This window comes from Platalea leucorodia, assembly GCF_965183815.1.
Source record: "Platalea leucorodia genome assembly, chromosome: 15".
Classification (NCBI taxonomy): Eukaryota; Metazoa; Chordata; class Aves; order Pelecaniformes; family Threskiornithidae; genus Platalea; species Platalea leucorodia.
The window spans coordinates 1,149,057-1,270,952 of NC_138837.1; the positions used below are offsets into that span (position 1 = coordinate 1,149,057).

Genomic DNA, 121,896 nt, shown 5'->3' on the forward strand with positions numbered 1-121,896 from the left:
TGCGGAAGGGTTGATCACCACCGTGTTTGGATGGCCACGGGCACATGCGCCAGGACAGTGCCACGGCACAGGGCAGGCATGAACACCGCAGGAACAGACCAGAAATATTTCAGTGCTAATTCTTTTTCAAATGATAACATTTGTCTATATTATAAAATAGAAGCCCCTGGGTTCCTGAGAGCTAAACCTCGGTAATGCCGTGGTCCTGTGTGAATTTCATTGGAGAATTTTGTGTCCTTTTAACACAGAGGCACGTTTCAGCGTTCTCAGGTGCTCAACTATTTTAAGAGCTCAGTCTGCGTGTGTTGGATAAACCGGCCTCCCTGGGGGAGCAGGAGGGGAGCCGTGCGGGGTGGCAGCCAGGGGCCGGTAGCCCCAGCAGCTGGGGTCAGGGACAAGGGGACCACACGCGCCTGTCCTGCCTCCTCCCCTCGCCGTGCCTGCGCCATCGGGGACCTGGCATGACAGTTCCGAGCAGTTGGGGTTAATAATAATCTCTCCCCCTAGTACCGACGCCATGATTTCTGGTGAATTCGGTAAAAAAAGGCTCTGCAGGTCCCCTTGCAGACGGTGGCCCTTCTCGAAGGCGTCTCTTCCCCAGCCCCGCGTGCCTGCTGCGCCATTTGGAAAAAAAAAAAGCCGTCTTCTCGGGGAACGGGGCCATTTGCATCCCAGTTTGGTGCCTCTCATCGCTTTGTTGCTTGGGGGGATCAAACTCATCCCCGCACTAAACCCTGCAACGGAAAATAAACAAACAAAACGACGTGGGCCGCTGCTTCCCAAGGCGGTGACACTTCCCCTTGGCACAGGGCCCCGCTTCTTTCTTTGTAAAGCATCATTATTAGTCAATAAAAGTTAAATCCCCGCAATAAGATGGCACCCCCCATGGAGGAACAGACTGATCAACTGAGAACGAGAAGATCTGATAAAGCCCTAATCCAATTACTTGCCAATGTTTGTTCTTTTTTTAATGAGACTTTGGGGTTTTTTGGTTTGTGTTTTTTTTTTTGTCTGTTGAAGAATTTTCTGCCTTTCCTCTGCTCCGGGTGATAAAACGATGCCAGCTATGGGAGGAGCAGGCACGGTGGCCAGGGCTGAGCGGAGGACTAGCCACCGCAGCCCTGCCAGACAGGGGTCTAGCGGCAGAGCATCATCCAAGCAGCTGGCATCGGCAACCAGGTCACCGCCTAGCCTGAGGGACCGACATCCCTGTGTCCAGAGCCGGGGCAGAGACATCTGTTCGTTGCAGCTTCCCTATGGACACGGGGGTGCCCGAAGCACCCCGGGGGGGATGCAGCTAAAATAGGGGGAGCAGGAGGCCTCAGGCTCTGGGGAGCGGTGCTGGCACGGGCAGCTGCTGGTGGCATGAGTACAGCATTGCCCACCTGGCTGGGGCTCTGCACCCGCTCTCGCTGTCAGGGCTGAGGCGAAGTGCTGGTTATTATTATTTTTATTTGCTCATGCTCTCCGAACACAAATTCCCACTGTGTACTGGCTGCTGGTGTGATGGTGTGTGTCATCCCGCCCAGCTCACCCAGCTCGACGGCTGCCCTCGCAGTGGGGACGGGAGCAGGCAGGGCGAGCAGGCAGGACAGGCAGCCATTTCTGGCAGCAGCACGTGGCATGGGCAAAGTTTGGCAGGAGGAGCAGGCAGCGTGCTCCCTGCCACAGGGCTGTGCTGGCTCCAGTGCCGTGCGATTGCCTCGAGCTGTGCTGGGAGATGCTGCCCCGTGCCCATGCGATGGCCCCGGCCCCGGCCCTCCGCTCGGGCGCTCAGCTGCCAGCCGTGCCCACGGCTGACCCTCCCCGTGCCCGCGTGGGGACACTGGGGACACCTGCGTGGAGCCGGTGCTGGTGACAGGTCCCACCGGACCCCTCTGCACAGGCAGTGCCAGATACACACACTCCCCTTCCACATCGCTCTTTGACGTTTTAGAGATAATAAATTGCTAATCAGCAGCCACCCCCTCCTTGGTGTCCTCTGCAGCAACGCTCCAATAATTAATTATAAACTACAATACTGATCAGCTTGCATGTACTCCGTCTGCACTGACAATCATTAACCATAATATGAAATTTATAATGTTGAGACGTGGAACCTGGTGAGATGAACTGCTCTGCTTTTTAATCAGTTTTATGGGATGATATAATGCATTGATCGACAAAGACAAGATACAGCGCATGTTCCTGTGTCTATAGCCATGCAACCTTATTAATTTAGATTTACAAAGAGTTGCTTGATCCGGAGAGGAGAGAGCTGGCGAAGCCGCCTGGCGCAGGAGGACGCGTGCAGGACGCGGCGAGGGCGGCAGCCGGAGCGGCTCCCGGGGCGGGGGGGGCCTTGCCAGGGTCGCTGCAGCTGCGGCTCACCTGGCTCTGGGCAGGGCTCCTCACAGCCCGGCTGCGGTGGCACGGGGTAGCCCCCGGCAGCGGGCAGACTGCGCCCAAGCACCCGTCCAGGGTGACGCTGGCGGGACCCCAGCGGGTTTCGCGGTCTGATGAGTGGTGGCGCCTGTCCCAGCAGCACAGCGTTGGGCAGCGTGTGCCTGCCTGCACGTACGTGCCTGCGCCTGGTCCTGCCGAGCCCTCCCTCCTCCCCCCGACATGCATCTGTGACTGGGGCATCGCCTTCCCAACCAGTACAGCCCAGTGGCGGCCGGACAGCTGGTAACCATATTGGTGTGTCTTGGGCTGTCATATCACATTTGCACGCCTGCTCTTGCTCTGCATCCGGGGAGGCTGGGGCGGGAGTTTTCAGGTCAGAGGCTGCATCCAGCACAGGAGGAAAATTCCCATTTCCCCACCAAGATTTTAACTGTGAAGTGGCCTGGACTTGGCTTCTCCGCCCCCAGCAGCAGCTCCGCACCATGGCCACCCCAGCCGCTCCCCGGCTCGTCCAGCCCTGCACCGGCGCCTGCCCCCACAGCTCACTGCTCCGGCCAGTGTCCGTCCCGAGGCAGCGCTGGGGGAGCTGAAATGGTTGCAGTCGATGGCGAGCGGGGCTGTAATTAGTGCCGGTAGCACAGTTTATGGAAAGTATGGCTTGTCAAAAAATTTGGTTTCATTCGTTTAAAAATTTAACTAATAAAAGTAACTGAGAAGCTGTCATATACTTAGGCTTCTGTTAGGCATTTGATTTAATAGTACGTGACGTTTTGATTAAAAAATTAGCTCTATATAGTATCAATAGAGCACACATTAAAAGGATTAAGAATTGGCTGACTGACAGGTCTCAAAAAGTAGTTGTCAATGGGGAATCATCATCGAATGATGATGTTCAACACTTTCATCCACTATCTGGAAGTAAATATGAAATCAGTGCTGATAAGTTTTGGGATGACAAGGATTAGCAAGGAGGTGGGAAGGCTGACAAGGGGGAGCTGTGGGGGCTACAGGGCGGCTGGGAGGATGCCCAGCGCCAACAGTGTCCCGGCCTCGCTGCTGTGGGGACCCGAGGGCGGCCAGGCCCCGCAAGGGACAGGTGACCATGGGAGGGGTCACTGCAGTCTTGGCCCCCAAGCAATGCACGAGTCCCGCTCGTGTGGCCGGAGCAGGGTGCAGAGTGGGTGCAGGAGGGAGCCGGGGGACCCCCAGGTCCCCTGCACAGGGAGGCTTTGCCGGGGTGCAGCCCGGCTGCACGGCCAGCCGGTGCAGGAATTGCTAACGCAGGGAGGGTGGATGGGGGCTGGCCCGAGGAAGGACCAGTGAAGGTTTGATACTGGGGACGTGATGAGAAATTTAAGGACCGGAGCGTTTCTGGCTGCCCCAGGGTGCTGTGCATGTGTGTGGGTCAGCCTCGGCCGAACCTCGGCTGCTTATGCCAGGGCAGGCAGCGGGTCCCTGTGGTCCCACAGGGATGCAATGGCAGCGATGGGAGGTTGGGGCTCAGCCACCCACCCTGCAGCCCCTGGCCCCCACAAGAGAGCACCAGTGCCGCTGCAAAGGTTCATGTATGAGTTGTGAGCCCCCGCAGGCCCCTCTCACACACCGTTTCTGCACATCGTCCGAGTCCTGCAAACAGGAGGCAGCTGAGCTGTCGGGGGGTGGAGGGGAAGCATGCGCTGGTGCAGTGCCTCGTGGATGCGTGCCACCCCGACGTGGCCCGAGCTGTCCGGGCTGCCGCTGTGGGAGGAGCCCCAGAGACGCAGGCGCCCTAAGCTGCTCGGGATGCAGCGCTGGGGCCCGAGCAATGGCTGGGGAGCAGCGGTGCTGCGGGGACCCGTGCGGCCCTGGTGCCGCTGGCTGCTCCCCAGCATGGGACAGGGCACTGCGGCTGTCCTTCCTCCACCGGCTTTAGCAGATGTGGATTTTTGGAAGGCAAATCTTTATCAGTGCAGGGAGTGTGCCTAACCCACATTAATTCCCAATTGTGAACGCTTTCAATTAGCGACTGCAGGCACTCAGCCTGCTGGATGTGTTCATTAGTGACATGGCCTTGCCGCTCAGTGACAAGCCGGATGACAAACCTGTCCGAGGGACGCGCAAGGTTTCAGCTGTGGCACAGCGCTTGCATCAGTGCGGGAAGGGGGCAGGAGGTGAGGTGCCCCCAGGTGCCTGCAGCGGAGCGAGGACGCGCTCACACCACCAGGCACATGGACCCCACATGGACCGGGGGGACGGCAGAGCCCCAGCACCCACGTCCCCAGCAAGGGTGATCGGGTGCCCATAACGGTGCGCGCTGGTGAAGGAGCCTCCCCTGTCCCGGGCTCAGCACATCCATCACCGGGAGAGGCACTTGCAGATCCCCGGGGCCACTGTGAGTGCTGAGTCCTCTAAATCCTGCTGAGCAGATGGCCCTGCGCCACCTTCAGAGACACCTGGCGAGCAGAAGGACACGGCTTGTCCTCAGCCGTGGGCAGGGGGAGCAAAACGGCGGGGGCCTTACGGTGCTTCTGCAGGGCCACAGCTCACGGGACCCACTCGCCCAGGGGACACATCCCGGCCCAGCCGCGGCACTGCCTGAGCTCGGCCCCCGGCAGAGGATTTACCACCGGGCACCACTGCCCTCCCGGCTGCCCGTGGGAGCCGGCACGGCTCGGCAAGCTCCCGGCTCTGAGCGCCCGCGGCAGCCCGGTAAAGGCATTGCACTTCCACAGGGCTCGACTGGCCCAATAAAAGATTATCAGCTAAATAAAACAAGAAGTGAGTGATGCCACTATGCCCTGCTGGATTGAAATTGTGTGAGCAAAGTGGTTTTCTCGGGGAGATTTATTTCCTCTGCCAGCTGCAGGCAGCCAGCCCGGCGGAGAGAATGAGCCTCTCACTCCGAGGCCACCGCTCCCTCCTGCAGTCAGCACTTGGCTTTTATTTCATTTTTGAGGGAATCAGAACAATAAAGGCACTACAAACAGATATTTGCCCATCGCAAGCCCAGGAGCACACACGCGTGTGCACACACATGCTCACCAGTACACGAGCCACATGCTCCAGCCCTGCTCCCCTGAGCCCTCCTCTCCCACCGCACCGGCAGGGCCCAGCCGGCGCCTCAGCCCCCAAATCCCACCTGTAACTCGTGGCCGGATCCGGGAGGGTGATCCCACACCAGTGGGGATGGTTCCTGCCCTGGCCTGGCCCCAGCACCAGCTGTGACAGCCAGGGCAGCGCTGGCACCCGTCCCACTGGGGCCAGCACCGCTGCAGGCAGTGCCGCGGCAGGACACCGGCTGCGGGCTCTCTGCCCCAAAACCCAGCCGGGAGGGGGCAGGCAGCGGGTACAGAGGGCGGCAGAACCGACTGCGCGGGATGCACTTGCAGACGGTGCCGTTCCGGCTAAGGCAGAAGTGGCTGTTGTCATGTTTGCTGCCCCGGGCAGGAAAGCTGAGCAGCAGCTCAACAAGCGCTTTGCTTCGCTCTGGACTGGCACTCGCTGGTGGCCCCTGGGCAGAGGACGGCATGGCCAATGTCTCCTCCACCCTGGCGAGCTCAGCGTCCCATGGCAGCTGCCATCACTCCCACTTTTGGTGCCAGGCACCCGCAGAGGCTGTGCGCCAGGCAAGGATGAGTCCCCAGAGCCTCCGGGAGACCCTCGAACAAAGCTGCAGCCTCTGCCCACGGGCGACTGCCGGCGCTGGGGGACCGATCCCGGGGGCTCTGCCCCGCTGCAGCCTGCAGGGAGCTGCCACGACACCAGATGTGGCACCTGAGTATATCAGATCTCTGCTGCTCAGAGCGATCCCCCTGCAGACATCACAGCAGAAATGGAGTCTGAAACCTCTCGCCATTGCCTCTCCCGACACGAGCTTCGATTTCGGATACCGTCCCCCCGTAATGACCGGGCACCAGTACCTGCTCCCGCCGAGCCCCGCTCGCTGGAAAGCACGCTGTTAGATCCCCAGTAATTGTAAATATTGCAAAGTGCTCAAGTCAGCAGTCTTGCTGAATTTTGCTTTCAACATCTGCAGCCCAATAAATCTTTGTCTCCTTCAGGTGAACCGTGCTCTCCGCTCACGCTCCAATTTACATCCCTCAGCACCACCACGGCAGCAGTGCCGGCCCCAGCGGGGTCCCGCCGCCAGCCTGGGCCGTTACCCTGCGGGGCTGTGGCTGCAGGGACAGCAAGGGACCTGCCAGCTCCCGGGAGCCACCGGCACCCCAGCCCTGCCAGCACCGGGCAGCCGCGCTGCAACGGGCCTGGCGGCCACCGGCACCGTTCACTTTGTGCCAAAACCCTTCTACTCACCAGACCTTTGCTGGGCTTTTTTTGTTTTTAATTGTTTTCAAAACAGATTTCATGTGGTCCCAAAATGAGACCATGATTGTAAATTAAAGTGTAATTAGCCTTTACGCTTTTATATTCATTAACTCTTCTCTGTTAATGATGCAGAGGCTGGAGCACAAACCCAGCATTATGAAACCACATCCAGGAAATAAAATAGTGATTTAGATAATGGCCAGAATGTATTGCTACTTACACATAATTAAACAAATGCTCAATTTACACTTGGAAACATGAATGAATGTTGATTAACCCCAGCCCAACGACTCTGCTGGCGACGTGGTTAAGCGGCTGTGCTGCCTGCGGGGCTGGCAGTGGTGGGCAGTGGCGGGCAGGGCAGGGCACCCGCTGCCCGCAACGCACCTGCCCGGCCCAGGTGCTGCAGCGCGGCCGAGCCGCGCGGCCACGGATGTCCCTGTTGCCGCCGGGCCGGGCGATTGCCAGGGTCCTGCCGCGGGCGGCCGCATCCGGCTCCTCGCGGAGCAGCAGAGGCAGCAGGGCCGCAGCAGGTGCTGCACCACGCCGGCGGGGCTGAGGAGGCCTCGCCTTCGCTCCCGGCCGAGCGGCACCGCGTGCCGGAGGGGTTCACCGTGGCTGTGTGGTGCTGGTGGGCCGTGCTGCGGGTCTGCCCGCCGCTCCCGCGCAGGCTTTGTCTCCCGTCCCCCTGCGCCTCCTGCCCTCCAAATGTGCCAGTTACTATGGAGACATCGCCTCGTTAGCGCAGGAGGAGCCTAACGAAGTCCACTTGCGCAGGATAACGTTATTTTCTGCTGCAGATCTGGACAGGAGGAGCCCGGCTGGGGGGACAGGTGCCGGGCCCCCGGCTCTATCTCCCCTCAGGGCGGCACAGCGCTGCCTGCGCCCCAGCTCTGGGCTCTGCCGGGGGCTCCGTGCCCAATGCCACCGCTGTGCCGAAAGCAGGGGCTCCCGCGGTCCTCGTCCTGGCGACCCCCTGCCCCGCAGGGCGAGAGGGGCCATCCACCGTGGGCTCCGCCACCCAGCCACCAGCTGAGCGCGAGGAACAGAGCTGTTCACAGGGACAGCTGGCGGATCTGGAGCCGGATCCGGTGCCAAGCAGGGCCCCGCAGTGTTTGCCGATGAGGTCGGCCGTGGGCTCCCAGCCAGGACAAGGCAGGGGCTCCCACCAGCAGCGTGCAACCGACACGGCCCCACAAAGGTGCCACCCCTCCCGGAGCCAGAGCCCAGGTCCTGCTGGCGACGGGGAGCCCTGCGCGGCGCCAGGGGAGCCGGAGCCAGGGGGGCCGGTGCAGATGCAGATCATCCCCTGGGGAACCTCGGGGCGCAGGGGGGCCGTTCCCCCACCCCAGCCTGGCTGCAGGCTGCCCGCAGCACCCTGCGGGCGATGAGGGCAGGAGGTGGCAGCTGGCAGCACCCACGCTGCCCCCGCTCCCCACACCCCAAATCCGTCCCTGCCCCGGCACCCACGAGTCCCTGGGTGAGGGACAGGACAGACACGGCGGCGAGTCGAGACCTCTGCTCCCAGGGACTCCCTGTTCATGGATCGTTGACTCAACAGGCCATAATGGCTCCATCTATCGGGGTCAATACGGGTGCCTTTGACACATGATAGACAATAATTGCTCCTGCTTAGAGACTTTTTAGTTCATGGATCATTGACCTGATGGGCTGTAACAGCTCTGAAGGAGGCTGCACACCCCTGCGCTTAAACGCCCTCAGGAGCCAGCGGCTGGGTAAAACCACGGTACAGGCACGGGACTGCGCAAAACGTGCTCTGCCCAAAAACACGCTCGCCAGCACAGGCTACCAAAGGCCCTGGGGCCCCTGGAAGCCCACCTGGTGGCATGGCCACGGAGGAGAGGCTGTGGCAGGAGGCACAGGAGCCCAGGAGGAGAGGCCAGGACGTCCCAGCATCGCTCAAGCACCGGGGGACAGGAGCAGGGTGGACAGGGACGGGTTCACCTCCCGTCTGCAGGCTGGAGCTCCCCTCTCCGACAGCAACTTCCAGGTATATGATTTAATGAAAGGCACAATAAGAAGTGAAACAATTAGAATTTCTGCCTCATTATCATGGTAATCTTATCAGTCGGATAATGAGGTATTAATGGAGATTTAATGTGCCTCTCATAACAGAATCCCTTGGAGAAAACACATAAGGAAATTGCTGTAAATCCACTTAATGATGGAAAGGTCCCCAAACACCATATTCCAGAGGATGAAAAATGCTGGATGCAAATGAGAGAGAATCAAGGTCAATAACACTGCGGGGACCGAACTCACAGCAGCACCACGCCGCTGCCGCGCGCCCGCCCCGGTCCCGCCGCGTCGCCCACACGCCCCGTTCGGGGCGTGTGGGCGACGCGGCGGGACCGGGGCGGACACGTGGCAGCAGCCGAGATGCTACTGTCATGTAGCCGACATGAACGTTTTTTTTTAAGAAATGACTGAAATGTAGTACTTCGGGACTTAACCACTCCAATCAAGGCAGCACACAGCAGAAGACGGACACTATCCCAGTTGAGCCACCTTAGTGGTGCGAGAGCACCACTCAAGCTACCAGGGCAGCCAAGCTGCATGATTAAAAAGAAGAAATAACAACCAAAAAGCTCAGCGGTGCATCCTCCCATTTACTGGATCTTGTTTCTTTTTTCGGCACCGTACGCTCCCCGTGAGCCGTTGGTGGGCACGTGAAAGAAGGTCCCGCAGACGCAACACGGCAGCGATGGGAAATGGAAACCATGCAGGGTTAGTGGTAAGCGGTTCGGGCTCGCAATGCCACCGCGACCGCTGACGGCATTACAACAAGGCAGAAACGTGAAACCCAGGCGGTTAAACTGCTCTCCTTTTAATCAGTTTTTACAGAATAATACATTAATAATCACGTTAGAGACAAGATGGGTTTCCTGTATACAAGACTGTGCAAGCTCATTAATTTAGATTTATAAAGGCTTTACCAGTTTCAAAGAGGAGAGGCAGTACAAAGCTTTTAAATAGAGGTAAAGCACAATCAAAAGGTACAGAACACACACTACTAACTCAGCAGAGATTAATTCTCAAGTAGTACAGGCTCAAGCAAGTCACCAGCTGTCACCCTCCTTGTCCACCGCTTCCCGCTGCTCCGGCTCTCCCGTCGCGCCGCCAGCCGAAGGCCGCGCAGTCTGTACCGCAGCACGGCCGCGCAAGCCCCGCTCGCGCCAAACGCGCTTCGCTTGCCTGAAGCTTTGCTGCTGAACAGGTCTGCCCCCTCCTGCTGCTCCGGTTCTGGCCTAACCCCCGTCCTCCGCACACCACTCGGCATTAACGGGGCAGCGAGTCCTCAAACTTCTGCGAGAATTTGGCTTAACAGAACATGAACGGTTCCAAGCGATACGGACCAACACTGCGCTCACCAGAAACTCACCTACAGGAAACAGGATCATGTTCGTGGCTTTTTTTCCTGAAATTTATGGCAGTTACATTCAGCATTTGGTAGTGTAAGGTCTTAAAAACAAAAATTTTTAAACTCAAATACTTAATAGGCCATACACGTTCCAATTCCCCTTAAAGAGGATTTAAAAAAGCTTTAAAGAGAAATCTCATTTGGGGTTAGGAGTAAAAAGGAATCTCCTAGGGATGAAAAAAACAGCGCCTTCCTTTCACTCCTCTCCCCAAAAAGGAAACCACCGCCTCTGTAACATTAAGAGCATAGCCAGGCCATCGTTTAATTTGGCCGTTCCTCCAGACACGCCAGCAAACCGGTGCTGAAGTCAATGACCGAGCCTTAAGTCCATGACTGCAATCTGCTACTAATGAACGCTCTCCCCTCCCTTTTCCCCAAAATGTTCCGTTCGTCCTTCAGTGGTTGAAGTAATTTAATTAACAGAAAGCACCACGTTTACAACAACAGGGACATGGTTGGCTGGCACCTTTTGGCAACAGTTCTGCTACTTTTGGTCCTTCGCGCGCTGCCTTTTCACCTTTACTATTGCACACCAAAACCTAACAACACCACTTCCTATACATGGAATTTATCATTTTAAAACAAAATGTTACAGGACACCAGGGACTAGTACAAGGATATTACAGGAAGTTTTTTATTCTTTGGAAAGCCTAATTCTCTAACTACACCTACCAAGACTACATAAAGGACTTTCAGAGTAGGTTGAAAAAAAGAAGCAAAGGACCATCTTGCTATGAAGACTCTCAGCTCATCTGGGGCTCACACTGAAACACTTACTGGTTTCAAAATAACTAAATAATAATAATAATAATAATAAAAGACTCCAGTTCTTTTAAGGATTTTTCTATGCAGAAAAACAAAGTGATACAAATTGTGAAGGAACTGGTCCTTGCTCCTCTCCTAAAGGAGAGCAAATGGAAAGACCTGATGGTGCTGATCAAATCCTGCTGGCCAAGTCTGCAAACAGAAGCAATGCACAGGGTAATCACCAACTTAGGGGTCTTTGAGCCTCCTTTAAGGATTGTACAAATGCTCTCCTCGGCTAAAACCCGAACTGCAGGACTAAAAGAACTTTCATACGTCGGTCTTAACATCTCAGATATTCAAGTAATAATTAAATATTACAGGACACTTCAATATAAATAAATTTATATTGCTTTTAGATATGATTTGGCCATATCTTCAAGGGCATATTTGTGCTTTGCTGCTGAGTGTTATTGGTCAGGGCTGTGCTTGCAATATGAAGTCACGTGTTCAGCACCAAAAACCCATCAAGGCTAAATAACTAGAATATTGCAGTGCTACACAGACCGAGTTACCACAGTAAGGCAGATCAGAAGAATTTTGTTTCTACTGAGTATTGCTCCTCCACACGACCACGTCTCTAATAGAGGAGAAAGACTATAAAGAAAAGAAAAAAGTTACCATCCCACCCTCTCACCTGTGATTAGTTTGGCAAAAATGCTATACTGAATTACATATTAGAGTCCTAGAAAGTAAGTTTCTTTAATTGCGCCTTGACAAGTAGCACAGCCAAATCAAGCACTTGATACTTTACATAAATTGCTCTAATTTCAGTTAACCAAATGATTTTCCCCAAGTACTAGTTGCTTACAGGTTCATCAAAATGCACGCACACACACAAAAAAACCCCAAGCAATCGTATTTTGAGAAGAATGCGAGAAAGATTGTTTTCTTTACCACTCACAGACACCAAATCTTAACATGTCCCTCTGTCAGAAGTGCAATGAACACTCTGGGAAGAGCAAGAAATAACACTGACATGAAAAAGTCAAATGCTCGCTGTCCTTTTTCACTGTAGTTCTAGCTAAAAAAGAACAGCAAGTGCTTATATACAGATAACAACCACTGGCCATCACTCAGACCATTTCGCTCATGAAAAATCCAGGTGGGGTTGTGCATAAAAACTTCTTTAAATTGGTAATTGTCAGTTTAAGGGAAAGGTGGGGTGAGAAATCTATAAAACACCCTGAACTGATGTCATGATATGTTTCATAAAGAACAGTGTTATATTTTAAAATATTTTATATGAACAGTAAAACCTGCACTGCTGCATAGCAGACAACATGAAGAACATTTAGTAAAAACATTCACTGAAACCCCTGGCATATGTATTTAATGTCACTAATCAAAATATATATTACAGTCCAAGGTTCTGTTAAGGATCTCTGTTTGGGGTTTGTACAGTATACACAGTATTTCAGAAAAAATATTACAGTAAGGTATTTTATTTCTCCTTTTTTATATTAGACTTATCTATTTTAACTTACAGTCCCTCTCCTCTATATATCCAAACCTTTCTAACACCCTAATGCCCTATAGCCAAAAAGTGTTTAGCTATCTAATAAGCCCTGTCTGCTATAAATTCCAGTTTTAGAAATTTCAGTAATCTTAATTACATTTTAATAAATAGTTCAGTTTGCCCTTTTTTAATCTTAACCTTTCGAGGAAGTCCTTTCATTACCAAAACACAGTATGTCACAACCTGTTAGAGGTCAGAGAGGCTTTTGCTTGTTTATTCAAATGATAATGAGTCCAAAGATAATTGCAATGCATTAAATATAGGTATATAATATTTACACTGTCCTCTCAGATTTTAGATTTAGGTGAAATACAATTGATAACTACTGTCGGCTACTACAAACTGTCGGTGTGGCTGGTGTTTTATTAATAAAAGGTGTGTTAAGCTAGAAAGTATACTAAGTGGTTGCCCTGATTCTTCTTGTTTCAGTTTTCTATTAGAAATTAAATGAAGTGAATTATTCACGTGAGTAAGAATTCGGGAAGAGGGGTGGCGGAAAAAGCATGAAGAATTTTCTGCATGTTTTGAGATTCAAAAATACCTGAAAACAGTGGTCCCTTTTGCAGTGCCAGTATCCATAGGGGAGAAAAACGCAACCAAAAGAGAAGAGGAAAATCTGTTAAATTAATTTGATTAGTAAAGGTGTGTTTTAAAATGCCTCAATTCTGTACAGTATTATACAAGGAAAGTCTCTTCTCCAGCTTTTGCAGCTGTTGTACATTCTTATATACTCTTCTTCTGCTAACAGTCTGCCCATGCACGTGCTGTTTGAGTTACTTGCGATCATCAATAGTTTTAATGAATTCAACTGCTGCTGTGAACTGCATCCACCAGTATGATTCCTCTCCAGATAAACAGTTGGCGTAGAAACTACTAATGTACTGAACAGTGGACAGCAAGCAAGGTGGATTTGCCTGAGGGTTAAAGAAGAAAGAGATACTCACAGCTTGTTTGCAAAGCTAAACATAAAACATTACAAGATACAGAACAGAAATACAATTCTTTGTGTACAGTGATCCTCACACATTCATAATACACGATCACGTAACGTATCTGTGGGGTCGTGACTGCTTGCCCATTTCGCACACTCAGAATGCATCAGCCTTGATGAAAGGAGCGTTTTTCCAGCAAGGAAAAACGACTAGCAGGCCAAGAGAAAGAAGGGTAACGCTGGCAGAATCTATAAAAGTCATCAAGGATTTCAACACATGGAAAAGCCTGTTGTTTTAGCATCTTATATATGACAGACCATTCTCCTAACACTCGTATGTCACAAAAGGTCAGCAACGCAATGCAAGTCAGTCCTAGTGTGGATCTTGGTCCTGAAAGAGGACAACATTAAGCAGGCACAGATGACAGATGCTGGTGGACACACGTCAAAAAACCCCCACTCCACACACGACGCCTGCACCCCTATTTCCTTGGTTCCAAGTGCAAAGTTTGATTGGATTCAAAAACCGTAACTGTGATCACATTGCTGATGTTTCTATTTAAACCTGCTGAATTAGATCGGGTTTTGAGTCCAGCATGCTCCCAGTTACCCAAATGCATTATTTTTCTTCCTAAAATTTGCTTGTTTATTACAAGAATTAGCTGGGGTTTGTGATCTTTGCAAAAGAACTCACCTTTATGAGGACAAAGACCAGAACAGGAACAAAATCATCTGCCCCAGGTACTGAATCTTCATTTGCCAGACTAAGCAGGTTCATGATGGTTGAACACATTCGCAGGATACACTGTACTTTGTCTCGGGGGGTTTTATAAGCGCTTATTGTGCGGATTTCAGACTGTGCAGATGGCCACGGTGCCTCCCGGAGATACACCTAGAAAAAAACCAACACGCTGCCAGTTCTTGTTTGTCCAAGCTACTGCTGTGCACCACAGAGGATCCGAAGTACTAGAGACCTGCAGGCAGGAGCAAGGCTCCAGAGAACTGGGAAGCTTTAAGTCAAGGTGGCTACATTACACTCACAATGAAGGTGGTTCCTGCTGTGTTACAATAAAAAACTACAAGGAGCCAGCACTCTGTGTGTAACTAAGATAATTAGCCAGCACTTCTCCCTGACTTCTCCAGCACACTGTTTCAAATTAAGGTAGAGCTGCATGTCTCAGTCCTCTGTATCAGCAGCTTTGTGAAGACTCACCATTCTGAGTCATACAGTTCAAGTGCTGAATCGAGAACTAGGAAAGCTGCAAACATCCAGCCTCTGACAGACTTCTTCAGCCTACCAACCTGCTTATAGTTATCCTATTAACCATGAGAAAAGTGAAAGCACTGGGCAAATTCACAGATCTGCAAGGTTCCATTAATTCTGGCCAGTTCAGGAAGGTAACTTGACAGCTGTAAACCACAGCTATGGCACATGAATCACATTAGAAGCACAAAGGATTCAAATCTTGTCTTTTGAAGCAAATTATCAGAAAGTTACTACACCTTAGTGCAGTGTAGTATTAGTTCTTAAATCCTACTATCAGGACAGAGGTGGCAAAATCAGAAAAAAAATGGATTTGGAAGGATCAGTCAGTGGAAGGCACCAAAGCATGGGTACAGCATGTTTTTCCTGCAGGGTATTTCAGCTGTCACATACAGAAAAGCAATGCTTCTAAGTGTAAAACAAAACAACCCTCTCCCCATCCCAAACAGAATCGAAACCGAGCACCCCGACGCACATACGAAAGTGAAGGAAAGGAGAAGTTGTTACCTCAGGTATCTGAAGTGCTTTGTGGTTTGCAGTCACTACTTTAGATAACCTCTGTATGTGCTCATGAAGGACCCTGAAAACAAACACAAAAGACAAGAGTGAAAAGTAAGCAGCAGCCAGCCAGTAGTCCCCTGGGGTTTCCCACTAGCTTTAAGCTTGATACTACAAGAATACTACTTCAGGAACGTATATAGTCATGATGGTCCTACAGCTGATGGACACTAGGTCAATGAGAGGTGCAGAGGATTTTGCCATACAATCAAGTACAATCGCGCAGCCAGAAGAGCATTCAAACAGCATGTGTTCTAGAACACAAAACCCAAAAACCCCAAATGCATGGAAAATACTGTATGAAAACAGAAAGAGTCCCGAAGCAGATTTTGATCATTCTCTCAGCATACATACTTGCAGATCTAAAAGTCTGTATCCCAAGTCATTACATTTACAATTTGGTTTTGTTCTAGCAGTTTGTTGCAAACACAAACTTTTGCACATGATGCTAAAGCACTTCCTTGTTCTTTGACAAAATGTTCTGAAAGAAAACATGAGTTTGTATGGCATGGCTGACTTAGTCAAGTCTGTCACATGAAGACTGCAGAGCTTCCATCTGCACCAACTGCAAAAGAGAAACCAGGTACTTCAAATTACATTAACTTACTGGTCACGCAAAATATCTCCATCCTGATTAGGGTAGAATGCGAGTTTGAAAATACGATTCATCACACTGCGTTCTATAGCTAATTGTGCATCCTGAAGCTGTTCTTCACTGGCATTCTGCCATATGGCATCCTGAGCCATAGCCCCATATAAGAACTGGAGAAAATCCTCAACTTGGGCTGTTTTATCATCTGCTGCTGTGAGTTTCTGGAAATCTGATAAACGGTAAAAAGAGGGAGAACATTCAGTTAAGTAAAAAACATTATTTCTGATAGGTTTTTCTGGAAAGAAGAGCCCAGAATCTACTTCAGACTTCTTGCCAGGCAGCACTGAGGCTCTGTTTTGCCCATGCCCCAGCAGGGGAAATGCAAGCACGAACACTTGAAATAAATGGAGGAATTAAAGGAAAAGCATATTGAACACATTTAGCAAAGCATATGGTCAAAACCTCTACTTGATACTGTGTTAATCACTTCCTCTGCAGTACCAGTTCTTGTGCCTCCTTTCCAGCCACCCACAGAGCTAACACCCAGAACAATCACTAGAACACTCACTGGTAGGAACCAGCACACGCAAAGCTGTCAGATGCTGAAAGGGGCGAGGGGAAGATAGCAAGAAAACGCATGTGTACCATTTCCTACTCCTGCCTTTATTAAGTATGCATAGTTGCAACGTTCGTATTTCTCTACAAAATACAGAATGAGTGATGCAGCCAAGTTAATGCAGCATGACCAAATCACTGGCCATTCATCGGCTTCATATTTATAGCACTCTGCACCAGAAGACAACTGCCACTCACATCTGCCAGCAGCCTAAACGCCACAGTTGCCAATTTCTCTTTTAGATCATCCAGAAATAGCTGTCTCCTTTCTGTCCAATGAAAGGGCTTTAACTCCTCCCTGGGTCACTGAAGCTTATTACCAGAACTTTAATCCCAGTAGATATAAGTTCTCCTATTATTTCCAGCCTATTCAGGCACATTTAATATGCAGCTCTATATGCTCCAGGAGCAAGCACTGACTCCAAATTTCTTATGTACTTCATTAAGTCAGGTATGTGCATAGAGGACATAGAAATAGTTTGTTTTAAGTGACTCTGTTTGGAGAGAGTTATCTTCCTGGTGCCGATATCCCTTATGCTACGATATTTTTGAATCTTTGATTCATTTGATTCATACTACTACTATTGCCCATATCTTCCAAGGTACAACCACAGGTTCTGTACTGAGGGCTGAAGGCTGCAACTTAATTTATCATTTATCAGTAGATCTAAAATAATTAATAGTATTCATGCTTCTTCCATGGGGCAGATGCTAGATAACATGATTTAGCGTAACTTTTTAGGCCAAGTGAGGTCAAATTACCTTCATTCTCTTAGCCCATGAAAAATGCAGACAGTTACTGTGGCTTAGCTGCCACAACATACTGTTAAGTCACAGTAATCTGTCTATTTGAGCCATTAATTCACCAGCTGAAATGAAAACCGTTTTAGGAATCTGCTCCTCAGATCAGAAGCTGTATTTTAAAACATTAACCCAAGCCAGCATCTAAATATGGAGTAAAGGAATATAAACATTCCACAGTCTGCATTAATCTTACCTTGAATAAACTCCCTTATTTTCTTTTCTTTACTCTCTAGCAGTAACCTCACACATACAGTAGTGAAGTATCTGTTGGCCACTTCTTTATCTCGCAGAACTCTTTGCAACAGCCTTTCCAAGTGCGCTTGTGTCGTTTGCAGGCCTTGGCGACATCGAGTTAAATAGGCAATATATGGAGCTCTTTTCCTAAAATAAAGAGTGCTCCACATTAGATTCATAATAAAGATAGAGGCTAATAGCTTTATAAACTGTTAAGTTGTTGTGCAACGGGAATCTTTAACCTGTTGTTTTTAAAACAAAGGTAACACTCAAATTAGGAAGTTCCATCTTATGCAGATTTCTATGACTGAATTCACTGCCCTTGCAGCACTCCAGAACGCTAGACTACAGCAAGTTCCAAACAGCACCTCTTGTGTGGTACAGCTGAACATTAGCCACAAGTTGATTTAACCTGAGTTCATTACTATCTGAACTGACTTAAGGTCCAAGCTTTTTTAAGCCATTTGCAGACAGGTGAAACAATTCCACCATTTTGTGGGGAAGCAGAGCTGTAAAAACCTGATTTGGTAAAGTACAATTTAAACCAAAAGGGATCTCCAAACTGCTAGTGAATAAATATATGTATTTGGAAACCCATTAATAATAAGACAGTGAACAAACTACCTATAGTCCTCCGCAATAGATGCCAGCAGCTTTCGACAGGTCCTGTTATCAAAGCGGCTTACACATCGCATTGTCTCTTGCAGCTGGGCCATCAAGTTCTTGTCTTGGAGGTTAATAGCTTCAGCTAGCTGAACTTTCAAGAAGCACACAATTTCATTATCTAATAAAGAACAGAGGAAAATTGTTAAGGAAAAGAAATATAGGCACGATGAAAAGAAAACTGGTTTTGAATATGTTGGAGTGAGTCCAGAGGAGGCCATGAAGATGCTCAGAGGCCTGGAGCACCTCTCCTACGAGGACAGGCTGCGAGAGTTGGGGTTGTTCAGCCTGGAGAAGAGAAGGCTCTGGGGAGACCTTACCACAGACTTCCAGTACCTGAAGGGGGCCTACAGGAAAGCTGGAGAGGGACTCTTTACAAGGGCCTGTAGTGATAGGAGAAGGGGGAATGGCTTTAAACTGAAAGAGGGCAGATTTAAACTAGATATAAGGAAGAAACTCTTCACTGCGAGGGTGCAAGGCACGGGCACAGGCTGCCCAGAGAAGCTGTGGATGCCCCATCCCTGGCAGTGCTCAAGGCCAGGCTGGACGGGGCTTTGAGCAGCCTGGTCTGGGGGAAGCTGTCCCTGCCCATGGTTCCATGGCTGGAACCAGATGACCTTGAAGGTCCCTTCCAACCCACACCATTCTATGATTCCATGGGAAACAAGTAACAGTTTAAACCAAACCTTCTGTACATTAGGCAATAAATGTTATTTTAAGAACAATTTTATAAGTCTTTTTGAATTTTCCAGATATCAAGGGATAAGTTTTCATATCGCTATCTTATTTAGTATTAAGAACCATTCTGAAATATGAAGAGGACTAGATAAGGTGACAAATTCACCTATCTGCAAATAAACCTAAAATGAATGGAGGGATACAAACACAAGACACACATACTAAGTCAACGTAAAGACTCAGTAAACCATTCAAGTTACTCTATTAGTACTGTAGCACAATTCCCAACAGCACATGTATTTTGAGAGTCTATTCTACAGCTTCAGGCTCTGCCTGCACTATATCTGAGATGCTTCATTACAAAAAAATTAAACCAGATTTAGTTGGCAGGTTGGTTTGCAGAGTAAGAAAGAAAACATTTTGGGGGGCAATGGGCGGCCTATGCCTTCTATATCTATGCCAAACAGAAGTTACCATTAATGGTGCAGTACACGTGCTGTTGGATGGGGGAAAAGAAGAGGCACATACAATACAAAATATCTGTATGCATAAAGAACATTCACCTTCAGGGTCTGTGTGATCTGGCAGACCATTCCTTGTTGAATGTGTCAACATCGGGAAGGCAACTGAATCTGCTGAACAAAGAGCCAATCTCAATTTCTTCTTCGCATCCCTTAAAGAAGAAAAATATTTTCTTAACAAAGCTGCCGCAAGGTCTGCTTCTTCAATAAGCAGTCTTTACTTTTGGGGTTTTTTGTTTGTTTGTTTTAATACTGTCTAAAAGTTATTTAACATAATTTTAATACACCAATGTTGTCAAGACTTTAGAACATCAGTTCTTTTGATATAGCACCTAGACCAATTTCAAAAGAATTTTCCTAACGCTGAACTGCTCTGTTCTCTCAGGTTACAATATCCCCCCTTTGTCAGCAGAAATATGTCAGTTTGAGATGCTTAAAACTAAAAACACGTAAAAGTTCACAATTAATCCATATTAAGATTTTTGTGGGAACCGATCACATGGCTTCAGTTCTACATTGTGAGTAAGATTAAACCTGCAAATGTATTTACCTATAGGAGAAAGCAGAACTTTGTGGCTGTGCTACTTGACTTGCAGAGTCTGGGAGATCATCTGCAGACATGTTTTGCAAAGCTTCATCACGTGGAGAGTCATGCATACTCTCCCCATCCCCGATAGCCTCTATGGAAATGAAAAAGCCAAAATTACACTTGGAGAGAGCAGTCAGAAGAAGAAACTAGACTAATATTCTCTATTTTCTTCTTGCTATTCTAAGGTCTGGGGGGGGGGGGGTGAGAAGGAGACAGCAAATAAAACAACTTGTTCCAAATAAGTGAAAAAAGTATATTAAAAATATATAATCTACAAGTCACTAAGAAGAAATTGCATGAGTTCTGGAAGGCAATATACTTCTTCAGTATCCATTAAAAAAACAAACCAAACCAAACAACTGGTACGAGATGTGCTATTAACAAACCACCACCTCAATGGCAATACGAAAGAGCTGTCCTTGGGAATACTGATTTAATTCCCAGTCTCTGAGGGACTGTTCCAAGAACATTTCTCAAATAATCTGTGGTTTAGAGCTCACATTGTTCGGCTGTTAGTACTAACATTGGTCTAGAACACTGAAGTGGTTTTATCTTTAAGGAGGAGAAACTATGTTGGTGACGATTATAAAAGCCAGGTTCTTACCTGCTCCATCGTAGTTCACGATGGCTCCTTCACTAGGACTGGCTCGCTTAATTGCATTCCTGTATTTGTCCAGAATGTCCTCTGCAGCTTGCGCCTGTGCGCTGAGCCTTGGGCTGGGATCGTCTGAAGAGACCATTAAAAACAACAGGAGTTAACCTTGTATTGTGCCAACTAAAAGCAAATACGAAAATTTAGACCTAGCCATTTGGACTCTGTTTTTAGCCACATCAAACAAATAGCTGCTTGTGTTCCATGTAGCCACAATTCAAATCTATTTATAAAGTCTGAAGCAAAAGCAGCAAAAAAAAAGTACAATGAAAGTGAAAAAATAAAGTCAGATCCTTAGCATATTTATACTGTATACACAAATGGTTCTTGTATATTTGAAGACTTCTAGAAATGATTAGGCAAACAGAAAACTAAACACCCAGGTTCAAATCATGTTTAATTTAGCACTTAAGTAATTATTACAGGAACGTGTCTGCAGCTACCCTTACAGCTCAGCTATGATAAGGACATGAGCTTCATAATGGGGGGGGGGGCCGAAAGCAGCGAAGACTTGACTGGAGAATCCAGTACTATACATACTGACAGAAGCAAGACAACTTAAAAACAGTCTTCAAGGCAAGAAGTCTTTATCCACTTTCTCATTCAGGAAGCCACTTGTGAACATTAACTACAATAGCATATACCTTTCTGTAAATAGACACCTGGTGGGCACTCTGGAACTCTAGAGGGCACGTTATGAGAGAAAATTACTATGATGGTATTATTCACATACCTTGAAGTGTTGCGTATCTGTCAGGCACCATGTCATCTTTGTCTTTTTCTTGTTTTTCTTTCTTTCTAAATGGAATAGGAGCTGAAAATGCAAGGTACCCTATCAAAGACTATTCTGAGATAATGGTCAGATTGAAGAAACTTTAAGAAAGTAGCTAATGCAGAAGTTTGTCATCAAATAAACTTCAATAAAAGCATAAGCCTATCTATGAGGCGGAGCAGAACTGTACCGTCATCATACGTAGTAAGCTCTACCTTTAACAGACATGCTACCATGAGCCAGGCAGAACAGTTTTGCCTTCCAGGTACAGTACGCTCCAGGCAGTTACCAGGAAAGGGAGTCGGGTAGCTTCCCCTTTTTATTTACGTATCTATCGATACTTTAGTTTAGCCAATAGTCCTAACTCAAATGTTGGTCATAATGACATGAATCTTTTCTGACAACTCCTTCCCACTAGTAAGTTCAGGGAGAAGATGCAAAGACAGCACGTTGTGAAATGGGAAAGCAAACAAAGTGGTATTAAAATACTATATCGTTATCTAAAGTCACACAGAGACTGCAAGGATTACATCGGCTCTTTTCTAACTGAAAGTCTGTTTTAAAACAAGGCAAGAATATCTAACTTTGCACACATCGTTCCATCCCCAGTTGCCATTATTCATAACATGAAAGCCAACTATTATCTCGAACAAGCTTTACTTTGTAAATAGCCAAAGTCTAATTTCCATTCATGCTGTGTTACAAGAGATATCCTAAGTTATCAAGACCCTTCAACTAGCACGCTACCATCCGTAAAGATTTAAGACTAGTTCTCAGTGAAGCTGCAGTGAAGTTAATACCATACCACTATGACAGGACTGGCCTCACATAAGGATTCCAAGGTTACCAAATGATTAAGATAACACAATGTCTAATCAAATTCACTTCAGCTTACGCACCTCTTTATAGGTACTGCATACTTTGTATTTCAGTAATTCTCTCTTTACTGCAACACTTGCAATTCTGTAAATAAGAATCCTTTATTTCTCAAAATTAAACAGGACAACTATTACTCTGTAACAAATCTACATCACACTGGTCAGCTTTTCAAAGTGGAACTGTAAAAACTTTACGTTAAAGCGACTGAAGATATAATAAAGGCAGCGTGCGCTCTTACTGAAGTACCAAAACCAGATGGACATGATTCTACCTTTGGGCATGGCAGACACAAAACGTTTCCTCCACCAGGGCTTGTTTCTGTCAGACTTCTCATCATCACTGTCTTTTCGTTCTTCAATCTGTAGAAGGACAGAGTCTACATTTGAGCACCTACTGTATCAAGTGTAAAGACAAAATTTCTCCTCGACGTCAGGTTATGCCACGTCGACTGTAAAACCAGAACTACAGCAGAGCACAGAAAGCCATAGCAGATTAAGTTAGAAATATCCCTCCTGAAGAGGGCAGCCTATAAATGCAAAACCAAAGACAGGAAGAAACTTAGATTTCACGTATTTCTTTTTCAAAGAAAATTACTTTTCAGGATGCTGCAGCATTTTAAACACTACAACAAATCTATTTCTGAAGTCCCACCAAATCAAGTAGAGCTCATCCAGTAAATTTAAGAGAAGCCAGATTCATTTAAGCCACTCTGAACACCTGTAGCTTTAGCTTGTGAAACATCATTGGCCAACATTTAAAAGGTAACAGAAGTGCACTGTAATTCTAAATATAATGCTAAACATATGTAATACCAGCTTTCTGGCATTAGATGCATAATTAAAGTGGGCATGCCAGTAAAAAATAAAATGATAAATAGAAGCCTTACCTCTCCCCTAGAGGAGTCTTTACTGGGAGACGAAGACGATGACTGAGATGCAGCCACCAGAACAGCCGCTCCAGTGTTGGTGGTTGGCATAGGAAGCTCCCTCTCCTCATTACCAGCACGTCTGTTCCAGCCAGGATCACTCATAGGTCTCCGAACGGATGATACTATATCTGAACTCCTACTGCGGACTAGCCTCTCTGGATAAGAATGCCTCTGCTTGAACGCTTCTAAATCAGTTGGAATTAAACTGTGAGACCCAAAGTTTGGTAATCGGGCCTCATTACCTCCCATAGCTCCTTCCAAGATTGGTGGATCTGGTGGCGGGTGAGAGGGTCTTGCATAGTGTACTTTAGGCCTTACTACAGCTGATACACCTGAGGTCATAAGCATAAAAGAAGCCACACACATTTCTTTTAAGATTCTTCCAAATTAGCTGATACTAACACAGAAGCATCGATAATACCTATTTTTTTTTAAAAAAGCTTATTCTTTACAACTCACCCTCATTTGATGACAGAGGGTCAAACAGTGCAAGCAAAGAATCTGTCTGAGAAGGAGGAGATGTCAACTGACTGGCTCCTGAAATATAGAAAAAAAAAAAGTTAGCATTGTAACAAGAACTACAACATAAGGGACATTGGAAAAACAGCCCTCAGCAACAAAAGTTTACAAACTTACATTAGAAAGTAGTTTTAAAGAGACTCTTATATGGAAAGATCTCTGGAGTATGGTGAAATGATCAAAGAATTACATCACAAAAAGTAGGGAAATCTTGAGGAGTGGACCAATTCCAAAGCACAAGAGGACAGTCAATTTAATCAAACCAAATTAAGAAAAGGTGATCTTAGATCTAGTACTCAAGCTCTAGTACTATGAAATACTGGAGTCTCTTTGTCAAACAAATACAGTGCTAGCAAATAAGGAAAATGTTAAGCTTAGCCACCAGAACTTTGAAATTGGGAGAAATTGTAAAATTTAAGGATTCTACAAATGTCATTTTAAGCAATGTTGTGAGAGCTCAGTTATCAGAGATTCTGATTCTCATTTCCAGGTAAGTAACTTACTTACCGTGGGCCGTTTCATCCATGTCAGGACTTGTCACAGAATCTTTTCCCCCAAAGTCAGAGCTACATTCGGACCTGAGATCCTCAATCTTATTAGGAATATCTTCAGATGTTGCACTAATACCTTACACATAACAAAAGAAGGATCTGTAATAGTCTTTCAGAGAAAAGGGAAGCAAAATCCTGAAGCTGTTAATATGTTTGGTGAACACTGCAATAATCAAGTCCTAACTCACAGTAGCACCTAGAGACATTTCATTCTGAATTTCTATACTCCTAAAATAACATTTTATTTCTGCTCTACATCTTCAGCTGTTTTAACACAGCCATGAATACACTTTGCCAATGGGCGTTAGAAAGATGGTTCACTCTGCTAAGTATTTTGCAGAAAACTAAGAACTGAAATAGATATATGCTGATTTACTTAAATAAAAAAAAGTTGTGATAATAAACTAAATGCAAGAAAGTTAGGAGTTTCTTCCAAATCAACACCATTGCTATTGTAGCACAGAGTATTTCATGCTCTGCTGCCTTTTTTATTTCTTCTGTAAGATGAACAAAGAATTACTGCTTTGAAAATTCCAGAATGAGTGCAAAAAGTTATTTTGTGAGTGAAATTATGTATAACTAAAGCAAATGCAGCGAAGCAGATGCTGATCATGTTCTAATACTGCATTGTGTTTTCAGAGGCAATTAGACACACCTGATACAACGCTGAGGCCTGGTGTACTGGGTCGAGAGCTGACCTCCCTTACATCTGTGTCATCAGATGTGCTACCCAGCCCAGAACAGCTTTCCAGTTCTTGTAGCCTCTCCTCCTGTTTTAAGTCTGGGGCCTCTACAAAAGGGAGACAACAGAGAGCAGAGAGAAAAAGTATCATTACTCAATGCCATGCTCCCGTAATATGGGGGAATGGGGGTACGTGTTCATTTCGTATATTAAGTTCTAAGCTACCGCAACCGCTTCCGCAGGAGTTTTCTCCCTACACAGAAGTCAGGACTCTGCACAGATAGCCATGCTCTATCTGCATGGGCATTCTAAGAAGTTTTTACTCTTTTAAGCATTGTATTTCTTAGAGACAACAGTATGCAGCCGAGTCTTCATTAACCCAAGTAAACTGTGATTTCTTAAGCAACGTAACTCTCTTACAACGCTTTCCATCTTCTCTCTGCCTAGGAACAGTTTGTTCTTTTAATACTGTAAGTATTCACAAACACTAACTTAACCCTAGGACAATAATTTCTTGGAGAAAGAGATTGCTGCTTTGCATTATATGCCTCTGAAAGAGTCTTGATTCACGCTAAAGAAATAAGCAAAAAACTGCACGATTCTGACCTGAATCACTTGGTAATACTTCCACACTCCAGGCCTCACTTGTGGTTTCTGATATGGTTGAACCTGTGCAGGGATCAAGCAACACGGATCCTGAACCTGGTAAACACAGCAAGCTGCCTAGCATGTTCTCTGCAGCTGCACCTGCAAAAGTAAAGCCGAAGCGTATAGCTAGATATAGGCTTCCTGAAGACAGCTCTAATAAGAGAGAAAAATAAGAACATGTTTTAAGTGTCCTTAATAAAGTAATCATGAAAGACAATGTTGAAAAGACAGATATGAGCAACCAAATACAATACAGGTCACGCACACAAAATTCTCCTACAGAGAAGCTCCTGTTTAATTAATGAAAACACACCTGCTCAGAAAGGGAGGAGGGCACTGCAGCCTCACTATTTTAGAGCAAGCACGAAGCATTTTAACGTACCAGGTGCACCACCAAGTTACCTGCTATTTCTTGCAAACGGTCTTCATCAATATTTGGATCAAAGTCACTTCCCAAGACATCCGTACTCCAAGTTTCGCTCACAGTTTCTGATATGTCTCTGTCATCAGTCAACCCCATCATATCACGGATTTCAAATTTACGGAGCTTGTCATCAAGATTATCCTGAGTTGTGGCTATGTAAAAATAAAAAGTTCTCATTTTTTTTTTAAAAGGCTTCTCCAATTACTTCTGATTGAAAATAGGAAAAACAAACCAAACAACCCCCTAATTCTGTCAGGTAAGGCAGTGTTTTAAAGTAAGGCCTGTAAAGCACTGTTATACTATTCAAGGGATGCTAGCCGAAAACGGTTTTTAAGTGCATTTGAGACATAAGAAGAAAAATCTTAGAACCACACATGGTGACCTATCAACCAAACTGACAGACAAAATGAATAAAATTTAGCACACCATCAAGAAACTGATACAATTCCTGTAAGATGAACTTATCGCAGAAAAGCTGAGGCCTCCAGAGATCATTCAAGTCCAACCCCCCTGCTCAAAACAGGGTCAGTTACAGCAGGTTGGTCATGGTCATGTCCAGTCATGTTTTGAATATCTCCAAAGTTGAGACACCACAACCTGTTTGGGCAACCTGATCTAGCATTTGACGAATATATATTAAACAGGAAACTAGCTAGATGCTTTAAGACTACTCCAATCCAGATCACCCTACTCCTTGAAGGGAAAAAACTTGGTATCAAGGAAAACTTCACAAGCAGTTTCCTATAAAGGACTTAAGCCTCAAAATCCCATGCAATTTCCTTTTCCTAGCAATGGATTACAAGAAATATTTCTAGGAGAAAAACAAACAAACAAACCCATAAATAAACGCAAAAGTGATTGCACAAGGAAAACACTTATTTTTTCCTGAACTAGCCAATTTTTCAACCTTTTTCCACAGAACTTTGGCTTTACCACCTACAGCACCTCGGGCACTTGTATTAGGGAATCTGCACTTGCCTTGTTCGTGCTCTAACAGCTGCAGAGCTTCAACCCCATTGCTCCCAGAGGGGCCTGCGCCAAGCTCTGACACAGACTCCCCTTCTAAATCCAAAGATGACACAGAGTTGGAGCGATTTGAAGGACCTGCGAAAACAGATTTTACTGTAAATCTAATTGGAATAACAGTTCCTAAATATACAGCATTAACAATCCAGGACACAATTAACTAGAAAGATGAAAAGAAATGAAGTAGCAGTTCCAATATAAAACACTGAGCTGATGAACTAAATGTACATTTGCTCTACTCTTGATCCCTATTCTATAGATACTTAACCTGCACTGTGATTTGTACTTCTCATGTTTAGAGTACCATACTAATTACAATAATCTACAAATCCATTACCAGAAACAGCTGGAATCTCACCATTACTGTACTTAACTGTAACTAAAAAGTCAATGAAGGCTTTGCCATTAATTTGTTCACCGGCCCGTGAATTTGTTTTCTTATTTTGAGGAGAGAGAGAGCAAAAACTAAATTATGGGTTACACAAAATAATGCATGCTGAGTGATCTGTACAAACCTCTTCAATACCACAAATAAACCCGTGCTTTGTTGTGTCTGAGGTTCATATAAAGAAGTTGTCCGGAGTCCGGAAACCATTCTGAGATATGCAACAGGTTATTAAAACATGATGAAAAATAAGTCTGAGAAGCCTAAGTTTAGAGCTAAGTTAGATTATCTTAATAATTAGTACTGCACTTAAGTTTAAAAAACAAAAAATCCCTTTGTTTTCTCTTTCTAAAGACACTTAAGTTTTTTTTCTTCCTAGTTCTCAGACTCAGTTATGCCTTTGCAGGTCAAAATTTAGCTCCAGACTTTTTCCTTTGAATGGCTAAGAGAAAAGACAGGGTCTCAGGGTAAAATAACAAGCACAGTCTTCCAAACAGCACAGATGACATGCTGTGTTTAACAGAAGTTCCTTTTATAGTTAAGAGGGGAAAAAAAAGGGGGGGGACGACACAAAACTTCTTCAAGACTTAAGTAGCCCTTCACCTTCAGATATTCCTTCCAGATTATCACTGCAGAGGGAAAAGCGCAAGGTTTTATCAGGTTTACCATGGAGTTTGTTTTCATCAACGGGGACCTCTCCTTGTCCGCCATCTGCAAGCTGCATATTTAAGACCTGAAGAGAGAGGGGGGAAAGAAACAAGACTTCCTTAAAATAATCTATTTTTCGGATAATTAAGCAGTAAACAGAACATTGCACATATTTTTGGCATTTTTTCCCTAGATGTTAATGGCACAACCAAATTTCTAACATTCTGTTTGAAAAAAGACAGCTATCTCCAAAGTCAGAGCCTGGAGAGACTGTAAGGTAACCAGGATGTGAACACAAGGCAAGTCCTGATAATAACGGAGCCACCAGCTCCCTCATCGCCCCAGCAGATTAATATAATACAGAAACTGATCGTCACGAGGCTGCAAAAGGAGATAATCCGAACTATCAGGCAAGGCAGCAAAGATGAAAGCAGCAGCTCTGCTACAGCTGGTGAAAGAAAAGGCTGTAAAACCAGCCTTACCCTAAGCAACATAGTCTGAAGGCATTCATGGCAACTCGACCACAGCTCCACCCTCACAAGAAGCTGGGCCTGTGCGTTTCAAGTCTGAGCTGCCGAAAACCGTCGGGATCGGTGTTCAGTTCTGTCATTCACCTGTGCCACTTGATCCAAGGGACAGAGCATGCAGAGAGACAACTGAATCAGTTTCTTCAGGCGCAGAAGCAATAGCCCTAGTTTGTTCTTAAGCATGCTAGATGACAAAGTCTCTTCATAAATCTGCAAGGTTCATTTTTTCTGTGTTAATATACTGCTTTTCACACCTTGCTGATACATTAGGTGATGGAAAAAAAAAAAATCTAACGAAGGGAAATTTGGAAGCTACAACCCCCAAGTTCAGTAAAATGAAGTAAGGATTTTAATTCCCATTCTGGATTTATTATCCAAAGTTAGTGTCACAACTTCGCTGTTCTGCTACTAGAGAACACAGAGACTGTACTTTTCAAATTATCTGAGACGTGATAGTTTTCGCATACCTCATTTTCTGACATCATTCCTGGAGTAATCTGTGGACCTGTCCCCAAAGAAATCACCAGCACTTCTTCCGGCTGAACTTCTGGGATAGTCTCCTGGGAGGATCCTTCATGATCTCCGTGCTGATCCATCAGAATGTTTGATCTACTTCTGCTACGAGTTGCTAAGAAAACATTTTGAAATATCAACATTAGAAAGCTTTTCCTTGGTTAAGGAGGAAAAAAAGACAATACAATGGAAATACAGAATGGGAATGTTTTGAACGAATAATACACATACCAAATACATTTACAAAATGAAAAGTCATATTAGACTTTGAGAGATGGAACTAGTGTTTAAATTTGAGTACTGAACTGTGAAAAAGCAAACTTTCAACATAAAAGTTTAGAGAAACAAGGTATACTATGTCCTGTTTGCCTACACAAATTCAGTGTATTCCAATCACAGAAAGACCCCTAATAAATTAACTGAGAAAATGAAGAAGTTTGGTACCAACAAAAACAGGTCTAGATTCCTGCGGTTTATAACTCTGTTTAATTCATTTCTGTAGAAATTTCTTCTCCTAAAAAGCAGGGAAATCTTATTCTAACAGGTGTCTCAAACCCAGACACACAATTCAACATCAGGTGGTTTACTTTCATTATTTTGTGACTCTCTATTAGTCCTTTCAAGTAACTTCATATTCCCATGTTTGGCACCATGGAAGGAAAAATGCCCACATGGACTTAAGATTTTTAAGTATGGCAGCACAACGCCACTTATTTCTTTATTTGGTCCAGGGAAAACAAGGCAAGTGTGTGAAAGTCACAGCCAAATTTTCATTGACACACAAAGGCACGCAAGGTGTTTTTAACAACTACATGTACATACAAAATGGGTTTCATATAGAAATCAATGAAGAAATCTGAAAAGCAACTGATTGCCAAAGTAAACCACAGGCATGCTTAACTCGTGTGTTAGAAGTAAAAGTTTCACAGAGAAGAACGGAAAGAGGGCATTACCCACCAAAAGGGGTTACTAGAGTTATATGAGCTGAAAGATTGGTAGCAGAAGTATCCCAGGCAGTAATGGCTGCCAATTGCTGTCCTGGATTTCGAAAGCATTAAAATGAAACAAAAGAAATAAAAAAATTGAGCAAAAACTATTTTATACCATAAAAAAACGCTGTTGTGCCACTACTTTATAGGCATAAGACCAGAACCATTCAGAAGCAGAGTTAAAACAACATGGGATAGGTTTGTTTTGGGGTTGGTTTTGTGGGATTTTTTGCCACTTATTGGGCTCTACGTATTTTCATCCTGTTACACACTAACACCAAATCTCTCAAACAAACAAAAATATCCCATGTGGTCGTATTCATGTAAATACACACCGAAGAAGAGCACCACACCTCCTATTTTAAGAGAAAATATTATTGAAATGGACAAGTTCAAGACTCAGAAATCCTATTCAAAAAGAGGACAAAACCCCAACAAACATAAAATTGCATTACAATATAGAACGGAATTAGACTGGGCAAATAATGGAGAAAGGAGAAAGCTTCTCTTCTCAGCACATACTCTAAAAGTTCTGCTCTTGCTTTTTCATCCTCCTCCACATTTGCTCTCTTCTGAGACACAAAAATTTTAAACTTGTCCTATCCCACTAATTAAATGTCATCGCTTCCGTCTTACCATTTCCCTAAGCGATCTTCCCTCTTAGATCTGCTTTCCATCTTCAAACTTGCCCTTTGTTATCATTGCACTAGCGTGACTACCAACCACTCCAGTGTTTCTCTCAAGTTCAATCCAGGGTGATGAAGCTCACCATACTTGCATCAGAAAGTAAGGAAGTTACCTGGCTTTCTATGCAAAAGAAAATTCTTCACCATCTACACAGAAAAAGTAGGAACTGAAGGTGTAGTCGAAGAGTAACCCCAAGAGATGACTGAAAAAACGGCACAGAAAATTTATCAAGGTATCAGAAATAAGGCAAGAAGTCTGCTTGCTCTCCTTACCTATCGGTAATCGATTTTTTTTGTTAGCTGGAGTAGTTGCAGGAGAAAGTTGTGGGGTGTTATACGGAGTCATTTCAAGGCTGCTGCTTTTCCCTGGTTTGTTCTGGGGTAAGTTCGCCAGCAAGTTTTCCAAAGCCATCCGATCTTCCTTAAGTTGATCGCTTGACATTACATTCCGCATAAAGGCAACCTAAAAATTTAGAATTACTGTTGGTAAGAATTACAGCATAAATTATCAGCCTTGTTTATCCTACCTGTAAACACATGGGGGCAAGTTTATATTACTTCTTTTTAAGAACTGAAGACATTACCAGAATAGTTAGCTGGCTGTATGTCATGTAAACCACTGTTCTACTCAGCCCCTCCAGAAGGTTAACAGAAGACATTGGAGGGGTTTCAACTGCACGCCCATCAATAACTACATCCAGGAAAGCAGCCACGCAGCTCTGCAAAGAGAAGAAATAGTTTTTAAGTGAGAGACCATTTGCTGGAGTTTGGAAGTACGTAAGTTACAATGAGAGTTAGGTAGTTTACGTAATGACATAAGTTTTGCTTCCTGCTTTTAAAATCTTAGGATAAAATACCACGTATCATTAAAATCACCGAGGACCAAGCAAGAAAAGCATGCAGTTGGTTTTAGCATTTCCTTCATTCCTCTTCTGCATTCAAAAGCGTTACTTACTTAAGTGTCGTCTTACAATTTTTTTAAAAAATTAAACTTTATGGCAATTAAACTGCCCCTTCCTGAAGAATCTGCTGAGCACAGACTAAAAGTGAAACAAGGAAGCAACACACAATGTCACTTTCTAATCTGATTGACTGTTACTTGTATAATAAATGTGTAACTTTGTATGATGACTATGTGACAATTATCATTAGCGAAAACCTGGAAGTTACACAAGCAAATCAACAGTTTTTTAAACACATGACAGTACATCAAAGATCATTAGTTTCACTGTTCTTCTGACGAAGCTAATTTCAGTATTGCTATGGATGATTCATACTAACAAAGGAAAAGCTGAACAAAAAAAGCAAAACTACACAAAAAAGGAACAGAAGTTACTTGCACTAACAAATGAAAAATTAAACCAGATTTCATACAGCAGTTATCTGCAGATCATTAGGTTCAGTAGAAAAACTACAGACAGTAATTTAGCTCTTCAATTTAAACGGTAACTTGCTTTTATTTCTTTTTTGTATTGTCTTTTAAGAAGTATTATGTCAGAGTAGAAGCAAGAATCCCCGACCCTTAATTCTAGTACTCAAGATTTTGTTCCCAGCTTTGTGCAGGATTTAATCTGCTTTTCACTACATGTAGCTTGGAAGTTAAACGCTTAGTAAGTCCTTTGCAACACCTGAAAAAAAGAGACTTCAGAAGGATGAAGTATACACACAAGTCGCAGCGTTTTTTAGTCTGGATTCTTACTTTGTCAAATTTAGCAAGGTTGCTTTTCATACGTGGATCTCCCTCTTCAGAACCTGTCATTGCCAATTGCTGCAGAAGCCTCCCAACCTGAAGTGAAAAAGAAGCACGAAGAGTAAACATTTGAAAACAACATCATGATGGACCCGATTATAAAAAATACAGTTAAGAAAACTCCTCCATTCTAAACTTTTTTTTCATTTAATACTCTGAGAAATACTTCTGATTGAGTGGACAGAGTCTTGTGCTCGCTTTCAGGGCAGAAAAAATGCAAGAAGCTTTAGAAAAAAAGCAGTCATTGCATTTAACAAGAAAATCTGCACACACAGTATGCTATGAGCATCCATATTTCCCCCCTTCCCAGGAACAAAGCATGTCTTGTTTTTACAACACGTCAGAATTGAGAGTTGAATCTAGGTCATCTTAAGCCTAGACATTTTAAAAGGCTGCATATATTTTACTAAGAATACGTTGGAGGGGAAAAAAAAAGGCAAGAGGGCTAACCCTTGTTTCAGAGCATATATTCCTTATTAATCTCCAATTGCAAAACAACCCTCAATTGTAAAGAGTTGCCAACTGCAAGCTCTGCTACAACATGCAAGCAGCGACAGAGGAGAGGATTGCTAATGTATTTTAGGAAAACACTGGCAAGACCCTGTCAGTAACAGGGTAGTCAGTAAAACTCACTGAAATGATTATACTGTGAAAATCACTCGCTGTCCAGTTTATAGACAACATTAAAAAGTAGGGTTTGTTACTTGTGGGGGGAATGTCCTCAGTCAGACAAGTGTTGCTTAATACCCTCAGACTACACCTCTACGTATACTATCATGAAATTGCCCACGTATTTGCACAAAGACAAAAATTTGTCACGAGGGCTGGAGAATACTCTAAGGTCTAATAAAGCAGTAGGTAGCTACCCAGCATAGACAGTGGCCATTACTGCCAGACAAGAAGGTTTTTTCAGCAAAATATTTCATTATTTTGTGCAATACCTGGCATAATATTTAACGTTAGCAAGAACAGCACAACATCCGTTTACACACATTCCAGAACTCATAGTCACTTTTACACTTTAGCTTCCACCCCTTATAATAGCTCTTATAAAGTACATTTGCAACTCTTCTAAGAGATAAAGGAATGCATGCTATCAATTTTTTTAAGTCAGTTTAAGGAAACAGATAAACTTCAGAGCATGCCTTTTCAGCAATGATAACACAAACATTTTGTTAGCACTCTTCTGACAGATAGGATGGACAGTACCTTTAGCTTTAGTAACATCAGTTCTAGTGGAGAAAAAAGGCCAAGAACATTTCTCATACTTTTTTTTTTTTTTTTAAGACTACTTTGAAGTGAATCATACCTGCATCAGATTAAATCTTGCCACCTCATTTATAGGAGCATCAGAAATTATCCCATACTGTTCTGGGTTAACAATTGCAGGACAGATGAAACACGCTAGAAGAAGATCTGTGCACATTGCTCTGACCTCCCCAACCTCCAGCCTGTCTACGCATGAAAGCGTTTTGTACATTTGTGACACAATCCATCTCAAGCTGTGAGGAAAACAGTAAGTATTTTGTTTGAGATAGCCAATGAATTTGTTCACCAAGGTCACCAGCTTGGCCTCGTTGGAGTCAACCATCTCTTGGACTCTTTGCCTGAACTTTTCTGTGCCTTTCTCCCCAAATAACTTTTCCTGTTGTACTGGGGAGAATCTCTCAATTAACTTGTTTGGATCAGTTTCCAGGTGGTCTTCATCTTCAACCAGAAGCTGCATGATTGGCTCGTGTAAAGTTGCAGTAAGAAAAAGTTTTGCAGAAAAGAGTCCTTCAGAGAAAAGTTTGAACAAGATGCTGAAGGCACAGGTGCCTCGTCTCAAGAGCCGCCGAGGGTTGTCGCTCTCCTTGAGTTCAAATTCAATCAAGTAACGGAGGACCTGGAGGAGGTAGCTCTCGTCCTCCTGCATGATGCAATTGCCATAAATGGAGGTAAAGACTGTGTGAATGACGCTCTGAGTGTTGTCCTGGTTGAGCTTCTCTCCGGCAACCAGACAGGATGCAATAAGCCTAGGGTTCTCTCTCAATCTGTTTAGGAATTCTCCGTAAGCAGTCTCCTGAAATCCCAACTGCTTATATCCATCCACAAACTGCGTGTCCTCCAAGATTTTAGCATGCTGGCAACATTCAGCAGGAGAAGCTTCAGCACTTTAAAGAAAAGCATTGAAACAGTTTAAGTAACTCTTAGGCAAACAAACTTCATAAAAGATGCTACATGGTCAATCTATTAACAAGACCATCACCAAGGAAAAAAGTCTTTCTGTGTAGTTAATACAAATGATTTGCAAATTCAGGAATAAGGAGAGTTTGTTCCCATAAACTATGAACAGAAGCAAAACAAACACATATATTAAAAAAAGATAGCCTGAACAGCCAACAAGTAAGTTTCAAGTGAGTCACATTCCCTAGCGGAGATTTGTTTTAAAACCTTACTATTTTTATGATTAGTACAGCAAAGGACTCCGGATACTAAGTGTGAAAAATCTGATGGATTTGCTGCAATTCACAGAAGTTTAGGAGCTTGTTCTCCCCAGGACCACCCCCCCAAGTCACCTTGTTATGATCAGTCTGTCCAAGTTGATCCTTTGCTGCTTGGAAATCCATGCTGTGCGGTACAGCTTTTCAGCTGTCTTCAGTACATCTGCATTGAGCCTTTGAATAAGTTGCTTCTCTGAGTTTACATACAGTCGCTCCTGCTTGAGGTGATGAGCCAGCGTGTGTATATCCAGCTTCACCATCTTGGGCAGCGAGTGGGTTACACAGTACTCACTGAAAGAAAGAAAATGAAACAGGTGAATTTCAAGTTAGGGAACAAGCTCTGTCAGCCCCGATGAAGTGATAAGCAGGTCATAAACATACACCTAGCAGTAAATACTGCTGTGCCCCTTCCATGTTAGCATATTAATATGTTCTCTCAAATCCACAGCCCACCACCTAATGACTGAGTCAGTCTTTTTTCATGCAAGGTTTCCTAATTGACAATTTCATTAACCCCTCGTTATGTCAGCACATCAGGGACACTTGCATAGCAGCGAATGATATTTTCAACTCACACTCATGAACTGAAACAGTAATACAGTACGGCGCTACAAAACTCCTGCACCGCACCTCCGATACACAAGGTAAGAAACCGGCCATTACTGGGAGAGATGTGGCCATTACTACAGCTTCGGCGACACACACTCAGGGAAATGAAGAGGAGTCCCATTCCGACTCACGGTCTGGTAGACAGGCAAAGAAATTTCTGCACTTACTTCTTTGTCCTAAAGCATGCCCGCATAACGCAGCACTATCCAAGTACTCGGGTGTGGTTATCTCTGGCCTGTCAAAACAAATGCCCTCTCTCACCTATGCATAAGAAGCACCAAGCTCCCAACATTGGTCTTTTCTGCTAAAAAGTTTTAAATAATAATATTATTACTAGTTAAAAAAATAAAATAAAATCAAGGAGTATCAATACCCAGATAAGGCAGAAGCTGGAAATAAGTCTGGAGACTCTGCTCAACAGTAGAATTCATTCAGAAAAAATTCCTCAAATATTTCAATTCAGAAGAATATTTCTTTGGGCCACAATCCAAAAATGTTGTTTTAAAGAGAGAAAAACTGAAACAACTGTAGGCTTTCATAGCACATCAGGGACAAAAATCTGCACAAACTACCCTTATGCCTCAATGTAACATCAGCTCTAACTTCATAATTAGAAAACATCTTAGTTATCAGTTAACAATTAGATAAACAAAGAGTAGCACACCATTCAAAATAAGTTCAAGGAGCTAATCCATCTAAAAAAGTTAACTGTCTGGAAGAAAAAAATGTCAACGGCATTAATGCTGAAGGGTAGAATCATGCAGATCAGATTATGTTTCCATGGAATTAATGATTAACTGCTTTATGTCTTCTTCCCCACCAGAACTAACAGCTATACTAGCTAATTTGGGAAGAAAAAGTGTTTGATCCAGATATAATTTGTAACAGCTATCTGTCAGATCTATTGGTAATGGATATACGTCAGCGCTGTCAAGGGATCTGGCGATGAACCCTTCAAAGCCAATGCTACAGTGAAATGAAAAACTCACTTCCCACAACCTGCAGCGACTCTAGAGGAGCCTTGCTTCACAAGACCATTTAGTCCACGCTCGAGAAACTACAAATAATGTACCATGCACTGGCCTAATGCTCTCCCCTTTTAGTGTCTTCAAGATCTGTGGTTCACTGCTCAGCATAGCAGGAGATGATCCTCTCTGAAGAATACAGATTAGCTCCCTGATTAGGCACAGGTTTTACATTTGTTGGATTTTCTTCCAGTGTGTGGAGAAAGCCTGATAACCAGGTGCACTGACAACCATCACGGCTCCTTGCGTGTGTAATTAAGGTCTTCCATCTATACTTTTAACCTCACGACCAAAACCCTAGCAGAGACAAAAAGAGATGCTGTCACAAGCCTTTATGCATAAAAAATTGCATTCTTATTACACCTGATGGTTTAAAAGCCATTCCTAGCAAATACAGACAACCATGTATATAAAGCTCTCAAAAAAACCCAAACAACAACAACAAAAAAAAATCCACAAAACCTCAAAAAACCCAAACAAAAAACCCCAGCAACCCTAACCAGTGGTTACAGCTCAGGCATCCAAAGAGGAGATTAAGCAAGGAACTTCAAGGACACAATAATTTAGATGTTTTTAACTAGGACAGTCTCAGAGAAATGATTAGAAAAAGAAACACTGACATTACTGCCAAAGTTCTTTGAGAAACAAATAACAACTTCTTGCAACAAATTTATTTTTAGTCCCAGAATTTTAGGGCTCACAAAAAAAAAAAAAAGCGTTAAACTTGATACTGCCTGCAAACACAGTAGTAACTCATTATTAGGCTATGAGCTGTTGCTATCAGCCAGGAAAAAGAAGTTCCATCCATAAAAATATACATACATGAGATCTGCAGAACTACCTTCTGTCTTTTCAGATGCTTTCCGCTGTACGGCTGTACTTAAGAATTACTCATAGTTTATCAAACCTTAACAGTTTCAGTTGACGTTTTCCATTTTAAGGTGCCCACCCACAGGCTCCACTTTTCTGGACAGAAAGTTAGTCCAAGTGGTTCTCCTGCTTGAAAGCAAGTTTTGGGAAGCAACAGGGGACGCACGTGGGGTGCCTCCTATGAACAGCCTGTTGACTTCACCTGCGTTCCTATGCCTCCGCCTCGCCAAATTTCAAAACAAGCTTCTATTTTTGCGTCACTCGCTATAAACACATTTAACAGTAGGCAAGCCAATTAAACGGCTTCTGAGGTGCCTCATACGCTTACGAGTAAAGTTATTTCTCTCACTGTTTCACTTAGTGTCTTTTTTTTTTTACTAGAGAAGATGTTTTCAGCATCAGGGATGGGCTAAGCACTCTGACAGCTCTCAGCCTCTGGGGAAAGACTGTTCTTTTCTCCCCTGGCCCACAGGTGGGAGCGAACTCCAAAAGCCCAGCCAGCAAAAGAGACAAAGGTGGCCTGGAAACAATACACTTTTTCTGGTAAGTTATGATTATCAAAATAGGAGTTAAATTGCTGGTAACCTTTTCTGGAGCTACGGACAATCCAAAAAAAAAAAAAAATCAGTTAATACTTAGAAAGCCAGTAAGACTCCCACACAGTCCAGAGCCCTAATACACCTGCATATAATTCACCTGTCCAGCAAACAGAAAGAGCAACAAAACAGTAGGAAAGGTCAGACTACTGCAAAACAATACTGTACCATTTGTGATGCCACCTGAAAAGGGGGGAAAAAAAAAAAAAGACAATATGGACCTTGCACGTACTCAGAAAGTGAAGTTACCACCTAACAGACAAACGATTTGGGCACCTCCTCATGATACCGCAGCACGGCCATTCAACAGAGACACTGAAGCACTGACTGTGAGAAGTTGCACACTGCTGTGCGTTTTTTTTTTCTTTTAAACTAATTACCTCCACGAACTTCAGGCCCACAACAAAACAAGGCTCCAAAGACTACCCTCACCTGCATCTGCACTTCTCAATGTACTGGTCCCATGACTGACTTGATAATATCCTATCAATTGGCCACTACCCATGTGTCCATCTTATCTGTCTCTGCTGCGGAACACCAGAAATAACAAAAGCAAGAGGAGAACAGATTTGGAACTGAACCGCAACAGGTTACTAAATACCACTGCTTTGTCAAGAACGATGAAAATCCACAGGATTTTCCCGCAGATCTGCAGGAAGTCAACTGCACGACAGCAGTTTTTACCCTATGTACAAGGGAAAGGGATCAGCAGCTTCCCTGTCTTTACAATCCTCCATAAACACTGAACTAATCTGATTGCTACTGAAGTACACCCCTATGAAGAGGAATGCCTCATTCACTCCCATTTACCAGTTTTTAAAAATGAATTATTCTGAAGTCACACAAGTACAGCAAGCAACAGTGCAAACACTTCTGTCTGCACCTGAAGGTTCTGGCAGACGTTTGAGAAGACTAGAGATGCAAAGCGGGTAGTTCAGTACACGCAATGCTTCGGCAGGCTTCAGAGGGGCGCTAAAGAAAACGTGCAACACAGTAAAGAAAACCCAAAAAACCTAGCTGAGCAAGATGCACACGCTATTGCTCTCTTCAGATACTGGTATCATTAGCACAGCCTGTCTTGAAACGAGAAACTGTTGTACCACTAACACACCTACGTGACACACACTGCTCCCCTCCAAAAGCCTCTTCCCTTTACCATCATTATGAAGAGACAACAGTTGCCTTCTCTGACCTTCCCAGGCTACACAACATTCACTCCAGGCCAGCGTTCGGGATGAGCTTTAGAAGCAATTAGCCACAGTTACGTATTTGGTAACACACCGCAGAAGGCAGCGTTAGAGGAGAGCGCGCAGAGGCAGCTTCGGCTGGTACTAATTCCAGAACGCTGTTTGTCAAATTACCTTATCAGTTTCTCATAAACAAAAAGGTGCCCATAATTATCCAATTGCCCGGTTTATGACTACCATGCACCCTACTTGAAATAACAGATGCCTGCACATAATTGTATAAAGGAGACAGTTTAGGAAATTTAGATATCCAACAGTCTGCTGTGGCTGAAGAAACAACAGATACTAAAGAGCTCCTGCTACCTGCAAATTATTTTTCAATCCTGGCAATTTCATTTTGCTGTGAAAACATTTCAGTTTCTTGTCAGCTGCTGCAAGACTGCTTAGTAACCTACTAAAAGCCTGACAGGGTAAAAGCAGCTCAGCACAACAATTCAAACAGTTTCCCTTCATGATGCTCCACCGTATCAACAACAAAGATTGCACGACCTGACAGCATCCAAGATGTTTTGCCCTGCTATCAGCACGACATAAGTTTGTTCAGAACCCAAGACAATCTATGCCTTTGATGAACGCAGGACACAGACTGCTTCCTATGCTTAAAAGTCCTGGAAAAAACTGCATTTAATCTTTAGGTACCGAACACCAACTTACAAAGTCTGTGGTTTTGTACTGCGACACACAGGAACGAGCGACACCTCTGTTGAATATTGCTGCAATTCAGTTGACAGAAAAGAGATTAAGCAAAGTAGTAAGTCCTGCTAGTACACCAGATTCTCCTTCCTCCTCCACTGTTTCCTCCTCAGGGTTATTTGCTCCTCCTGAGCCTCGCTACGCAAGACTCAACCTCCAAAGCAAGTTTGGGCAGATCTAATGTAGGCAGGGCAGGGCAAGGTAAAATTGAAATCACTCCGTCTTACTGAAAAATAATTCCTAAGCAAGCTTGAATAGCTTCCATACTAATTCACCCCGATGAAGCACCTCTTTCTTCATTAATGCTTATAGTAATAACTAACAAGCCTTATTTCTTTATATAAGCTAACAGCCTACCTCCCAAAGTTGAGATAAAAAAAAAAAACAAACAGTTTTCATTAGGATAGTTCACCACGACCTAGGGGGTATCTGCTGAACTCTCAGGTTGCAATACCCGCCACCTCAAAACATGCATGCAACATGCAAAATGCATTTCAACTTGCTACAATTCAGCTATCTAATCAATATTAATAAGAAACTCATACCTCGAGTTTGTTTCTGCCCAGTGGCTGCTCTGCAGCTAGCACTGAACATACTGTCTATCCAGTAAGATTTATGTGCAAGGAGCACCTCATTTCTCATGCCCTTTGACAGAACTTACCAGTCATGCATAGGATCAGCTGGCTACTAAATTATCTATTATGGTACTACTGTGTTGCATAAAATCAACAAAAGCATATAACCATGCTAAAATATACTCCAGTTGCTTGTGATACCAGAAAGAGGAGTTCCCCTTAAGTAAGGAGCCATACTAATAAACTTTTAGTCAGAAGAAGTACAGAACTCGAAGCCGCTCAAACTGACAAAAAAACGCTGCCCCCAGCCCCTTCTCTCGAGATCCTGAAGCGTCCCATCCATGGTCCACCACGAAGGGCAACTGCTACTAAGGACAGAGTACATTCTCCAGGACCTGACACACCTCACACCAAAACCCTCGTGGGGAGTATCTTAAATATTTTTGAACCCTCCACGGCAGCAGCAGTTTAGAAGCCCGTTTTCCAAAACCACCATCCTGCTGCTTTTACAGAAGCACAGTATTTCAGATTTCGTGTACCGTCCGTGCCATTCCCCCCTCCATCATCTTCAAATTGCAGCTTCTACTTGCGAGGCAACTGCATCGTCCACAAAAATAGCATTCTACCTATCAGTAAGTGTAGTGTCACATGCTCGGTTTGAGAGCTTAATCGTAACAGCTCTCTTCCTTCAGAGCACAGTATCATGACTTTGCAAGAAAAAAGGCAAGATACTCGCTCGGTCACGTTCTTCAGCGTTAGGGGTCTATTAGTGACAAAAAAGGGAAGTTAGGATACTTGTCAAGTTACAAGTTTTAAACCTGCATAACGCGAAAGCCATAAAGGAGACGGCAGCGACGTTCACGCCGAGCCGCTTCGATGGCGACTCGTTGCCCAATCCCACGGTGGCCGGGAGCAGAGAGGGCCCCAGCCGCCGAGTCCTTCAATTTCTCAAATACCTCCGCAAACCTCAAGAACTACCGGCTCCCAGGCGCTAACATGGCAGGTAGGACTGGCTCCGGCCGCAGGCGGCTGGCAGGGGGGGAAGAAAAAGGCACAGATCAACGCTGGAGGGAATCTTACGGCCAACTTGGCTCGGTCCCCCCGCCGCTCCCGGGGCGGCAGCGGAGAACCCCCCCTCCCCGCCGCTGGGCACGGACAAACGCAGCTTACCGACCCCGCCGCGCCTCTCTCCCCCGCCGCGCCGTCCGCCTTCCCGCTCGCTTCCCTGAAACACCGAAGCGTTCGCTCAGGCCCCGCGGGCTGAGGGGCCGGCCTGGCCCGGCCTCCCCCCGCTCCTCAGCCCCTCAGGAGGGCGGGAAGCCAAGCGGGGCCGCGGGGGAAGGAGAGGGGAAGGGGGGGGGGGGGGACGACGAGCGCTCCCCTACCCGGCCAGCGCCCCGGCTCCCGCTGCGGCCCCGAGCCAGGCGCGGCACTGCGCAGGCGGCAACGGCGACCGCGCTCCTGGGACTTGTAGTCCCTCAGCCCGGGGCTTGTAGTCCCTCAGCCGGGGGCGGGCGGAGCGGGGGGGCCGACGGCGGAGCGAAGCTCCGCCGTCGGCCCCCCCGCTCCGCCCGCCCCCGGCCCCTGCCTCCCCGTCAAGAACGATTTTTCCCTTTTCCCCTTTTTTTTCGACACCCTCAGAAAACCAACAGCTCTCGCTGACAGGGAACAGGGCCCGGTACAACCCTACAGTCGAAAACAAGACGCCGTGACAGAACAACGTAGGGGGACGCAGTCCAAAATCCACAAAATTTGTCCCGAGCCTGTTCTCCAAGGGGAAAAAAAAAAAAAAAGATGCATACGCACCATTTGCAGCCTAGGTCGGCGCTGCGTGGCCGCCTTGGAGAGGGATGCCCGGTCACGGCGACAGCGATCCAAGGCTCCGAATGTCACCCAGCGCTGCCAGCCCTCCGGGACGGAGGAGTCAAAAAGACGGGCAGGGTGTCTGGGCTCGACGGTGATTTCAGCAGGAAAGGGACGCTCCCCGAGTCCCCACGGCTTCCTACTTTTTGTGCCCAAGTCATCTGCCAAGCTCTTCCCAACAGGCAACTCAAAAGCCAAACGTTTACGCTTTGAATCTCTCGCTCTCCAAAATATTATCTATGAGCCTTTTTCTTAACTGACACAGTTACTGCCCTGAATTCTCTTCCCTGATCAAAGAGAACGTCTTACGTAATTGAATTTTTAATATCCAAATAGCGTTTTAGAAACAACTATGGCAAACTGAAATGCAGCAAAAAAACCTTCATCAAGCCCAAACACACAAGGCACCAGCAAACTGTAACGTCTGGTACCACGCAGCCAGCTGTCACGCCGCATTCCCAGCAGTAACGCAGAATACCGGCTGGATTTACCACAGCACCTGCCCTAGAGAACGGAGGAAAATGAGCCCAGGGCCTGGAAGTACGAAACTGGGCCCTCCCGCCTTGTCAGCACCAGGTTTCCTAAGAAGAAATAAAATGCTTACATTATTTACAGTTCTCAGGACACCTAGCTATACCAGGAGGTAACTCTCTTCCAAGGACTAAGCTCAGTAATTTGCCTCAGACACCTCAGGATTTTTAGAAGGAGAAAACCAAACCAATGTGAATGCAATGCAGATATAATCCAATTAAAAAATGAGAACCACAAACAGATACAAAGGACGCAGAATATACTTCAAAATAGAAAGAACAGTATCAAGGTCATGGTGGCATTTCCAGATGTGAGCTGAGTAACAACAAAGTCTTTCGACAACGTCTCGCTTTGTAATCGCATGAAACCCCGGCAGCTGGGCCAGGCCCTGCTGGCACCAGAGGTAACTTTTGAAGGAAGTCATCTGCACCCGCAGAACGCTGCCTAAACACAGCGCTGTCTCTCTATTTGTAGCCACTTCTTTTATACTACAATTACCCAACATTATTTTTGTTAGATCTCAGATCTGATATCATCCAAAGGTGAACGAACAACTCTTAGTTTCCCATCTTATGTCACTCCTCAACCACCCAAAACTTTCATTTCTAATTTGGAGTTCCATAGTTGTACCTTGTGCTTTAAAATGTGATTTTAAATATAAGCAGGTGCATCACCTAGGTATGCACGACCCGCAGACGTGTAAGCCAACGGACGGCGGAGACGCAGCCAGGCCCGCTGCCCAGGTAACACAGGGTGACCCGGGCGGGTCACTCCTAGGGACTGCGCCTTCCCGTGGAGCTTCCCATCCCGAGAAGCCCAGGGGCTGATGTAACACCGGGTCCTGAGTTACGTCTGAGCGAGGATGCGGTGACTCGGTGCTGAGACATCACGGATCGGAAGGTGGCAAGTGCCCTCCTCCAGCCCTGCCGGCTCTGCCGCCGGGGCCAGCGCAGCGCCCCTGCCCGGGGACGGGCCCCGCACGGGGTCCTGTGTGGAGAAGCCTGCGGCTCCTCAGGGCTGCCCGCCCTCGCCGCCACCCTGTCCCCAGCGCTTCGGCGGCCGCTCCGGGACGGGGGCTGACGGGCGCCGGCCCGCGGGCTCGGGAGGCCCCGCCGGGCCAGACCCTACTCGGCTGCAGCGGCATGCGTGCACCGGGCCAGGGCCAGGCCCCGGGGCCGCCGCGGGGCCCCTGCCTCACCGCACCTCCCTCACGGGGTCCCGGGGCGCTGCCAGGGCCGCCGCGGGGCGGGAGGCGTCGCGGGGCCGCGGGCCGCCAGGGCCGACCCCCGCCATGGCGGGCTCCGTCCCGCGGGGCCGGTAACCATGGAAACTTCCAGAAGGTCCCGCCGGCCCCTGCCCCGGCCTCGCCATGGCGGCCGCCCCCAGCCAATGGCCTCGCTCCGCTTGGCTCACGCTTCGCTGCTGATAGGCCCGCGGCGCCGGCGGGGTGAGCCAATGGGACGGCGGGAGCGGGGCGCGCCAGGCGTGTCAGAGGGACCGCCTGGTTCTCGCCAATCAAGGAAGGCCAGCTTAGTAGCGGCCAACCAATGGAGAGGCTCCAGCGCGGGCTCGGCAGCCAATGGTGAGCCTCCACGAAGGAGTAACGGAGGGTATATAAGGGCGGGCGGCGCGGCCTGGGCCCTCAGCAGCAGTTGGGGGCGCGGCGGTCTCGGCGCTGACGGCGAGGGTAAGGGCGGGGGGGGGCCCGCGGGGCCTGGGGCGGCCCGGGGGGGTGGGGGGGGGCGCGGGCGGGCGGGCGGTGCCGCTGCCGGCGGCGGCCGCGCACGTGGCGCCTCCATTTTGTGACCGGCGGGTTTTCGGCAGGGCGAGCGGTCGGTCGCCATGAGGCACCTCCTGTGGGCGCTGCTGCTGCTGGGCGCCGCGCGGGCGGAGGAGGAGGAGAAGAAGGAGGATGTGGGCACGGTGGTCGGCATCGACCTTGGCACCACCTACTCCTGGTACGTGGGGAGCGGGCCCGGGGCGCGGGAGGGAGGCCCCGGGGCTGGGGGGGGGCCGGCTGGGCCTGCGGGCCCACGGGGGATGCGGGGCCTGGGGGGGGAAGCGGGGCCCGGGGAGGGAGGAAGCAGCGGAGCGGGGGTGCAGGCCCCGGCGCCGCCTGACGGCTCCGTTGCCCCGCAGCGTGGGCGTCTTTAAGAATGGCCGGGTGGAAATCATCGCCAACGACCAGGGCAACCGCATCACGCCGTCCTACGTGGCGTTCACGCCCGAGGGGGAGCGCTTGATCGGGGACGCTGCCAAGAACCAGCTGACGTCCAACCCCGAGAACACCGTGTTCGATGCCAAGCGGCTCATCGGTCGCACCTGGAACGACCCCTCCGTGCAGCAGGACATCAAGTACCTGCCGTTCAAGGTGGGCCCGAGCGCGGATGGCGGGAGGGGCCGGGTGTCCGGGCAGAGGAGCGGGCTGCAGATGCCCCTGCCCGCCTCTCAGCTGAGAAAGGCGAGGCTCCTGAGCCACGGCGCCCTTTTGAGCAGCGCTGGAGAGGGTTAGGGTGCAGTGATGTGGCCATGGTGTACAGACAACGGTTCCTTGTCTTAGCTAGCATTCAGATTGTGTCTGCTGTAGAGGCTTTGCTTAATCTTCAGAGAAAGAAACAGTCGGACAAGTGGGAATGCTTCTCTGCACTGCTGGAATAGGACAGTATCCGTGGTTCTTTTCAGGTGGTGGAAAAGAAAGCCAAGCCCCATATTCAAGTCGATGTTGGAGGTGGACAGACAAAAACGTTTGCTCCTGAAGAAATTTCTGCTATGGTCCTGACAAAGATGAAGGAAACTGCAGAGGCTTACTTGGGGAAGAAAGTAAGTTCATGAGCGCTACTAGTAAGAAGTTAAAGCAGCAGCTTAACAAAACTAAGATGGGTGGGCTGGATCTGTGGACTGACCTTGCAGTCCTGAACTCTGCTCAGTGCTGCTGGCCCTGTGGGCAGCCCAGATGAATGGGCTCAGCTGCTGGTGGGTTTCTACTTCGCTTTGAAGAACAATGGGGTACTCCATTGCTATGGTTATTTACCAGCTACGTGTTTTTTTCATTTCTTGTGTCCCTGACTCAGGTTACCCACGCTGTTGTTACTGTGCCAGCCTACTTCAATGATGCTCAGCGTCAGGCTACGAAAGATGCTGGTACTATTGCTGGGTTGAACGTGATGAGAATTATTAACGAGCCGTAAGTAGCCTGCCCTATCCTGCCCGCTGGGGCGGTGGGGGTGGTAGTCCCAGTTTTCTAAACGGGCCGTTCCCTCTGCAGAACGGCCGCTGCCATTGCGTATGGATTGGACAAGAGAGAGGGGGAGAAGAACATCCTCGTGTTTGACTTGGGCGGTGGAACTTTCGATGTCTCCCTCCTCACAATTGACAACGGAGTCTTTGAAGTTGTGGCTACTAATGGCGACACTCACCTGGGTGGAGAAGACTTTGACCAGCGCGTTATGGAGCACTTCATCAAACTCTACAAGAAGAAAACTGGAAAAGATGTCAGGAAGGATAACAGGGCTGTGCAGAAGTTAAGACGGGAAGTGGAGAAAGCAAAGCGAGCCTTGTCATCTCAGCACCAGGCTAGAATTGAAATAGAATCCTTCTTTGAAGGAGAGGATTTTTCGGAGACACTTACTCGAGCCAAGTTTGAGGAGCTGAACATGGTAAGTTTAAAAGGTAAAGTTACGTCGCCTCATCTCTAATTGGAGGCTTACGAATGCGCAGCACCTCATGCTGTGACACTGCGCTTCGGGGTATAAATAACTGCGCTTGCACTGAGAAGCAGGCAGCTGCTCCTTGCTGGGGTGGCTGGGGCTGCGTGCGTGCTGATGGCAGCTGAGGGCCCATCAAGGCTGGCCACAAGCCAGCGGGTGTTCCTCCTCCATAGCGGCTGCCCTTTGCACCCTGGGGCTGCATCATTCGGAGGCTCGGCATGTGGGAATACAGCCTTAGTCCTGGGCTTTCTTGGTCTTCCTAGGACCTGTTCCGCTCCACTATGAAGCCTGTTCAGAAGGTTCTGGAAGATTCTGACCTAAAGAAGTCTGACATTGATGAGATTGTTCTTGTTGGCGGCTCTACTCGCATCCCCAAAATACAGCAGCTAGTTAAAGAGTTCTTCAATGGGAAGGAGCCTTCTCGTGGCATCAATCCCGACGAGGCTGTAGCCTACGGCGCGGCTGTCCAGGCTGGCGTTCTCTCTGGGGACCAGGACACAGGTAATGACGCCTTCCCTGCCGCTCCGGGTGTTGACTCGCAGTCGTGGGTATTGGTTACTGGCAAATGTTGTAGCAGCTCTTTTCCAGTCCGTTAGAAGCTTTGTGCCTCTGAGACCTTGGGATGCAGTCTGCAGCGGTGAGATGCGGTGTTCGTTCAGGCCGAGTGACATCACCTCCGCCCTTGCTCTGTTACAGGTGACTTGGTGTTGCTCGATGTCTGCCCTCTGACGCTTGGCATTGAGACCGTCGGTGGCGTGATGACTAAGCTGATCCCCAGAAACACTGTTGTTCCCACAAAGAAGTCTCAGATCTTCTCCACAGCTTCTGACAATCAGCCAACCGTGACGATCAAGGTCTACGAAGGTACGTGTCACCTGTGGTGGCCTGTGTTGACAGCGGGAATCTGGCTGTAGGACTGTGATAGTTGCTGCTGTCTTGCTGCAGATGTTTCTAGATGGTTTTGGAGCTCTCCTTAGGGAGAAGAGCTTGGTGACAGCGCTGGCTTCCTGAAGCTGCTCTGATCAGGCTTCTTGACCTGCATCAAAAGCTGTTACTGGGATTCTTTTCAAATGTGTGTTTCTCCATGGTTCTGTTCTGAAGAGCGCTCGGAGTAAGAGCTGGTGCCGGGGAGGCACCTAGACAGATGTTGGGTTGAAATTAAAACCTTGCCTTTAAAAGGGTGTAGTTTGTGGTTTTGCAAAGTACAAACCACAGCCAGGAAAGAAAGAAACAGTGTCTAATTGTGTCTTCTAGGTGAGCGTCCCCTCACCAAGGATAACCATCTGCTGGGGACGTTTGATCTCACTGGCATCCCGCCCGCCCCCCGGGGCGTGCCCCAGATCGAAGTTACCTTCGAAATAGACGTGAACGGGATCCTCCGGGTCACGGCTGAAGACAAGGGCACCGGCAACAAAAACAAGATCACCATTACCAACGATCAGAATCGGCTGACGCCAGAGGAGATCGAGAGGATGGTGAACGATGCCGAGAAGTTCGCCGAGGAAGACAAGAAGCTTAAGGAACGCATCGATGCCCGGAATGAGCTGGAAAGCTACGCCTATTCTCTGAAGAATCAGATTGGGGACAAGGAGAAGCTGGGCGGTAAGCTGTCCTCCGAAGACAAAGAAACAATAGAGAAAGCGGTGGAGGAAAAGATTGAGTGGCTGGAAAGCCACCAAGACGCAGACATTGAAGACTTCAAAGCCAAAAAGAAGGAGCTGGAGGAAGTGGTTCAGCCAATTGTCAGCAAGCTCTACGGCAGCGCAGGCCCTCCCCCGGGGGAAGAGGAAGCAGCGGAGAAGGACGAGTTGTAGATAGCGGCATCTCCCGATGTGGTGTGTGTATATATTGGACTCAGGAACACTTGTTTAAAATATTGAACTCTTAATCTGGAATGTAACTCTGAATCTTCACCTGTGAGTGGAGCTGGAACCGCTAGCCCGACGTGGCTGTATCCTGCTTTTCGTTAGCAGTTGCTCGATGTCTGGGGAGGGAGGCGTCGCGGGGGGGTGTAAATGCGACAGTGGGGTTAGGAGTACTGGCAGTGAGGCGTTCTATTTAACAACTCGGTCATGGGAGCTTGGTGTAGAACTTTTCTACCTGAAGTGACCACAATAAATTTGTTATTTACACTGGGCCTTGGCGCGTTCTGTGTCTCCGTGGCCTGGTCACAGCAGCTCGGTTCAGCCAGGCTGCGCGTTAGGCCCGAGCCGTGGGGGCCGCTGGCGTGGGCGGCATGGATGGTGCCAGCCCTGCCTCGGGTCAGCCTTGTGCCACCTGGAGGCCGCCTGCGCCGCAGCTTCTCCTGAGGAAGAGGAGTGGAGGCAGCTGGAAAGGAGAAGGGCAAGGCCTGGAAGCTGCAGCAGCGCTGACGCAGCCTGGGCGCCGCTGCCCAGCGTGTGAGGGAGAGGAGGCCACCAGCTCAGCTTCCTGCAGTACTGGAGTCGCATGAGACACCAGACCAGGGCTCTGAAGACTGAAAACTAAATGGTGTTTTTTTTTTTTTTAAAAAAAAAAAAGCCTAATTGGAACTCAGTCTTTTTATTTGACCATGGGCTTGGGTAAGAGATTGAACCAGGTACAGGAGCTTGTGTGGTGCCTGCTCTAACGCCTCCCCAAAAACACCGAGCGCTTTTTTTATGCCTTCCCTGGTGTGGGGGACATTTTCTTTCTGGTTTTCATTCACTCATTTTCAAAATAGTGAAAGATGGAACTCGCTCACCCCCCGAAGCCCTCTGTTTGCCGGTAACGCCCTGGCTTTGCAGCCAGCAGTGTGGGAGCCTCCTCCGCTGGAAGCCTCCAGGCAGCGCAAGCCCTTCCAGGCTCTCGTGCGAGAGCGGCTGCGCAGCAGCGGGGGCCAGGCCTGCGTACGGCGGCAGCACCCGCACCTTGGGCTGCGGTGGCGTCCGTCTGGGGGCGAGGATTTATTTATTGGAAAGAAAAATTAACAATCTGACAGCGGCACAAAAACGGTGTAGAACAGGGGTGGCAGCTCGGCTACTGGATCAGGCTGACCAGGCAGTCCCTGTGGACCTCCCCCCGCATGTCCATCCCCCCAAATACTAACAGCAGGTGCACGACCGCGTCCTCGGCACGGCCCCCTTCCTCGGCCGCGGGCGACTCTTCCCTGGCTCCCACGTCCCGCGGGGTGGCTCCGGTGTTGCCGGCCCGCCAGGGAACGACGCACATGGCGTGGTCCAGCCTCCCAGCGGGCAGAGGGGGGTCAAACTGCAGGAGCGTCCACTGCTGCTTCTCTGCAGTGCAAAGAGAGACATTCACACCTTCAAATGTAGCTTCACGGGCTCAAAAAGCACGCTGGCGCAATGACATCGTTAACGGGACTAGTTTTTCAACATTAGGGAGCATTTCAGCGTTCTGTCTTGTACTGGCGTCACTCCGGCGCAAGGACACCGACTACCGGGAGGCTGAGGGGGCAGTGCCTTTTCCAACAGGCTGGCGCGCGCCGTTACGCAGCTGAGAAGCGTCCCTACCTGTGTGGTACTTGTACGTGGTGTCCAGCGCCCCGCCCGGGCCCATGCCGCCAAAAATGTACACGTGCTCTTTAAACGCGGCGGAGGAGTGGGATGCCCGTCCTCCCGGGACGTCGCCGGTGGCTGGTATCTTAACCCACCTCATGTCAGCTGGTGGAGAAAAAGAACACGGCCGTGGTTATGCATTATAAGAAACCCAGAGTTTTGTTGTTTTAAACAAATACGGTAATATTTTAAGCACTTAAGAACTGATCTTTTAGAAAAAAGGTTCCCCAAAATCAAAACACATCACAGAGCAGTTACTGCTCTGCAGCCCCTATGTCCACACTTACTGATGTCGATGCAGAACAGATCATTGTAAAAAACATCACCGGCTAAACCTCCATGGATGAAGAGTTTGGTCCCGACTGCAACCACGACGTGTCCGTGCCGAGGAGAGGGGGGGTCGCCATGAGTATCTGGCTGGGACCAGGTCAAGGTGGCTAAAAATGGGAGCAGACGCGCATTAGGGAGAAAACTCAGGACGCTCTGCAAAGCGGCGACGCCAGCGCCCTGCCGAGGCTTCCTAAGGCCTCCAGCGGGGTCAGGAGAGTTAACGCTGTATCGCGAAGCGCAGGCGAGCCCTCCGACGGCGCGCCCTGGGCTGTTCGGGTCACCCAGGAGCAGGGCAGATTAATTCAAACGGGAAAGCAAACGCTTTCTGGTGCACACAGGGCCGTAAGAACGGAGGGGACAACGCTGGCAGAACGGGAGCGGTGCAGGACGATGCCACCGCCGAAAGGAATCAGCTGGTGGGCAAGCGTGGCAAACCGCTCCCATCTCCCGCGGCGCTCCTCGGCCCAGAGCTTCGCACTGCCACTTTGGCCCCAGTTCCCAGTGACTACATCAAGACAAGAGTGAGGACCGTCCGCCCGTCCATTTAAACTTGTGGCCGAAGCAGGGCCCCAACGTTTCCATGTCTGTGACTGAATCTGGAAAACCCCCACTCAACAGAGGAGGGACTCCACCGTCCGGCACCACGGCCCTTCGCGCCTCCAGAGGTACCTGTGTCAAAGACGTGGAGCCGCTGGTCTGTAACGGGTTCTGCTCCTTTGTCCCCCCCTCCGAAGACGTACAGACGGTCTCCTATGGCGGCCGAGGACGTGTGGAATGTCCGAGGCAGTGGCTGAACACCACTCACTTCAGGGCTCTCCCAGGTTCCTCTTTCTAATTAAGACATTTGAGTAACGAAGCAATCAACGCGGTAACGGAAAACACGCTCCGCTCCCTTTCCCGTGGAGGAGCCTGGCAGCGGCTTTGCGGCTGGCCCGTCCCGCACACCCGCGGCTCCCGGGGCTCCGTACCTCGGAGCGCGGAGACCGAACCGGGGGAGCCTTTGGGCGGCCTCTGCGGGCGGGCCGGCCGTTCGGGGCCCGGTTCGCCGGGCCCTCGGGCACTCACCCAGGTCCAGCACCTGGACGCAGCTCCGGTTCCCCTCCGGGTGGGCGCCGCCGAAGACCCAGAGGCGCGGGGGGGCGGCGGCGGGCAGGAAGGTGGCGTGCTCGTAGCGCGGCCGCAGCCCGCTCCAGCCGGCCGGGGCCCAGCGGTGCGCGCCTGCGGGCAGCGGAGAGCGCGGTCGGCGGCGGCCCCGCGGCCCCGCGTCCCCCCCGGCCCGGCCCCGGCCCGGCGCTCACCCAGCTCCACGAAGTGGGCGTCCGCGAAGGCGCCGGCGGGGTCGGCGCCGCCCAGGAGCAGGACGCGGCCGGGCCCCGCGCCCGGCAGGAAGAGGCAGCCGTGGCCCACGCGCCCGCGGGGCCGCTCCCCGCGCGGCGACAGCCGGTACCTGCGGGAAGCGAGGGGCAGCGCTCAGCCGGGCCGAGCCGAGCCGAGCCGAGCCGAGCCAAGCCAAGCCGCGCCGGGCCGGGCCGGGCCGCGCCGGGGCCCCCCCGCCGCGCTCACCACTTGGCCGGCTGCGGGCGGCGGCCCGGCTCCAGCAGCGGCGGCGCCCGCGGCCCCATGGCGGGCCGGGGGCAGGGCGGCCCCGGGCGGAAGCGGCTGCCGCCTTCCGGCCCGCGCCCGCCGGAAGTGCCCCGGGCTTCCGCTGGCGGCCCGCGGCGCTCCCCGGAAGTGCCGGGTCCCGCTTCCGGCCCCGAGCCGCCGTCCCAAGATGGCGCCGCTGGACCTGGACAAGTACGTGGAGATCGCGCGGCTCTGCAAGTACCTGCCCGAGAACGACCTCAAGGTGCGGCCGCGGCGGGCGGCGGCGGGGCCGGGGCGGGGCCCGGGCGGGCCGGGGCCGGTGCTGACCCGCTCTTCTCCCGCAGCGCCTCTGCGACTACGTGTGCGACCTGCTGCTGGAGGAGTCCAACGTCCAGCCCGTCTCCACGCCCGTCACCGTCTGCGGGGACATCCACGGGCAGGTAACGGCCGCCCCGCCGCGCCCCGGCCCTGCCCGGCGCAGCCCCCGCCCGGGCCCCGGTGCCGCCGGCGGGCGCGGCCCTCAGCCCCCGCTTCCCCCCGCAGTTCTATGACCTGTGCGAGCTGTTCCGGACCGGCGGGCAGGTCCCCGACACCAACTACATCTTCATGGTACGTGCGCGCCGTGCTCGGCCCGGCTCTCGCCTGGCGCTCGCCGAGGGAGCCGAAAGCTCAGCCCCCGACGCGCTGGCTGGGCCTCGGGCCGGGCCCGCGGGCGCCGGGTTTGCTTCTGCTGCCCGGCCTCTGCGCGCGGGCTCCGTTCTGTTGAGCGAAGCGCGAGCGGCGCGGTGCCCGTCGCGCAGCAAGGGGCGTCCCGAGGGTCCGCCGGGTCGCGCGCGGGCAGCTCTGGCGCGAGGACGGCGTGCCGCCTCAAACCCGAAGCTCCCGCTGACCAGGGAACGCGTACTCGCGGCTCCAAGCAGATCCGGCTTCCCTCCGGCCTCAGTTTCCTTTATGCTCTGCGAGAAACGTAGGACGGGTGTGTTGCTCTGCGTTTTTCCATTTGACTGTTTCTCCATTTACGAATATGTTTTTGACTTGCAGGGTGACTTTGTAGATAGAGGTTATTATAGTCTTGAGACTTTCACTTACCTTCTTGCACTCAAAGCTAAGTGGCCCGATCGTATCACACTGTTACGAGGCAATCATGAAAGCAGGCAGATAACACAAGTGTATGGATTTTATGGTAAGTCTTTACCCAAACGATTTCTGAATGGGGGCTAACGCGTAATAACCGAGTAGGGCATTTTCCCTTGGGAAACCTGTCCTGAGTGCAGCGCTGCCTGGGGCTGGATGGGAAGTGGGCTCCGTAGGACTGGAATGTCGTCGTTTGTTAACGTGATCGTTGTGTTCGTGAACGTGGTTTAGCCCAGTTCTCACCGCGCTTTTCCTCCAGCATCTGGGTTTTCTGTTTGTTTTTTGGTACCACATTCAATGTTAGAGACAGAGCAAGAGCGTACATTCACACAGAACGTGCTCCGGTCTCTTGTAATGAAAGGTCCTACATGAAGCCGTGATGTTACCGTCGTTCCCCTTAACTGTCAGCATAACTAAAAATGGGGATCGTACACGGAGTGTGCTGTGGAAGGCATTTATTGTCAGCAGTGAGGATCTGGGAAAATGCCACTGGCAAGAAATAAGCAACAGAACAACTGTTTGAAAAACAGGGAATTAAATTGCTTGGAAACTTCTTTGTTGTTGTGTGAGGCTTTGATAAAACCTGAGGAAATCCTGGAAAAAATCCAACACCTGCCGCAAAGAATAATGTCTGTAGCATACCTTCTTTTGGATAACGTGTCAACGAGAGCAAGTACAAATGTTCTCAGGGCGCGTAAGAAACGCCTGCCCGCCGGGTTTATGGCCACGTTCGTGTGGCTTTAAGCAAAGCCACCGTAGCTCCCATTTGTGGAAGAATATCTTCCACTGGCCCGGCCGGTTCACGCGTTCTGCCTCAATTCTCCCATGTAAAATCTGCTGGTTTGCGCCCTCGGCTGCTGCAGTCGGGTCAGCCCCCGCCGGGCAGCCGCGGGAAGCAGCGAGAGCGTCGTCAGCTGCGCTGCACGAGAGCCCGCTTTCTTTGCACCGCCCGGCGCGCTGCGCAGGAGGCGAAGCCCAGGAGGCGCCTCGGTCCCTTCCCGCGGGCGGCCTGGCCCGCGGCAGGACTGAGCGCTTCCCACCGACCGCTTACCGGGGCTGCTGCTAGGGCTTTGATTTTACCCCTGACTTCCGAGTTCTGCTGTAAGTGTTTGCCTCTGATCTTATTGCCTGGATTCCTTCTGATCCATTAAGAGGAAAAAAATTCTCTATTTAACAGACGAGTGCCAAACCAAATACGGAAATGCTAACGCTTGGAGATACTGTACCAAAGTCTTCGACATGCTCACAATAGCAGCTGTAAGTGTAAACCCCACGTTACAAAAATATTGTCTTGTCTAAATGCGACTGCTAGAATTGGTGACGGGCCAGGGTCACGCTGGCAGCGTTCTGGCCTGGACTAAACCTCGAGCGTTGGCACACGTGTCTTTGTTTTCTCCAGTTAATAGATGAGCAGATTCTCTGTGTGCATGGTGGCCTCTCTCCAGACATCAAGACGCTCGATCAAATTCGAACCATTGAACGTAATCAAGAAATTCCTCACAAAGGCGCCTTCTGTGACCTCGTTTGGTCTGATCCGGAAGATGTCGACACGTGGGCGATCAGTCCGCGAGGAGCGGGCTGGCTCTTCGGTGCCAAGGTGACGAATGAGGTAACGATGCTGTTGTGTGCAACATAAGTAATTGCAGGCACGCGATAAATTGAAGTGTTCAGCTACAAGTTTGATATTTACCCTGGCGACGAATGGATCGGGGCACTGTGAGGTGGCGAACTTCCCTTGCGAGACCGCTGTGAGTCAGTTGTGGTGGGGGAGGTTTGCTCAAGGCAACGGGAAAAAGTGAGCTGTTTGAACTTAAAGGCATAAACGCAGCTGCCAGATGTGATGATGCTGACGTTGCTTTAAAGACGTATAAGGCAGTGAGAGTGAGCAGCATCACCAGGGTTCGTGTAGAATGCTTTTCTAAGGATTTAGGAGAAAAAAAAACCCAACTTTTTCTTAGCAATTCTTGACTCAACCTTTGTTGCTTTGGAAGCCGGTGAGCAGAGTTCTCGGGGCTGACCCGCGCTGAGCTTCCCGGGCTCCCGACCTGGCCGCGTTAGGGGTGCCGCCCTCGTGCCGTGCGTTGTCCCCGCGGCCTTTCCGCAGCACGTTCGGGAAGGATCGAGCCTTGCGGGCGGCAGAGACTTGGGCATCGCGGCCGTCGCCTGTATTTCACGGCTGTTCTTCACTGCCCGAAACCCGAATGGTTTTTTTCAGTGCACTGGGTGACAAAGCTGCTCTTTAACCCCTTCACGGCGTGCGCGCGCCAGGGCTGTTGTGCGGGCGGCGGCGTGCAGCTGCTGGGAGAGAACTGACCTTCCTTCTTCCCTTTACAGTTTGTCCACATCAACAACTTGAAACTCATCTGCAGAGCGCACCAGCTAGTTCACGAAGGCTACAAATTCATGTTTGATGAGAAATTGGTAACGGTATGGTCTGCTCCAAACTACTGCTACCGCTGTGGAAATATCGCGTCAATCATGGTCTTTAAAGATGTAAATACCAGAGAACCAAAGTTATTCCGGGCAGTTCCAGATTCAGAACGTGTAATTCCTCCTAGAACAACCACGCCGTATTTCCTCTGAGACCCTTCCCCGCCTGCTGTCTCCCTCCTCCCTTGTACTGTCCCTTTACAATATACTTTTTATCGAGCACTTTGCTGCTGAAATGCTGCCTCTTGCCTTTTTTATTTTTAAATTATCTAAATTTATTGTGTAATATGGTGTCTGTAGCAAGTTTCTTTTTATTTTCCCTACCCTAGATTAATTTCAGATTATTTGTAATATGTCCTGGAAATTGATACTGCTGCATGTAGCCCTCGCCTGGTCCCGGGGTTAGGGGACACGGTTTCCTTTCCGCCGTCGCGCCACCGGGAAGCAGCTCGGTCCCGGCGCGTTATTCAGGGGTTTTTTGGTAAGTTTTAAGAAATTTCAGCAGCAAAGTTCCTGCCTCGTGTGCACGATGGGACCGTGACCGCCTTGTGTTGTGTGCAGGCCCGGGCCCCCAACCCGGCCCTCCTCCCCCTCGTAGCTCCTTTGCCGCGGGCGGGGAGACGGCGCTCCCAGGGCCGTTCCCCCGCCGCGCCTGCGCTCCCTTCCCGTGGGGTTCCCGCTAGGGACACGCAGACCTGCTGCAGCGACGGCATTTGTACATTAAAATCATTGTTCTGATTTTTTCCAGATACCGTGTCTTTTTAATAGAGCCGCGCCGGGCCTCGGCCCCGCCGCGCGGGGGAAGCGCGGGGGAGGGCCCTGCCCGGCGGGGCGGGGGTTCCGGTTCCGGCGGGGCTGGTTCCGGTTCCGGCGGGGCGGGGGTTCCGGTTCCGGCGGGCGCGGGCGGGCGGCATGGCGCGCAGCACGCTCTCCTCCCGCTTCCGCCGCCTCGACATCGACCAGTACGACGAGAACCGGTTCGTGGAGGAGCCCGAGGAGGCGGCGGCGGCGGCGGCGGCCGAGCCCGACGCCGGCCCCGAGGTGGAGGCGCTGCTGAGGCGATATCCTTTGGGGCCGGGGGGGCCGGGGGGAGCGGGCGGGCCCCGCCGCCGCCTCCCGCCTCGCTGGGGCACGGCCCGGCCGCCGGCGGCGGGCCCGGCCCCGGCGCCTCCCCGCGGTGCCGGCCCTCGCCCGAGGCCGAGCGCTCGTAGCCGGGCCCCGGGCGGCGCGGGCAGGAGGGGCGGCCCGCGAAGCGCCTCGCTCCGCTCTCCCGCGCCGGGCTGGTGCGCGGCCCCGGAGCCGCGGTGCTGGTGCCAGCGCGTAGTCCGCCGCCCGTGACGATGCTCGGCGTCGTTACGCGGAGCCGCCGGCGGTGCCGGGGCTCCTGACGGAGCCGTTTGAGTCCTTGACTCCTGCGCCGCACAGGGGAGGCGCTGCGAGCTTTCCACACCGCCATGAGGAGCTCCCCCGTTAACACGAAGAACCAGGCGATGAAGGTAACGGGGCTGGGGCGCGGGCAGGGCTGCGGGCTCGGCAGCGGGCCGCCGGGGAGCCGGCGCGGCGTTACCCCAGAGCTCCCGTCAGCCGCGGCGCCGTCAGCGAGCGACGCAGCGATACGCCGTGTTGTCCGCATCGGCCGTCCCCTCGCGTTCACCCCTTCCTTCTGCTCGCTCCTGAAGCGAACGGCGGCCGCCTGCGTGGTGACAGAGAGAAGGCAGCCTGCAGCGCAGCCACCGGGCCTCGGCGCGCTCTCTCCGACACAAGCCTTGGGATCGTTTCCAGCTTTGCTGGTTCTCACGTTGTCCTCCCTTCCTTGTCTTCGCAGGAGCAGGCCCAGGGCACCATGCTTAAAGTCCTCACGTCTTTTAAAAGCAGTGAAATAGAGCAAGCGGTGAATTCCTTAGACAGAAATGGCATTGACTTGCTAATGAAGTACATTTATAAAGGATTTGAAAAGCCAACAGAAAATAGCAGCGCAATATTACTTCAGTGGCACGAAAAGGTACGTCTTTGGTGCTCTCTCGGCTCAGCCGCGCCCCGCGGGGTCCTTGTCAGCGCTTTCGCGAGAGCCCCCGCAACGATGGCGGGGGCTCCTCCCCGCAGCTGGCGTTTCCTTGTAGCTCTGGTCTCGTTGAGCGTGGGCTCGTTACGCCTTTGCCCGTCTGTCAAAGCTTGCCCTCAGCCAGGGGAGAGGCGAGACTTGCGGCAGGGCAGCGTCCACTGGAGGAAGTGTTTAACGAGTGCCGTGGCCCCGCCGAGGAGAAGGAGCTGGGGGGAGCTGGGGGCGGTGGAACGCTGCGGCTGGCAGCGCTCCTCTGTAGCCGCGGTCGGGCCGAGGGGCTGCTCGGGCTGGCGGAGGGCCAGCCGTTTCCATCAGCTGCGCGCTGGTAGCAGCATACCTGTCACAGCCGAGGAACAGCCTTTAGCAAACCTGTTTGGTTTGCACAGGAGAGGCTTTGGGGAGCTCCGGCAAGATTCCAGTGGGATGGGAAAGATTCCAGTGGGACGGGAAAGATTCCAGTGGGATGCAGAGCGGCGCTCTCGCGTTTCTGTGAAATGACCGTTGTGGAGGGCAGGATGCGCTCATCACCTGGCTGTTGAACGTCCGTGCTCTGGGACGGGGCCACTGCCCCTGCGCAAGGAATCCGGGCGAGATCTTCCCCAGCCGCAGGGCTTTCAGCCGCAGCTCTGGCTGTCGGGGCCCCTCCCAGGAAAAACGATCCCTCGGAACGGCGCCGCTCCCTGTGCCCCCAGCGGGGCTGCTGCTGACGCCGGGGGCGTTTTCACAAAGTACGGGTTTTATCGGGTTTTTCCCCGCGATACGCAAGGACAGAACTTGTGTGGCCTGACCGCAGCTGTCACGGGCTTTGCAGAACCCTGACGGGGAGGAGGAGGGGATTCCTCAGGACAGCAAAGAACATGTTTCTGCTGGAACTTTTTTCTGTTGTTGTTTCCACTGGAGACTGTTTTCAGGTAACCATGGGTGGGCGCTCCCAGCGTGCAGCCTTGCGCAACACCGCCCCGACTGGAAAGGTGACGGTGCTCAGAGCACGCAGGCACACGTAGGGCGTCTCGTCCTCTTTGTTTTGGAAGGAACGAGGCAGGTCTGAAGTGGGCCGGGCAGGGTTGAAAGCCGTGCTGGTGTGTGTTTGGTGTTTTGCACTACCGGTAAGACGTGTGGCTTGCTCAGAGAGGCGTCGGCTGCTCAGCAGCAGTTCCCGCCTGTGCTCTGGAAAAGGCCCGGCTGTCGTCCGGGTGCGTCAGGTTTGGTAACTCGGGAACATTTCCATGCGTACCACGCATGCAGGTCCTGCTCCGAGCGGACGCTCTGCATTCCTCTGTGTCCTCAGGACAGCGAGGCGTCTCACCCCGTGGATCGCTGCTCTCATTTCGTACATTGCAACGCCCGCTGCGCTGTACTTGAATTACGTCTGCAAAGTAAAGAGGCCTCATTTTAAGCAGTCAGCTTTGACATTTATTTTTTCCTAATCGCATCCATCTTCTTCTCGACTTTAGAAGGAGACGTTATGTACGTTGAGGGATGCAAATGGAACTGAAAGGAGCCCTTCCTCCTTTCCCGTTCAGGGATGTGGGAGGTGAGGCATTCTGCATCGTCAGTGACGTGCGACATCGGTATCCTCCACATCCAAAAGATGGTTTCTTAGATTTTGGAGAATGTAATTTTCTCTTCAGATTCAGTGGTGTGTGGGCTACTGAATTATTGTATTTGGTTTTGTCTGCCCTTCAGCCCCTTGGCTCTTAGGTCACACAGTACATTTATGGAATATTACTATATATGTACTGCAGTAATGTGAGTCAAAGATCGCTCTCCTCTGTATTTACAGAGGGGAAGTGAGGCACAAACTTCCCACGAGTGGAACAAGCGAGGATCTGAGTTCAGGTCTGAGCTCCCCCGTTGGCCTTTTAACTGGCGGCCGAAACCATGGGGAGCACGCGCTGCGAAGGGGAGTCAGCGGGCGCAGAAGGCGCCCCGCGGGAGGGCGAAGGCGTCAGCAGGCAGAAGGCACCGGCAGGGACCCGAAGAGGCGGAACGGCCCGAGCGCCGCGTTTCCCTGCTGGCGGCAGCCCGCGTAAAGAGCTGCGCTGCGGCCTGGGGCTGCGCGAGTGCTTTGCGCCGAGAGCCACCGCTGCCCGGCCTCGCCGGCTGGTGGGGGCAACGCGGCTTCATCATGGGAACTGCCATGGCGTCATACAGTTTAGTACCTAAATGAAACGACTTACAATGTCTTTAAGGTCTGCATGCGCTGGAGAAAACAAACATTTTCCCCAGTTAACTGTTTAAAGATTTGAGAGCAAAAAAAAGGGGCGGAATGAGGTGGAACCGCCCAAACTGCCTGTGTGCGAAAAGTACGTTTTTGGAGAAGAGCCATATACTCTTCTGTTATTAAGCACGTAATTGTTTCTTCTTTTAAGATGCGTCTTGCGTGCGACGTCGTGGCTGGCTTGCGTGAGGCAGCGACTCCGTGTAACGCCTCTCTCCTTTTCCCGTCCCCACAGGCACTAGCAGTAGGTGGACTAGGGTCCATAGTAAGAGTTCTTACAGCAAGAAAGACTGTTTAAAAGACTATTAACTTGAACCAAGACGACGATCGGTTTTGGACTCAGAAGAAGGAATCAGCCGAAATGACACTGGTCCATCTTTATTAGAGATTGCAATCTACTGAAATACTACGGAAACCTCCTCTTGGAATGCTTTTAACCTTAAAGGTGGGGGAAGAGTAAAGGTATTCCTGCATATTCCGACTATCGAGTACAGGAGCCAAGACACTCTCCTGATCCCTTCTTTACGAGGCAGAGAGAAGGCACGCTCCTGCCTCCCGTTACTGTAAGTGAACAGGTATTTTCAGATGCTGCTGTAGCGGAGCGTGGTGATACGAGATCCTGTGCGTACTGCTTACTAAGAGGCAGCTACGTCCTCGGCAGGTGCAAGAGCCTGACAGCTTACGGGCGGGAGAAGTGTTTATTAGAACGGCAGTTTTGTGCGCGTGGTCGAAGGACGAATTGGACTTTGGGGTTGGTTTCATTGTAAAGTGCCTGCTGCATCAATAAAGTTCTTGGATCACGTGAGTTAAGTAACTGATTTTTCGCTAAATCGTAAGGCTGAAGCTTATTCCAAAGCAGGCCAGCAACACAGCAGGTCTAAGCCAAGTGTCCACCTTGGCAGGAATGCTCTTAACTCCAACTATTTGCAGACTTTGTCCTCAAATCCAGCTTTGCTGGCTGTAGGAGTGAGACCAAGCTCAGCTGTTCCATCAAGGCTTCTAAGATGCAGTGAATGTAATACATAATCACCCGTGGTTTGATCTTTATATTCTTATCCATCCTAGAAAGTCAAGAAAATACTACTTTATGTATTATTGCATCCTCACCTTCTGAAGGAATCGAGTACAGGAAAATGCTCTGCCTCCTTTGAGTCGGTACGCACACGTTTTATCCTTGATTTGTCCAGACAGAAGGACACAGCTACTCGAGCCATCGCTGCCTCCAGCGTCAGCTGCAGCACCCTTGGCAAGAGCGCTGGGGCCGCACAGCGTCCCTCTGGGGCTCGCTGGCAGCGCGCCGCGCGTCTGGCGGGGCGTCTGCCGGGGGAGCGGGCTCCAAGCGAAGCAGCTGCTCAGGGAGGCCCTGCTCCGTCCAGTCGTTGTTTCCATCAGCTGCTAAAAGCGCAGCAGCAGCTGTCCCTGGTGAGAGACGATTTCAGGAGGCAGAAGCCTCATTCCTGGCCTACCTCCCTATGAGACACAGGGGCCCTAATGACATGGCTGGCACAGCCATTCTTACCCTGGGCAGGTGGGCTGTTTCATGCTTTAAAAGTAATTCTCTCAATTTTAAATAGCTATAGCATCCCAGTGGAGATAACCGGAACTACGAAGAGAAAGAAATCAAGATTAGGGTTTTGATCCAAAATGTATTGCACCACAAATTTCATAGTGTTTCATAATACAATCCATATTTACAGCATGGAAGGAAAGAAAGCCAATGGCCATAGAAAGGATTATGTATACCACTGTTTTTATACAAGGGAAAGTGCATTAGCTTTTAAATATATGTATACACACCATTCTCGCTCTGGTATCTGAAGAAAATTCAACACTTAAGAACTAGTTCTTGTGGTAAGTTGACCCTGTGTGAGCTTTGGGATCTTAAACTGAAGTTGTGTTAGTGAATATGTAATCCAAGATTTTACGTTGTCACTGTCTGTTCTAGGCTGCCTGTACTGCTTTTCTCGCTGTTCAGCAGTAACCTTTCAAGCCAGGACCAACATAACCCGGTTAGTCACTCTGCAGGCATCGGCGTGAGTGAGGGATCCTGGCCCCACAGAAACAGGCCAGGGCAGAGGGACATGGTACAGAAAAAGACCTTAGAGAAGAAAATCTTCCCAGAACCAAGGGGGTTATCCTGCCCCCGCCTTGTTTCAGTACAGGAGCAATTGATTAAACCCACTTTTTGATTGTCTGTTTTCACAGTAGAGCAGAGCTGTACTCTTCCCATAAACTTCAATGCTATTGTTAAGTGCCATGGATGAGGTTCCTGAAGACTGTGTTTGGACAAGCTTTAGTGCACTACAAAAATCCTGTTGGTTTTCTTAACTTTAAATAAATAGAGCCCAGCTGTAAGCTGAGGAGCGTCACTCGTGCCAAGGTGCTAGCTGCTGCGAGCACCCGTGTCTGGGGTACGGCCGAGTAACAAAACCGGGGAGGCCAGCCAGGCACGGATTTGCAGCACCGTGACCGCGCGTGGGAGGATACTCGCGTCTCTACCACAGCACGAGCGTGCGTGGAAGCAGGGAGCAGCTCACGTGCTGCAACTCCAGCGCTAACACCAAGGTCGTTCAGACCCCTGTTAGCAAAGTTAAAAACCTGAACGGTGACTGTATCTCCACTAGAGGACAGGTTGAATTTTCTTGAATATATTTAATAAAAGTACTGTTAGTAACACAAACCTCATCGTAAGAGAATTACCAGAATTGCAGCCTGCTCATTCAGTTCCATACATATGTAGTTTTTTGAAAATATGTCCCATTTTTAAGGAGTCAGACTTACCGCTGCTTCCCGTTTTCACCTGGATTTCGCAGTGGTGTTAAAAACTATGGGCAAAATTGTGCTTCCGCTCTGTGAGCAAAGCGCCACCTTGGTCCCCTTTTCTTAAGGGGGAGGGAAAGCAAGCTGCTGGAACCAAGATTTGTTCCTTAAGCGTTGAATTTTGCCCTCAAAACCAAAAACCTCACGAGCAGCGTTTCTTTTACCATGTAGTTAGGACACAGTTAACAGCCCACTACATGTTCATAACAGTTTTTAAGCATCAGTATTTGAAGTACAGAAAACCACAACCAAAGAGGCGGATACTGGTTATGAAGATTTGTTGCTAGCAGACTTGGAAGAAAAAAAAAAAAAAATTGAAGTGTGTAGTACTAATATTCTTCACCCTTTGTCACTAGATTATTATTAATTTTTTTTTTTTTTTTTTTTTAATAAAAGGTATTCTCAGTGTGCATTTACAATACCTGGAATTCAGCTTTAAAAATTTAAAATGGTTTACTACCCCTTCTTCCCGATGCTAACAACCTATGGTACAGGCTAATAGATTAGTTTTAAAGGCGACTGAGTATTAGGTACTATAATTAAGACCATTTTAAATATTATTTTTCTTTAAGAAAAGTAAAATCAGACAACTCTAAAGTTGTGCTCTCAAATTAAATAATCATCATCAACATGCAGCCTTCAGGACTGCAGGCCAGGATATACGCACCTTAAATTACACAGTGATATGAAAAAATGCGAACTATTAGTTATGTCAGTATAACAAGGCAAGGCAGATTTCTTTTTTGGTTAAAGCTCCCGCTCCTGTTCTTTGAAAGGCTTTTCCAACTGTCAAAAACTCAATACAGTACTGCCAACGTTTTTCTTCATTGCTTGCTTTCCGCAGCGAGGCAAGGAAGCTTTACTGTGCCTAGAGTTACTCAACTCTCGCCCTCCCTAAGGGACGCTGGAATCGCCACCGTGACAGACGCACGTGTTCGAAGCACCGGAATCAGCGAGGTTAACATTACCCTTTGGTGCCAAGAACACACGACCGATGAGCACAAGGAGCTGGCTTCCATTAAGAGACCATCGGGACAACGGTCCCCACATCCGACCCAGAGAGGTGTTTCCGTCTGTAGTGAAAATATCTCCTTGCACAGTATTAGTTTTGTAAACAGTGTCAAAAGTTCTTGTACAAAATACTGCAATGACAGTGATTAAGACACACCTGAATTAGTGTGTTCAGCGTTCTTTTCACAGAAAAAAGTGGCTAGATGCTGACTGCCCATTTTCAGGTTCCCTTAAGGCCACAGCGTCCTTGGGCTCGAGATAGACGGCCGGATGCTGCCTTTAGGAGATGGCTTGGACCCAAACCACGACATCTAGGACAGGAAAGCACAGTACACATTACGCTAGGAAGGAACTGAGGCAGCACTCGTTTACGAGCATTCGCTAGTAACCGCATAGGCAGGGACATGCAGGAGATCTCATTTTATGCAACGGAAAGAAGAGATCCAGGTGTCTAAGCCCAATGTCAAAACAACAAACCAAGAATTCAGCTTCCTGCTTTTAAACATTAGACTGCACTCCAGCAAGGAGCTGCTAGCTTCCCTCCACAGAGCGAGTCCGCTGGGCAAAACTGTGCTGTTACTCCTTCTCTGAAGCACGGGAAAGTATTTCCCTCACTGAAATGGACAATGTCCAACATGTATGTTATGTGATTAGCTAACATTATTACATTTACTATTGTAGCTAAATTTTGGAAAAGATACTTTTCATGATCTCCCAGCATCTAAGAATTTTCATTCCATCTGCTGGGAGTCCCGTTAGAGACTAACGAGTGGAACAGAACCCTTACCTTATACTCCAAAGTTTCTTTAAGCATGTTTTCTTCCTCTTGTGAAAAATTCAGTAACACAGACACAGCTTTGATTAGGTGGAATGCCTGAAAGAAACCACAGTATTTTGTTGCTTATGATGCTCTCAGGCTCTACATTCTGGACTACGGTGCAGCAGAGTTTTTCTGCAGGTTTGGTCACAGACTCCAGTCACAGCTGCGAAGAGCGGACCAGCAGCCTTCCGCTATCCCCAGTTCCAATAGCCTAGGAGGGCCTGTATCTTATTTCTTCTGTTTTGTGTTTCCTGGCTTTCTGTTCTTTAACATTGGTTTGCATGTTTTGGGGAAAGACGACAAATGGGAGCCTAGTTAGCTAGAACAGAGAAGCCTGGCTCCTGTGGCATCCTAGTTTTTTTAAACTTTGAAAAGTCGATGAAACCAGCAGGCAGGCAGGAAAGAATCATGCCGTTTTAAATATACGCTTAAGTATATTAACTCTATAGTGCTAGTATTCTAAATGGGACACACAATGCAGAGTTTGTGAGAGAGCCAAGCACTCAGGATGCCATGGAGTCACACAATTATTTCTTGATCTTACCCACTGACTTGCAAGTAAGCAAAGTATATTGTTGGCACGACTTTTTTACCTTTAACTTTTTTGACACCATGTGGAGAATGTGAAGGAGCTCCAAGTGCACAAGGAATTACCTCTTACAGATCAACAGCAAGTGGTTTATGTCTTTTTCTTGGGGTTTTTTGCCATCGTTCTTAAACGTCCAACCACTCTACTCTAATTATATACTCCAAATGCTTTTTAGAGTAGTGCAGAGGGCATGTCTTGTAGCTTCAGATCTTTAACTTGCAGACATAACTACCTCTTAAAAATTCACGTTTCCCTTTCATTTACTTCATAATAATCTGTAATTCCAAACGTATCACTGTTACCTATCTTGCTTCATTGTGCTGATCAGTCAACAGCTTTTTAACTGTACAAGTATGGCACTGGCACAGAGGAGTCCTTAGCAGGCAACAGGTGGCAGCTTCTCAAGAAAGACAGACTTAGAAAGAGAAGGTGAGCGTACATCTTTACCTCAGATTCCCGGCAGGACATGAATTTTAGTACAACGTGTTTAAGGTATTCGAAGTTTATCTCCCTTGAGTCATTTAAATCAGAGTTGTTTGTGACAGTCACAGAAGCATTAGGCACTTCAGAATTTGCTTTGTCACGTACTTCAGGTACCTCACTGTCAGGCCTTATTTTCTGAAAACAAAGAAAGAGAAGTACGTTGTAGACTGTCAGCTTGACACTGGGAGAGGATCCCGGTCCAAGACATCTAACACAGAGGGCTTGTATCCACAAGGCGGGTACAACCTGGGCATCAAGAGGACAAGTTTCTCCTCCCTCATGAGATCACAGCGGAGAAGTGTCCTCCCCCCTCCCTAGACCCCAGGACAGAAGCTAGTTACCATTAGCGTTATGTGTACAATACCCAAACCAGCAAGGAACCGGCTCCATGGCAGAAACTATCACCTGATAGTTTTATCACTAACCTGCTCTGTGCCTTCAAATGGGGGCTTTCTCCAGAACAATTTGCAAGCTCAGAACAAGAATAACACCATCACAATATTTTAAAACCTCTGTTATTTTTTTTTTAAATAGAAGAGGTTTTTTTCTTGGAGAGGAAAACTAGTCTAAGAGGGATTAAAGGGGAGCTTACCCTGGGGCAGATATTACCCCATGGTAAAACTTAGGTGAATGGCAGCTAAGCAGCAATAAAACCCCACTTGTTCACTCTACAGAAATGTATTAAATGCCCAAGATTACCAAACACAGGTTTTCTGTAGCTAAACTTCTCCGTTGCAAGGGCTGAGTGGTGATGGCTACCTGTCACACCATCCATTCAATAAATGATCCAGAATAACGTTACTTCCTTAATTTAAGGGTTCACCGATCTGCCTGCAAACACAAGGCAACTGCAGACATCCCTAGGACAAAAATGATGCTCTAGCTAGCAGTCAAGCTTTCGGAATCAGCAGTGCAAGTAACTGTCGGTAAGTGCCAGCTGAAGAGACTGAAAAAACATAACCCTTACCAACTCTTTCTGCAGGGTCTTCTTGAGCTCTGTCATTCTTTGCTGTAGCTGCTTTATCATCTGTAAGCAAAGGGTAGTGTTAACACAGTATTCATTGTCAGGACACATTGTGACCCATAGATATCTGGAAAAACCCGTGACAAACAAGTGTAATGAATGAAACAATCATTAAACAATGCTGACAGCTCTGAAGAAGCAACCCGAGTGTCCTGCCTTTCTAGCTGCACACACTAGCAGGCATGTGACAGGATACTTGGGCTTTCATGTGACAGCACAGGGGAAGTGAACTGAATTCACACAAAAGGGCTCTGCAGGGAAGCAGGAAACGGTATCATTTGGTGCATCTTTCCTCTAAAACAGGTAGGGATTCCTACAATTCTGGCTGCAGTTTTCATCCACTGTTGCTAGATCCTTGTACAATCCAGAAGAAAAAAAAAATTACTCACAGAATACTGGATTCAAACTGGATCTGCCATTTTGGTAAGCCTGTCCTTCTAAAGCTGCAGCATGGGCAGCACCTATTATTAGGCTTCCTAATTAAAAGGGGAAAGACTAACAGCTGTTTCAGTTCACCTTGTTTTTCTCAGCAATTTGCTGTTCCAGCTCTCTGTTATCCTTCTGAAGTTGAATCATGTCTGCAGCTGCTATCTCTCCATTCTGTTCCACCACACGGTTTCCTGGAGAATGTAAATATTTGTTGTTCAAGGCTCTCGTCGATTCCTCTAGTTCTGAAACCTATAAAAATGAAAAGAGTGAATTACAGAGATGTCAGGACATTTGCAGCCCATGAACACTCCACAGGGAGAAAGCTAGACTTCCTTTGGTGGTGGTTTTTGTGGGGTGGTGGTTGCTTTTTTTAAACCAGAAAGCATTAGTGGCAATCTAGTTGGCTACCTCTCTCACTGGCCCGCTTACTGCTTTTGGGTCTCTGTCTCATTGGTTTCATAATGGTTCTCTCACGATATTTTATGAGCCAAATAAAATAAGGGGCTGTCTTTCAGAAACCAGTCACAGATCTGACAGGAAACAGCTTGCTTTAGGAAGACGGGGAACAACAAATAATGGTGTCTACACTGCTGCTGTTTGAGGTCATGAGCAAGCTGCCAGCGTGAACAGCTCCAAGCACGTCTCACCCGGCACGGCAGAGCTGGGGCTCCTGCACACCCGCTGAATTTCCTGAGAAGTCTGAACAGATCAGAGTTGCAACTGCACTCACGTTTTTCTCATGTTCTCTGGCCAACAGGCACTCCTGTATCTGCAACTTCAGTTCATCAATCTCTTTTCTTGCCATTTCTTCTTTCTCCACTGCTCGGCTATTGCTTGCTTCTACGTCAGATTGCAACTGATGCATTTGCAGCAAGACAGCTTCGTGATCTGAGAAAGGAGAGACCTGCTTAGTATCAGTCTACTGAATCAAATGGGAGTTTCTAATTATTTTTCTTAAACAAAGCAAGTTACAGTGACAGTAAACCCTGACCTTTTTGCCTTGCTCTTTTGTAAAGATGGAAAGATGATGGAATTTAAGCCACCCAAGCTCACATGCATGTTTTTGAAAGGGAGCAGCCTAACTGTCAAAGTCAGTGATTTTAATACTTAACAACATAATTATCAATTATACCTGCTCTAAAAGACCCCTATCAAAAGTCTGCGTGACCTGTGCTGCGGCTGCACAGGAACACTTGGGGCTGAGCTGGGAGCACAAATGGCTAGCTGGCACAAAGGGCTACCGACACGTGGGCAGCCAACGGAATGGTGCAGCAAGAGGCTACAGTTCTGTTCTCTTTCTAAATAATGGCAAGACACAAGAGAAACACGGTGGGGTTAGGAACTGAATGAAGGTGACTGCACTTAATTTTCTGGTGTGACTGTGGAATACCAGTTTACAGCTGCTCTTTAAGAATGTAAGTGATCTTTCAAGCAAGTGCAGTTTTTAAAGTGGTGCAATGAAGTAGGAGGTTTTGATCTGTACTGTTTATTTCATGTTTTGCACAAAACAATCATTTACAAAAAGTACAGCAAGATTTGTTATTTTATGGTGTTTGAACATAAGACTGTGATTGAAAAAAGTGGTTTTGTTTTTAAGAACACAGTATAGAGACTGCCCAATTGTTACTGAAGGATGTAAGATTTTGAAAATCCTAATAGATTAGATATGGAAGAGAAATCTAGAACGATTACAATCTATCAGGCAAGCCCAGAACTAGAGACTGTACTTAGATAAAGCTGTCTGGGATACAGTAGACTCGTTTGGTCTAACCTTGACTGAGTTGGTTTAGTTCTTCCTTCTGTTTTAGAAGCATATCACATTTTTCATCAATCAGCTGGTCTTTTTCCTTCATTAAGGAAGCCAGACGTGAAACCTTCAAAGCAGGCAAACAAACAAACAGAAGTCATTAAAGATACAGAACTAGAAGAGGGCATTGAAAGATTTCAACATACCTCAGAGGTTCAGAATTAGGTTTTTTTTGTGGGAAGGACTGGAGAAGAATTCTTGTATCAGTGACAAAGGCAGTGGCTGGTACCTACAACTGGCAGGGGCTGCCTGAGCTCTGTGCTAGGCAATCCAACACCTTGAAAAAGTGGTTTGTGCAGCATCAGTGTTACAGATAATACAATGCGGATGTCTGTGGTCTGTCCAGAGACTCACAGAGGGCATTCACCTCTACGATGCTGACCTCATTAAAAAGCACCGAAGTCAATGTGCTGTAAGAGCTGAAACACACTTCGCTTCTGATAAGCTCTCTGCCACAGTTACAGATTGCCTCAGAGCCAGCAGGTGGCAGCTGTAATGAGCAGAACCAGAGATCGCCTCATACCCCTTCTACATACAGCTGGACTAACTAAGCAAGCACAGATCTACAGCAGTCCCAGAAGAATAGAGAAACCAAAAGATGGGACTAAATTCAGTCAAGCTTGCACAGTTGGCGGTTCCCAGCTTAAGCAAACACAAGCTCACATTATCCATCATGACTGTTTTTAATAAAAGAAGAGCAAAAGAAGACTACCTAGAATTTATATTTGGTTACTGGATACAACCTCCTCCCTAGGAGGAAATCTACAGTTTTAGAACTGCTGTGCTTCAGAGGAACAAAGATGTGATATAAGTGATAAGCACTGAAACAGAATGAATATGTTTCTTCAAAATAAACTGCCAACTAGCTCAGGATGGCTGGCCCGCTGGGACTACGTGCCATCTTACAGATTTAAAGGGCTCTGAAATATCAGTCAGCTTTGTTCTGAGCAGATGAATTCACCTGCTACTCCCTGGTCTTCCTCTCAGTTGTTCACATTCAACTGCCACAACTTGCCATAACTCTTGAGCCTACGAACTTATGAATATCCTGAACTTTGCAGTCAGCAGCATTTTACATTCTTCCAATGGAATAACTCACCTAAGTTGATCACATTCTTGTGCAGGCTTTTACACAGACACCCTTAAGTTTCAAGTTTCCTGAGGCAACCACTGCTGCCTTGCATGCTGAGGACATGATTCTGATTAACGTTCCTGACTGTTAGGATAATTAAGTCCAAATCTAGTCTGGTCTGTGCAGAAATATAGTCTAAATCTGGGAGCACCCAGATATATTTTAGACTGTCAGTATTAACCAACCTGCTGTTGTAATTCCTCTCTTTGTTTTCGTGTTTCTTCCAATGCTTTGGCAATTTCAACGCTGACAGTCTCTCTGCTGCTCAATTCATTCTGCAAACCAAAAAGTAATTCAGAGGTTACTCAAGACAACTAAAATCAGGTCAGTCTCTCATCTTTAAACCCAAATCCATTAGCAGCTAGAATTTATGGGTGTTCTAACACACCATGATTCATGCTTCCAAATGAGAGATAGTTTTGTTTTACTGCACTGCTGCTATCTGCACATGTAAGAGCAACACAGAACTGATGTAAGAGGCCAAACACATTCAATGCTTAAAAGATCTTCTAGCTTGTAGTCTCTGTTACAAAGAAGCAGCTCCTTCCTACAACTGATCTTTATTCCAATTGTGCATCCAAGAGTAGCTACAGAAAAAAAACTTTCAACAATCTAAAATTACAGTCAAAAGACTGAGTATAAGCTGTAAATACCTGACCAACTTAAAAATTTTTAACTTTTGTTTTGAATGCTATGAATGGAATTTTATCTTGAACTATTCTGTATTCATTACTGCTAGCAGGATTTAAAAGCTCTTCATGCCTGACAATACGGGAACGTATTATTTCTGCCTGATTTAGGCAGACCCAAGCATTCTGTTTCAGAAAAGGATCAGCCATTTGTAATGCTCCTCAAATGCGTTTCTACTGAGTATCAAAAGATGATTTACAGCTGTAATTACACACAACTTGAATGTAATGTGGCACCAAGTACTGAGAATGTAACACACTTTGCTGTTAACTGTTTCTCAAACTCGGCTCTGTATTTAAGCAACGTCACTAACCAGTCAAGCCCTTACCTTTAGCCTGTTCAATTCAGACTCTTGCTTTTTTAAAGAACTCTCATACTCTTCTCTGCTGCCATTAAGATTTTCATTTTCCTTTTCCAACTGGCTCTGTAAAATAAAGATTGCTGAAATACTAAGCACGATTATTCTAATGCTTTGTTTAAACAAGTAAACACATCCAATGCTTTGTTCATATTCAGTTTCTCAAAGTATGAGAATCTATTATAATGCTAGGAGCGCTGAGTAAGAACATTCAGACAACATGCAAGGTCTACAAGCCATGTTAAAATCATTCTGTGAAGACTCACGTGGCCCACTGAACGGTTTCTGTACTTACGATCTTCTGCTGAGTAGCTGTTTTATCAAATTCCCAAGCTGTTTCAAGAGCAGCAATTTGAGACTCCAGCCCAGTAACTTTCTGATCGTACTGATGTTTCTCACTTAAAATCTGCTGCTGTAGTTTACTTCTTTCATCCTCTAGATCAGTTTGCTTAAGAGAAATAAAGAACACTACATTAATAAAATGGGATTTTGAAGCTCTGACAAGAATCGCACACCAGTCCGTGTGACATATACTCAGACTGAAACAACACTATTCCTTTGGCAGCAGCATCACGTACTCATATACAGACAATAGTTTAGGAGAGAAACAGTAAGAAAACACTTGAGTAACAGAACAAACGCAGAGAAATGAGTCTCTCTGGGGATGCTGAAGACTGATCTGCTACTGGTCAGTGAAACATCATGCAGCATACTCACCAGCTTCTGCATCTTCAGATCCCGCTCAGCAGCTGCTTCTTCGCTCTTTTTCAATGCTTCCGTTGCAATCTGTAGTTTTTGTTCCAGTTCTCTATTCTAAAATATAACCGTACATTAAATTCCTCATCCATCGGCATCTACGTTATTAGAAAAAATGTACAGAACGTGGGATGACCCAGTAGAGGAAGGTAAGCATTAAAACCACGAAACCACATAGTTCAGAGAGACTGCCTACTTGACACATGCTGCTTTTAAAAACTCTTCACCACACCACTACCCCCCAGCAATGCCTGCACTTCAGCTATTTGTTTCTTAGGATAGGGAAGATACGCATGAAATCTCTAACTTTGTAACCTCTAGGCCCTTCTCCACCACTGAAGGTGGGGAGGTGACTAGAGACACTGATCAATCAGACTTTCCTTTCAAGACTAAATGTGACATGCAGTCTCACCTTTGGCCGAGAGCACAAGTGCAGTGAGGGGAGGCGGTACAGGGCACAGAGAGGCTGGAAACAGTGGGAATTTGGGGGCAGGAGGGGGACACGACACGGGACCAAAACAAAACTCACCTGTGTTTCCAATCGGTTCACAGTCTCAGTGTGATGTGTTCTGTCTGTTAGTAGCTGCTGCCTGGTTTCATCCAGTTTCTGGTCAAGAGTAGCTTTCTGAAGATTATATTGAGATGAAGAACAAGAGAAAGGATGAACAAAGAGATATCTAAGATTTTTTTAATTAAGATTTTCCTTTATATTTCATTAATAATGTCAAACTTAAATGGAACAGTTATTTTGATGTGCAGTACAGCTCTGCTCTTGGGAACCAGCAAGTCTGATGCTCCTGCATAGGGCTGCCATAGACCGTGTTGCCCTGAGGATGACATCATTAATATTAAGAATGGAAAATTCACTGGCATCCTGCCATGATCCAGATGTAAACTCTAATCAGCAGCCAGGTCATAATTTTCTAATCCAGGCCAAATTTAAGGGATTAAAAAAGGTTTTTTGAAAGCTTAACTTTTTCTGCATCGCAGCAAACACACAAACAAAGAAGGTAAAACATTTGCTAGTTATGGTAGTTACTTTCCAAAATGTTTTACTACCCCTACATAGACTTTAAACTGGCTTGAGTTTATTAAGCCAAGTTCATTTATCACAGCAACGCTGAGTTGATGTGTCTTGCAGGCAAGCCTGACCAAGGAGGAGCATGCCTTCCCTCATCTCCCCAGGACCCAGCTGGGGAAACACTGCTCCAAGCTGATGCTGAACAGGAGCATCAGTGCTCGAGAAGAGATCGGGAAGTAATGAGAGAAAGAGCATCGACCAAAGCAAAGTTCTTTGTTTTCAGCTGTTTCTTAACACTTCTGAGGCTCAAGCTGTCAATATATGACATTCTGTTTGTACAACTATGTGTAAAAACAGTTCCCCTCCCTGTCCCGATGCTTTGCAAGCCACGATAATAGAAGACTAAGAACAAGGAAAAGCATGCACTGTTCTCTGTAAGGATTAACCAAGAAAACTCTCAAGTTGTTCTACCTCCTGTGGGCATATTAAAAAGTTGCTCTTTTTCTTCTAAGCAGTCAGACGCATTGCCTAAACAGACAATGCAGAAAGACCAAAGACATCTGTGCGATATCTACGTAAACAAGCTCAGTGTAGCCATAAACACGCTCAGTGTAGCCACCCACACAATTCTGTCCAGCACAGACAGCGTGCCAATATACACTGAAGGGACAAATGTGCCTGCATTACATCATCATATATTCTTTCCATGTGTGATAAGTAACGTATGTCCTACAAAAATCTCACTAAGATTGCACTTTTAAGCAGTATATAAATGTATAATTACCTCCTTGAGTAGCTCCTGCACGTGTTCATCCCCTGAAAGGTTTCTTTCCAGCTTTTTTTCCAAGGAAGACACTTTCTCCTGCAGCTGTTCAGTAAGTTTATTTCTCTCGGCAAATTCAAGAGTCACCTGTGAGAACAAGAAATCACAGAAACTTTTTTGTAGCAAAGCTTTCGTCTAATCCATTGTGGTTTGACTTTTAAAAGTGCCATGAGAGAGAGAAAAGTCCTATCTGAAATGACAACATGATCCTAAACCAACTTTCTAGACACCAAATTTCAAACTCACAGCGCATTACCCAAGTGTACACCTTTACACCAACAGCAGATGCATCTGAAAACACTTAACCTTTTGCTTGTGTTGTTCATATTCCGCCTTCAGAGATTCATGCTCCACCTGTAACATTTCCAGTCTCTTCTCACAACCAGAACCAGCAACTCGAGCCTAAAAATTTTGAGAAATTACTTGCTTTGAAACTTAGATTTCCAAAAAACACATAACTGATATCTAATCTAACTTCTGCAGACAAGGAGCTCTTTGAATCAAATCTCACTTAACTCAAACTTACATTTTGCAAGTCTACAGAAAGCTGCTGAATGACAGTTTGTAGCTCCTGTTCTCTTAACTTCAGAGCAGTGATCTTATTTTCTGCATTTGTCTCAGCTGTCATTAGTTCATCTCTAAACAGAAAGAGAATAAAAAAAAAAGTGACATACTGTTCCAGAAAAATAATCTTTAGCAGATAATTCTGCTTCTTATGAAAATGGAATACGCAACATCAACAAGATTTTCTTGTCCTAAAACCAGCCACTACTTGATTATACATTTTCAAAAAAAATTTACAGTTAAGCATTCAAACTATGAAAAAGAGAAATCATAACAGGCTTACAAAACCCTAAACAAGTACTACTTTAATTGGCTTGAAAAGAAATATAAACTTGGCATTTACATCCACATCAGCACACCAGAAGCAATTCTCCAGTCAGCTCACTACATACAGAAACTCTTCCAAAAAGACAGAACTGGGCACAAAGTAAAAGTACAGGGGAACTGCATGCACTGCTCCTCATGAAACACCACATCCGTACCTCTGGGCCTCCAGCTCCAAGAACTGCTGCTGCAACTCTTGAAGATCTTTCCTTAGGCCTGATGACTCGCTGCTTGCATCCTGAAGCACCTCCTTAGTGCGCGTTAGTTCTCGAGTGCACGCCTCTAGTTCCTGCTCTGTTTTGCTCAGAGATTCTTCCTTTTTCAAAAGCTGAATATTAGAACGTTATCTTTGACAATACAGATGACCTGGTAATACTGATAAAGTCTTTCCATTGAAACTCATCTTTTTTTATTAAGTTATGAGCTGAATTAAATGAAATAATAAATTAGTCCCAGAAAAGTCACTGCTGAACTAAATTATGTAATATTGTATGCATGTACCTACTGTTAGGACTTTGACACTGACCGAGGCTGTATACAAGCATTAAGGCTAAAAAAATTAAGGCAGAGCTACCATTAACTCGGTATTCTAGCAGAAATTTTAGGAAAGAAAAAAAAAAAGTTTAAAAGAATCTTACCATGTGCTTAACTTTGGCAATTTCCTGCTGCTGAAAGCCCTCCAGTTCATCAATTGCATCTCTTTTTTGAAAAAGGTTCAAACTCTGCTCCCTCATTTCTTGTAACTGTGTTTCAAGCATTTTTTTTTCCTGATAAACCAACAAAACCAAAATGAATCCAAGAATGTCTGTACGCTCATTTCAAGTCAATGGGAGTTTAGTTAAACTCTCTGGGAAAGGAATCTTGTCTTGCAGCCATAAGGCTCTCTGACGGTGCTACACGTAGAACTAGCAGCTCTTCCACATTCATGTCACAGTAGGCAATGTGCAGCAAATTACCAAACTTCAAAAATCTCAAAAAAAATCCATATTCATTACAATGCAGCCAATGATCACCCAACTGAACTCTTAAAAATGGACAGCAAATAGTAGCATGTTTAAAGTCTTCGTAATCAGAGATACTTTAAAATAGACTAAGCTAAACAGCTGGAACAACTACAAGATTGAAATCCTGTATTAAAAAAATCCCTACCAAATAGTTTCATTTATTTTTGAAACAGATGACCTACTGCAAGACCTCAGGCGAAGCCACTACCTCCTTCTGCATCCCAGCTGCCTCCTCTGTAATAACCGAAACTATCGTTCCACCTTACAGAAGTACATCTTTCTCATCGTAACCCACCATTCTTTACTTCCCCACTGAAAAATAATTCCAGAAATATCTCCTGAAGCATTTGGGCTGGTAACGAAGGCAAATCTCTGGCCTCTCCCACTGAACGAAGATCAAATAATAAAAAGGGCTGAACAGAGTTGAGCTGTAGGAAGTGTGCACGCTGGTGTTTACAAATACACAGACACACCAAAACACCCAAACCAAAACAAAAAAACAAACCACCAAAGGTTATTTACCTTTTCAACTTGACCCAGTTTTTCCATCCACTCCTGAACAAGAAAGAAAGGAAGAAAAAAAAAAAAATCAAAATAAATTTGTAGACTTTCAAGGACAGCAATTATGGTTAAAAAAAAAAAAAGAGAAGAATTTGTATTGTTAACAGAGATACTAAGTTGTGGTAATGATTAAAAAAAATCATCAGCAAAAGAAAAGTAACAGCTAGTGTTTTAATATATAAAGGCTAAGGAATCATTTATGCTACACAAATACATAAGCTTTATGCAAGTAAAATAAAAGTGTCAACAGGTCTACTGCAATTGAATCTTAACCAGACATGAGGCAAGCTTAACCTTTCATTAGAAATTATTGCGGGCTCTTATTAAATACAGTAAGAACAGTCAGAACAATGACAAGTCCTACACCATTTCTGGCAGTTTAACTTAATACTCCCTTCTTTCCTCAACGTTGGCACGCTAAGCAAATACAATGCAGAACAACTATTTTAACTAACGGCGACACCTGCTTAAAACATCAAGGTCATGCACTCAAATCTCACAGACAGACAAAAGCTGAGCTGTTCAAGCTCTGTTACCTGGTCCTTTTTTTCTAAGGCCAAAGCCATTCCTTCAGCCATCTTGGCTCGACTAGCCTGGTGGGCTTCATTCTGCTCCTGAAACTTCCTCATGGAGGCTATCAACAGAGAATCACCAGCTGTATTAAAAACTCATCTTTTAAAATTGCTTCTCAATTTTCTGTAAGTTATTTATAACTTTACAGAGCTGCTTCTGCAAGTAATTAGCCCCATCTTGACTCTCTAGCACTAACGCTGTGCCACTTATTACCTCATACTGCTTGCACGTTGGACAAACGCCAGAAATAACAGAAGATAGCAGTGCTGTTCCTCACTGCATTATAACAAAGTTAGAGGTTTCAAAAAGTCTTTCCTGCATGTTAGCCCTTAATTTTGCAAAAGGAGTAAAATAACAACTTTGTTCAACAGCCGACACACTACTGCTGCTTTTTATGCTGTAAATAAGGCAAAAACCTGTGTTCTATTTCTTCGCAACCTAGAGGTGCACAGTTTGAAAGCAAATGATTAAAACATCTGTACCTCAAATGCGTTTCCTTCCAACAATAACAGTTTTCAACTTTAAAAAAGAAAAAAAGGAAAAAGAAAAGTACGTACAATCCTGATGCTTTTCTAATGCATTTTCAAGCTTCTCTTTTATCTTCTGCAAGTTTCGGATCTGATCAGCATAATCTTGTGTGAGGAAGGAGAAGCACAGACCAGGAATGAACAGACATTGGGGAAGGAAATATTAAAAAAAAAAAAAAAAAGAAAAAAAAAGAAAAAAGGATGAGTGGAAAATGACGATGATTTTCTCAACCAGAAAATCATTCCTGCTAAGGAAAACTTGGGTGACCATAACAATGAACACAAGCAAATAGTTCTGCACTGTCCATCGGGTGCATGGTTGGTACAAACAGGAGGACCTGGCCCAGGCGTGCTAGTTACACACAGAAGGGCAGTGCCAGAGAATGAAGAACTATCCCCACTTTTGACTCCATTCAAGAACAGGGATCATTTAACTCTGTTTAGGAAAGGTCTCTCTCGTTGGAGGACGGGAGGATGGGGCAATTCACAGCCGCTTGCATCCTCGTTCCATACTGCTCCTTGTTCAAGCCACGCAGTATTTCTGAGGCTGCGCCCTGACTGGTGGTCCCGCACGGGTAACGAACTCGCGCTCTCACCACTACCGTGCCTACCGAGCCGAGCTGACAAGGCAGGCAGTTTTAAAAAACAAAACACACACACACACCTTGGAGAAGTTAAGGATTTACTTACTGATCGGGCTGCTTGTACGAGTCTGTTGGTACCTAGCGCCTCCCTCTCTCGTACTAAGCCCCGACCAGCACTTTTAAGTTTACCTTATGCAAACAGGTGAACACTTTCCCCTTTCAAATTGCAATGGGAAATAATCTTTGAATCCTCTATTTTCTTGAACTGAACAGGAGCCTGATAAGCCTCCTGAATAAATTAAAATAATCCTGAGGTGGCCGTAACCTCTCCTTTTTATCTTAGAAAAAAGCCTCAAGACTGTTCTATGTGAATTCCTTTGCTTTTTCTTCATTTCAAAGTTCACTTCTTTAAGAATGACACTGTGTTACTGTCAACATCAGAAAGCTTAGATCCTAAGAGAAACAAACCATTATGTACACAGAATAAGTAAAATAAAAGTGGGGAAAGACACTGTTTGAAGCATGGGGACAGAAAGCCATCCCAGCTGCTCAAAACAATCACATAAATGTGTCGTGAAACCAGCAGAAAAGAGTCAGTCGTCTTTATAAAAAATCAGTTCTGTTGGATGCTACCTAGATGACAATCAACAGGGTTGTTACAAATCCATTTTCAAAAAATGCTAAACCCAGGTATTTTTAATAAATGAAAACACTTAAGTTCAAAGGAAAATATTTCCTAAAGTAATATGTAATCAAGACACATACCAGACAGCTTGACCTCCAGTTTTCTTATTTGTTCATTTCTTCTGAACAACTGGGATGAAAGATCCTCTCTAGAGCTGCTTCCATCAGAAGCCTTGGTAGAAAAACAATACTCACGTAACTTACAAAATTTAGAAAAAGTGATCCTGCCATATACTAACTCTATGATAATACACACTATCCCACCTAGGAATAACGCGCCAGTTTTTCACATGAAGGGGAAAGTTGTACTAGCACAGCAGAATGCGTAAAAAATGCTGAAGAAGAAAAACAGTAAGGGCTTAAATAGTCAGCTCTGCAACGCTGGCCCGTTCCATGAAATACAATGCTTTTAAAAGAAGCTATAGCTGAAAACTCTTTGTTCAAACTGATCGCTGAGGACACAGCATAATAGAACAACTAAGGGGGGGGAAAAAAAAATCAGGCTTTACAGTACAGGTTTCAGGATGGGTCAAAGCGAAAGTCTTTTGGAAAACTAAGTAAGCAGAAAAGAAACAGTAACGCTCTTCGCGTGGGATAAGCTCGCTTAAGCACTAACACAGTAGTCTTCCCACGCAATGGTCTCTCCGTGCAAAATCCACTGCATAACTGACTTATGATTTTCTATGGGTCTTGTTGCTCCATAAAAATCAATATTAAGAACAGGTAAATGAGTACTGCTGAAACAACTAATTCTTAGAGGTTTTCTGAAAACCACTCAAGACTCCAGCTACCCTCATTATTTGTTTTCTGTTCTCTAAACTCACAAGAGGGTCCATAAAATTTCTACGTGACAATTTGCTAAGTGCAAAAAAATTTCAGAGAAACACAAGACTTAATATATTTCCACTGTAAAATGTATTTAAACATTAGGAGTTCCAACTTCCTGCTTAACAGAACTGGAATTTCAGCCGAGCTTCAGAAAAAATGAGTTAAAATTCAACCCTGTAAATAACTTCTCCTTTTTGCAAACAGCAAAACAGAATCATAGAGTGGCGTGCTGCAATACAGCGGGTACTGTTGGCTCCAACAGCGGAGCGACAGCGTGTCTTAATCCGGGTTTTGAAAAATACAATAGCCATCAAGGGGCAGAGGTGCCAGAGCATTACAGGGTTTCATTTAACCCATAGGCTCCTGGAATGGTACAGCTTGCTTAAGCAACGCTTTATAAGGAAAGAGCGTTTAAACCAGACATTGGAGGAACTACAACAGTTCTGAGCGCAGCAAAATGGAATACACGTTGCATAAACGATCTGCTCAAGTAGGAAGAGTAACAGGAAGCCAAGAGGCAAACGCAGGTCCATAGCAAGATCACAGCTAACCAGTATCTACCTTGTGTTCCTACTGCTTCAGTAATTAACTTTACAAATAGGTATCTTACACATTACTAGAATTTTATGTCTGTTTAACGATGTTCTGTGTTGAGACAGCTTTGTAACTCACATTTACATGGGAATACAAGCCTCCTAGTAACCACTATGGATAACATACACACATTTTCCCTTCGGTATTTAAGTTTATTCAAACTAACGATTCATTTATGCATTAAGACGTACAAAGACAGTGCAATACGCATTCAATTCATATACTAGACTTAAAATGGTTTTCTGTAAAGCTGTAATAGAAAAGCTGCAAGAAACCTCAAAGTTCCAAGCAAGGGGTAACTTACAAAGTCATCTCCGGAGTCCGCTCCCACGGACGTAATCGACTCCTTGCTGACAGAGCGGGGTATCCTGGCAGCTCCTCCCGGTCTGGGCGCAATAGCTGCCTCTTCTGCTATCTTCTTCTTCAATTTTGCAAACATTTTACTGCTCTGTTGCACTGAAATAGCCAGGTACTTTGAAAAGCCACTACCTCCAATATGGTTAATATACTGACGCTCTGTTTAAAGCTTCCAGATGCCGACATTTAATTTTGCGCCTCATCCACTCAGTTCTATTGCATTTCTAGTTCCATTAAAGCCTTCATAGACTAACAGCACCTGCAAATTAACGAGATACGGTTTCCGCACTAAAAATTTCTACTCGTATTAAGCATTTGAAGATAACGAAATGCCTTTTAATAGCCCACCTGTTATAACTCGCTGAGAAGAAAGTCACCCAGCGCAGAACCCTTTACAGAAGCAAACCCCAAGCCAACCCACACGGTGACAGCGGGGCTGGCCCCGCCGGGACGGGCAGCGGCCGGCGGCCCTTGCGGGAGCGCTGCGGGCGGCCCTCCGCACTCGGCCCCCGCCCAAAGGCGAGGCCGGTCCCCGGCAGGCCGGTCCGCGGCGGCTGCTCCCTGCTCCGAGGCAGCCGAGGCCCCGCCGCCGCTCAGCCCCGGCCCCCGGCCGAGCGCTGCGCCCCGGCCCGGCCCCCCCGCCCCGGTTCCCCAGCCCGGCTCCGCGGCCCGTCCCGCCCCGCCCCGCCGGCTCCCTCACGCCCTCACCGCCCATGGCCCGGCCTCGCCGCCGCCGGGACCCGGGGCCGCCGCCGCCGCTTCCCCTGGCGACGCTGACCCGGAAGCGCCGCGCGGGCCGGAAGCGCCGCGCGGGCCGGTGCGCAGGCGCGGAGGGGGGGGGGGGGCGATCCCCGGCCCCGGCCCCGGCCCCGGCCCCGCTCGGCCCGGCCCGGCCCAGCCCCGCTCGGCCCGGCCCGGCCCGTCCCGCCCCAGCCGCCTCGTTCCAAGCGCTTGCCACAGTTCATTAACACAGAGCCCGGCCCGTGCGGCAGCGGCCACCGCGCACAGCTGAGGGGACGCGGGGGCGGCAGCGGGACGGCGGGCGGCCGCCGGCGGCGACAGAAGCGTACAGAAACCGGCTCGAAAGTCACTGAAAAAGGCTTAAAACGTGGTAACGGCAGCAGCAAGCAGGCCTTGCGTTTGGTTTTATTACTAACACAAACCGGGGCGGAAGGCGAGGGGCTCGGCTCTGAGGCGGAGCGACAGCGGCCCGCGCCTTCCTCTCGGCTTTTGCTTCCCCCCGAAGTTCCCAGCAGCAATACAAACACGCTGCTTTCCTCCCAGAGACACCAAGGACAACGGCAGAATACTTTCGGGAATTACATTGCTTTGGCGATTTACGGATCCCTTGCAAAAAAAGGCTTTTTTGCTCCAAAAAAGTTTATTTATATCTCTCTATATATTTTAAGTAAAATATCGGTTTTTACCAAAATATGATATACAGGCACATGGCTGTAAAATAACTTTAAACCAATTCACTATAAAATTACTTTCGGTAATAAATCATCTGATTCTCAGAGAGGCAAAAGGCTCCTTTGCCCCCCGCAGCCTGGGGACTGCACAACTCCCGCTCCCGCCCGCCGTCCCTCGCTCGGCCGGGGCCGGGGCAGAAGCAGCTTGTGCTTTTTAGCCTGCCCGAGGCGGAATCCCGCTCCTAAGAAGTCACTTACAGCTGAGAAGTGGTAATAAACACATGCCGAAAGAAACCTGCAGAGGCAATGGGGCAGATACTCACAACGGGCTTTTACTCTTGAAGGAGCAGCTGCGTTATTAGACCTGGTCCGATCCGCGCTGCTCAGGGGGCTCCTCTGGGCCAGCGCGGTGCACCGAAGTCTGCTCTCAATGCGAACGAAACCAGGATCTAAGAGCAAAACATCTGTGCGTGCGTCTGGGCAGCTGGCACATTAATAAGTCAATAGGAACGCAGAGATACTCCTTAATCCCCCAAAATATCTGTCAAATTCAGAAATCTTGAACTAAATCTCCCCTGTTTGGGGGGGGGGGGGGGGGGGGGAAGTAGCTTACTTTCACTCGTAAATATAAAGCAGATACGTGTGTCTGATGTGTTCCTCCCCTGCTCTATTTGTGGACATCCAGCTCTTCAAAGCACTTGCAATACATTTGGTCACAGAAACAGTACTGCTCCAGAAGTCAAAGATATTAAAGATGTAAGAGAGCCGCCTCAGGAGTGTATAATCTCCGCTCTGGAGACTTGTGCCGCTGTCCTCTGCGCCAGCGTCCCTCACAGAGGCTGACTGCAGCTGGTCTAACGTTACCGAGTTGCAGAGAGCAGCTTTCAGCTCTATTAGATTTGCTTTCCCTTGCTTGTAAGACTGCTCTCGCTGTTACTGCCCGCGGAGCTCCCTCGGTCCCAGGAGCAGCAGCAGCCACCGCAGATCGGCTGCCGACGCTAAGCGGGCACTGCGCCTGAAACGGGCAGGACTAAACGAGGGCTCTGCCGCTGCCATCACTGGTGACCTGTACTCGGAACAGTTACTGAAGAATCTAACATAGATAAAGCTTTTACAAAAGAAGCCTCAAGACAAAAAAGTTGTTCAGACAGATTCCAGGCTTTTTAGCTTTCAGGAAAAAGCAGACTTGAAGCACAGCATGGAGGTACAGCACAAGAAGGCGGCGGGGCAGGGAGGAGCTTCACGACAGCATGCCAGGGGTGAATCTTGGAGCAGCACGTTCATCCCGGCCTTAGAGGAGAAGGCTGACCAGAGCTACTGAAGCTGTAGCTTTTGAAGATGATTATTTGAAGCCTAATTTCCCGTCCCCCCTGTCTATTTCCTATGATCCTTAAAAGCCATCTCTGCACGTCTCCCTGGGAAAGAGTCTTGAGCGGTTTAGTAAGTCATGACTTGACGGGTATTATTCTGATGACCTACACAAGCAAACCGTCCTGAAGCTTCTCAAGAAAGCACTCCAGGGAGCAGGTCCAGTTTGCCCAGCTCACAGAAGTTAGTGCTCCATTTAATTTGTGCATGAAGCTAAATGACACATCACATCCCGAGAGTGATTAAAAACCAGAGCATTAAAGACTCACAACCCCGTGTTCCCCTCTCACTGTTATCTTGAGAAGTCAAAGGGGAAAAAACAAAAGGCAGCAGCAGGAACTTGGGCCAGATGTTCTCAAGCCAGTTCGAACAGGAGTACAAAGAGGCGCCTGTTGCCGGAGCAGGGTTGGTGTGAGCGGATCGCATGCCGTAAGCAGGGACCTAGGCAGAAGCAGTCCCATAAGGACATACTCGGTCCGGGTCACGTCCTCCTCTCCCCGGTAATTCAGCATCGCCTGGTGATGGCAAGTCTTCTCCGCTAACATAAGCGATAAAGATATATGGAGAAAGGGAGAGCAAGACAAGAGGGAAGGCATTAGGCCTGAGAAGAAAAGGATTTGTTCTCTTCTCCTTAAAAATGGTTCAGTCTTTGCTTCGCTTGCACAGTGAGGACTGCTCGATACATAAACCAAATATCTCTTCAGTACATACAAGCATACATCGAGAAGGTACCTACGACCATAGCGCACAGCACACAGTAGTACAAGTTTAGAATGACTTAGTAAGTTCAAACAAGACAAGCTTTTACTTGGAGGGGGAAATATCAATATTTTCATCTTGAATGCAGTTGTTTTGAGTGGGAAGGGAAGGGGCTGGCTCAAAATCCAAGACCAGATACTCATCCTATCTATAGCTAAAGCAGACAGAGGGTATCAGCCTTTCGCTTGTGAAGTACAATGCTGTACTCCTGCTGACACGACAGGAGTGAAATCTGTATCTTTGAATATCCCTGCCAGCAGCGTACCTTCTGAACCAAAGATCAGTAGGTAAGAAGAGAATGAGGGACCTCAAGAATGAATTTTTGACTGGGACACTCATAGCTGATAAGTTCAACTTCTGAACTAATTTTCAAGGCCTTATATTCTCCTCCTACATTCTAGCTTCTTCAGGTTTTTTGTTTTGTTTTTAAAAAGTGCATTCTCCTCTGCTCAGATCTACCTTGGTAACAAGCAAACAGAACCTCTTGCGAGGGCTGCAAGGTGGATGAGAAGCCTCTCGGATCACAAGCAAGGACTCCTCGCTTCAGCCCAGCTAAACTGAAGACTGGGACCGCCAAGGCCTTCCCAGTCAGTTAGCAAGCAACGTCCCACAGAGGTTCACCGCTCACACTAACGGGATCATCATCACTCCTAGGCTTAGAAATAGCATACTCTTTTCCAGATATATGGAACCAAAATGAGAATAGCTTTATCAGAGCAAAAGCTAAAGCAAAACAAAAGCATTTGGTTGGAAAGCAGTGAGCTAGGAAAAAACTGAATTCCCCTTTTCCATGCAAGCTGAACACTGCTGGTGGAGGAGCAGCAGGCAGGGTAACAGAGAACCCGTCTCTCACTTGCTGCTGCATGAAAGGCTTTCAGTATCTTTAGCTTCTACATACAATCCCATGTTTTAATAACTGGGGACCTCCTACCAGAAGGAAAGGCAGATCACCAGCTTCACAGTTAAGAACACAGGAACCTTATCACTGTAATACATACAGGAGTACTCACTCCCCTTGCTAACTAAGGCCTCCTGTACCTGAAATCAGTCACGAATTACTTCAAGGTCCAAGGGTATGTCCCTGGAAACAGCGGATTACAATGGCAGAAGAGCCGTAACCTTCACTACAACTACAAATGATCCGCAACACCTGGTGGAATGCACCCAAAATGGCGTATGTGTGTATATATAAATTTTGTATATAGACATTGTACTGTTTCATTCTTTTTAATACATATACAAGTACCTATACATATATACATATTTACAATTTACACCAGCCAGTAGATGGATGCATATTGTACATATACACACAAACGCCTAGAATACACATGCACACACACACAAACACACACTCGTTAAAATAAACTCCACATCCCAGGTAACGAAGTCCTGCCATAGTCCAAAGAAGAGCAGCACCAAGTGGCGGGGGGCTCAATATACCAGCTTCAAGACTGCTTAGAACAAACACTAGCATTAACAGAATTTTTTACACTTGGGAAATTAAAGAATGGATGGCATCAGCTTCAGCCCAGCTACAAAGAACCTTCATGCAAACTTCCCAGCTACACGCCAGCAGTTCTTGCTGTTCCATACCGTGCTCTCCTCAGCTGAATGGGGTCCGTCAGTGCTGATGTGCTGCCCTTCGCTATTCCGGCCGACTAGATCATACCTTGTATGGCGGCACTGCAAACAGGCCCACCACGATACTATGGCAGTCACCAAGTTCTGCGTTTTTTTCACCTAAAAACAGAGGCATGGCTGGGGTTCAACATAAAAGCACTGATCAGACTTGTCCTTTCGCTACTTTTCTAGCAGCCCATGGAACAGTGAAAACGGACTTTTTCATTTAATAGTTTAAAATATTTTCAGTTCCTTCTGCTGGCTCACACCTTCACTGTCAGGAGTTGCAAGAGGTCCTCTAGCTCGGCAAGGAAGGCAGTACAGTCCAAGTGCGTCGGCAAGCGCTTTTCCCAGAAGTCGCAACAGCCTTCTCCAGCAAGTGCCTCTGCAAAGGCCACCGTACTCCTTAACGCACCCAGACCGAGCGTTACGGGCTGAGGGAGCCTACAGTGCTGCCAAACATAATTACAGCCCCCCAGTTTTACTGGTTCAAAGATAGGACTGAGATGCAACGGTGGGCATGCAAAACATTAACAGGGCTTTATGGCAGCACCTGCTTGGCTTAACCTGCAAGAGGAGCAGCAGCACAGGGATCCAGCACCGATGGGTCAGATAAATGGGTGACAGGAAGGGCTCGTATTCAGCACTACACGGGACATTCTTTCAGCTCCTGTCAGGGACTGGTAACACTGTGGGAGCCACACATTCCATCCACACACGGAAAGGAGGAATAACACCTGCTGGAACTGTAAGAATTTCTGTCTAGTACCTCAAAATGAGGAATGCCCTCTCCTCCTGGAAAACTGTGGCAGCAATACAAATGGCAAGATGACCCATATTACAATGAGAGATGGGGGCTAGCTTTCCTACTTCTGTCATTTGTTAACCTGCTAACCATCTACCCCATCAGGCAGACTGGAAATTGTGTCCTTGGCCAGCAGTACAAAGTTCAGCTATAAAATTGCTGTGTCAAATTTGTAGGGGGCATTAAGTATCTTTACAACTTCACTTCAAACCCACTGCTCCAAATGCAACATCATTGTCCGCAGTTTTGTCTACTTACTTGCCTAAGACTGAAAAAATATATTTGTTAGGAAGGACTCTGTTTTATTGCTATTGTTGGTTTGCACTGTGTGGTTCCATCTTTACCATTTCAAATCCAGACTCTTTGGGGATAAAATATTGTTTTTCTATTGATTTTTTTTCCAATTTCTTAAAATTGTATAAAAATAAAGGATTTCCACAAATGTGGGCTAAAGGTAACCAATAATACTTCTATGCTTAGGATCGGCTTTTGGAAATGTGGTTGATAGCCACAAGACCAGAAATAAACCTCTAGTGATTCTTTAGCTTAACATTTAAAAGACATGAAAACTTCTGCTTATAAAATTGACCCCATACGGAATGGAACAGCTAAACTAACAGCTGTTTATTATTACTTTTTAAAATAATGGTCCTAAATTTAAAAATAAAATCAAGTACTTCCTTTTATGATTTTCACATTATAAAACTGCACCATTCAAAATCTGTGGCCAGGGAAACCCCTTTGCAGTAAGACAGTTTCTCTTAATAGTCATCGAGGGTGTTTTCCAGGAAAACATTCCTAACATCCAGTATGGAAGCCAGCTCCAAAATGTGCTTTTGGAGGTGAGGGTTCTCCACCGTTTCATCTCTCGGCAGCTGAGGATAAGATTCCGGATAATTTCGAGTCTCCTGCTAGATGACAGTGAAAACAAAGAGAATCAGACATTCATGTATTTTTACACCCTTTATGAAGAAGATTGCAAGAGGCCAATTTCACTTAAGAGGTATCCTAATCTGTTTAGCATGCCACGGAGAGAGAAAATAGTCTAGCATTTTTAGTTTTCTCTTTCTGTTGACTCAGAGATGGTCATAGTGGCAATACAAATGCCCATTCATCTAAGATGGTTAATAATATGTTCACAGAAGCCTTGCAGGGGAAAAAAAAAAAAAAAAAAAGAAAAGAAAAAAACACCAAAAAAAGACAGAAAGACTTCACATATACTTACCTACTAGGCTGGAGTTCATTTCTTGAAATTATAGACATGTAAGCATCCCAGTGGGAGATTCATCTCATCCTAGAACAATAATCTGGGGGCAAATCTATCCCCACTAACAGAAGACCTGCTTCTTTTCCCTGATATCGAAGCAGCCTAGGTAGCTAACTTAGGCTTGGAAAGCTACGAGATGTCTGCAGTTAGACAAGACAAATACTGCGTATTTCTGTGCTTCAACTTCCATTTTTTTCTGTAATGTTTAAAATGGAGCAGGCAGTTTATATGCCAACACTCACATATATAAAATGGTGTAGATCCAGAAGCAGACTTCACTGTTGGCAGAGCATTAACCAACAGGGAGGGAAAACACCATCTTCCTGTTTAGTTTATTCATTTACACTTCAAAGACCTTTCAAAATCCATTCACGCTAGAATACGTTCTAGTAATAACGTTCCAGTAATAACGTTCCATTCCTCCCCACTTCCTCTTATATTCTTGTTCTATACCTTTTTAGTTATGTAGAAATAATAATCTTGAGTTATTAAGAGGAATTTTTCTAGCAGACAAGGCTGTTGAGAGTGACATAAATGAATTAGAGTGTGTCTGCTACTTATGCAGAGGAGTAAGGCTTCAGCAAGTCAAAGGCTTCATGCCTTTGGAGAAATACAAAGGCACAGATTCGATACAAGCTGTAGGCATTAGCATGTGAGCATCAGTTATCTTTCTAAGTCACAGCGATATGCTTAGCCCTAAGACCCTTCCATCCTGAGGCAGTGCAGCTCTATATGCACTGGACTGTTGTTCTCACAAAGCGATAGATATCCCTGCATACCCGGAAAATTTTGTGCATCCTCATAGTAGCCGAACAGAAGATAAATCTTGTTAGAAGCAAGCGAAGAAATTCATCCCCGAAAAACTGAAGAAAGGACTGATCTGTAGAGAAGGCAAAGAAAACTCAGTTTAGAAAGGCTTTAAAAAAAAAAAAAAAAAAAAAAGGAGAGAGAGAGAGAGAGAGACTTGGGGGAAACCACTACAAATTCTTGTGCACTCCTCTTATTCACTATTCTGTCCCTTGGAAAGGCTGAGCAAGAAAAAACAGCATCCGCTTAGGTAGCATGCTAGGGTTCAGTTGTGCACCTTTAGGCACGTACCTATGGATCGGGAGTGGGTCAGCAGCTGGGCAATATCTCGGTTGATTTTTCTAAGGTAATCTTGGCACTTCTCCCACAATCCTCTGCGCATGCTTGATAATCCAGAGACAAATAGGAATGCCATTAAAGGATTGTTCAGAAAGAGTGTGAAGAGGCTACCCCGCTGAGACTGATCTAAAAAAAAAAAAATCAATAGACAAAGAGATACATTTGGCACATGAAACAGAAAAGCTGTCCCTGCCACGGAATGAGTCGCTCACCCACTAAATTCTGTAACAGAGGAACTGCTCCTCTGTGTTAGTTACATCTTCTCTCCTCTTGTGGCAGATCTGTTCGCAAGATGATGCAATTACTAGCAATAAAGGCTTACTGGAGATGTGCATGAACACCAAGAGAAACGAGATTTTCTCTTTAATTGTGGGAGGCCTATATCTTCATTTTGAGCACATAACTTGAACACAAGAAAGTCGTAACTGAAATAACCGATAGAAGATACTGATGATAAATCCTGAAGAGAAGTATTAAACATGGACATTCTTATTCCATTAAAAAAAACAGGCAGTTGAACCTATGCACCCCCCCCCCCCGAAGTCTACATAGGTGCCCTTTTGTTGGGCATCACAATATCCTAAAGCCCATTTACTCCATGCAGCTCAACATGATACACGGAGGTCCAAGCTTCATCTCAATCAACCGGGAAGTCAAAAGGAAAGGCAATGCACGTGAGATCATGTGCCCAAACAGCAAGGCCACATCAGCATGGATGACTGGCTTGTTTTGGTGCGTTTCCTTTTTTTCCCAGGACCTGGGCACACAGCACGCACGGCGTCACGCCACACTGACGCGGGCCTCGGGCAGGTTCAGCTAAAAGTCTCTGCAGCGTGCTCTCGTGCACAGTGCGGCACCCCCTCAGAACCGCAGCAAGACTTTCCTGACTGGCCCAGGAACACAATGTGCAGAATTTTATAACGTTCGACTTTTCAGCGTTTCTGTTTAAACAGGATTCATTATTACAGTACTTATTTTCTACTTAAGTTTCAGCGAAATAACAGGAATAGTTTCAAAACAAATGAGAAGCTTCCACTTCTTGCACATTCTCTCATGATACTTGCCTAACATCACTCTATGTGGCTTAAGCTAGATCTCTGTACTTGTCTTTGTGATGGATAATAACCTTAACAGGGCAAAGTCCAATGAGACAGTCTGGAATGATTTATATTTTATAGTAGTCACAAGGACTGAGGAATATAATGTTTCATTGCCTGTTCCTACTATAAACGCACCTTCTCAGGGCATACACAGCCAATGGTGCTCCTTAACTTACCCTCCAAAATCAGAACAAGATCTGAGATTTTGCTCTACACCTGGCATTTAAAAGCTGATACCTTAACTGACTCTGCTCACTTTCTGGGACTAATAAAGCTACCCAAAGGGCTAATCATCATCATCGTCCCAGCACTGGGCTGGCAATTTTCTCAGTCTCCATGTAGGAGAGACTTTGCCTCCTGGCACTTGCTGAAGCTATCTGTAGAAATCTCATCATTGTTAGAATAAATTATTTGCCATAAACAGTAACTAAACTTTATCATACTACTTCGGGAAATGTTAATCTGATTTAGGGATTGCATAGTGATGAAAAGCTATCTTTTCCTGAAGAATCTAAGTTATATTTGTTTGGGATAGATATATGATGCAACTGGAACTTGTTAGGAAATGCAATACTACACATACCTTGTAATGCTTTTGGATATGCTGTTGGAGAAAGCAAGCACACCAACGGTTGTCCAAATAAGTTTGTGAAATTCTGTAACAGATAAGAATTTTGAAGTGTTGATGGTCACTTTGCTTGCTTTTGAATATTCAGCAGGTTAAGGGTACGAACAAAGACTGTTAATGACAGAGAACACACTAATGCCCGTCACACAGTTCAGCATTGGCAGTAAGGCTGACAAGTTGACTTTCTCATAGATCATAGCACAGAAAGAATGTAACCCATTACATTTTAAAGGAATTGTAATTCTCTTATTTCACTGCTACTGATAGGAGACACTAATTTCATGGAAATAAGGCTTTCGGTAGTAATACATTATTTGAAAAAAATCATGTTCTGCAATAAAAATGAAAGCCATTGGCTTTCAGGTCAAAATAGATCTAGCATCTTTCCTCAATACCAACTGAACTATCCAGTCAAAGTCATTTCTTTCCCCTTTTCTTTCTAGCAGGAGGAACTATTTCTGATGAAACAGAAGAGCCCAGCGGAGAAAAGTTTTAAAATAAGTTTCCTTTAAAGCAAGTATGTCATAACCTTAACATCTGCTAGACTGAACCCTCATTTTACCACACTCATTTCATGCACCTTCCACCAGCACCTTAAATGTTGCCTAAGTGTCCCGTTGCACAAGAATTTCTCCAGAAACCTCAAACGATGCCTTCGTCCAGTTTCACCAACATTTACCTGGTAACAGTCCTACTGTGTATCTGTCTGGTGGGTATACTGATTGGTAATAATTATCACCAAGAAAAAAAAAATTCATTTACGCAACCTCATTAGCTGTCATATGTCTCACCAAAACCAGCTTTCTTAAAACTGAAGGCTTGCAAAGCCACAGAACATGTAAATGATCGTGTCTCATCCTATCAGAGCACACATTCAAACCACGCATCCAGAGTGCAACACACATTTCTGCAGATTGTATTCTTAAAATTGGCAGGTTACGAACATAAGTTATACATCACCAGAAGTATTTGCTTGTGTAGAATCATCAAAAAGCTCATTTTTTAATTCCTTCTGGCTTCTGCTTAATTCAAATGGAACCTTCCCTTCCAGGCAGTATATTTCAATTAAATTAGTTTCACTGAATTAATTTAATCTAAGTCTGCTAAATACTAAAGACAGTAATCTAGTCTAATCAAAATAAAACATTTCCCCTATCTGACAGAGTGCTGACTAGTCCTAAAACCCCTTCTATTTCATTAAGACCCCAAGGGAGGTATATAACGCTGGATACTAAGGTTTGGTCTTCTAATGAAGAAACAAAGACTATTACCATGACGACAGTAACTGCAGGCCAACCCAGTGATTAGGAAAAACGTAGTATAAAGGAACATGTAAAACTGCAGAAGGCGTCACCCCAGACATGGCCAGTTTGAACTGAACAGGCACCGGCAGGTTTCACATTCTCAAGGAGCACGAGTGCTTAGTATTTATGAGCAGATTCACATGTTGAAGTCTATCTCGTATCACCCAGTTAGAGACCGAAGCCGACTTCCCATACACTCCATCGGTAAAAATGCCAATGCAATTAAGCACTGCCTACAGCTATAAAGCGAAACCAAGGGTCATGTATCTCAGGAAAGGTATTACTCACTGACAGCATCTGAGACCATTTTGGACTCTGTCCCAGCAGGGGGTAAGTCAACACAGCTCGTAAGTCCTGCACAGGGGAGAAACTACACGGCTGAACACAGAACGCACCCTTTGGAAGGCAGCTGGTCATGCCGGTCGCTACATCGAAACTACAGATCCAGGCAGATAAGGCTCTCAAGCTTCCAGGTACCTGTCTCAGCTCGCGCCCAGACACAACCGCCTACCGTAGCCCAAGCGAACGCCAGGATTTGCTCACCACCACCACCTCCGCTCCCGATTTCCACAGAAAAGCGCTGTGGGTGTGCACGCAACAAAGGAACGGGAGCACGTTACAGCCCTGGCGTGGAGCGGAGGACCACCGGGCACACCAGAAAAACCTGCCCTGCAGCCTGGGTACTGGGAGCAGCTCTGGATAAGGAATGCTGCACCTTTCAGCACACGGACAACTCCAAAAAGGGTAAAACACGTTTTTGGTTCAAAATTGACTCTGTTTTTTAACTTCAGCATTCAAGTTTTCCAACAGAAGTATTGCTGCTTTCAAAAATGTGTCTCATGTACACCTCTTTCCAAAAAAGAGCTACTCGTCATCTCCAGAAGAAGTCACTTCACATGCAAGCGTTACTAAGCTGAATACTTACACCACATCACCGACAAGGGCCTTGCGTTCTTACTGGCCGGAGTTTTTGGTTTGGTTTGTTTTTTTTAAGACTTTGCATTTGACCATAATCTTAGACAACCACTACTACAAGAAGATATTGATTTTAAAGTATTATTTCATCCACATATACAGTGGTAACCTTCAAGAACACAGCCATCTATATTTAAATGGAAGTGTTAAAAAAAAAAATTCACGGCTTTAAGTAGATATGCTCGATTTGCAGTTATCTTCCACCTCCAGCTAAATATATAGGGGAGGAAGCTGTTCAAGTGCGGCTGATTTGACGAACTGGCGAGCCACTTCCCGGCAGGACTTACTTTCAGTCATCACCATTTAAGCCCTCCAGAGCGAGGGAGGGGATGGGAATGCGTGCAGGAGAGCAGAAACGGCTCATAGAAAAAGCTGTGTGAGCAGTTGCTGTTACTGCCAGTGTTGCTGGCAGTGACATTTAAATGTCAGGATAGCTACTGTCCTATCTGAAAAGATCAGAGCAGCCATGTGGAAAAAAGTCACCACACCGACTTCAACTTCTCACACAATGGCACAGAACCTTTGTTTGTGCCAGTGCTTGAGTCCACAGCGCATCTCACAACACACCCGGAGGACAGTCACAGGACAGCACTATCAGTATATTCTGGCGACAAGGAACCAAACACGTAAGCACGCCCGGAATGACAGCAGACAGGAACTTACAAGGGCTAGAAAATACCGAGACTGAGAGCTCTGCCCTCTACCTTCAGCTGAACACAAAACAAAACACCTAAACCCACCCCCACACATCTATCTGCCTAGGCTCAATGGCAACGGATTGTGAAGGCGAATGTGCGTTCTCAAATGCTGAATGTATTTTTTAAATAAGTGTCCGTGCTCTTTTTTTTTCATCATTCTCTTTTTAGATTCCTCACAATTGTGCGCACATGATCCCGATCTGGGTCGGAGCTCCTAGCAGCCACTTCCATAATCCTGTCCTGAAATACTTCCAAAACTCACATTTCTATACTCCTTTCATACAGGCAGAGTTGGACTTCTCTCACACCGTCTGCTCTGTGTGGGGTGTTTTACACTACTGATGGTCAGTTCGCTGCAGAACAAGGAAAAGAAACTAAATGGAAGTTACAGTTTTTGCTTACTGTGTGCCCACAAACTCTGAAGAAAATTCAATTATCAAATTTAAATGTAATACAAAAAGCAAATTCTACTGTAAGCACTTGACAGTTATTCTCACAAGAGCTACAAATCTACATGGGGGAATCCATCACCTCAAAAAGATCCTTTGCTCTAAGCTGTCCACAGAACCCTGGTATGGCCAGAGCTGTATTTGAATTCAGGATCACCAGGAATCCCTTACTCTCTCTTACAGAGCTGACTCACTTGACAGCTTTCAGCAATTCTACTAGAGAGGAAGAGGGTAAAAAAACCAAACCAAACTAAACAACCAAACCCAAACCACACTTTTTACCCTAAAACAAAACCAACTCCCCCTGTGTTATACCGTAATGAATGTCAGGGAAGAGCAGAGGAAAATAAATCCCTACCAAATCCTCATTTTCTCAGAAAGATAAGTAAACCATTCTAATTGTATTTCCCTGCCTTTAAACGGGGAAGGGAATTTAATAAAAAGCAGATTTGCACTGATATCTAGCGTGGTGAAGTTAAATGCAGTAGTATTTAAAAAGCCCTTTGAAATGCATTACAATACAACAAACCAAAAACCTTAGAGAGAGGCCAGATCATTATTAAGACTGTCAGGTAGAAGTTCCCTGGCTCAATACAGAACTCTCCTGAATCATACTGATCACTGATTTAGTACCTCTCATTGGCCAGCAAATGCCTTTAAAACAAATGACACAGACTGCGGGTACTGAACAAGGAACACGTTCATCTGGCCACTAGACGTCCCTGTTCCTCCTCTGAAATGCAGCTGTGAACGTCACTTTCTCACTGCAAATAATGGAGCTATAAAAAGGAAGACATAAGGAAGTGGCACTTTCCCCAGATATAGCACATTCTTAATATCCCATTCATGAATGAAAGAAATGTCGTAATGCTAGCCAGATGCAACTGGCAACCGAGAGTGAAAATGCCTGCTTCTGTGTTACCCAAACTGCAGATTCCCAAAGGTGATTTGGCACGGAGTAATTCTACTGTAAGCCCATAGCACCCTAGGAAGGAGGCTCATTGTCCAAGCATGTACCACTCTACAGTAACACTGGATGCTAATTTGAGTCTTGTTATTTCCTTGGTTCAGATACTTTTCAGACACAAACACCCCGTGTTTTATAAGATCGGGCTCAATGCTTTGACTCCTTTCTGTTGCTTAAAAGCAACTGAGTGTTGGATGACTGGAAAAAAAAAAGGCAGATTAGTTATCTCCCTCCCCCATGCACACACACCAAGATTTGTCTTTGGTATATAACAAAAATAAACCTCCCACCAGAGACCTTGGAAATCTTGAACCTTTTTTGCCTCCAGGAGGATTTATTACTTTCCAATGAGCGGCTGTTCATGTGCTTCTGCTTCTTGTTCCTATTCATAGGATCAGATCCTGACTAGCATGCACAACCTCAAAAGAAAAGAAAGACTGAATACAAACTGTTTAAAAAAAATAGCCTGTTAAAAGTGTAAGCTAACTAGGGGTTGACACTGTAGCTTATCACACGAATAGCTGCCTTCAAGAGCCTTACCTTATAGGCGACACTGTTTGAGGAGTCCACAATGATAAACAGGGGCTTCCTTGTGAAAGGGTAGAGATCTCCAGGGTGAAGGCTGCAAAGAGAAAGGAACGCATCACAGAGCGCTAGAACTGCTGCAAAACTGCGACAGCGCACAAGTTTCTCGGACGCATAGCTGCCCGTGTCCAGATAAAAAGCAAGCACATTCCTCATGCCCCAGTCCTCAGATTCATCCTCAGAGGATAACTGCAAAACTACTTTGGTATTCTCTGTAACATGGGCTATTGGACTTCTTATTAGCAATTTCCCAACAAGAGATGTTTATCTGCTTGAAAAGTCATCCACCATTAATTTGAAGTTTTCTAGTAATAAAAAATTCACGTTAAGTTACAGTAATACTTTTTGAGTGTTTAAATCATCATTTAGAGCTGCATATTCATTTCTAATTGTTCAGATTCAAGCCAATCTACATTATGATGTCCTGCACTGAAGAGACGAATTCAAGAGGCTTTGATGCGTTTTCTCTACTAAAGACAAATTCTTCTGAATTTGCAGTTGTCAACGCTCGTGAAACTCACCAGTGCATCTCCTTGTAAGACTGGTTTCGCTTGTGGATAGCGTCCCCGTTTATAATGTCCCGGTTACTGTTTGTCAGAACACCACCAAAATCATAGGGACCTACACATGGCAAAAAGAAAGCTGAAATTAGCGGAGGTAACTCACCTCTGTTAAGGATTTCATGATTATATGAAAGGGAGGAAGCAACCACAAATCCCAGAAAACTAAGTGAATCTGAACTACTCTAGTTGTAAGGAGGGAATGGAGGAATGTGGAGGCTTTACTAACTACATATTCAATTTTTATGCATTTTTAGTAGTTTCAGCATCTATCAAATAGAAGCAAGCAATGCAACTTCATAACTTCTAATTTATTTATTCATTATTTATCCACAAACATAATACAAAAGGTCCAAATATTGGCTCTCGTTACACTACATAGGAAAAAGATTAAAACTCATTACACATTTCATCCAGGAAAATGAATACCTTTGTAAAATTACTGTAAGAGCTAGCATATTCTAGATACAGATTTTGATCGAAAAATAAGGCTCAATCAATCAAACCCGCTGTAGCCTCTCAGAATAGATCAAATACTATAATCTGCAGTTATAACACTGCAAAGGGGAGAAGGGAGAGCTCAGAAAACGAATATGCTTTCAATACTCCTAGAAAGGACATAACAGTTTTAACCAGATTTCAAATCTGCAGCAGAAGTTTAATTTTTAATTCAAATACAGAATTCACAGGTTTTCAATGCACACAGCCTGGACATGTGTTCCTAAGGTAAGCTAAAGAAAATTCTGCTAAGTTTGCACAACTGAGCTACCCACCTAACTGTCTGATGGAGAGCAAAGATGGAAGTAATGGCTATAAAAAATACCAAATCCTACAGAAAACGAAAAGTGCTAGAGATACCAGGCAATATTTCTGCCATTGATATGGATATGAAACATCACTAACATCAGTAAAGTATTAGGATTTCCTCTTTCTGTTACACATTTGCAGAGTTGGTTGACTCATATTTGGCCACCAAATGCAATTTTTTCAGGTTTGGATACATAAGACACCTTTCCATTTTAAGGGAAGCGTTGGGAATACAAAATTAGGAACAGAACATACATTAATTTAGCACTGTTACACGTGTCTCATGTGAACTGTCAAGCACAAATGGCTTCCAGGCAATAAACAGTGCAACTTGCAGCTGCTCTCCCTTTTAATAAAGGTAGAACTTTTTGGTCCGTGCAGACTACACTACCTTATTAAAAGAATGCAGTTGTAATGGGATTCATTTAATGAAAACTGAAGTCTGACCATGCAGCTCTTCAGATGAGAGCCTGGATGCCTCTACAGTAAGGTATTGAGCTGAACAATACATGCAGTGAAGTGGACATAACACAGGCTTTAAAGAACACCATTAAGTTACAACCTATCACCAAGCTGCAGCAAAAAGCAAAATGTTAAAAGCATTTAAAAAAATCACTGCCACAATTCAAAGCTGACAGGGATTTTTTTTCCTTTAACATTTTGAGAGCTCTATAAATCATGCATTGGGGTGGACAAGGCATGCATCTTATAAAGGAATGCAAGTCTCAAACAGATGAGGCGTGTACAATATTTAGGATGTTAAAAACTTTTTTTTTTTTTTTTTCCTTTAAATTATATAAACAGATCTTTTGACTGCGTCTACTTCAGCCAACCAGTTTTCAGCTTTTAGATTGCAGCTGCATCCAAATATTCTGCTAGGTTGCAAAGAACAGGAGGATGAGGTGAGGGGAATTGTCAAGAATCATGAGAAGGGCTTGAATTGTCAGGTTAACAAGCGTGCAAATAGAGCAGTCCCTGCAGACGCTTCAGCCCTTTTACCACCCATCTCCTGACCATATGTTCTGATAGTAGTGGAGATTGGAAAGAATCACAAAGTGCCATTTAGCCATTTTATTAACTTTGCACCGATGCATCAATTGAGCCACGTGGTCTTCAAAATTGGTGAAGCTTTTAATACTTCAGATGCATCAAAAGCTGGATATGTCCTTTGAAAAGGTCTCAGGTTAGTGCACACTACTTCAAACACAGGGAATTAACTATTGTTTGGGGGGAAAAAAGGCTATCTTACTAAGTAGACAGGAGAATAAAATTGACTTGTCTTTTAAAAGGAGCTTTGTGACATCTTTCTTGGTCACTTGTCCTGGAACATATAGAGAATTCAAGCCCTGTTCATGACAGGGAGCATTCCTTTATTGTACCTTCACTATCCGAACGACCTGATGGAAACACGCCCGTGGCAGACAAGTATATCAGCAGTACACTGTTTGCAGGCAGCTCCTGAAATTCAAAAAAAAGAGAAGAGTGGCAAGGGAAGAAATGTGCAAGTTTATTTTAATATTCAATCATCACATTGATAAAACCATTGTCATTTAAGATTGTGCTACTCCTGCTTCTGGCTTCCCTTCACCCTGTTCTTCCTATGTGTATATGCCCTTCCTCACCACATACCCCCCTTCAAATAGCCGAGTAGACAGACAAAAGTGTAAACTGATGATACGTTCATACTTTTTTTTTTTTTTCTCCACAAAGACCTCTAGGCTGATATTAGAGGTTCAAGCAGCACTAATAAAGCATCTGCTTCCACATAAGACTCCCTTACTATCTAGCCAGATCTGAGGCTTTCCAAGATGGAGAAACCAAAAGCTGCCAAGATCCACGCAGACACTAACTCCCCAACAACCGGTGATCCTAAAGGAAGTTCTTTGTTTCCAAATACCCCAGAGTCTGCAACATCTGCCTCTTCCCCCTGCCCCTTCTCAGCTGGACAACAAGCACAACACATCCAGGTTTCTCTATAGACCTGTAAAAGAAATCTATTTTCCACCTTTCTAATGGGCTGTCTGCAGGAGGAAACAGATGCTTTTCATTTCTGCAAAAGGCTGAGCATGCAGGCACCCAAAATTTTAAGTAGTAAGGATGCACTTGCTTCACCTCACCAGCTGTTTCTTCACAGTTGTTTCTTGAAACAAACTGAAACTTGTTTCTTTATAGGATTCATATTCTGTAAAAACTACTAAATCCTAAGTTGCTGACTTGTACAGTCATAATTAAGCATAGTGAGCCCAGCAACTTTATTAAATTAGGATAAGCACACCAACTATATTAAAAAAAGTCTACAAGTGTATAGATTACTTACATGGAAGAGCGCAGTGGGTAACAAAATAAGACAGGCAGATAAAAATACAGCACGTGCAGGAGAGAGATACAATTCAAATGGGATCCAGAACTGGAAAGCCACCAGGTATACCGTGCTTAAGAGCAACAGTTCCTTGACATACTTCCCTGATTTTGGATTGTATTTGGCACAACATGAAGTAGAAGAATACTCTTAAGATTCTTCTGTTCTCCAGATCTCTTATCTCAAGAAATATTTCCTATATAATTATATATAGGAAATAGATATACTTTATATAGGAAATACTTATTTTTATATATATGCCTGTATATATAACTATAAATGTCTGTCTATGCATGTGTGTACGTACATACGCACAAATAAAATTACTGGAAAAGATTCAATTATATGCAACTATTACATTACATTACTTAAGGCTTTCCATAGTATTGCCACGCACCACTCTTGATACTGGACAGCTAGTACGGAGGCCACTTGCACAGGAGTTGTTCAAGCTTTGCTTTGAAGATGGCTATATTTTAGCAAAGACATAGCAAGTTCTGTATAACAGCAAGCTGGCTTTCTGTCTTCAAATGAATTTTTTTCTCTCCCTTAACAGCAGTCGACAGATTTGCCTTTACTATACAAATTACACATATTTATAATAATTCCATCCTCTCTGAAGATCATCTTGAACATTTTAAGAAGGCCAAAAAGGCTTCATTATCTTGAAGTATAAAAGATTATCTCAACTGCATTTTATTCAGTGTCACACACCATTTGGATATTTTTCTATCACAAAGAAATTCACCAATATCACAAACCTTAAATGATGCTGCTAAAAATGTATACAGCTGGCTAAAAGTTGGTTTGTAAAGTAGATATTTATGGGGGTTTTCCCGCCTGGCTGGTTTCTCCGTTGACTCCTGTTAAAAAAAAAAACACAACACCAAACAAAACACAATACAAAAAAACCCAACAACCGTATATTACCAAAGCAGTTTCATAACCCTCTAAATTTCTATTTATTAGAATGTTCATCTTCAATACTTCCCACACAAATGGTCTGCCCATGCTGCATTGCCTACTACACAGTAAAGCAAAATGCCCAGTATTTGAACCAGAACTTTATATTATCCCATGCTTAAATTTGTTACCTAACTCTTTCTTACTCTCTAAAGCATCACCCAAGAAAAGAGTGAAAAAATTCACTCCTCATCTCAATTAAATAAATGAAAATCTAGATATTTCCTTTTGCCTCCAGATAAAATATTTTTTTATGCTTTCTCTGAAAGGGATATTTAACTTTCAGATGACTTAGCAAGCTGATGAACCTATCTGGCTGCATGACTGCTAGAGTGAAAACAAAGGAAGGGGTGAGTGTATGTGGACAGGGACAGGCATGGCACCCCTTCAGAAGTACCTCAGCTAGACCAATGTAAACCACTGGTGAAATGATGCCCAAACATTCATTTCTGCTATTTTTTTCACTATTGAAGCTTTGCTAAGGAGAGGAAAAAAAAAAAAAAAGAAGGGGGGAGGAAGACATTACTTGGATCAAACTCCACAGGTTTGAGCTACTCTTCACTAGCTTCTAGTCGGAGTTACGCCAGCTGTACTAACCTGCCCTGCACAGTGACAATGCTGAAAGAGTACACCATTTAAAACAAAACAAACAAACAAAACCCAGTTAAGATCTGTAGCTAGGTTTGTCACTGAAATGGAACTTACCTGCATTCCAGGTTTGTTCATTTGTGAAGCTAAATTCATTGGTTCCCTTTCAAGCGCTTGCAGCATTCGGAACATATCAATTGTTAATTCACTGAACTTGACCTGCAAGAAAGTCAAAGAGTTTACTCTGTCAGATACAAATTAAACACTATTTCTTTGGAATTATCCAGGTGAGAGATTCAACTGCATACCAGACAGACCATTTTCTGTCTCTCAGGAATCTGTCAGTGTCATCTCTGAATCTCTAAAGACCTGTGAACGACTTTTAGAAGAGCTCACGGAGGACGGAGTCTATTTATTACTGCTCTACCAGGCCAGTTCACCACAGTGCAGACCCCTGCTTCACAAATTACAGACTTTTCTGGGGTGTTTACAAATCAAGTGCTGAAACCACTAGGTACTATGAATTTAGACAAAATCTGAAAAAGGTACACAAACTGTAGTTTAGATACAACTCCCTTGCTTACCTGAAAAAAGCTCAGAGAGAAGTCATGAAGACTGTACAACTTCACTATCATCATCATCTAAAAAAACAAGATCTTGAATGTCTTTTGAAAACCCCTTCCTGTTGGAACTGAAGTTGCAACAAGCTGGAGTATGTCATGTGAAAGCCTAAGTCAAGCTTTTTCTAGACTTACCCCAGAGGCCTCTCGTGCTTGAACGTTGTTAAGAACAATACACTATCCATTGTATAAAAATCAATTGCATCTACTTAATTGACATGATGAATATAAGCAATAAGAGGTCACTACTACAGGTCTAATATCTAACATTTCATTTTTAGCTCTTATTTCTGAGAACCTCTTCTTCTTGCTGCCACTGCAAACATCACAATCAAAATATTTTAATGTTCGCCTCTATTGGAATCTCTGTTGTATGATCAGAAGAGATGTCAAAGGCGGAAGGACTTTGAACTCCAAAGATACAAACCCAAGTCCCCGGAATTTCTTTTACCTGGTTGTTGCAGTTTCCAATAATCAGCGCATCTGCAAGAGCAAGCTGTCCCACTATCATTCCCTGCTCCAGCAACGGAGCTCCTGTTTCAGAAAGCCTGTTAGAGGTGATTACAATGGTGTTGTCATCATTTAAAACCATGACAGGGTCTGCCTAAAAAAAGCAACCAGAATAAATCAGGAATTCAAAAAAACATCCAGATTTGTAGTCAGAGAGCAGTCCAAAGGTTTTGTCACTTACAGTAAACATTTCATAAGTGAGGCAGATTTTTAAAATTAACTTGCCACACATATATTTGTATATTTGTATGCAGGCTACAGCGTCATGCCTCACCACCTGGAAAAGCGACACCTCTTAGGGACTGCAAGCAAATACATGGTACAAGTACATGAAGGTACAGCAAAGAGAAAAACATACTTCCTCAAATGACACAAGCTCTGCTTCAGCTTTTCTATACCTGAGGAACCAAACGTCATCAACAACCTTTTAAATTCACACAGAATAAACTAAGCATTCCTACAATACGGAAGAATCCTGCACTATTTTAGTTCGCCTTCTCTTCCTAGAAATAAATAGCAAAGGAGATGAGCGAATGATAATACTGCCATCCGCTCTGGCAATATTTAAATAAATACTCGTGTTACATAGCGACATCTTGTACAAAAGGAGGGAAGTAGAACACTGTCTCATTTGACAGAATAAACAAATTTCTTTTCACAAACTTTAGAAGTTGATCCCATTACAACTATGCTAAGAGCCTATCAGTTAACTGCCGCGATTACCCCGCATTTTCCATTATATACTGCTTAGACATTGCCAGTCTAACAGACTGGTACTTCAACAAAGTACACTTTGAAACACAATCAAAACATCAGCAAATTGGATTGGCTTCCACAACAACAGGACTAGAGCTGGCAGTCTCTCCAAAATATTGACCGTGATAACTGCTGTGCTTTCTATTCCACCGTTTTCTGAACACCAAGAGTAAAACCAATAAGGTGACCAGGTGCATCTCAGCTTCACGCTTCTGTCTTCAATATGCTACGTGCCCCGGTCTGACTCTTCAGACGCTGTAATGGCTATCACTGTTACGCTACTGTGAAGACATTTCAGTGATTAAATTGGACAGGAATACTGTCCCTGCGCGTGGCACGCCTGCTTACCACATAGAGGCGGTGATACAGGAACACTTCGGTGAACAAGTCAGAAAATTTTACTCTTAAACTAACAACTGAAAGGGAATGGAATTCTCACCTCAATAAACGCTGCCACTTCCTGAAGAACCAGGTTCCACTCCACCTGATCTTCAGTATTAAAACGATGAGTGTAGTCTTCGATTTCATCCGACAGCTCCTGATGCAAAAAGTTCAAAGACAGATATCGTCACTTCTTAAACTGAGAGCTTAACAGGCAGTCAGTAACTTTACAGTTTGGTTAGCTGTGCTGGCCTTTAAGAATAATTAAAAAAAAAAAAAAATTACTTGAGAACATATGCAGCACACTTATGACTAACACGCCAGCCAAAACGCGCTCTTTCAGGAGCCATAATGCCAATGTTACACTGAGTTTTGGCAATGCAAAGTGTCTTTTAAGTAGGTCCAAATGCAAAGAATATCTGGAGTTAAGTATAACTATCCCACTCACATACAGCTATGTCACTGGTTATTACCATAAGCTATGGATACCAAGGACTCAAATTTCAGCTTACAAGTAACTTTAAATACATTGAGAAAGTGAATGGTGTGGCTTTTTTAGCTGCTACTAAGCTAAGCTAGCAGTTCAACTAAGCTTAGACACAAAGACAGCAATGCAACCTACACAAAACTGTCAATACCAGAAGCTGCTTGCAGCAAGGTTGTTGGAGGGGTTGGGGAAGCATATGCTGCCAGGAGCAGCATGCTGTTCCTTTGCTGTAGTTAAAGGGCACCTCCCTAGCCAGGCTGCAGCTATTGGAATATTTTTACTTGGTGTTCAAACAATGCTATCAAATCATTTGAGCTTAAAGTGTCATTATTAAATGTCTGATTCACAGCAGATATTCACTACGCTGGATGTCAGATATACTAGAAAAGCAATGATCAACATTGGCCTGTACGCCATTTGTTGTACCTGAAGCCTTGTGTTTATAGGCATTCAGTGCTTTACTCCCACGGCAGAGGCATATGCAGATCCAGCCTCTCCAATTTCAGAGTAATATCTATATCATTTAGCAAGATTTAATTTTGATGGGTCTCTGGAAGGTGCAAAATGTATTCAGGATGTGCTCTAGACATGGGACAGAGTGATAGCAGTTGGGAAGGGAAGAGAAATAAGCTCAACATCAAGCTAGGAGACACTGGCTTTCCAAGCAACAGCGTGTCACGAAGACTTGCTGGGGGAGATTCCACCAACGCCTTAAATCCACCACAGGAATGAAGATGTACTCAGAGTTATCGGATGATCCTCACACTTTCAGATTGATTTGTAAAGTTTTTCTCTAGTCAAATGTTCACATCATACTGAATCTTTCCATAGCTCTAGCCATGTTATTCCTTCCTTCTGTGGCATCCAACAGCACAATCAACTAAAGGAAGGGAAAAAAAAAGAAAAGCTATGCTGCAGCAGCAGCTAACATCATAGATCTAATGCGTGATATTTCAACTGAAATAGACTATATTATGGACTCCTTGATTAGGAGAAAAGCCCTGAATAACCAGCAACCTCCCACCCCTTAGCACCTTTATCCTCGTTTTAACATACCTTTACAAGGTCCTTTACAACATCCATTTTGTTGAGCAAGAGACAAACCACTATAAACCTTGCATAGTAACGCAGCTTCTTAACCACTAATTCAGGCCTAAACACAACAACAAAAACACCACAGCCAAATTTGAGATTAAAATAGAACATAGGTAGGCAACAGGGGTAACGGAGAGGAGGAGTTCAAGACTAGAGGAAAGCTGAACGCTCCGCAGATTGAGTTCTAACTGAATTCACGTGGAGATCAATGGCTACCTGGCTGCTTAGAGGTTTATTTAAAATCGAGTACAAGGACATAAAATATACATCAAGAAAGCCACAGCCTCCCCCTTCCCCACGGTTTCCTTACATGAGAACAGGCACGGGAGTCAGATATAATAGCTGGCTCTTCAAACCTTTTGACAGTTCACGGGCAATATCTGACCCCACTGCATCACCTGATAATGACAGCTGGCTCAGAGTTCACCCACCTGGGACAACTTAGAGATCTGCAAGTCAGCATAGCCCATAATTACTCATCCGTTTCTAAAATCTTCTGACAGCATCTAGAAACATGCTTGATCAATCCTACCTTCTCTGAAACAGCTCAAGCACTCAGACTGAAATTGAGAGATTTTTTAAGAGAGAAGATAATAGGATCAACAGATATCAGAACAGAGCAGGGCAACTTTTGTCTTTTTGTGGCACACAGGTGCATCTAGATATCAGCAAGACTAGAGATGTGTAATCAGTCTAAGTCCAGAGATCCTTGTGTGCTTGGCAGGAAACTCCCTAACCAACCTTCAGCGCTTTTCTTGATGATGGCTTCAGACCATTTCTTCCTTACTTTGATGAGGGAACCCAAGTTTACTGGCTAGAATGTAAGATCAAGATCCAGAACTGAGTCCTCTACCTATTCTTATTTATATCTATGTTCTTGGCAGGCAGCAGATTTTCTGCACTGCCATAACACAGCCCTGCTTTGAGTGTACCTTCCTCAGTATAGCGTCTTAAAAGGAAGACGTTACGCCTCCTGAAGTTCTTGGACCTTGTCCCAGTCAGTTACAGAGGGCTGTTGTAGTGCAGTACTAACTGATGTTCCCCTGAAAAGCCTGATTAGAATCAAACAGGTTCCTCTCCTTCAGCCCAACTGACTTATCTTCCAGCCTCAGCATACTAGGTCCCAGCACTGATACTGCTCAGGACTCAAAATGACAAAACTTTGGGGCTAATAGCTTTATAGCCAGGACCAGATAATAGAATATTCCTCCAGTCATACAGCAAAGTTCTTATTTATACCGAGGTTTTTAATCATGGCAGGAGGACTAAAAGAAACTTCCTCCAATTATACTGATTTTATCCCAGTTATGCTCCTACAGTTTATAGTTATTTGCTGCTTTCATACACTGTTCTAGTCTTGAAAAAAACCGAGGGCAGTCATTCAGACATACCTGTCTTCTTTGTTGACCTGGGAGTAGTATGACCTCTGCCTAATTGCTGAATAGAAGGAGAAAGCTTCATTGAGATAGCTGGTTTCTGAAGTGCGCAAGCTGCGGAGGAAGAACCAGATTAGCTCACTGCTTCAGATGGAAATCCATGCCAAACCCTCCCTTCCTGCCCCCTCAACCATCTTGTGCATCAATGGCAAAACTCCCTCCTCAAGTAACACTGTATGAAAGCCAGACTCTCATTCTTTGTGCCTGCTGGGAAGACAGATTTCAGAGCTTGGATTCCATTTCAGATAACAATCAGATCTGCCCATCTTGTGCCCCTATGTACAGGTGACAGGTTAATTCAAAAGTTTAAAGGAACATTAAGCTCCCAAATGTGTAAATCACTTTTGCCCAGGAGTCGAGTGCAGCACGCATGGAAGACTTACAGACACTTTTGAGGCAGGAGCTACGTCCTCAGGCAGTACCAACGTGACCAGCAATATGGTACTGGGCTCACGGGTGCCTTTCTCTGCAGCACCCCCATGCAGTCCCAAGGGCCTTCTCATTCAGAAACAGGCATCATGCCTCAACTGATACATTCATTTCTCCTGACTGAGCATCCAGATGTTTGGCATGGAGCTGCCACTAACGCTGCATTCCCCTACTGAAGCCTTTTCTGTGCTTACTTACTAATAATGGTAATAGAGCTGCCCAATCTTGGAAGCAATTTCCCCAATTTGCCACCGCTTCAACCCATACCGATTGTCCAATACTTGTCTATTTCGCAAGAGAGAAAAGAAAGATTAAAAGGCATTCCAGAATTTCTCAGAACATCACACCAGACAAGACAAAGAGCCATTGTAGGGCCAAATTCAGCTTTCATTACTGGTGTGGTATTCCCAGTAGCAGTCCCTCAGAGAGCCAACAGCACTGCATACACACACCAGAACAAGGACCATTTTCTTGCATAAACTTGCGAGAGCGAGACATAAGTATGTTGCACAAAATACACACAACAAAAGGTCAGAACTTCCCAGGAGAACACTCAGACTATGCAGCCAACGTAAGGTGTGAAAGATCAGAGCCCACACTGCAGCAAGACACTTCACACCATTCCAGATGGGTTCTGCACTGCAGAAACCATCATCCCAGCTTCTCCTTGGTAATATATTAAAGCAACATGCATTCAAGTAGAGCAAAAGGCTTTGCTGAAAAAGTCACGCTGAAAACGCTGCAACATTTTAATTCATTAGACTGTGAGCACTATAGGAAGTGACCATTCCCTCCCTTCATGCTTGAATAACACAGTGAAATCTCAATCTTAATTGGGGCCCCTAGGCATACCCGAGATTAAAGTTGCACTTAAATCCACAGAAAACGTCTGCCTACAACATTCCCTTACCGATGTTGCTGTTGAAACTTCCATAGTTTGGTGTAAACGTCAAATGTTCGCCCAAAATAGGATTGCCACTGCTTTTGCCCGTACTGAGGTAAATCCCTGCAACAGACAAGTGACAAAGGCAGAGTTAGGGAGCAGATTCCAGTCAGCTCCGCGCGGCAGCAGCGTGTTTGTGTCAATGTCAGAACAGCTTTGGTCAGAATTGACTTGAAATGCCTTGTAACTCTGCCTGCACCCAAAACTACAAGAACCACGATTGCTGTACTTTCTCAAAAGCTGTTGTTACTGAAATCTGCAAGGAAATCCTGTTTAGCTTGTAGGAAGTACATCTATCAGGATCTGACCATAGTATCCCTAAAAACATGCCACAAGCCAGACAGCATATTCATTTAACGTACATACAAGAAAAGACTGCATAGGCAGATACCTGAGGAAGATGCATGCACTGGGGGGAGGAAGAAATTCTTCAGTGCTGTCTCCTAATTACTGCTTCCTACTTTCAGATGAATTCTCTAGTCGCTTTTCAAATGCAAAGGGATTGAAGTTACCAGTGCTAACAAAGGCCCCACGCGTTTTGCAAATATTCCGAGTGATTGCCTACATTTAATCACTGTTTGGGGACACAGAGAGCCAACGTCTCAAACTGCCCGAGCTCTGCAGGTTCTGTACAAAAAAAGACGACGCTATAACATCAAACTGAAGGTATGCAGCTTAATCATGAGTTTTTGAAGTAAAATTTCTCCTGCTAAGACAGCAACTCGGCCTTCAAATGCAAGAACTGTAATTCAAACACTTATGCAAAGAACAGCAGAATTACTCCATTTATTCTAGCGTCTATTGCCAGTCAATATCCACAGTCCTTAATATCCTACCCGAGAGTGCTTGTCCCGCTACAAGTCAGACTGAGAAACAGTGCCCCGGCACAGCAAACCCCTTACAACAGACTTACTCTCCCTCCCCAAAAGATTCAACAAGATGAGTCCTGTCCAACAGCTTTCACAAGTTATACAGGTAGACATTTGCTTTTATGTTAGTTATGAACCATACGGTATATTTACAGTGTATTCATATGGTATTTATTATGAACATAGGACACACTGTGCACGAGCCTGTTCTCTCCAGATGTGCCCGGGATTCTGGAATGGCCACTCCAGCAGGCGGAATAGCAGCAGATGGAAGCAGTGCTCTCCATGAGCCAGCTAACATGAGTCAAGTGATTGGATATGTGCAAAAACATTGCTATTTATGGACAAATACACTCTAAAGGGCGAAAAGGAATCCATGCTCTCTAACCCCTGTAAACATGCCTTTATCAAGGTTCCTCAATATCATCAGGTTCTCAGCAGCATCAGAACAGGCCTACAAATAATCACTCCAAATAGGAAATGACCATGTTCCTACAGGTGTTTTCCAACAGGTGACTGAAAACATCTTAACGTCTTGCTAAAAGAGAAGTAATTTTATAGTTATACGCACAGAAAGCTAAACTGGACTCTTAAAATAACATAGTAAAAAAAAAAACCCTACCCAAGAGCAAGCAGAATAATCTAATGGAAATTAGTTCATTTAGACTCATTTAGACTGATAATATTTCTTGCTACTCATTAAGGAAACAATCTTTTTTAAACGGATGAGGCTGTTCAGTGTGTTTCAGATAGAGACCCTGTAACATCATACATAAATCAGCTGTCCAAATGTCACCAGGTCAGGCAAGCATACAGATGCTCACAGCTGACACTCACTGCGTCAGGCTACGTCATCACCCCAACGTTTGTCACCCTCTGCCTCATAGTTAGTGGCATGTCAGAACCTGAGACGACCTGTTTTTTCACACCAGCCTCCAGCGCCGTAAGGCGAGTCAGTCAATCCAGTTCAGTTCTGCTTTCGCGCCTCCACTCAGTTTCCATGCTGCGATATATTTCCGTCCAGCCCACAACTATGATGTAGTCCTAAGGATTTTGGCTTTAAAGGTTGTGCTCTCAATCCTAACAGCAGGCCATCACCTGGGAGTTACTTGAATCTCGGAACAAATGCAACAGAGAAGACTGAAAACCCTCAGTCCCACCGAGCACGTTGCCTACAGATCTATACTGCAGCTGATTCAAAGGAGGTATACAACTCCACGTGGAAGCGGCACAGCTTTTTCACAATGGTGTAATCCTTCATTTGATTCAAGAAGGATTTCTTCAGGGAATGCTCTTTGAAATCACAGTGCTGGTTAGCGTACCATCCAACACCTCCGTCTTCAGCAGGCGGGCACAGAAAAGCAGTATATTCCACTTCCGAGCCTGGGAGGTTGAGACTGAGGGAAACACCACCTTTTGGAAACCCTGCCATGTCCTCTGGAGGACTGCAAGCAAAGCAGTACACCACGATTTCCAGAGCAGCGTACTGGCACGTTTCTGCTAACTGTAATTGCTTTAACAGCACCCTAGGTAGAAAAGGAAATTAATATTCCTTTTCTCATCAGCCAACTGTACTTCCCACGCAGCTTGAAGGGACCTAGCTTAGTTACTACACGTAAAATGAATCTGTTATCAGCTATGACTCTTACCAGCCTGGAAAACGATTCCAGTACTTGCTGCTGCTATTCTATGAAGATGCCAAGGAATCTGGGCGGGATTTTACAAAAAAACACCCAAACAAACCAAACAACAAAAAAAAACCCTCAAACTTGCAATTGGCTGCTCAACATATTGGAACAGACTTTACTGTAGTGGGGGGTAAACAGGAGTATAAACATGTGCTTCAGGGCACCAACATCTTCATCCAAATATAGCTTGATACAACCACATGCAAATTTAAAGCATTTACTGCAACGAATGATTCACCACTTTCTATTGTTGTAATAGATGTAAACATTTTAGCTAAACAAAAGAAGTTAAGAAACTGTCCAAATACATGCCTAAGATATATTGGAGCTTTGCTATAGCAAGAGGTAGGGTTAAATTTAATTAGCACATCACAAGTTTCAATGTAAAAAAAAAAAAAAAATAAAAAGTGAATACAAATACAAAACAACACTAAAATTGATCATTAAAAAAAAAAAAAATATCAAAGTTCCCCAGCACTAACTTAAAGAATGACTGAATTAGCAAGTGGACTCGGAGAACTCCACCAGTAGTAAACTGGGTTTCTAGGCCAAGTTGCTTCAGACATTTGAGCAAAGGTCTAACATAAGGAAACAAGAAAACATACCCTTCTTCCCTCAAACACTGAGAAGCAGGTACGTGTACGAATTAAGAAATAAGCAGGTAACTACCTGCTGGTCACGCTTACGCATATATCCCTCATCAGGAAGCTAACACGCTCTTTATACCTCCCCTGTCATCTTCTCTTGCGCACCTCTGTCACCCCCTCGACTCTGCATGAGCCTAAGCATTCTTATAAAACCTACCTCAGCTCACTCTGCTGCATTAGTTTTGCATATATATGAAAATTAGTGGCGTTTTACAAAGCCTCTGTTAGGGCAGCAGACACGTGCTTGGCCGTTGTTGTCCACAGTCGCTGCTGGGTGTCCACACGTATATCTCGCAAGCAGCGTGCTTGCCTAATTGCAGCTGGCATAGCTGCACAATACCATGCGATTCCTCGGCTCCCCAGGGAACAGGAAAGATCTCCATGGAAACAGACAGTAGCACTTGTTCTTTTGATAGTATTCTGACATGGCTGTAATAAAACTTCATTTATGACAATACATTACCGTGGTTTCACCACAGACTGTTGCAGACAAGAGCTGCCATTGCTGCTATCCGTTTACTGTTTTGTGTTCTGAACATCGTGCACGTTGCTCCCGTGTATCAAGAAATTTTGCCGTGAGAAAACAGATGCATAAGCAAAAGAGGATATTTAGTGCAGGGTTTTTTTAATCAGACCAGAGGATCTGCATTATTTGGTGAGAAATAGCCCAAAAGAATACTAAAGACTCGGCTGATTGCAGAGCAGATCATTAATACAGCTCCTCCCACTGAAGGAGACAGAGAATATATGATCCAGAAGCAATTACACACCCAACTTGAGAGCAGAAGACCTACGTTATAGAAAGACATTTTGCTACTTCCAGATCTACAGAAGGATACTAGAGCAACATGGAGAGAAAAAGGCAACAGCCGCATCTTCCTCTGGGGTGCGCCTGGCTGAGGATGCTGGCTCCCGAACAGGCAGCGGCGGGGTACGCGCTCGTGCTGTTAGTGATCACCATCGCTCGTGCTGTTAGTGATCACCATCGGCTCTGCAGGAGGGAGGAACTGGCAGCAAGGAGCCACCCAGATGCAGAGGAGGGAATGGAGATGCTTTGATTTAGGACAGCTCTATCCAGACAAGGAAGGCAGTTACACCCTTCATTACAACAGCCTCCAACAACAAGTGGAGACAATTTCTTGGCTTTTAAAACATTCCAAACCGGACGTGAAGACACAAACTCAGATGTTCTAAAAGGATGGGTTTCTCACACTGGGCACAGAAGACTGGTTCCCTTGCCACACTGGAGTGGCTGGTGCATAAATTTCACAGACAGTCCAGAATTTTATCCAATTCTTGCTGTACAGACTCAGCAAAGACCAGCACTACCTATGTGCTCACAGTTCATTTTCTGTCAGTAGTTCATTTTGGCCATGCTGCTGGCAGAAGCCAGGTAATGCTGGCCGAAAACCAATTAAAGGCGCTGAGGCTGGTTTGGCCAGCACCGCATAGAAGTTGTCACACAGGGACAACTTCCAGAGACGTAAAGATGTTGAGAAAGTCCTAAAGACTCAGCAGTACACTTCAAAATGGAAGGTTACAATAACAGTAAGTTTAACATTCAAAGCTTTAAATACACTCACAGTTTTGACAGGTGATAAAAAAGACAATTTCCTTTTATGTTCATAGGCTTGTAGTAATTACAGGCTCCTATTCCCAGAACCTAAGCAGCAGTGGGATAGGGGCATTGCGGCATAGCTTCCCTGTCGCCTCTCGTGACCCACAGAGACAGTAAGCACACCAGCAGCGCTCGCAGTAACTTGCCTCACTGATGCAATCGGTGTGAGAAGCCAGTCCCTTCCCAGTACCAGACAGGGTAGCACCTGCAGCATCACCTGAAGCTAGCAGGGTCCTGTTGTTTCCACGGCAGCAGCAGCAGCATGGAACAAAACTAAGAGGTTCAACTTGCATCTTACTAGAAGTCTACAAAATAAATGGTTAAACACTGTCACCTCTTTCCACGAAAGGACAGCAGTCGTGATTCTTGCAGCCTGCACAACGAGCAACAAGACCTTATAATCCAGGAAAGTATGATGTATGTGGAAAGCCTTTTAATTTCTTAAAGTTTCAGCTTCTATGTGATACTGAACACATTTAAGCACTTTTTAACATTAAAAAGAAAATAATAACTGGTGACAGTACACCATGAAAAACTGCTTCCTAACATGCTCCCTCTTTCCAGCCTTTATTCAAGAAAAAAGCAAGTGGGAGTGGGAAAAGGAGAGAAGAGAGCAATTGGAACATACTTCATTAACAGTTGTTTCTAACTTATAGCTCAGGGTGTTCAAAAAGGGAGTATGGCCACTAGAAAGATAACCTCCCCTCTAAGTTACTCTCGCAGGCATGGCCACAAAAGGATGGTATCACTGGTAGCGTGAGCATGAAGCATACTTTGGAGCAGCAACCTTGGCAGATCATCATATGTTTTCCTCAAATGCTGTATTTGGCATCTGCATTGGGAAGAGAGGAAGGAAATGCTACTGAAACAAAGACGTGGCAGGCTGAGCCCTTGCATTTTTGGCAGCAGCAACAGCTAAGCAGCTGCCAACACAGCTATAGGCTCAGTTCCCTGTAGCTGAAGTGCCCAGAGGAGGTTTCAGGAAGGAAATCATTGCTCTCCTCTCCTCCCCCATCACTTCTTTTCCATGAAACATGGTAGGGACAAGAGGATGGCATAAAACACAGCAGCAAAGGCCATCATCATCTTCAGAACAGAAGAAGGCAGGCATGCATCAAATGCATTTATTATGCTAGAGGGAAAAGCAAGCAACTGGACTAAGAATTAGGATACTTGCCAAGTCATTTCCAGGTGAACTACCCAGAAGAGAACAAGCACTAACAGAAGAAATACCTGAAAATTATAATGCTGCTTTATCCAGTCATTATGCCCACCGGAATCACAGGCCTTATAGGTGAAATGGTGGTCAAGTTCAGTGCAAGAAGCAACTACATTAATCGTGTCAAGTTGCAGTAAGGACAGAGGCAGGCTCCCATTCCGGCATGTTCTTATTTTCACACATCAGAGCCAGCTGCTGAAGCCCATCTCTCTATTTTTATTGCCCAAATTTCATCCAAAGTTACTTTCCCTTTTCTTTTCATCTAGCTGGATAAGAAGGTTTCTTTTTAGCAAAGTACCATGGATACACATGGAAACTACATCTCTCATCTGGAAATCCGACACAAGTACTAACTCCATCCATGCCCAAAGGAAAAGACAGAATGGCTGTAGGTGCTTTGCCATCTCTGTGATCTGAACTTGAGCATCGCGCATCCAGACGTGAACTGTATTAATTTGTACCCTTCAGTGACTCAGGACAAAATTTCAAGCAAGCTACATCAGAAAGCCAATGCAATGGCATATATGGCCCTGGAAATCCTGCCCTCAAGATCTCAGTCCTTTTGCTTTTGACCCTGTTTCGTAGGGTGCTGAATGCAGCACCAAGAACTCCTTGTCCCTACTGCCCATTTACCATTCAGATTTTGGAGCACAAACTGTTTGTTTTGGATATGGTAATCAACTTCTAAAGCACATGAAATGATTATCAATAGCGGGGGGCGGGGGGGAGAAGGAATTAAAAACATCTTTGCTAACCATCTGTGTTTGAATAACAGCACGCTATATGGGCCCAAACATACAGTATTACTCAGAGACCAGTAAGACGCTGAACTGCCAAGAAGATATGAGCTAAAAACCATGTTGCTCAAGAGACTCTACAGCAAAGCTTAGAAATAAAACAGCTCTTGAATACAAAATCTTTAATTCAGCATATATTGACATAAACAGGATGCCTATATCACTGTCCAAACGTGAACTGTTTTCCTTGAACTCCCCTTACTCTTATTCCCCTTCTTACTGGTGCTGACAAAACAGCTAGACTTCCTAGGTGTTATTGCAGATGTTTTGTAGATAAATGCAGATTTTACCTTTCTCCACAGTTCAGATTAAGGATTTGTTTCACCAGACACATACAGGCTATGGGTTGGAGGTTTCCGTTTATCACTTCCTAAATTCCTTCCCAAAAAATATTCCCTCCCTGCCTTTCCTCCCACCTAGGCCAATCCTTCTCATCCTCTTTTTTTTTGGTACAGAGACTGTGGGGTTTTGGACTTGCATGCTGTTGAACACACACAGCCACACCTAGTCCTTAACTGTGTACTGCATACACAGCATTTCAGTACGAATTCTATCAATTTCACAGAATTTCCTACTTCTAGTTTACTGCTAACTGACATGACTGCGACACTCAGCTCACCTTTCTCACAGTTCCTTCCCTACCGTCTCAGAAGAAATGCATGAACCTCTGCTCCTACAGACATTCTTACACACATGGTCCAAACCTACCTATACATAGGTACACATCGTGCCCTCCTAAACGAACTTACTGGCTTTGAGTTCGAAGTGTTCTTGTACAACTGACTTCAGCATCACTCATGTACTAAAGTGTATGTTCCAATACTTTTCTGAAGGAATACTGTCAAATATTCACTAACCTTAGGCCATTGAATAGCTGTTTAGATTTATCCAATAAGTAGCAAAAGTCTGTCACTGTTTTCCTCTCTGCTTGAGGAATATCATCTTCAGCTCCTCCTGATGACATGATTTCTTTTAGGGCAAACTCAGTCCTATGAAGAAGAAAATAGCCATATTACTCAAAAATTGAGGGCTACTATGAACTCATCCAGATTAGATGCATGTACAGTTCCATGGGGATGGTAACAAAGAGCATGCAATTCTCCCACAGGTTACTCTTCTCAACACTCATTAAAAATAACAGCTGATAATCAAAGCATGGGACTAATTATTGCACAATGCACTAGTTAACAGAGCAAAATTAAAAATAAAAGTGGTACAAGAGTCATAAAAAAAAACAACTCTGAGGACTCTATTCACAAACACAAAACTGCCAACAAAAGGACTGGAACACAAACAGTACTTGGGTTTCATACTTGGACAAAGAAATCCTCTCTAAATTTGCCTTTCTGCAGAGGTGTTTATCCTGCAGCCGTATTTAGAGAGACTAGCCTCAGTTCTGTTTACATTTCATTTTCTTCTATAACTGCTGAAAACTGTAGCTCACTAGTTCCTATTGCTAAAACATAGCAATTTTAGACAGAATGCTAAAAAATATCCTGCTTCCTCTCTACTCCCTCATGACTGTTTAATTCCATGGCTTGCACTGCCCACAATTATACCTGCAGATCTATTTTTACTGTTCATATGAGCAAAATGCCATATTGTACAGTAATCACCTGAACAAAAACCTAAGATATAATGTAGATAATCCTAGTATTCAGTAAGTAAGGGAATACGAAAGCCTATAAAGGCAGAATGGCTTTTAAAATTTTACTTGAAACATAAATAGATATAAAATTATCCTTTTGATCATCCAAAGGTGAGCTACAGATTCCTCAGCAGCAGCCACAAAACAGGCTCCTCTGAAAATGGCTGCCAGGCCTTTGGCTCTTCTGTGCTCTCTAAGAATTTTAGTGCAAGATAAAGACACCTCTAACTGGGCAAATGCAGAGTTTTTACTTTCAGCAACTTCTCTACCGGTTCTGGTAAGCACTTTTGGTAAGCAACAAGTTTCCATTTGTGCAGAAGCTCTGTTTGGATGCTATGTGCACAAATCATTACCTACAAGTCCCAATTCAAGCCAGGAAATGGCAAAGCTAACTCCTTACGATCACTGGAAAGTAGCCAGAAGCATCCTTGATCAATTGTCAGGAAAAACCTTCGTAATAACCAAACAGACTTTAGAAATACTGCCCTGAGCAAACATTATGTGCCTATCAAATGCAGAAGAAATCGGCAGCTCCCCCCAGCTGTGGGGGATAAGTTAGTGAGCATACCCTGCCAACCCAGCATTTCCCTGATCTCCCAGTTCAGACAAGATGCAGCACACGTTCACTTGTCTTTTATACGCCCACCTGCCAGTGCACTAGAGCACTAGTGCAAGGGCACGGGGTGCGCTGCACAAACCGCTTGTCGAAGAGTTCCAGAAAAAGGTAGGAAGCATCTGCTTATCGTCAGGTAACTGCAATATGGGTGCCAGACAGCGCAGGAGAGTTCAAAACACACCAGCCAGATGTCACAAGCTGTTGGCATGAGCCTAGCAAGCAGGACATGAGTATTGTGAAGCACCGGCCTGTGTTTGAAATCTCTCAACGTTTACATTCACACAGCATGAAAGAAACAACACCGAGTACTTAAAGCACCAACACATGAAATCGAAGTGAACAGCGAGAGCTAAGGAACAGACATCAGAAGCAGCCAGGAGGTGACTCAGGAATTTCAGGGAGAGGGACAATACCCCAGGTCCTGTGTGCTCCGCAGCAAGGGTGACCTAAATCCTGCGGCGAGGCCCCTGGACTCCGCAGCGCTCCGCTCTGGTAGACCAGGCACTCTAGAGCAGCTTCAGATACATTTTCAAAAAATGAGGAGCTTGCTTAAATTGCAAAATACGTTTCATACAGTCTCTGTATCGTTCCTTTAATTTAATGGTAAAGTCGATTTTATTTTATGCTACCCTGAAGTTACACTATCCAACTACCCCAACTGCTGCTAACGTTGGCCAACCGAATCTGTGTTAGCCCTGCTGCAGGCAAGAAAAACCAACTGCAGTTCTCACGTTGAGGGAGTCTGCTAGACCCACGGCGAAGAGGGCCATTTACACCACCAACAAAAGACATGCTAGAAAATTCACTGCCTGCTGGTCTGAAAGGTGTAAGAAGGCAGGAAAAATAATTGTTGCAGAGACAGGAGAAAAAAAAACTCTTTCAGGGTATAGACAATTAAGGTGTATTTTGAAAGCCTACTCCAAGCCCAGCCAGCTCCTAAATATTTAGCACAATACTAGTGTGTGGAAAGTTAGAAGAACTGAGAGAAGAAAGAAGGGGCGGGGGGAAGCGGGGAGAGAGATTACCAAACTGAAAACAAAACACTGGAGAATATTCAGTACGGTCAGGCTCCTGATATGGCTATCGGCACGTGGCTTTGGAGCTATTACTGAAGCAGAGGGCAAAAGCACCTTTTCTGCTCATGGAAAGAAACTGCCGAAAGCAGAGGGAAGAACCTGTCTTCTTATCAGAGACTGCTGGTGAAGGAACCTAGGAAACAAACCACATGTAAGCACATTCCGACATTCCACAGAGACCTGACACATTAGTATACCCTGGAGACACTCCATAGGACATTCGGTTTTTCCTTTATTCACAGGTTCAGAAATTAAAAAATGTACGTTGCAGTCAAGCCACACAGATGGCATTACAGCAAGCAGTAGCCTTAGTTTAGGCTAAAATGTGGTATTATGTAGCCAGGGTGAGGAATAAAAGGCAGAGATTTACATGCAGAAGGAGCACACTAGAATAGTCAGGGGTTTTCTTTTTGAAAGAGAGGCAATGAAGTTACGCCTCAGTCACTCAAAGGTATCTCCAGGAAAGAATCCCTACTGGTAAAACAGACTGTTCCACACAGAAGACGTGAAACTACAGTACCTGCAAAATTGCATCTTCACTCTGCAACTGAGTAAGCTGAAATCTTAAAAACCACATATGCCAACATGTGTATACATACATCGAGACTTTAGCTTGTATTGCTTTAGAGATCAAAATATCAATAAATGCCTGATCAAGGTCCACATTAAAGCAAAGCTGCCAAAAGCACAAAAAGCAGATACCTAAAAAAGAAAGCAAAACAAAAAACCATGAAGCAGCAGAAACACAAGTATGAAAGGAAGGGATAGGAGAACAACAAAAAAAAATCATTAGAATACAGAGATAGATGATTAGTTCAGGGGGAATACAACAAACCCTGTGTCCTCTAAAATCTTACAAAAAGTTCAGGTTTATTTGCAAGAAGCAACTGGTTTTTATGTATAGAGGGCCTGCCTGCCAGGCAATGTCTTACTACAACAATAAAAGACTTCTGATACAACTGTATGTCACATGAACCTAGCAAAGACAATAAAAAGTAGATTGTGTTGAAAAATGTAACAGTTCCACTGCATATGATTACCCCTACATTTTATGTTTTTTTAAGCCGATATTGACCGTCACAGACACGGGATGCTCTCAGTGTTCCAGGGAAGGTTATCATCCTGGCACCACCGGCAGCGTGAAGATGGTGAGAAACAGGACAGGCCAAAACACACACCAGCTAGTAGCAGTATTTGACGTTGTAAAGCACTATTAGCGAACATGACCAGAACAGTGGTTTAGAACAGAGATGTACTTCTGTCCTTAAGGTGCGCGTGGGGTGGGCTGGGATGGGGCGGCCAAGGGGGCCGGCTGGAAGAAGAGGGGAAATCTTTCTGTTGCAAATGGCAAAATTTTTACCGACCTTCTGCTAAAACGTCTAAGTCTGTTCATTATTTTAATTTCCATTAAAACCAATACTCAGCAGTAGGCTATTGATACAAAAAGACTGAAATACAGCTAATAGTAGTAAATTAAAAAAACTCACTATGATAGTTGCTGCTGTGAAAACATCCCTACCACTCAGCATTCCAAATATGCCTTCTACCTGGTTCTAATCTGGATTGCCATATGTATTTCATATGACAGAAAAGAAAGACTTGCATGTTAGGCTCGGAATAAAACACTCAATGCTTACTTTCATCAACATGCTTTGAATTACACACTCAATGCTTATTCTAAAAAGGGCTTTGAACAGAACTCTACAAGAAACTGGAAAAACTCTGCCCTGTATCACGGTCTGTAAAAATTGTATTGGCCAGCTTTTCCGACATGCCTGGCCTAACTTCGTTGTTTGTCAAACATTTTGATGGTATTCCTCTCACTCAACCTTAAGCACCTAAACAGTAAGACAGATGCAAAAATTACTGTCAGTTTCTACCGACGCTTTTAGAGGGAGGGAGGTGATCAGAAGACACTTGATCGAAGACATCAGAATGAACGGAGAAGACTCTGGGTGCTTATGAAAAGCTATTTTGTTAGTACATGATGAATTACACACGCAAGCCTCAGCGTGCCCTCTTTGTTTCTGGGTTATTTTATAATAAAACAGCTAAATCACAGTTAAAAGTAGAATGAAATGAAACCTTAGTTACCCACACAGTTATGAAACTCTCTCTGTTCTTAATGACCTGAAGATGCAAGCACAGCTGCCTGTGGACAGAAGGGACACAACAGACACACCACCCCTGGGATGACAGGAGGAGTATGCTCAAAATAATCAACTTCATGGATGAGATCAAGTTTCACTCTCTGGCAGGATAATGAAAGGCACGTTCTGGCTCTGCCACAGACTGCGCTCAGAAAACAGGAGTACTTCTCAACTCTCCAGTGTATTCACACGTGTACACAGTATAGGGGAAAGTCCTACTGAAAATCCTTAAAGGTTACACTTTAAAAGCAGGAGTCCTGCTCAGAATGGACTGGCTTCTTACCCACTACATGTCAAAATTATCTTCATGATGATTGTAAAATACCACACAGAAAACACATTATAAAAATATTCAAACTGAATCACATCACGGGCAGTCTTCCTTCTAGGAAAAAATAATCAGGAAAAAAAATAAGGGCTTCAACCAAGAAAGAAAGAAAAGCAGTGAAGAATTAAGCACAGTAGTAATAAGCATGGCAATTTCCCTGTGAGACATCTTTAGAAAAGCTGCCAGAAGGTAATTCTTCTACAGATCTCAAATTCAAAGAAGCATTTTGGTTACAGACATGAGACAGGCGCTGCTGCAATTTAAACCCTGGTTTCACTCAGCCACGGCACATGCCTGAATATGAAGGAACGATGGGAAGGGAAGATGGAAAGAAAAAGGACAACGGGAGCCATTAAACGATAGGTGAAGCTAGCTTTTCCAGCTGACAGAGAAGGAAAATAAAATTAGTTATCTCATGCACTGGTTTTGGCTTATCATGCTCCGGAGGGGGTGGTATTTGGTGCTGTACAAAGAAAGAACTACTATCACGAGCAGCTCAGGAAAGGAGGAGGTCTTCCCTGCACTAGAGGCTGTGCTGTAATGCAGCAGCGTTACAGACAGGAGAAAGAATTATTATTAGAAACAGCAAGTGGGCACAGCAAAGGGAAGAATATAGCTACTGACATCGCCCTTTCCTCAGGGACTGCTGAGCTCCAAATGAAAAATATAAATAAAATGCAACCAGTAGTACATCCACAATGTGGACCTCTCCTTCCCTTTGATACTAGATGTAACCCCACAGATCTGTACTCCTCCTCTGCAAACAGACAGTTCTCTGAGTTTTGACAGCTCAGCTATAGCAGAAATATCACCTACTTAATTTTTTGTTCTTGTATTTGATGCTTTCTGCTTTCTTTCATGCAAAAGAAACTGTTGGGCTGTTTTGCGTGACCTTTTTTTTTTTTCTTTTTTTTTTTTTTTTCCAAGTAGCACATGTTAAAAAAAACGATCTCCAGAGTCTGCAAAAGGAGACACTGAAACACTGGTTTAAAAGACTGTTAAAAGAAGTCAGAAAATGGTGACTTCCAGCAGAACTTATTATTCTCTCAAAGATTTTGCCAACTCCTCAGGCCACACAAGGCAGAAAAATCGTGCTAGCCAAGCACTGCACTTCGCGTGCCAGGTTCTTTCCAACATACTCTCAGAACGCACAATTCCAGGTTTGCTTAGTACAATACATTAATAGCTTTTAGAAATTCATCCCATTGCAGCACCCAGGGTAGAAGAGCTTACAGGCATCCCAGAGGATGGCAAGACTATGCAAAGCAGTTGGAGCTGAAAGGCAGCAGGAGAAGGGGTATGGGAAACGGATGAAAGTTTCATGATGCTAGCCAGTATTTTTAAAGTTATGTGTCACTTACATCACACACGTTTCCACTTCCCTGTGGTTTGCCGTCTTTTGGCTACGGTTTTCCAGGCTCAGCTGGAAGGGAAAAAGAGTGCTGAAGTCAACAGTATGCACTCCCCACCGGCCCTACGCTGGGACTCGGGCCTGTAAAGCAAGGCACGCTTTGTGAACAGTGAAAGAATACTCTGGTTCAAGGAAATCAAGTTGACAATGAAAGTCAAGCACAGATATGTTAAATAACTGTATTACATGCACATCTCCTTAGCCAGATTTATTACTTAGCCAGGATCACGGTGACCTGCCATTCGGCTGCCTGGTAGGAGAGGGTGGTCATAACTTCACATCTGACACTCACAAGCAAATAAAACCTCACTCCACAGAAAATTTAGTGATACGGTAACTGTATGGCATACTGTACAGACGGAAGTTCGGAACATAGAAACTCTTTTGAGTAAGGACAGGTAGAACCGGGGCAGCCTCCTAGAGCTGCATAGCAGAGCTGGCTGGAGGCAGCGCCTCGAACTCTTGAC

The 121,896-nt window shown here is 45.8% G+C and overlaps 7 protein-coding genes across 28 annotated transcripts; 3 read left to right on the plus strand and 4 right to left on the minus strand.

The window, feature by feature from the left end:
- Positions 1-9,555: 9,555 nt before the first annotated feature.
- GAPVD1 (GTPase activating protein and VPS9 domains 1) lies at positions 9,556-43,548 on the minus strand. 14 transcript variants are annotated; one of them, XM_082327719.1, is made up of 28 exons: positions 41,967-42,014; positions 41,752-41,806; positions 41,538-41,610; positions 35,042-35,257; positions 33,793-34,636; positions 32,433-32,519; positions 31,318-31,452; positions 31,007-31,196; positions 29,013-29,173; positions 27,974-28,103; positions 26,938-27,063; positions 25,938-26,111; positions 25,494-25,634; positions 24,861-24,995; positions 24,162-24,281; positions 23,595-23,672; positions 23,094-23,467; positions 22,479-22,566; positions 21,290-21,370; positions 20,509-20,631; positions 19,866-19,995; positions 19,358-19,467; positions 18,078-18,237; positions 17,413-17,600; positions 15,816-16,029; positions 15,158-15,230; positions 14,081-14,278; positions 9,557-13,369 (listed from the first exon to the last, which is right to left on the minus strand). In XM_082327719.1, exons 4-28 carry the CDS (start codon positions 35,224-35,226, stop codon positions 13,229-13,231), a joined length of 4,386 nt encoding a protein of 1,461 aa, XP_082183845.1. In that variant the 5' UTR covers positions 35,227-35,257; positions 41,538-41,610; positions 41,752-41,806; positions 41,967-42,014; the 3' UTR covers positions 9,557-13,228. The 14 variants fall into 14 exon arrangements, 10 of the variants coding, with proteins under 10 accessions (XP_082183839.1, XP_082183840.1, XP_082183845.1 ...); XM_082327717.1 differs by lacking the exon at positions 41,538-41,610 and having other exon boundaries at positions 41,967-42,015; XM_082327718.1 differs by lacking the exon at positions 41,967-42,014 and having other exon boundaries at positions 41,752-41,929.
- A 1,076-nt stretch (positions 43,549-44,624) lies between these two features.
- On the plus strand, positions 44,625-48,819 carry HSPA5 (heat shock protein family A (Hsp70) member 5). The gene is made up of 9 exons (XM_082327643.1): positions 44,625-44,662; positions 44,800-44,933; positions 45,115-45,346; positions 45,658-45,795; positions 46,047-46,159; positions 46,241-46,631; positions 46,946-47,183; positions 47,379-47,546; positions 47,937-48,819. The coding sequence occupies exons 2-9, from the start codon at positions 44,818-44,820 to the stop codon at positions 48,494-48,496; spliced, it is 1,956 nt and encodes a 651-aa protein (XP_082183769.1). The 5' UTR covers positions 44,625-44,662; positions 44,800-44,817; the 3' UTR covers positions 48,497-48,819.
- Positions 48,820-49,207: 388 nt separating this feature from the next.
- On the minus strand, positions 49,208-52,220 carry RABEPK (Rab9 effector protein with kelch motifs). The gene is made up of 7 exons (XM_082327644.1): positions 52,112-52,220; positions 51,847-51,995; positions 51,614-51,766; positions 51,218-51,379; positions 50,506-50,655; positions 50,174-50,323; positions 49,208-49,936 (listed from the first exon to the last, which is right to left on the minus strand). Exons 1-7 carry the CDS (start codon positions 52,168-52,170, stop codon positions 49,680-49,682), a joined length of 1,080 nt encoding a protein of 359 aa, XP_082183770.1. The 5' UTR covers positions 52,171-52,220; the 3' UTR covers positions 49,208-49,679.
- Positions 52,201-56,443, plus strand: PPP6C (protein phosphatase 6 catalytic subunit). 2 transcript variants are annotated; one of them, XM_082327646.1, is made up of 7 exons: positions 52,201-52,394; positions 52,477-52,572; positions 52,676-52,741; positions 53,174-53,315; positions 54,444-54,523; positions 54,666-54,875; positions 55,601-56,443. In XM_082327646.1, the coding sequence occupies exons 1-7, from the start codon at positions 52,320-52,322 to the stop codon at positions 55,847-55,849; spliced, it is 918 nt and encodes a 305-aa protein (XP_082183772.1). In that variant the 5' UTR covers positions 52,201-52,319; the 3' UTR covers positions 55,850-56,443. The 2 variants fall into 2 exon arrangements, with proteins under 2 accessions (XP_082183772.1, XP_082183771.1); XM_082327645.1 differs by having other exon boundaries at positions 52,676-53,315.
- A 148-nt stretch (positions 56,444-56,591) lies between these two features.
- Positions 56,592-60,344, plus strand: ARPC5L (actin related protein 2/3 complex subunit 5 like). The gene is made up of 4 exons (XM_082327647.1): positions 56,592-56,757; positions 57,120-57,192; positions 57,522-57,698; positions 60,215-60,344. The coding sequence occupies exons 1-4, from the start codon at positions 56,609-56,611 to the stop codon at positions 60,275-60,277; spliced, it is 462 nt and encodes a 153-aa protein (XP_082183773.1). The 5' UTR covers positions 56,592-56,608; the 3' UTR covers positions 60,278-60,344.
- On the minus strand, positions 58,299-81,120 carry GOLGA1 (golgin A1). Of its 7 annotated transcripts, none has more exons than XR_014229849.1 (24): positions 81,051-81,114; positions 80,290-80,441; positions 78,645-78,735; positions 77,326-77,400; positions 76,732-76,829; positions 76,157-76,189; positions 75,269-75,397; positions 74,789-74,958; positions 74,269-74,380; positions 74,049-74,144; positions 73,704-73,829; positions 72,428-72,523; positions 71,860-71,955; positions 71,438-71,590; positions 71,113-71,208; positions 70,280-70,369; positions 68,927-69,029; positions 67,886-68,043; positions 67,243-67,404; positions 66,670-66,729; positions 65,667-65,837; positions 64,598-64,684; positions 63,968-64,121; positions 58,299-61,040 (listed from the first exon to the last, which is right to left on the minus strand). XR_014229849.1 is itself a non-coding variant. In XM_082327642.1 (23 exons), the coding sequence occupies exons 2-23, from the start codon at positions 80,422-80,424 to the stop codon at positions 64,041-64,043; spliced, it is 2,418 nt and encodes an 805-aa protein (XP_082183768.1). In that variant the 5' UTR covers positions 80,425-80,601; positions 81,051-81,120; the 3' UTR covers positions 61,519-64,040. The 7 variants fall into 7 exon arrangements, 2 of the variants coding, with proteins under 2 accessions (XP_082183768.1, XP_082183767.1); XR_014229850.1 differs by having other exon boundaries at positions 58,299-61,398; positions 61,499-64,121; XR_014229851.1 differs by lacking the exon at positions 58,299-61,040 and adding an exon at positions 61,517-61,582 and having other exon boundaries at positions 62,761-64,121.
- A 4,006-nt stretch (positions 81,121-85,126) lies between these two features.
- On the minus strand, positions 85,127-121,444 carry SCAI (suppressor of cancer cell invasion). 2 transcript variants are annotated; one of them, XM_082327347.1, is made up of 17 exons: positions 121,380-121,444; positions 115,058-115,189; positions 107,330-107,425; positions 106,618-106,704; positions 105,946-106,044; positions 104,516-104,612; positions 103,031-103,129; positions 101,777-101,929; positions 100,823-100,924; positions 99,916-100,017; positions 98,175-98,253; positions 95,950-96,049; positions 95,384-95,465; positions 90,406-90,478; positions 88,675-88,848; positions 88,356-88,456; positions 85,127-87,220 (listed from the first exon to the last, which is right to left on the minus strand). In XM_082327347.1, coding segments are annotated over exons 1-17 (1,728 nt in total). In that variant the 5' UTR covers positions 121,382-121,444; the 3' UTR covers positions 85,127-87,070. The 2 variants fall into 2 exon arrangements, with proteins under 2 accessions (XP_082183473.1, XP_082183472.1); XM_082327346.1 differs by lacking the exon at positions 106,618-106,704 and having other exon boundaries at positions 121,380-121,420.
- Between the last annotated feature and the right edge of the window lie 452 nt (positions 121,445-121,896).

Coding starts and splice junctions, on each gene's coding strand:
- GAPVD1 (XM_082327712.1), bottom strand. CDS start 41,419: ATGGCTTTCGCGTTATGCAG. Junction 21,371..22,478: donor TGTGTCTGCCATGCCCAAAG/GTAGAATCATGT, acceptor TTGCATTTTCAG/CTCCTATTCCATTTAGAAAG. Junction 18,238..19,357: donor AGATCACACAGACCCTGAAG/GTGAATGTTCTT, acceptor GTTCTTTATTAG/ATAATGAAATTGTGTGCTTC.
- HSPA5 (XM_082327643.1), top strand. CDS start 44,818: ATGAGGCACCTCCTGTGGGCGCTGCTGCTGCTGGGCGCCGCGCGGGCG. Junction 44,934..45,114: donor CTTGGCACCACCTACTCCTG/GTACGTGGGGAG, acceptor GTTGCCCCGCAG/CGTGGGCGTCTTTAAGAATG. Junction 46,632..46,945: donor AGTTTGAGGAGCTGAACATG/GTAAGTTTAAAA, acceptor TGGTCTTCCTAG/GACCTGTTCCGCTCCACTAT.
- RABEPK (XM_082327644.1), bottom strand. CDS start 52,170: ATGGGGCCGCGGGCGCCGCCGCTGCTGGAGCCGGGCCGCCGCCCGCAG. Junction 51,996..52,111: donor CGCCCGCAGCCGGCCAAGTG/GTGAGCGCGGCG, acceptor CGCTTCCCGCAG/GTACCGGCTGTCGCCGCGCG. Junction 51,767..51,846: donor CGCCCACTTCGTGGAGCTGG/GTGAGCGCCGGG, acceptor CGCTGCCCGCAG/GCGCGCACCGCTGGGCCCCG.
- PPP6C (XM_082327645.1), top strand. CDS start 52,320: ATGGCGCCGCTGGACCTGGACAAGTACGTGGAGATCGCGCGGCTCTGC. Junction 52,395..52,476: donor TGCCCGAGAACGACCTCAAG/GTGCGGCCGCGG, acceptor CTTCTCCCGCAG/CGCCTCTGCGACTACGTGTG. Junction 52,573..52,675: donor GCGGGGACATCCACGGGCAG/GTAACGGCCGCC, acceptor TTCCCCCCGCAG/TTCTATGACCTGTGCGAGCT.
- ARPC5L (XM_082327647.1), top strand. CDS start 56,609: ATGGCGCGCAGCACGCTCTCCTCCCGCTTCCGCCGCCTCGACATCGAC. Junction 56,758..57,119: donor GTGGAGGCGCTGCTGAGGCG/ATATCCTTTGGG, acceptor CCTGCGCCGCAC/AGGGGAGGCGCTGCGAGCTT. Junction 57,193..57,521: donor CGAAGAACCAGGCGATGAAG/GTAACGGGGCTG, acceptor TTGTCTTCGCAG/GAGCAGGCCCAGGGCACCAT.
- GOLGA1 (XM_082327641.1), bottom strand. Junction 76,830..77,325: donor ATTAGAAAAGCATCAGGATT/GTACGTACTTTT, acceptor CTCTGTTGATAG/CCTCCATGAGGAAGTTTCAG. Junction 73,830..74,048: donor ATGAACAACACAAGCAAAAG/GTTAAGTGTTTT, acceptor TTGTTCTCACAG/GTGACTCTTGAATTTGCCGA.
- SCAI (XM_082327347.1), bottom strand. Junction 106,705..107,329: donor AAGTTTCAACAGCAACATCG/GTAAGGGAATGT, acceptor CTTGCGAAATAG/ACAAGTATTGGACAATCGGT. Junction 103,130..104,515: donor TTGTAAAGGACCTTGTAAAG/GTATGTTAAAAC, acceptor TTTTTGCATCAG/GAGCTGTCGGATGAAATCGA.